At 31.7% G+C, this 106,188-nt stretch overlaps 9 protein-coding genes across 16 annotated transcripts; 2 read left to right on the top strand and 7 right to left on the bottom strand.

Annotated features, from left to right (window-relative positions):
- Positions 1–939: 939 nt before the first annotated feature.
- Positions 940–5,497, bottom strand: LOC110639619 (uncharacterized). The gene is made up of 6 exons (XM_021790645.2): positions 5,226–5,497; positions 4,947–5,133; positions 4,051–4,240; positions 3,606–3,809; positions 2,196–2,495; positions 940–2,095 (listed from the first exon to the last, which is right to left on the bottom strand). Exons 1-6 carry the CDS (start codon positions 5,448–5,450, stop codon positions 1,138–1,140), a joined length of 2,064 nt encoding a protein of 687 aa, XP_021646337.2. The 5' UTR covers positions 5,451–5,497; the 3' UTR covers positions 940–1,137.
- Positions 5,498–12,718: 7,221 nt separating this feature from the next.
- Positions 12,719–14,923, bottom strand: LOC110639622 (probable polyamine oxidase 5). Its single transcript, XM_021790648.2, has one exon. The coding sequence runs from the start codon at positions 14,623–14,625 to the stop codon at positions 12,964–12,966; it is 1,662 nt and encodes a 553-aa protein (XP_021646340.2). The 5' UTR covers positions 14,626–14,923; the 3' UTR covers positions 12,719–12,963.
- An 18,654-nt stretch (positions 14,924–33,577) lies between these two features.
- LOC110650126 (uncharacterized) lies at positions 33,578–34,915 on the bottom strand. Its single transcript, XM_021804945.2, has one exon. The coding sequence runs from the start codon at positions 34,441–34,443 to the stop codon at positions 33,871–33,873; it is 573 nt and encodes a 190-aa protein (XP_021660637.1). The 5' UTR covers positions 34,444–34,915; the 3' UTR covers positions 33,578–33,870.
- A 601-nt stretch (positions 34,916–35,516) lies between these two features.
- Positions 35,517–42,099, bottom strand: LOC110650125 (WD-40 repeat-containing protein MSI4). Its single transcript, XM_021804944.2, has 15 exons — positions 41,489–42,099; positions 41,001–41,064; positions 40,422–40,508; positions 40,243–40,305; positions 39,885–39,950; positions 39,661–39,735; positions 39,299–39,374; positions 38,743–38,959; positions 38,383–38,464; positions 38,119–38,192; positions 37,850–37,961; positions 37,688–37,762; positions 36,741–36,817; positions 36,020–36,119; positions 35,517–35,860 (listed from the first exon to the last, which is right to left on the bottom strand). The coding sequence occupies exons 1-15, from the start codon at positions 41,698–41,700 to the stop codon at positions 35,759–35,761; spliced, it is 1,482 nt and encodes a 493-aa protein (XP_021660636.2). The 5' UTR covers positions 41,701–42,099; the 3' UTR covers positions 35,517–35,758.
- Positions 42,100–43,569: 1,470 nt separating this feature from the next.
- On the bottom strand, positions 43,570–50,843 carry LOC110650124 (uncharacterized). Its single transcript, XM_021804943.2, has 4 exons — positions 50,645–50,843; positions 50,461–50,561; positions 43,901–43,979; positions 43,570–43,816 (listed from the first exon to the last, which is right to left on the bottom strand). The coding sequence occupies exons 1-4, from the start codon at positions 50,645–50,647 to the stop codon at positions 43,769–43,771; spliced, it is 231 nt and encodes a 76-aa protein (XP_021660635.1). The 5' UTR covers positions 50,648–50,843; the 3' UTR covers positions 43,570–43,768.
- Positions 50,844–51,062: 219 nt separating this feature from the next.
- On the bottom strand, positions 51,063–59,045 carry LOC110650122 (receptor-like serine/threonine-protein kinase ALE2). 8 transcript variants are annotated; one of them, XM_058145983.1, is made up of 17 exons: positions 58,482–59,044; positions 57,888–58,007; positions 57,502–57,810; positions 57,235–57,402; positions 57,037–57,120; positions 56,841–56,933; positions 56,171–56,299; positions 55,874–56,089; positions 55,690–55,761; positions 55,498–55,599; positions 55,252–55,359; positions 54,794–55,165; positions 54,420–54,707; positions 53,666–54,055; positions 53,307–53,550; positions 51,880–52,556; positions 51,063–51,724 (listed from the first exon to the last, which is right to left on the bottom strand). In XM_058145983.1, exons 1-17 carry the CDS (start codon positions 58,564–58,566, stop codon positions 51,717–51,719), a joined length of 3,465 nt encoding a protein of 1,154 aa, XP_058001966.1. In that variant the 5' UTR covers positions 58,567–59,044; the 3' UTR covers positions 51,063–51,716. The 8 variants fall into 8 exon arrangements, with proteins under 8 accessions (XP_058001966.1, XP_058001967.1, XP_058001968.1 ...); XM_058145984.1 differs by having other exon boundaries at positions 56,841–56,930; positions 58,482–59,043; XM_058145985.1 differs by having other exon boundaries at positions 51,063–52,556; positions 55,498–55,590.
- A 7,061-nt stretch (positions 59,046–66,106) lies between these two features.
- On the bottom strand, positions 66,107–75,242 carry LOC110650127 (zinc finger CCCH domain-containing protein 64). Its single transcript, XM_058145981.1, has 11 exons — positions 75,077–75,242; positions 74,667–74,940; positions 74,248–74,377; positions 74,018–74,134; positions 69,736–69,853; positions 68,952–69,397; positions 68,518–68,803; positions 68,099–68,192; positions 67,145–67,290; positions 66,527–66,747; positions 66,107–66,453 (listed from the first exon to the last, which is right to left on the bottom strand). The coding sequence occupies exons 1-10, from the start codon at positions 75,149–75,151 to the stop codon at positions 66,619–66,621; spliced, it is 1,815 nt and encodes a 604-aa protein (XP_058001964.1). The 5' UTR covers positions 75,152–75,242; the 3' UTR covers positions 66,107–66,453; positions 66,527–66,618.
- Positions 75,243–84,764: 9,522 nt separating this feature from the next.
- On the top strand, positions 84,765–86,371 carry LOC110642887 (pathogen-associated molecular patterns-induced protein A70). The gene has a single exon (XM_021795104.2). It carries the CDS (start codon positions 84,881–84,883, stop codon positions 85,925–85,927), a length of 1,047 nt encoding a protein of 348 aa, XP_021650796.2. The 5' UTR covers positions 84,765–84,880; the 3' UTR covers positions 85,928–86,371.
- A 3,988-nt stretch (positions 86,372–90,359) lies between these two features.
- Positions 90,360–94,478, top strand: LOC110642968 (translation machinery-associated protein 22). The gene is made up of 7 exons (XM_021795211.2): positions 90,360–90,668; positions 90,756–90,845; positions 91,383–91,447; positions 91,601–91,682; positions 91,780–91,847; positions 91,928–92,011; positions 94,124–94,478. Exons 1-7 carry the CDS (start codon positions 90,521–90,523, stop codon positions 94,178–94,180), a joined length of 594 nt encoding a protein of 197 aa, XP_021650903.1. The 5' UTR covers positions 90,360–90,520; the 3' UTR covers positions 94,181–94,478.
- The last annotated feature ends 11,710 nt before the right edge of the window (positions 94,479–106,188 follow it).

Here is a 106,188-nt window from a genome sequence, read left to right as displayed (position 1 = left end):
ACTCACAATCATTAATCTTCAAGAAAAATAAAAAATAAAAAATAAAAATTTTTAAAGCCCCAAAATAATTCAACTCCAAAAAAAATAAATCTAAAGATAAAAAAAAAAAAAAGGCATCCCAACTAAAATTGAACAGAGATGAAGAATCGAAATTAAACTGGAATTAAACGCAAGCTAACTGTCCCATAAACAAACGGTAGAGAGGAGGCCGCAAATGAGGGGGGCGACGCCCTTCCTTGAAGGGCCAAGTTGGCCTTGTTTGGCAACAATTGTAAGGTAGCATTTAGTGATTTGAGGTTGAAGGAGTATTAACAGCTAATATCTAATCTGAAAAAGAAAGGTGATTTTGAAAAGATTTTTATGCATGCAGTTAAATCAGTTAACCCCTTTTGGATTCATCTATACATTTGGTATTTAGATTTCTGATATTTGGTTTTTCTGATCATTTGCTATCAGGTTAACAAAATATGGCGCTGCAGACTGCAGTTCCTTGCTGGCCACCAGAAGATAAAGCGTTTTCAGTTGCAGGTTTATAGCGAATACAAGTTCGTTTATAAATTATTATACAGTAAATATAGTTTTCAAGGTAGGTTTTTTTTTTTTTTTTTTTTTTTTTTTTGGATAGGTAGAATTTGTTCATCTGGTCCACTAAATTATTGTATCAGGGAATGGAGCAACTAATTTCGGTCCAACTTCTGGCCTTTTCATGGCTACTAGATGTTTCGCATTATAGTTTATCCTCTTAACGCTCACATATAACAATGATTCCAATTCTTACAGCTGCAGGACTGTCATATGATCCAAAATGGGGTCATCCACCATACTAGCCATCAAGCTATTTAACAATGATTCCAATTTCTTCTTTTTTATTTTTGCTTCTCTCTTTCATTTCAGCGCATAAAAACTGGAGAAATATTGATTTCCATGTCACTGAGCAGATTGGTCTAAAGGGGGAAGGTTTAAATCAAGGAACCTTAGCTGGAAATTCACCAGTTGTTCTTTGTAAATAAACAACAGAAAAAGAAAAAAAAAAGTAGTTGTGTATGTGTATAGTACAACAACAACAGCATCTAGAAAGAAAGCTTCAAAGTAACCTGTGCAGGGCGCCAAGGAGGCAATGTCCTTCACAAAATCCCGTCATAACAGTGATAATTTACGACTCAAGCACTTAATGGCATCATCAAGATCTCTGTCAAGTTTTAACATTTCTTGCCCCTGATGCTGCCATCGCTCCAATCTACCATGTAGATCCACCTGCATGACATTTCCATCTTCAATAATATTGAGCTCGATCAGCCTCTCGATACACTTTATCAAATACCTGCTTGCCCCTAATTTTACCTGGCAAATAATATCCAGTGCACTTTTTTCATTCTCAAGTAATGAAGCAGACATCCTCTCAACAATATCAGTTAAAGTGAAGACAAGACAGGCACCTGCGACAGCTTCCTTTTCGTTAAATTCATCTACATGATTCATTCTAGCATTATTACTTACAAAATGAAGCATCCTACCAGTTGCAGCATAATGCAACAACAATTCAAATCCATCTTCCTTAACATAACTAGGACAACCAATCAAAATGCCTAATGGGATTCTCCGGAAAAGCATACTGTTCTGTAAAACAAAGTTATATGATTCTGCCTCACGGTTGGATGAATTGTCGGTTGACTCAACACCATACTTCATCATTCTTTGGAATTCTTTGAGCCAGAGGCCAATGGCTTGACAACCATACTTGTTTCCATGACTAAAACCCTCCTTACTGTCAAAACATTCAGGTTTCTTAAGTTTCTTCCAGTAGTCAACTACACCTCTCTCACGAGTACCCGAGTCAATTTGTTTCAGAGACCAACACTCTGATACTTGATTCAAACTCTCAAACAGCAGATCCTGATTAGTTTTGTTTTTGGGGCTCAGAATCCAAGCAATGAACCTTGCAGCAGAAGCAACAGGTTGTTCCATGTCACTTGTTTGTCCAAAATTGGGTACCTCTATTGTGCACTCTAATTGAAAATTATTTTGAAAACAATTATTGGAGAATAGTAATACTGATGCAAAATAGAACCAATCTGGAAAGCAGATTGCAAGAGCCCTGCCATGAAACATTTTAAATACATATTAGGAAGTAGGATGAAGATATAGTAATTTCCAAAGAGACTTTTTTCCCCCATTAAAATGGAGTGAGAATTTACCAGACAGATTTGGGATCAACAGATGCAACCTTCAATGCAGATGACTCAGAAATTGGACCAAATTGTTTCCGGACAAGAGAAACTGATTTGCTTGTAACATGAACTAATTGTTGAAAACTTGAAGAAGAGACGGGTCCAGATAAGGTCCTCAATAAGTGATCCTTATTCGGGAAATATGCATTAGAAAATGGCAGCTTTGTTCCCAACTCCAATGGTATGCCCCACCATATCGGTCTAGAAATGACATCTAGTATCATTGAAACTAATTCAATCAAAAGCTCTAGTAATGAACCCAGATCGCTGTTGCATAAATAACAAAATGAATGTTATAGAGTTGTTTATCTGATGGGATGAGCTTGATAGGAAAAGAAAATGTTGAAAAAATATTAAATATTCCTATGAATGTGGTGTATTGTCTATTAGACAACAGTACCTTAGATGACAAAAAGATTAAAATTAGATACCTATTAATAAAAAGGAGAAATCGCCAAAAAAACCCTAATCTTAGGCAATTTTTACAATTCTACCCTATCTTTTTTTTTTAACAATTTTACCTCAACCTTTAGCATCCGATTTAATTCTACCCTACCGTCAAAATGAGTTGTTAAACTCAACAGTAACACCACGTCATCATGTCTACTAAGTATTATAATATTTGATTAACTCCTAACCCTATCCCTAAGTTACCCTAATAATCCCTAAATTGGAAAACTCAGGATCCCTAACCCAAAATTGATTTTGCTCCTCTGGCTCATTCTTTTTCTGCTTGTTATTGATCATAGAAGAATGAGCCAGAGAAACAGAATCAATTTTGGGTTAAGGATCCTAAGTTTTCTTTTCAATTTAGGGATGATTAGGGTAATTTAAGGATAGGATTAGTAATTAATCAGATATTATAATACTTATTAGACATGATGATGTGGTGTTACTATTAAGTTTAACAACTGATTTTGACGGTAGGATAGAATTAAATCGGGTGCCAAAGGCTGGGATGAAATTGTTAAAAAAAAAAGAATTGGGTAGAATTGTAAAAATGAGCAAAGGTTGGGGTTTTGTTGGCGATTTTCCCTAATAAAAATAAACAAATAAATAAATAGGTTCAGGAAAGTGGTGAGGAGAAGAAGAGGAGTGCAACCTCCACTAGTATCATAGAACCAAAAAAAAAAAAGTAAAAAAGACATATTATCAAGCTGTTCAAATTAGGCAATATGAACCATAAGAAAGTATCCAGCTAGCATATCACTGAAAATAATGTGAAAGTCACAGCAAAAGTTACCAAAGGCCTTGTGCATATGAAAAACATTGAATTCCCCAGATGATTTTCAAACTCAAATCAGGTTATGCACTAAGTTAAAAAATGAACACCGCAAGTAGCTAGGACATCCACAAGATCAAGAAAAAGGGACTCACGTCAACATGAACCAATCATGTAGTAGAGCTCTGGTATGAATGAACATAATTGGAGAAAGCACCAAGCACAGAAGAATGGAGCGCCATTCCATCCTCTCATAAAATTCCTTGCTCAAAGTAAGGAAAGGTCTTCTCATGTTTTCTTGCAAGATACTCGAAATGTCATGTTTTAATGTTAGTGGGTCAAGATACCATGACAGCAACCTGCAGAAACTATGTCAAACACTGAGAACATGACATGTGATTTCATGCAATCCCAAAAAGACAAGTCATTTTTTAGCCTTGTATTTAGTGAACAAATTTTCAAAGGGGGAAGGCATGATAAATTCTCAAGATATTACATACACACGCACATGCATACACACACACACATTCTTTGCACTGATAATCAATTAACAGATGTTGGAACCAAGGGGGCCCAAAAAAATACACCCCCGCAGCAAACCTCAGTGGTATTTCATGGCCGTCAAGGGAGAAGTTGCTGGGCCAGCAGCAGAGAAGGTTTGAGATAGCAGTGCTTCTTCTATCAATTGATTTAACATCCAAAACATGCATTGATGGGACCAAATATCTACAGCAGGATGCTGAAACCGCAACTCTAGCAGCAGTATATGATAGCAAACCAGAGGACAACCCTACAAAAGGGAAATTCTAAGGTTACTTTGTTTTTAACAAAGTAAATCCTACTTTGTAGATATCCACCATTAGATGAATTAGAAACAACATATAATGGTAAAAGCAACAAATTATAAAAAGTTAATAAAAACTAACGTCACCTTAGAAGACACCTCTGCAAAATAGGGAATGAGAAACAAAAAATAAGCTAACATAAAACAAAATTCAAATGTTTAATGAAACTCAATGGAGTATTTCAACATCAAATCTAAATGAGGAGGGACCAACAAAATTATTGGCCAAAGCTCCTCTCTATGAGATATTAGGAAATTATATTTCAAATTTTGGTGTTTATTATTATTATTTTTTTTTTCAAAGAACGTGTAAGAAGGGCTTAAATCTCAAACTTTGCCTGAAAGGTGCACCTACTATTAGTATAAAACTATGGGTCCAAAATTTGTTCTTTCCTTTCCCTAGGGACGTATTAGTGTTTACCCAATTATAATTTTTTTCCCACATTGACTGATATACTGCCTTGCATCGCATCCTTTACACAAAGGGATTTAATTTACAATTAATTGGCAACAAATGGAATGGAACACGAAGTCATTAAGGCCTCCTTTGGTTAACTCTTTTTCCCCCATATAAAAGGGAGAAAATGCAAACCAACCAAACTATACATAACTCAATTAACAGGAAAACACATTAGAGAAGGGGGGAGCTAACCATGTTGGTCCAATTTTGATACAACATCATTAACAACTTCAATAAATTCCAAGCAATCCCGCTGGGAAATGGAACTGCCAATACGCAAAATTTCTTCTTTCTCGAACGGCAACACTTTACAACTTATTGAAGAAGACAAAACACTAACAATCGTCTTCACAGAGTACTCAACTACAGAATCAAATACCTAAAATCCAAAAACAAAAAACAAATCAAATTCATGCACTGACTAATTAAAAAAAAAATTTCTAGAGAGAGGAGAGTTTGAGGAGGACAGACCTGTGGCGCTGCGAAGCACATGAGAGAGAGAGCGGTATCCAAAACCCTAACCCCAGTATTGTCATTGAGATTGAGATATTGATTTAGGTTTGAAATGGAGAGATCAACAGAAGAAGAATGCTCCTGCTCTTTATCTTGATAATGTGTTGGTGAAGTGTGAGTTAGTGTTTGGAGGTGGAACGCGAGTTTGCAGAAGAGATCAGTTATTTCTGGAAATGTGGCCATGCTAATCGTTAGCAACTCAGAGGAGAGAACAGCTAATCAGTGATTTTTCGCCCGACTTTTCCCGCCATATTGGAAGCGCACTGTTCTAAATGGGCTTCTTGGTCCTAATTCCACAGTACAAAAGCCCAATGAACATTTGGGCTTTGTGCTTTCTTCTATAATAGGATTATTCTTTAAAAAAAAAAATTCTAACCCTTTTTCTTTAATTTGTCTAACAAAATTGTAAATAGCATTCACCTACATAATTTAATTATAGTAAAAATTAATAAAATTATAGATATGAAAAATTTTAAATTCTTTTTCACCTTTAAAATTCAATTAGTGAAAACAATTTGAGTTTAAATTTTCCCATTTAAATATAACTCAAATTCTAAACTTTACAATAATTAAATAATTAAAATTAAAAAAAAATTAATTAAGGTTTAATATCCCTATTGCTCTCCTCACCAATAAGTAGAGGTGAACATTCGGTTAATCGAATAGAACTAAATTAAAATTAATTAAAAATAAAAAATATTTAATTAGTTATTAGTCATAAAAGAATTAATCTATAACAACCCAAAAATTTTTAAATTATAAATAAAATAAAAAGGAAATATTATGTTATTAATATCATAGGATTTATTTAAATTGATTTTAAAATAAAGGAAGATAATAATAATAATAATAATAATAATAATAATAATAATAATAATAATAATAATAATAATAAATAAAGTAATAATAATTAAATTAATTAAAGTTAATTTAGTAAATGAGAATAAAATAATTAAATTTTCCTAGACTATATTTATTTTTATAATTTAGGACCTAGTTGTAAACCTCTAAGAAGTTGAGGGACTAAAAATATAATTAGAAGTTTAAAACGCAGCAGCAACACCCCCCCCCCCAACACTCTCTCTCCCCGACTCCACTCTCCCCCACACTTTCTTCCCCCCCATTTTCGTCCGGCCGGCCAGCATTAGTGCCGGCGAGGTACCACCGGCCTTTCCCCGTGTCGGAACAACCACCAAATTATGGCAGCACCGAGCAAGAGGCAGCAGAAAGAGAGAGAAGGAGAGAGGAAAGAGAGGAGAGAGGGAGAGAGCGCGCGACAGGGTCCTGACTTTGCAGTGTCGCCCCGGCTGACTCCGACGGCCATTCCAGGTGATTTCAAGTGCCACGGACTCCCAAGATGATAAACTTTCAGATGAAACCAGCGGCACCCCGTTTGGTGGCCGGAGGAAAGAGAACCGGCGAGGGAAAGTTGAAAGAAAATCATATGGGTTTCTCGGTTTCCAATCACTTTTCCGGTGATCCGACCGTCGGATCGGAAATCTGAGGCCACCGATGGACTCAGGACGACGAGATCTTCGAGGTAGGACTGGTCCAGCTCAGATCGGACACCGTTTGGAAAAGATGATAATCGGACGGTCCAGATCTCTTGGTGAGATTTTTAAACTTTTTTTATTCTCAAAATTTAAAAATAATTTTATGATAATTATTAATAAAATTTGGACTTAATACCAAGGATAGCTCACCGGTGTTGGGACTGCATTTTTAGCCAGATCTAGTTGCCCGGCAGTCTGTCTCAGAACGTAATCAATATTATAGTCAAAACTAGCATTTTCAGGCATTCTGGACGCTTTTCAGGTGTCAGAATTGGCATAGGTAAACCCGAACTCCAAGTTGCTCATTTTTTGCTAATACCGATTTAGAATAAAATTCATAAAATATTCATAGATGATCAGAAAATTATAATTCCTTTTGCAATAGCCTTATAATATTATTAAAGACCGCGGGGCAAAACTTTAGAATTTTTAGAGTTCGTTTGGGTAGTTTTTAAAAAAGGGCTAATTATAGGGGCTAAATTGTAATTTTTCAAATTATGGTCGTTGACTGTGTGGGCCTAGGAGGGGCCTTGTGATGTGATTGAGTTGCAATTGTGAGATTTGTAGATATAGAAGTGTATTCTAAACCCTTTTACAGGTTGGATAGGTCCCAGGTATAGGGAAAACTCTACTGGATTTCTAGCATGAATTAGGCTGTCTGTTGCCTCTTTTGAGTTTTATTTTGACTTAGTACTAATAAATTTATGATTTAATTATTAGGTGATTGATGTCAACTATTCTCCTTCATCCAGCAGTCACAATAGTCATCGGTGTACTGTGAGTAAAATATTAAGTTTAATTGTAATTTCGATATTATTATATGTTCAAGCATACCTATGCATCACTTATAAATATGTATCTATGCAGTTAAACTCTAGGCACGTTTTATGTTGCATTCACAACCGTTAAAGTGCTATGGATGTTGTGGTAATTTGGAGCAGTGTGCGTGCGCTAACGTGCATGTGGTATGGTGTTGGATATGGACAAGACGGGTAGACACAGCTTGAAATCTTCGCTGGGACTCGGTCCTTCGGGGTAGACACGGCTTGAGTTCTTCGCTGGGACCCTGTATTTGGTTTATTAAGCGAAAGTCCGGCTTGAGATCTTCGTTGGCAGAGGTTGGATTAAGAAGGCTGTGTAGGGGATCAGCTCCCGTATATGTATTATTTGACATTATTGGGTATTTGAGTGCTCCAAATTGTCTTTTTGATGTGATTTGTATGAAATTTATGACGGTGTTGCATTTCACTCCACAGGTTGCATTAGTTTTAGATAGCTAATAGAGATTATGGTAAAAATTAATATTTTACTCTATGAATCGAACGCTCAATCCTGTTCATTATTTTTTTCCAGGCTACAGGAGGATTATTATTGTGGTTAACCCATTTTTATTCTTCGCAGGTCGTTTATTAATGTTTGTATAATTTTGTTAACTCCTAAAATTTTCGTATGTGTTAGAAATATTTATTTGATTGGGTCTGTAATATAATTGTCATGTTAGACCTGTAAACTTATTAAAAGCATGTATGGTTGGATTTGATGAGGGAGCCGAGCTCTCATTTATTTTTATGACATTTGATTATGTTGAGGGTGAGCTGAGCTCCCCAGATGATTATATATTGTGTTTACAGGTCAGGTGAGTAAAAAATTTCCCATTAAATGGTCTATTTTATAGCTGAACTCTGTCCGGTTGAATTTTTGAAATTGGACCCAAAGGGGCCTTAGAGTTGGGTTGAGGAATAGTTAGGCTTACTACGAGCCTCGGGAGCTTTAGGCTGGCCAAGGTCATAGTGCCGGTCCGGCCCATCGGTTGGGTCGTGACATAATCTAAAAAATATAATATATATTTTATATTTTTAATTGATTAATAAAAATTCAGTTAATTATCAATAACAAAAAAAATTTAAAATAATTAGTCAAAAGCTAAATTAAGTCAAATTTATTTTTATTAAAATAATTAAATTTTATCAATTTAATTATTCGATTATAATCGAATAATGCACATATTTTTTTTTTTAATATTGTAATGGATCCCTTAGCTAAGAAGCCAAGGTAATAAATTAACTATGAAATTAAAAACCAAAATCAGACTACAGAAGAATAATCTAAAATTCCTGACTTTATCCTGATGGACATCTACATGTCATAGCAAAACAAGAAGAACAATTAACTGCCTTTGCTGTTATTTTACTTCTGAATCAATTCTTTGGAATCTGATTAGTAGTGTTTTTTGTTCCCCAGGCTATTGAAAATAGTGATTAGTGGAGAATAAAATGATTCTATTCTAGCAACAAGATAAGAACAAATACATTATTAAAAGCAAAAGAAAAGGAATTAGAAAAGAAACAACAGAAGGAAAAAAAAAAAAAAAAAAAAAAAAAAAAAAAAAGAAAACCTTTATCATCCCACTTCTATCTACTTTTGGATTGAAGAACAATGGAAAGAAAACCATGGGCAAAATATAGATTATGTTTCATCTCAACAAGTATTGGATGTAATGATAAGGCTCATTGCGCTCTGAAAGAGAAAACAGGCTCAATTTTTAGAAAAGACATTGTTGAAAGAGTAGCCACGAAGGAAGAAGTTCAGAACTTTGCCTGATATCAATTTTGATGCCTTTGGTTTGCTTCTCCTGTTCAGCAAGTTTGCTTTGTTTGTAATAGTGTTTGAGGGGTTTGCTTTGTGGCTTCATGTTAAATAAATTTAGCTACAATTGTAGAAAAGTTGTGCCCAGATTAAGTACCCAGAAAAGACTGACAAGTAGATAGATAAATAGATCACACTAACAACAAACCAATTGTACTAAAATCTTCTCCTTAAAAAGTGTTTCTTCTTGACCAATTTGATGAAGACAAAAGCCATTAGTCAACAACATTGGTCTCTGCAAACCTTTGAATCAATAGTGTTTCCAGTTATTACTCAGAAACTAAATTCACAATTCCCTTCATTATCATGCCCCCACCAATCCGCCCAATTATGTCTTCTAATAATGGGATCCTGTTTTAGGGTTAATGGAAATATATATACATATATATATATATATTGCATCAGCAATCTTCAAGAGGATGTGAACTTCAAAATTTGACTGACGTCCATCATGATTACAAATGAGAATAAATGTTTAATTTGTTTCGTTTTTATCATTAAGGCTTTGTTTTCAAGTGAGAGTTTCCTGGGTATGGTTGAAAAATGGTGGACCAGAGACATATTAAAATTTGATTGAAAGGAGAAATGCAAGAGAAAAGTATAATTGAATGGAATTGAATTGTTGTGAAGGACAGATCTAAAAGCAAGATGGGGTGCTTTAATCATCATGAATTTGGTCTTTTGTGAAAAGAAAACATTATTAAGTGTGTTAATCATACGAAATATTGATTAACATTATCATTCATGATTATGAAGGTATATATCGATCATTAAGCATTGAATAAAAACAAGGCATATCACCAACCTCACTGAGGGATTACAACGTAGTTTATATTGGTCACTAAGAAGAACAGTTTGTAGGATTCGAACTCTCAAGTCATTGAACAATTCTCATTTGGCAATATGATAATGAATTTAATAATGGGTAGATGAGATGTGAGTGTAAGCTGGGCCAGAAGAGAGAGCTTATAATTACTCTGTGAATAGACGCCTAGATTCCTTCCTTCCCATGAAATTATAAGATGTTTAATATCTTTTATTAAAGGAGTATCTGATCATCACAAAAGACTTTAATTTATAAAGCAGATATGTTAGATACCCAATATGATAGCTTACTTAAATCAGTTATCTTTTCTTTCACCATCATTGGCTCTCTTAAGGATAGAAAAGTTAATTATGATCATTTAGAAAGAATAAAGCAGGCAGCCCCTACTGCATATATGATATATCATCAAACTTTTAATCTTAGATTTGCAAAAAACAAAAGCAAAAGGAATGGTTTTAAAGATATTGGACACTAAGGAAAAAGAGATGGAAGATTGATGATCCATAGTTTCAAAAAAGAAGATGATTAAAACCATTCAACTGAATAACTGAAACTTTCTATTACTTAAAATACCATTGTTTTGTTCATTTGTTAAATGAAAAACACAAACAAGAAGATTACTTGTGGGGATTAATAATTAATAATTAACATGATAAGTATTGGCTCTAATTAATTGATTAATTAATATAATAATACCATCATCATCATCAAATTCAAATGCTTTTTCTTTCTTACAGTGGGACAAAATATTTCATATGAATGTCAACTTTTGGTTACTTTAAAGATGCGTGTGCTTGATTAATGATCAACTTTAGCAGCTTTTAATTTTTGTAGTTAAGCACAAGGGAAAACAAATGTGAAAAACAAACACATGTGCTGAGGAGATGCTACGTCCTGCACAGGTAGAGCATTTAGCAGGTTTCGTCAATTCAAGGGTCCCTGAGCTCCAACCCTACTCTCCTATAAGTTCATGTAGCAGAAGGGGTCAAGAATCAAGATTCAAGATTCAAGAAAAGGAAATGGTTAGTTTGGACCATAATATGTATGCGATTACTGTAAGCAAATGGTTGATAACACCTCTAATTAAATCATATTAGAGGGTTAGATGAATTGAAGAAGGTAAAACTATCCTAAAAACATAAAGAAAAACAGAAAGAAAGGTGGTGAATTAAAGGGCAAAAAGATATGTAGAGATTCTTATTTCATTTGTTTGTTTATGAATCAGACAAAGGACAGGGTGACAGATTGGTGGTGTGATACGCAAAATCATCAAAGAGTGATTGAAGCCCACAAGAGGCAAAAAAGAGACAGCAAGTGGGCCATTCCAGTGTTTTTGGGGGGGAGAGGAGAGGAGAGCAGAAGAGAGGGCTGGCAAATCTTACAATAATGGAGTCCCTATGAATACGTGTCTTGATTTGAATCATACTGCAAAATCACCAAACAGACACCACAGAAATACCAAATCCAAAGGCAATAAATAGAGGTGGATATTGGGGAAGATTTTTTATTTAGTACATGAATATATGAGAAACCCTTGAACAAAATCTAAATTATTAACAGCATGTGGACCAATTTAGGATGCCATGTTTATGCTTTCATAACCATTGATTAGGTCCTGTTTTGAGAAATCTGAAGGATGGGATTGAGATTTTAGATTGACATTAGTGGACAGAAATACATGTGCTTATTTCGGAGATAATGTTTGGTCATGGACAGTCATTTTCTGTCCGTAGCAAGCAGAGTAAGGATTTGGTGTCTGCAGAGAAATCTAATGGTACCAAGTGGGTAGGCCACTGGTGTTGTCTACCGAGGAGCCAGGTAAAAGTAAGTTAAAACTGTCTTGGCGTATGTCTTCTTGCAATTTCATATCACGTATGCATGGAATGGGACCTATCATTGTGATGGGTCCCCTTTAAAGAGAACTTACATCGAAGTAATCCGATGTTCCTGCCAATTCATTGGTACTGAGTCATCTTAAAATAAAATTTAAATTCGACCCTCGAGCCAAAAAAAAAAACAATATGTCTCATTTTTGAAAACGAGTGTCTGAATCACATAAACCATTATGGCCAGCTCATTGGATTCTTCCAAAGTTTCCAAATTCCAAGTTTTGTATTTTGGGTTGCAACAACAAGGGCTTGTTTGGACTTGCCAGTAAAAACAACGTCATGGGCAGAGAAACAAAGCCACAGCAGAAAGAAAGCTACTGCTGAAGGGATTCCTAGCTGGAAAGACCCGGGTATACCGGATCCTGTCCTAAAAACAAACACTTAACACAAGTGGGGATCCAAAGTTTTGCTCCTTCTGTTTCTTTTACTTTAACCTTTGCAATATTCAACGCCAAAACACAATCTCTCAATTGGTTTTTGCTTTAAAGATGCAACTCTAAAATAGAAGGGGAAAAAAATTCTCAAAAACAAAGAGAATAAGGCAATAGAAAATTGGACAGAAGCTTCTTTAATTCAGGCAATACATCTAAAAATGTCCCCATCTATGTCTTTCGTCCCTCCCTAATTCTCTCCTCTTCTCTGCTCTCATTCATAGCTCATCGCTTCATAGAAAGAGAAAGAAAGATGTTTTAGATGGAAAATGGAAAAAAAAATCACCAAAATAAGTGTCTAACAAATTTTTAAATATATATCTATATATATTACTATATAGTACTAAGTTTCTAAACCCCAATACAATGATAGTGTTGAAGAAGCCTGTTGGCTTCCCTAAGGCCACTAAAATAAGCACCATGAGTGGTAGAATAGTGGGTTCTGTGTGTTGCCTCCCCTGCAAATAGAATTTGAAGTGGAGGACACCCAGCAGACTCATAATTACCAATCTTTGCGGGCAATGGCTCTGCTAATGAATCCATATCATCTCCACTCGATCCGACTGCTATATAACTGTAAGATCCCAAGAACAGAGGATCATTCCCCCATTTGCTCTTCAAAACCTTGCTGAATTTAACTTCATTTGCATTTGAGCTCCCATTGCAAAATTCATGAGAATTACCATGCACTTGTTTCTGGGGTGCTTGTAAAAAGCTAGATATTGTTGTTGAAACCGCATTAATAACATCTTCATCACTCAGAGATTCTAGCTCAATAGCTTCCTTCCCTGCAAACCAAGATAGTAACACACTAGAGTTCTTGTAAATTGGACATATAGAAGCTGTCCTTCTCATCCACCAGGGTATCTTTTTATGCCTCAATTCCGAGTCTGTCCGATGAAAAGCCATTTGCAAGAAAGGAAACTTGTTGCCAACTTCTTCATGGCTTGAACTCAGTTGCAAAAATAGCTTATTAACAACACCATATCCTAATCTTGATATAGCCTCAGTCTTGAAAGATGGCAAAGGAGGACCGAACATACCTGAAGCTTGACTAATTCCGGCTTTAAGCACCCCCAGTGATACTGTGACCACAACATGGTCAGCACACATAACCGATCCATCGCAGAAATGTAGTGTCACTGGCCTATTAGCATACCCATTTTCCGTTGATTGTTGAGCTTCAGGTTGCCATTCGATTCTTGCTACCTTCCGGCCTAATTGGATTAGACCCTTAGGTAGAACAGAAGCTAGTGATTCAATTATGCTCAAGTAGCCTTTGGCAATAGTGATTTCCTCACCTGGAAACATCTGGTACTCACTTTCTGCATCAAAATCTAGATTCAAGAGATCACCTGCCGAAGTATAAGTCCTTTGAACATTTTCATGCATTGCAAAATTGGCTTCCTCGAGCAACTTTCTGCTCCAATTACCATACCCTTTGATCTCTTCTTCTTCATGTTTCACAGAATCCCAATAAGCATCCAAACCTTGTCTAAGAAAAGCACCAACACTCAGCTTACCAGAAGTACCACCATTGCTTTTGCAAATCTTATAAGCTTTAGAGGCAAGCTTGTAGAAGTCAAGTCCTCCAGTGTTTTCACTCCCTTCAATCAATTTCCCCTGAGCAAAATCCATAAGGTTCTTGAAAAGAGTAGATATGGACTCAACAAGAGATGGATTGAGCTCAAACCCACCTTCAGCGATAGTCTTTGGCTCGTCCAAGAATCCATCCATGCACTCCCACGGCTGCTCAGACTCTAGGGAATTGATTTCTTGAGCAATTTTATGAACTGGGCTGCCTCCAATGCCATGGATCCATGTTGCTCCCATCTCTATCCGGTCACCCCCAAATTCAGAAGTGTTAATTCTGCCACCAATTCTAGTTCCACCTTCCACTACACAGAGCTCAAACAAATCTTTTGAGCTAGAGGAAGTGTAGAGCTTGTTTGCAGCCGTAAGACCTGCCATTCCTGCTCCAATAATTACAATTCTTGGCTTCTTGGCCACCATTGTAGCTCGGCAGCAAGATGTAATAGCAAACAGAAAAGAAAATACGTCAAAAAACAAAGGAAAAAGAGAGAAAAAAGAGTGAAGATGAATCTGTGAGGTGATATTGAATTTACTGATAAGAAATTTATAAGGGAGAGGGGGTGTGTGTGAGGTCTTTTTAGGCTTTGGCTGCTTCTGTTTGCATAAATTTATTTATTTATTTTTCTCTAATAAAGACAGGGCACTACTTTTCTTGAATTCTACTAGTAATTTTAGCCGATACCCCAAAAAAAAAATCATTCTCTCTTAAATAATCTCCTCCCTAGTCTTTCTCAAGTCTCAGCCACACTTCCATTTATATGCAAGTCCCAATTAATGTAACTGTGAAAGCAATTTTTGCTGATAGGGGCTGGAAAATTGAAGCCATGGATTGGTTACTAAAGGCAAAGAAATTAATTATGGAGATGAGCAAGAACAATAAAAGGTTGATAGTGCCTTTCACCAACCTCACATGTAAATTGGGCTATGGACGGCCCACCAACTCAGCAATTCAATGGTCTTGATCAGTCGATGGGCAGTCGTTGGATGGGTCAAAACCATGTAATCATCCCAATCTAAAGTTGACCAACAAAATATCATCATTAATTTATGCATCATAATGCATTTTCATCTCAACAACATGGTCTTTTTTTTTAATCATTTTCTTTAGCTCTTTTATGCTTCTGCAACAAGAAATTAAAGTGCTACACGTGTTGTTGTTTTTCATTCGCATGTCAAGCTCTATTCTCCAAAATAGACCTTAATTATGGATAGGTTCTGACTTAGGATCTTAAATTCTTATTAATTTTGATCTAAAAATAGTTTTGATTTGAAGTAATTTTAAAACAATTTTAATTAAGTCTCATATATTATCAAATTATACTGATGCTACTTCAAATATCTCAATGATATAACTCTGTAAAGTATTTAAAAATACCTAGTAGGTTAGTTAACTATCACTCTGATACTTAAGATACATTATGTATACCTAACAGTTCACATATGTATAGACATTGGTTAGAGTCCCAATTGGAATAAGACTTGGTGTCCACATATCTCAAATGTTGATTGCCAGAGTCTTTATTGGACTTGGAGTTCTCATTGAACTAGAATTCTACTTTCTAACTCTGTCAAACAAGTATCTTGGGATCCTATCTAAACAAGAGAGATAGTTTTACCTGGGTGTCCAAGCAATCAACTTACTCCCAGTTGGGTGATAAAATGGGTGATTGGCGTTATTTGGGCAGGTCACAATAAGCAAGTAGCATCATATACCAAGCTAGAATAAATTTATTGACATCGTTTATTTGGTTTCTAATATAAAAAATAAAAAAAACACTTAAATATAAATTCAATAAATTAAAAAAAATAAATTTTTGAATTGAGCCAGTTCTAAGTCAAAATCGCTTGTTCGAAACGAACAATTTCATGCTCGATTCAAGGCCTTGAACTATTGATCCGAGCCAATTTTAGATTTAACTCAAATCAATCCCAATTTGATTTAAAGGTCAAACCGACCCTTGGCTCGATATAGTAAAAAATGTAATTTTACTAATTTTCGGAGAGCTAATTAAAAATATTGAAATATATTTACCAACAAACAGTAGCACTCAGTACTGAAGAATCATTAATGAATATTTAATTAGTGATTGATCATGGTTTTATCTCCTAGTCTCTACTATTAACCCTAAAATCATGTCTCATTATATATATATTATGGCCAACAAGGTGGGATGATATCCATATGATGTGAGATAAGGGCAAGAAAAATCTTGGTGGTGATAAACACCATCATAATGTTTATTACTATGACCCATTTGCTATTATTATTATAATCATAAAAAAATCTCATACTAATTAATATTTGTCAAATCTCTTGAAAACATATTAATATTATTATTATTATTACTATTATTATTTTACAATATTCAAAGTAATAATTTTATTCTAAATTTTTTCATTAAAGGCAGTGAACTCTGAGTAAATTATAAATTAATCTACACAATTTGTTAAAAATTCCAACGATTGGATAAGATTGAGAATGCCGTGGCCTCTGCTTTCTCTTTCTCTGCATAGGCATTTCAGCCCTTTAGTTCTCTGTCTAGAAGACCTAGTCCATTTGTGTTGGCCGTAGAGTGTGTGCTAGTTTTGATTTGTCTTGCTTGTCTTTGGAAGAAGAGCTCGATGAATCACTCTTGTCAAGGCTCTATTGTCGACGGCGCTGTAAAGAAATAAGCTTCTAAGTTCTGCTTAATTGCTTTAGCTAGAGCTTGATTGTTTAGGAGCTGAACCAATTTTGATTGGGCTTATTAGACTTAGATTAACCTATTAATTTTTAATTTTTAATCATAATAACTTTTATAAAATTAAATTAAATTTTAATAAATTTTATAAAAATATTAATAAAATAAAGTCACTGAGTATAATAATTACCTTATTTATTTTACCTTATTTGTGTGTTGATGCTCTGCACTCATATTTGCCAAATGAATCATGTATTGCAATTCTTAATAATTTTTTATATATTTTTTTAATGAGATATAATTTAATTTTTAAAATTTTATTTCATCAATATAATTAATCATCCCATTAAAATTTCAACGAATTTTATCTCAAAATAAAAAATATCAAAAGTTATTCTCCAATATCTCACAAATGTAAAAAGCACTCTTCGGCCCACCACCACTCGCCTCTCCTCCACCACCGCCCCAATCGATTCCTTCTCCGATTATTTCTATGATATAAGCTTAGCATATTCTCCTAGGCTTTCCTTTATTTATTTATTTTTCTTTGCCAAAACCCATCATTTTTATATCACACATCAATCCATACCCTTTTTGCCATTCATCAATCCATACCCTTTTTGCCATTTCCTTCAATCTTTCCCTTAATGGGTCTTTCTCGATACTCGCTAAAATGGGAAAGGTTTTGTAGCTGTGGCCCTCTCTGGAACTTCTCAACCACGCTTACGAGAGAAATTGCATTTCTCTTTTGCTCCGTCGAAAGCTTTCCACGCATCTCCTCCACTGCCACCACCATGTTAACTAACGCTGACCATCTTCCTCCTCATTCTTTGTCCTTTAATCTTTTTGTATGTATTTCTTCACTTCGTCATATCATCAAGCACTTTACGATCAATTCTTCACATTTGTTTGTCCGAATCACAAATGTCGACAAAGAGAGAGAATGGAAAGGGAATGATTAATTAGGGTTATTTTGGGTATTTCATTATTTTATATTAAATGACTATTTTATTATAAAATTTTAAACACCAATTTATTTTTTTTATAAAAAATACAGAAATTAATTTTTAATTTTTGACGCTCTTCATAGATTAATTTATAATTTATTTATTTTTTATTTGATTCTAACAAGAATTCAAACTCCTTTTTCATCTCTTCAATAATTTGTTGAGAGACTAACATTGACTATTTTTATGAAAAATATTTTTCATAAAAAATATTTTTTAAAACTATATAAAAATAATTACATAATTATTAATCCTATCAAATACGTATTATCTAATAATTAAAAATTATTTATAAATTTATAAATGTATTATTATATTTTTTTGATAAAATTAATTATTCAAAAGTTATATTAAAATTTTAAAAATAAATAAAATTTTGAATACATAATATAACTTTTTATTTCAATTAATTTTAAATTTTATCAAAAAAGTTGATAATTAAATTTATAAGATCCATATATACAAATATGTATATATATAAAAGAATATTTCAAAAAAGAGGATCAATTGACCCCATTTTTGAGACTACATTCATCATTAGTGTCATGTGATGCCTTCCTACTTCCACCACATCTCTTTACTTTCTAAAAAAAATAAAATAAAGTCTAGTATGAAATAGATTGGAACATCACTTTCCATTTTATTTAAAGTTGAAATGAGAATATCGAAATCCATTATCTTTATACAAGATTTTAGATCAGTTTAGCTCTAAAAATCATCGGTCGAATTTAATTTGATCATGATCTTTTAGCATTTCACATTAATTATAGATGACAAGTGTTTGTAAGATATAAGAAATAACACATTTCGATAAAATTATTATAATCTTATTATTAAGTACATGTTTTCGTGCATGTTGGAATGTGTCAATTATACTTTTTTTTTAAAAAAAAAATAAAAACTAATTTGATCCCATTTTCGACATCAACTAGCCTTGGCGGGTCTAGGTACATGGTTGTACATAGGTAGGGGAGCAATTTTCGGTTTAAACAGAAAAATTGAATCGAATTGAGTCAATTTGGTTTAATTGATTTGATTTTAAAATTAATCGGTTTGATTCGATTTATAATTTTTGATAATTTCAATTAATCGGTTCGGTTCAGTAATTTTCATAAAAAATAAAAAAACTGAACCGAACCGAAATTATTAATATATATATAAAGGAAATCAAAGAAAATCGAACCGAACCCTAAGATTTAGGTTTGATCGATTTAAAATCGAACCGAATCCAGTTAGAAATTAAATGCTTAATTTATAAATTTCGGTTTGATCAGTTTAAAACCGAACCGAACTGATATTTATTTAGTTTGATTTTCTCTTATTAATCAGTTTGATTCAATTTTTAAAATTTTTAATTTTTAATTTTTAATTTTTGATTTTATCGGCTCGGTTCGATTCAGGATCGAACCGACCATTTGCATACCCCTGTACATAGGTGGGTGGGTAGGCAATTTTTTTTTTTTTTATTGCAGTAGTAGGAGGAGGATTTGACTTAATTAAGATAAGGTAATGAGATTTTGAAAGAGGGTCAAACGCATTATTATTATCATTTTGCAATGATTCTGCAATCACTAAACCCTTCATTAATACACATTAATAATACTAGTAATTATAGCTTAAGCATCATTATCAATGCTTAATCAGTATCAAAGTCAAATTCTAGAGTTCCCAAATCTTACTCCACGTTTCGTATCCCGTGACCAATACTTTACTTTCCCCTGCCCTTGAAGCTTGGGATCACGTGCCCCTTGTAATTGATCTGCTTGCAGTTGCTGAGATGCCAATAATCACAAATTTCTCCAGATAATTACATATTCTTGATTCTTCCATTAGCAATATATTAATATGAATTAATAAAACAAACCCACCTCTATCATTTTACTTCACCTGCCCACCTGCTTCATTGCCTCTATGATGCGGCTAATGGTACCACGAGGTTCTAGGATTAAGGTTTAAGAGTTGTCTTCTCTTGGGCCCCAAATTATCCCCCATTGATGTTAAAAGTTCATAATATATATATATATATATATATATATGTGACCTTGCAAGTAAAGTTTGCTTAAAAATATAATCCACTTCCAATAGACTATTAGTTAAAATATTTTTTAATATAAGATTGAAAATAAAAATATTTTCTCTTTCAAATTATAACAATTAAGAACTAATAATTTTAATGGTGTCATGGAATGGATATTATTAGAATATTTATTAAGTTTTGTTTGGTATTATTATTGTAATCGTTATTGAGAAAAATATTTTTTAAAATATATTAATTAGAAAATATTATAAAATAATTTAAAATTAAATTTATTAAGTTTTAATTATTAAAATATTTAAATATTTTTTTTAATAACATTTAAAATGATTTTTTTTTTGTTAAAAGTAATTTTCATCTCCAACTTTAATATCAAACAAGCACATAATAGTTATAATAGTTTTAAAATTATGTAATTAGGCATAATTTGTTGAAATATACTGTCTCAGCCTCTCAGGTGGTGGGAGGTGGAGAGTCTACTTTTAAAAATGTTTAGCCATTTTCCAACTTTTATTTGTATGCATCATGCATGCAAGGTGTCCACAGGTCAATTTTAATCCGTTTATGAGCCAGAATAAGTTTCGATTCATGATTTAGTAGAACTTAATTGAATTAAGGGAGTTAATTTCTCATATTTCAGTTTGATATTGTTGTATACCGTAAAAGCATGTCAATTATAAAAAAATAATAATAATAAAATAAATATATAAAACACAATATTTAGATGATTTACCTTCTTTATATAGGATTACATTATCTATTGACATGCCATCATCTATTGTCTATAAAATAAGCTTAAATTATATTACTTATCAACCTAATTACAAGAACTCATACTACATACTGTTTATAGTAAATACATTGATTAGTCCTCTTAGTCTCCTCTACACATAATCTAATATATTTACTATTTTAACTATTATAATATTTTCAATTATATGGGTAAATACTTTCTTATTAATGGACAATAATTCATTCATCTTATATTTTATGTCATTTTTTCACCTTAGACCAAAATTTTTCTCCCTCAATGAGATTGCAATGGGCAAGAATCTCTCATAAATATGTAGAGTCAAATATTTAGCAATTGGTAAAGCTCTTCTCTATAATGGGCAATAACACCACACTATTAGCTGAAAGCCCTCTTTAATAAGTAAAACCAAATAACCTTCTCACAATAATCCTATTGTAATAACCTAAACTTTTAAAATATAAATTTCATATTTTTATATAGTATTTTAATATTATCTAACTAATTTATAATTTTTGTAAAACTTTCATTTATATGTTTTTTTAATAAACATATTTTATAAATTATTTAATAGTCCAAATTTTAATTGAAATGGTTAGTTTTATAAATTAATATTAAATCAATTATCAAAATATATTATTTCGTTATTGTCAATCTTGGTTGTAAGGTTTGATTAAATTATTATTATTATTATTATACACAAATTTGCATTTGGGACCTAATTGAAAAAGAATTTTTGGACTCATTTGAATAAACTCGAAAAGTTTAAGGACCAATAGTGTAATTAAAAGTAAAAAAATATATATTTCAAAATGTTGTGCAGCAAATCCCTTCCCCCCCCCCCTCCCCCCAGCTCTCTCTCTCCCAGACTCCTTCTCCCTCCCTTTCTTTTCCTTTATTTTTTGACCGCTACCCAAGCAACCCACTATCGGTAGAGTGTCCAGCTGTCTTCCCCAGTAGCCCCAGCATTGGCCGGCCATCCTCCAGCTGTCATGAACGTCGGCAAAGCCTCCCACAGCCTCGGGAATGAAGAGAGAGAGGGATGAACGTGCGCGTGAGATAGCAAATTCCAAGCCTCATTCCAACGTCATCTGGTGATTGTTTCCGATGAGGCAGGGCCCATTCAATTTCTGGCATAGCAAACTTCAAGACCCGACTAGCCTTGCCTCCAACGATGGCCGAAGGGAGAAGATCCAATGAGAGAAAGATGAGAGAAAAACATATGGGTTTCAACACTTTTCGGCCACTTTTCTGACGATCCAATCATCAGATCAAAAATCTGAGACCACCGATGGACTCAGAGCGACAAAACCTCAGAGGTGGAACTGACCCCGCTCCGATCAGACACCGTTTGAAAAATGCTATCATTGGATGGTCCAAATTGCTTGGTGAGATTTTTGGGCTTTTTCAATTTTTAAAAATTAAAAATAATTTTATGATAATTATTGATAAATTTGGGTTTCATTTAAGTGCGATCGGATCGATGATAGCTCACTGACGCCCAGAATCGAGTTTTCAACCAGATCCGGCTGCCCGATGGCCCGTCCCGGAACATAGTCAATATTACAGTCAATCCTAGTATTTTCAGATGTTTCGGACACGTTTCAGGTGTCAGATTTGACATGAGTAAACCTAAACTCCAAGTTGTTCATTTTTGCCTAATACCGGGTTTAGAATAAAATTCATAGGATAATCGTGGGTAATCATAAAATTGTGATTCTTTTTGCAATAGTCTTATAATATTGTTAAGGACAGCGAGGCAAGTTTATAGAATTTTGTGTAAGTTGGTTTGGATGGTTTTTGAAAAATATTAGTTTTAAACCTTATAACTGAATTGTCTGATTTCGTGAGTTTTGTCTGGTTGGAGGGCCCAGGAGGGGCCATGTGATATTATCGGGTTGTGGATTTGAGACTTGTGATTTTATAAGTGTGATTTGAACTACTTTGCAGGCTGGGTAGGTTCTAGGTACAAAAAACTTCTGCCGGATTTTTCAGCATAAATTAAGGTATCTTTTGACTGTCCAAGTTCTTATTTTGTATTAATGTTGACAAATTCATTAATATAATTGTTTAGGAGTCATCATTCTCCACCCAGCAGCCAAAATAGTCTTCGGTGTATTTTGAGTATATATTAATTTTATTTATAATTTTAATATTATTATACATACAAGGCATGCTCATGTATTCACTTATAATTATATGTATATAACTATTATAGACACGCTTTGTGTTGTATTATTATTTGATGAAATTATCGTGGGTGTCGCCTTAGGATAACTTGGAGCTGTGTGCGTGTGTCGGCATACGTGAGGTGTGGTACTGGATATGGGTAAGACGGACAAATCAATTTGAGCTAGTCTAGCTTGGAGCCCTATCATTTTTGTTATAAGTCGGGGTGAGTACGGTTTTGAGTTGATCTCGCTGACTCCCGCATTTAGATTATTAAGAGAAAGTCTGGCTGAAGTTGATCTCGCTGGTAGAGGTTGGAATTAAGAGAGCTGTGTAGGGGATCAGCTCCCATACATATGTATTTGATTGATGTGATACACAGGTGTGTGAGTGCTCCAAATTATTTTTTGTGTGAATATTATTTGAACTTGGTTAAATGTGTCGATATATGCTGTATTTCATCCTAAAAGATGCATTAGCCCTAGATAATTATAGAAATTGTATTTAAAATTAATATTATACTTTATGAGTCGAACACTCACTCCTATTCACCATATTTTTGAGGCTACAGGAGGATTTTTTTTTAGAATAACCTGCTTCCTTTCTCTCAGGTTTATTAGCGGCTACTCATTTGTATTATTATTTTCTTAATTTGTAATTTATAACTCCGCATATGCTAGCAGTAGTATTGATTTTGTCAGAGACTGAGTTAATTTAAGTTTTTTGTATTAATAAATGAAATTTTTTTTATGATATTTAAATAATTTATAAATAATTGTATTAGGGTTGAGCTAGACTTCCCTAACTTTAGTTTCTGATGGTTATCAGGTTGGATTGACCCGAATAAAAATATAATATTTTATTTTATTTTATTTGCATATTGGGCATCAGTTTTTGGCCCTGGTTACGGATTTGAGAACAACAAGGTTTACTACGGGCCTCGAGAGCTTTATGCCTACTCAGGTCCTAGTGCCGGTCCGGCCTGTTGAATCAGATTGTGACACCTATTTATAATGTTAGTCACCCCAATCATAATCTAATTAGGAATCCCACTCAATTTAAGAATAATACTAAAATATGAGCTCTACCCTATATAAAAAATATTTTTTCATCTTATATTTTTCTCACTCAAATTAGAAAAAAAGTCATTCAAATCAATTAAGATTTTGAGTCATAAATCTATTAGATCTTAATTTTAAAGGGTTTCAAATTTAATTTAACGATGTTAAGATAATTTAATAATTAAAATATTTTTTAAATTAAAACTACTGATTTTTTTTTTCTTTCAATAAAGAGAGGGCTTTGCCTTCTCTCTTTAAACTTTTCTTCTCCTTCATTTTTCCTATTTTTTCTCTTTTCCTCCTTTTAATCTTCTTTTCAAGTGGCTACCAATGAGTATTGTCATTAGTGATAATCCCTTGTCACGACCCAACCTCTGGGCCGGACCGGCACTAGGACCTGGGCCAGCCTAAAGCCCCCGAGGCCCGTAGTAAGCCTTAACTATTCATTAACCCATCTCTAAGGCCCATTTGGGCCCAATTTCAAGAAAACAAACGGACAGAGTCCGGCCATAAAATGGACTTACCAACGGGGAGTTTTTGACTCACCCGACCTGTAAACACAATAAACAATCCATTGGGGAGCTCAGCTCACCCTCCACATACTCATCAACATAATAATAAATGGGAGCTCAGCTCCCTCATCCAATCCATCAAACAGACTTAAAATATTAAGTTTACAGGTCCAACATGATAATAATATTACAGACCAAATTCAAATAATTACTGCTAACACATGCGAAAATTCTAGGAGTAATTAAAATTACACAATTATTGATAAACAACCTGCAAGGTAGAAAAGCAGGTTAACCCAGAACAAAATATCCTCCTGTGGCCTGTAAAAATTTTTGAACAGGAGTGAGCGTTCGACTCAGAGAGTAAAATATCAATTTTTAACCATAATATCTATAACTATCTAAAACTCATGCAACCTGTGGAATGAAATGCAACATCAGCAATAAATTCACATCATAGCATCAAAAAGGTAATTTGGAGCACTCACGCACCCTGTAGCATCAATCATAATATATTGGGAGCTGATCCTGCATGCCTCTCTTAAATCCAACCCGGTGCCGAAGAACTCAAGCCTGACTTTCGCTTAATAAACCAAATCGAGGGTCCCAAATGAAGAACTCAAGCCGTGACTACCTCGAAGGAACGTCCCGCCAAGAACTCAAGCCGTGACTACCCCGCCCTATCCATAGTCCACACCACATCACACGCACGCCAACACCCGCACACTGCTCCAAATTACCACAACAACACTCCTGGCACATTAACAGTTATGAATGCAACATAATTCGTGCCTAGAGTTTAACTACATAAATATATGCATATAAGTGATGCATGGGCATCTCGAACATATAATAATATCGAAATTACAATTAAAATTAATATTTTACTCTCGAGTCGAACGCCACTCGCTCAAAAATTTTTACAGCCACGGGAGGATATTTTGTTCAGGTTAACTCGCTTTTTACCTCGCAGGTTGTTTATCAATATTGTGTAATTTTAATTACTCCTAGAATTTCCGCATGTGTTAGCAGTAATTATTTGAAATTGGTCTGTAATATTATATTCATGTTGGACCTGTAAACTTAATATTTTAAGTCTGTTTGATGGATTGGATGAGGGAGCTGAGCTCCCATTTATTATTATGTTGATGAGTATGTGGAGGGTGAGCTGAGCTCCCCAATGGATTGTTTATTGTGTTTACAGGTCGGGTGAGTCGAAAACTCCCCGTTGGAAAGTCCATTTTATGGCCGGACTCTGTCCGTTTGTTTTCTTGATATTGGGCCCAAATGGGCCTTAGAGTTGGGTTAATGAATAGTTAAGGCTTACTACGGGCATCGGGGGCTTTAGGCTGGCCCAGGTCCTAGTGCTGTCCGGCCCATAGGTTGGGTCGTGACATCCCTTTTCTTTCTTTTCATTGGTTTTCTCATGTCTATCTTTATATATAGATCTTGAGTTTTTGTAAATTTTTTTTTTCTCTCATTTAATGGAGTTTTGGATAAGAGTATTTCACATGATGCAGATCTAAATTTGGAGTTCATTTATGCAATATAATATAATGATTTGTATGTCTCTTTTATATTCTATTTCTAATTAATGAAATAATTTTTATTTATATAAAAATATTAAAATATTTTTTTAATTTTATGAAAAAATATTATTTAAATTAAACTATATTATCGATTTTAATTATAAAACAATTCAAATTTAAAAGAAAAGAGACTGAAATCGACTCTACTCAATTTTTTTTAATTCAAATCAAATTTAAAATTGCTAACCGAACGAAATCTTGAAATTAAAAAAGTTAATTCCACTCCAATTTCAAGCTCAACATTGCTAAATGTACATGCAGATTTCATTAATGTCTCAAAGCTCCAACTTTTCTCCTTAAGCAGTCGTTATCTCACAGATTATGAAAGTTCATCTTCATCTTTCACAAGTCATCTTCAATTATAATTAATAGTTGCTATGTCCAAGTTATGAATTGGTTTTGAACTATCATCAGGATTGCTATTTATGATTTTTCCCACCAACAAATTGATACTGCAACTCTCCAAGTTGATTTTCTTATCCCTTGAAGAAAAGAGCCCAAAAATTATTGGGCATGCCTGAAATGTAGCAATATAACTAACAACTAAAAGAAAGAAAGAAAGAAAGAAAGAAAGAAAGTCTATTCCTCTATTTGGTGTAGAAATAAGAAAATTTCTGGATTTGTTCACAATAACATAAGCAACAGCAGAAGAAAAGGAAATGTGTGGTTATAAGGTAAATATCACACACGTTCACTTATTGAATTTAGTGACTTCATAAAAGTTATTAAACTTTGATTTCTTTCATAAAACTCACTGAATTTCAATTTGATTTCACAAAAGTAACTGTGATCGAAAATTAAGGTTTTCAGATTAACTTGCTAATCTGTTAACTTTTTTACAAATAAATTATCTTATTTTATTAGTTTCTAAACAAAATATATAAAACACATATAACTATCATTTTCACTATTAAAACCCTCTCTTTTTTTTTTTTCCAGACTTAAAAATTTTATATTAAAAAAATATATAAAATATAATGTCAAATTTTATTATTTATTAACTTATGGTTTAAATTCAATTGAGTATTCCTCGCATAATATTAAAGCAGATTTCATGTTATGCTACTTAGGTTAATTATTAAATATATCAGAAATATAAAAAAATAGTGTTCTCTTGAATATAATAAAACAAGTTCTACTTAATTATAGGGAGACAAAATCCACACTTTTAGAGGAAGGATATATGTATATTGAGTGTACTTAATAATCTCTTTGTTTTTCATTAATATGGCTTACCACGTGTGTGTGTGTGCTGATTTAGTTTGATCGTGTCCACGTGTTATAGTAAATCAATAATTAAATTATTAACCTTGGATTTTTGAGTTGATTAAGTGTTTCTCACATCAAAATTAGAACTTGATTTTCATGGTAACAAAAATTGAAAGGTTAGATTAATGATCTGATGTCCAAATCATTAAGTCCATCTATGCCAAATTGAGCATACTTCACATGGCATTCTAGGTAGTCTCTTTCATAAGCTTATTTTTTGGATATTGATTTCTGAATTTGGTCCTAAAAGATTTAAAAACAAGTAATGATGGCTCTCCCTCCTCTGCAATCTGCATATTCCCATACATAATAGGTAAGGTGTTTGTGGAAATTATTATACTTAAATTTGAATCTGGTTAATATTTTTGTAAAAATTATTATACTTAAAATTGAATTTTGTTAATATTTTTATTATTTAAATTATCTTAAATTTAATTAAAACTAATTCTTAACTCTACGAATTTATTTTAAGTCCAATTATTATTATTATTATTCAATTAATTTTATATATTTTAATTAATAATTTACATAAAAAAAATTTTAATAATTTTTTATTTAAAAAATTAAATAAAACATTTAAATTTTATTTATTTAAAATATAATATATAAAAATTTATAAATATTATTATAAAAAATATATATTTTAATATTTAATTATATATATATATACACACACGAGTTCAAACAATGAATATTTAATATATAAAATTTAAATTTAAATTTATTATAAAAATTATTTCTCAAACTCAATATAATTTTAAATTTAATTATATACTGCTTAAATTTATCCCTATAAAAATTTTGTCAAATAAATTTTGTCAAATCAAATGTCCCATGATTTGATTGGCATTCTATGTTGGTAACTAATGTCCCATGATTGGACCAATTATGCTTCTCTTTGAAAATATTTTCAGTTTTTAAATACTAAACAAATAGATATTTTCTTGCAACTTATTTTAGAATAAAAAAATAATTAAAAATACGTAATTATTAATATTATTATTTTAATATGAGAATCTAGATGCCCAAAATTGTACTGATTTAGGCCAGGCTTTATAACTCATTGACAGTGACCACCGACCCGACAAAGCATTGGGCTCATCTTCCCAAGGGTGGAAGGCTTGTACTATGATGATCCAACCCAATTTAAGTACAATTTCACTGCTAAAACTTTTTTTTTTTTTGCCTTCATCGATTTTTTTTCTTTATAATTTTTGAAAAAGAAAAATAAATAATTAACAAACACTTTCTCATTAAATTAGCTAATTTAATTGGTAAATGAGTTTGACTTCTATTGTATTTTACATTATTTGAATCAAATTACATAAACATATTCGAAATATTATTCACATTTGTAAATTCCATATTTTTTAATGCAAATGATTTGTCTTGCACTGAAATATATATATTTTTTATTTAAAAATTACTCATAATATCATCTCATCGCAATAAAATAAGATCTTAAAAAGTAAAATTAAATATTTAGTGCATGTAAAATTGGAGTTATTTTCTAAAAGAAATTTCTAGAATAAATTGAAAAATAGAGTTTTGTATTTAAATATGTTATCCATTTAAATAAAAAATTTTAATTTTTAATATTTAATTAAGATTTGAAAAATAATTTTAAATTATTTTTAGTTGTTATTCATTATGACAAAAATTATATATTCTAACAGTTTTCCGAATGAAAAAATTAATAATAAATTTTTTATAATAAAAAATTATATTATATTTTTTATAATTAAAATTAAATTATTATTTAAAAATATTTATTTACAATAATAATAAATTAATAATATTACAAAATAAATAATGCATATTAAAAAATATAATAGTAAAATAAGTTTTTAAATATATTTATAGATTTTTAATGATAAAAAATATGATTTCTTTTAAATTATCATATATTTATTTTTTATGAAAAATTAAAATTAAAATTTTTAAAAAATAATAAATAAAAAATTTATCAACAAGTAAACAAGTTATAAATACTTATATAATATGCACTTAAATATATATTATCCAACGTTAGTTTGAGATAAAATATTTAAATTATATATAAGATTTATGTAAATTTTTTTTTAAACTAACTTTTATAATAGAATTACATCCGATTTATTTTCTCTCCCAAGATGTAAATACTTACACTCTAATAAATAAAGTAAAATTGTTTAAAATATGAAAAAAAACAAAATTGTTTAAAATAAAATTAATTTTAAATATTTAAATTATTTTATATTTAAGAAAAGTGATTTCAAAAAAAATCAATGCATAATGAAAAATAATTTTTTTAAAAAATTTTACTTTAAAAAATTCTCCCAAATGCAAATTTATAATTTTAAAATTTTTACAAAATTATTATTATTTATAAAATTTCATTAACGACTTAATAAAAGTAGTAAAAGACTTTATATCTTTTAAGTAAGATCAAGTATTTGATCATTATGAATAAAAAAAATCTCTGCTGAAAACACTTTACCCTAAAATCGACTTTTCTAACACAAATAGGCCTAGCTCGGGGAGCTAAGCAATACCTATTATTCGATTTTAGCACATTATTGTTCGATTTTATTTGTCGATACATCACATTATTATATTATTATTATTATTATTATTATTATTATTATTATTCATGCATTCAACGCGTAAAGCCAAAACAATATTCGACTTAGCACGAGAATCGTGCACAAATTGATGGACCTTTGAACCATATTTTTCTAAGTGAAGAATAGGTTTAGACATACTTAATTAATACATACCAACCTTTTCTATAATTAAGAACATTTTTTATTAAATCTTTGACTTATTAAACTCTTGTTTTTCTCATTGAAACTCAACGTCTTTTCATGAAAACTAATATCTATTACTAAAACTTTTTATAATTTAATGCTTTTGATATTTTTATTATTTAATTACAATATTAAGATCATTCAAAATTTATTTTACATGTTTAAAATTTATAATATTATTATAAAACATAGTTATCAAAGGCTCAAAGCGCACCAAGGAGCCAAGGTGTCTTGGAGCCTAGGTGCAAGGCGCAAGATGCAGGCGCGCGCCCGAGAGAGCCAAGGCGCAAAAATAAAAATATATATTAAAAATAAAAAAAATTATAATTATACTATCACACCTCAAGTAACATAAAACTATATAATAATAACTAACAAATATGCAAGTAATAATTAGTTTATAATCTAAAAGAGATAAGAAAATTAATAATTTAACAAGTAACAACAAGCCAACAATAATATACATACCAATTTATAGTATCATAATCCAATTATAATAATAGAAATTAATAATTTATGATAACACAAACTCAATTACAATATTTCTAATAATTTCTAAGAAGACCTAATAACAATTAGCAATAAGAAAATAAAGTAATAAAACATTTTTAATCCAATAATAAAACTAAAAGCTAATAAGAGTAATTGAATTAGCATAGTAGCATCTCAAGTGGTCAAGTCTAAACATAATTTCACATATTCACAATAAACAATATGTCAAAATCACAAATTTATACTAAAAAGAAAAGAAAAAGAAAAACATTGCAGGGTGAGGACTAAGGAGAGAGCATGAAAAGAAAAAAATAAAAAATTGCAGCTGCTGTAACAGTGCAGAAACCAGAACAAAGAGAGCATGGCATTGGCAGTAAAAAAAAAAAAAAGATACAGAAGAAGAAAGTGCAGTGCAGAAACAGTGCAGGAAAGAGAGAGAGAGAGCATGGCATAAAAAAAATGCAGAAAAAGAAAGTATAGTGCAAAAACAATGCAGGAATATTGCAGGAGAGAGAGAGAGCATGGCAGTCCAAAAAAAAAAAAAAAAAGAGAAGCAGAAAAAGAATACCCAGCATAGGAAAGGAAGAGAGAGAGAGAAAGCATGGCATTGGCAGCAAAAAAAAAAAAGAAGGAAACACTGAAACAGAAAGAAAAAAATGCAGCACAGGGAAAGAGAGCAGAGGAGAGCGAGAAGAGAAGAAGAATAATAATAATAATAATAATAATAAAAATAAAATAATAAGAAAAAATACATGCCGGGTTTGTTTGATTCCTCCCTCACTCCTCTTCTTCTTCTTCTTTTCCTCTTATTTTTTTTTTCCTTTTTGCTGGCTGCTGGACAAACTTAAAAAAAAAAAAAAAAATTAGCAGCCTAGCTTTATATCCAGCGCCTTGCCTCATGGGGTGCACCTCGATGCGCCTCGGTGAGGTAGTGCGCCTTGCCTATCTCGAGGCACCTAGGCCTGCGCTTGGGGCGCGCCTTTGATAACAGTGTTATAAAGATGTAACATCTCATCCGAAAATGGAAGGTCTCGGTTGGAGTGGTATTCTGAGAGGGCAAGGCTCGCTAGTGTCATTGTCTAAATGGAGGGCAGGAATGAACCGAATTATACATTGAAATAGGGGAAACCAATCACTAGATGCGCCTTTTAGTGGAATAGCCTGAATAGTTGGAAAAACCCAAAGGCTAAGCGTGTTCGCTTGAGAGAAATCCTAGAATGGGTGACCTCTTGAAAAATTCTCTATTCTATCTATGGGACAAAACCTCATGTGGGTTATAATTCCTCTAATAGTTGGAGCAGGGAGCGTTACAAAAGATATTTGAGTTCCATGATTTCTTTATTAAAAAAAATCATTTATTCATTTTCTTAACAGGCTTTCCATTTGATTAAGCATATTCTAAAATTATAAATTATTTAAAATTTATGTTATTTTTTAGTTTTTTCAACAATAATCTCATTAAAAAATTATAATAAATTTCACAAATTACTTACTAAAAAAGTGAACACCGAATAATAAATCAATCTTCGTGTCTAATAATCTATTTTGAATAATCGAGAAACATATTTTATTTATTTATTCATTTTCTTTCCTGACACACACACTTTATGTAGAATCATAGTTATTAAATTCGGACTAAATTGATGAATCAAACCAATGAATCGAGTTTGTAATTAAATCAGACAAAAAAAAACTCAATATGACTCAATTGATTTGACCAGTTTAATTATTCGATAAAATATTTTTTTTTATTAATATTGATATAGAGAATTAAACTCAAAACTTCATAAAAAAGTTTTTAAAATCAAAATCAATCGAGTTAACTTGATAGTTGTGTGTTTTTTATTTCAATATATTTTTTTAACATATATTTAATATTTCATACATGTTAAAAAGTGAATTGTATATTTATAAAAAATTTTAATGTATCATATTACTTAATACTTTCATATAAAATTTATATAAATGTAACTTAATAAATATTTATTTTTTTAATAATTAAAATTTAATTAATTATATTTATTTACTTATATTAACTGATATTATATTTAATTAATTTAGATATGATTACATTCATCCAATTTCTTCATTGGTCAATTTTCATACGTGCAGAACTCTTTCCTTTTGATTGAGGATATTTAAAAATAAAAAATTATTTATTAAAAATTTTAAATATACTAAGGGCCTATTTGGTTTAATTATTGAATACAACTGATAGCTGTTACTGTTAGCAAATAACTGATAGCTGATGATAGCTATTTTATATTAAGTGTTTGATAAAATTATATTTACTTATATTAACTGATATTATATTTAATTAATTTAGATATGATTACATTCATCCAATTTCTTCATTGGTCAATTTCCATACATGTAGAGCTCTTTCCTTTTGATTGAGAATATTTAAAAATAAAAAATTATTTATTAAAAATTTTAAATAAGGGCCTATTTGGCTTAACTGTTGAATACTAATTTATAGCTGTTATTATTAGCTAATAACTGATAGCTGATGATAGCTATTTTATATTAAGTGTTTGATAAAATTATATTTAATTATTACTGTTAATATGTGAAATGATTAATAAAGGTATAAATAATATAATTTATTTTATTATTTAAATAAATATAAAATTATAAATTTATTATATTATATTTATTTATTTTATTATTAAATTAAATATATAATTATTAAATTAATATATTATATTATTTAAATAAATATATAATTATTACTCTTTTATATTATATCATTTATTTTATTATTGAAATAAAAAAATAATTATTTTTTAAAATAATTAAATAATTTTAAAAATATAAATAAAATAATAAAATAATTATTATTATTACTAGAAAAATTTATAATTAATTTTAAATTTTTAGATGTAAATAAATATTTTATATTTATTTTATTAATAAAAAATATTTTAATAGAATTAAAATATGATAATGAATTCATTTTTAAAATTAATTCAAAAATACTTGATCGTAAATTTGGGAATAAAAAAAGAGCAAATTCATATCCATAATTGAAGTGTTAAATTATGCAAGGATTCAAAGCACTAATTACTAATTAGTGATTACAAAAGCTAGCTGCAAGATGCAAGAGAGAGAGAGGAAACCATTTGGGTTTAGCATTCCACAAAAAGGGCAGCTGCTTGCTTCTGCTTTGCTCTATTACATCGTTTTTGTGTATATTACTGTATTCTTTTGTGTTACTAACAACTTCACATTTGACCTTAACCACCACCGCCACCACCAACCAAAAACCCTAATAAAAATAAATAATTGAGTATTCACGTTTACTCAATGGTCAGTCAATAAATCCTTCTCCTAGAAACCTCGCCAGACTCTCACCGTCCACCCCATCATATTCATACCCTTCAATCGATCCGTCAACAACGCCGCCCTCCTCTGCCACCATCAACCCACGCCCGTCCTCATTTGAACCCCACGCGCCTCCCTTTCCCGCTTGAAAAAACTCACAAAACCCATCAATGCCACAGGACTTTCCAACATTTAGAATCCCACCCATGTCTACGCTGGCCATGACCGACGACTCCCAGTCAGAGAAAGAAGAGCCACAGCTCTCCTCGTTGCCGTTGATGGTGATGTAAGAAGAAGAAGACTGAAAAATCAAAGGTGAAGAGTAGGGATTTTCAATGAACTTGACCCTTGTAGTACTAGTACAAGTTGCAGAAGCTCCTTCAGGGTGCGTGTCAAGAAACTTCATGAGTTCATCTATGGTTTCATCATCCATTGAAAGCCAAGCTAAAATATCCTCACCCAGATCGCCGGAAGTGTCAGGAAGCGTCCGAGTCGGAGACTTTTTGAAGGCCAAGTCGCCCCCATCATCAAACCCTTCTCTCTTTCTGGGATCCTCCATGAGTTTGAGATGAGAAAAGGAAAAGAAAAAAAGAAGAAGAAGAAGAAGAAGACGACGACGACTGCAGAGTGAAAGAGCCGTATGGTTTGTTAGGTTCTATAAATACTCTTTGTCTCTTCTTGTACAAGAGCACGCATCAGCGTGGGCAAGAACAGTCTGGAAATTTTTTTTTATTTTCTTAAATTTTGTATTTGGTAGGTGGGTCCTGCTCAGATTTTGTGGTTCGATTAGATGGATTGAGAGCCGTATGATGTGATCGGAATGGTCGGAAACAGATGACAGCGTGGCAACGAGTGCCACGTTGAAAGTGAAAGGATAAGGAAGTGACGTGGCTTTGGATGGAAAAGGCGGGAATTTTATGGAGAAAGAGAGAGATGTGTCAGTAAGACTGTTTCGGGATGCCGAAAGCAACCCCGATATACGGATTTGGTTTTTTTTTTTTTTTCGTAATTCTAACTACTTTAGCCGATTTACTTTTTTGCCCTCCATTTCTATTCTTAGCGCCGCTGAAAGCCCCTTACACTAGAAACCCTAGAGGGCCATTAAAAAAAACAAGTAATGGCCCCCTAATCTTCAACTGGTTCTAGTGTCAGTTACCATGGCCACATGGACTAGTCAATCTTCACAGAAGAGTAGATCTCACTCACAAACCACAAGCATGCATATAGAAATCAGTTGACACAGTGAAGGTCAAGTAGGCTCTCCGCCACCAGTTATAATCTTCGCTGCATAGCTGAAAGTTGCAGAGCACGATTACTATCTTGGCATGAGTGATTATTAGAATAACAAAGACTATGAAGAGGAAACCGAACACGTGATAACTTCTTTAGCCAATATAGATGTCAACATGAAGAGCTCCATGAACACTGCCCCAAATGGAAGTATGCCTCCAATAAGAATTTAAGTTAGAAACCACTTTTATATTACTTCAAATTAAGAATTTACCCTTACTACATTCAAGGGATTTTGTCATTTTCCTCAACAAAAGCCCTTTCGTGGCTGTGCCAATTATGCTGGAGACATTGTTCATCAGAGCTGCTTCTTTTCTTGTTTAAACTTTTTCAGTTCAAAGGTGGCAAAACCAATTGGGTATATTGGCCGTGTGATTTCTCATCACAAAATAACAAGCATAAGCATGTAGTGGTTGTGGTTCAACAATCTTGTAAGCCCTTATCTCTGAAAAGCTATATATAAATCTAGTAACATGCCTACATTATCACTACCAATTCCTATCAACCTCAGGGCAAAACGAAACACGTTAAGTCCATACAATGACTAGTTTATTCCTGCCAACTTTTATAGTTCTGTACCCCTCTCAAGGCTTTGAAGCACATGCAATCACATGTGACTTGAACTTCTCAAGCTCTGTCAAAACCTCATCTTCTGGCCTATAGATCAAATCACTCATGCGCCATATCTGCATGGACCATGAAAATAAAATATCAGTTGCTGTATATAGCACAATATCCAAATCTTTTTGTTTATTTCCCCTCAGTTTCAAAATTAGCTTTTGTTTCTGTTCTGAAACATTTGCACATCACAATAAGAACATTCATAGGGAAATAGTAACTGATACCTGCAATGTTCCCCCTCCACCGGTGGTATCACAGTCATCTGACACACTAACAATTGTCCAAGGATCAGATACATTCCAATGGAAGTCGACAACCTTATCCCTGAACAAAAAGAAAATAACTGCTTCAGAAGAGAATTTTATGTCCAGATGGAAATAACAGGAACTATTTCAAAAGAAATGTAGCATTCAACCATTTAAAACATGCTAGATTATCAAATCAAACAACATAAAACACGATCAGATAGGAGAAAGGCAAAAACCCAAGCACAGACCAGAACAAAAGGACAAAAACTTACTGACAGGGAATTTAGCACTTTTTACTAGGCATCCATAATCTGATGAAACCTTTCCAATTGATTTTACTAACACAGAAATGAGATATTAAAGGGCCTTTGACAAAAAGAAGTCAAGAAAGATCGAGTTTGTCTTGATATTGCAGGGTTCTGGAATGCTCACGTTATAGAAATCCATACCACTCATGGTTTGAGAAGGCTGCTTGAGGGCATTGTTAAATTTGATAGAATGAATGAGAAATTGAAATGAACAGTTCATGGTTTCCAAGCATAAAATTTTGGAATTGCATATGAGTTCCAAAAAAAAAAAAAAAGTTAAATTGCAGAACTTTATATATTCCAAGCACAGGCTTGATTGCAATTAAGGAATTTAATCTTTCTTCCAATGTCTAGGAGAGAAAAAGACAAAAAGGCATCAAGTTACAGACCTGTGCCCAGCATGCTGGAAAAACAATCCTGCAGGAGAACTTGGGGCTCTAGTCGGGCGCTCTACCTTCTTACCAACCTGCAAGTTTAGAAAAAGTTATGTGATGCATTCCAATAATCCAACACCATCTATACTTAACAGGAAAGAGCAAAGCAATCAGATATCTAAGCCAAACAAGTAAAGCAGCTGGATCAGACCTGAAAATTTAAGAGGCAGAATAGGAGGAAAAGTTTTTGCTATAAGATAGATTTGCAGGGCTGAAAGCACCCTAAAGAGATCTGAAGTAAGTTTTGGAAAGCCACCAAATGAACAAATGGAAAGACAAGTATATATCGGTAGCTGAACAGTAAATCAACAAGGCCACAATGTTCTGTACTTCCAGTGTTTATGGAAAGGGGAAAAACTGTTGATACGAAATACAGAGGGAAAGAAAATGAACCAATTATGTAAACGTTGCCAGGAACACCCCCTCATCACTTACGTGTTCTTTCTTTCAATCAATGTGAAGGTCTAGGAATCCAAATAATTTTCTAATACACAAACCCAATACATTTAGAGACTGAAAACTACCTACCACATAACATATAAAAAGAGCCATGTGCATTGTGTCATTATCATTTAGCTCCAGTATGATAACATGCAACAAGTAATGTATAAGCACAGTTCGAAGGCTTTCACCAGCTTCTTAGAAGGAAAAAATAATAATAATAATTCACACCCATACTAACATACACTGATGTAGACTGACAACACAGGTAGGTTGATAGATAAAGATCGAGATGGATAATTTCGTGCAAGTGTTTCCAAGTATGGGGAGAACACGTATATGCAGTCTTTTCTGCTTTTGCTTTTATTAATGATTTTTCAGTTTTTGGTATGTCTCAAAGGTCTGCAATGTCTAGGAGATATCTACATGTTAAATTTAGATGCACAGATGAAGCTCCACACCTTCTCATAATCCCAAATATTTAGGAGACCATCTTCTGCCGAACTTCCAAACACAGATGACTTGTCTGGAGACCACTGGAAAAAGAATGAAGAGACTTAGTAATAACTCATACAACTAGTACTTCTGGGTAACCAGGCCACCACAGCAAGGTTGATCAGTACCTGTACACAAAGAACAGCAGCTTTGTGACCCTCAAACTTATAGACAGGTATCCCAACTCCATTAGAAGTGAGATTCCGTCGATCAAACATGCGGACAGAATTATCAGCTGACCTGGAAAAAAATTACAAAAATATAAAAGCTTATAAAAGTTTTCACCATTCCACATAAAAACAAAATAAGTAGCAGCATATCCAAACCTAACAATCCATCACATACCCACTGCCTAAGCAGACATGACAGGTGGAATAAACATAAATTTGTAACATACCCAGTTAAAATAAGGTTATCATCATGGGGATTCCAATCAACACAGTGAAGATCAGCATTGTGTGCCTTCTCAACCTGTTGGCCAGAATGAAAGAGGCACATCATATATTGTCATCAGCTGAGTTCAATCTTAATTCAAAGCTGGAGTATCACTGAAGGTTTAACAACATGATATAGGTTTTTTTCACTCACAAGCAAAGAGAAATTTTAAAGCGATTTCAAGCATTAACAAGGAGAATATGAAAATAAATATGAGACATGTAACCTTGACTGCTGGGCTAGAGCCAACTCGAGCATCCCATAGTATTAGGCAAGAATCATCTCCTACACTACAGAACTCCTGTGCACTTCAGCAGCAATAAAAATTGTCAATTCCATAGAATCAGAAAGCACAGATAGCATCCATACTTCACAGTCACAAAAATGTCAACTCTACAACTTGATCCCCAAACAACAAGAAACAGCAAAATGATTACGAGTGTGTTTGTCAATTTAGAATAGCATTACTTTAACGCTCTTTCCAAAATGAGGTAAAAATGCAGTCTTTAAATAGTTTCCAAGAGCAACTGAAACCATGACACCAAATGGAGCTTATCTGTAATGCAAACAAGATCATGCAAGATACCTGGATGGGCAGAATGTCACATCTTCTACTGTATCCTCATGTCCCTGGTAGATACCTCGAGGTCCTACAGAAGGGCTGTCAGCAGCTTTATCATTGCCATCCCCAGCCTTTTTAATGATTGATCCACCAGATGCTGGAGACTTCCCTGTAGCTGGGTCAGTAGCAGATGCAGTTATATGGTCCTGGATACTCCACAAAACTACTGACTTGTCCTTCCCTGCAATAAAAATCTCTCTGCTTAGAAGAAAACCTTCATAAAGATAGAATCATTTAGTAAAATATGATACAAGACAATCTGGAAGTGCAAACAAAAATATACAAACAAAAATCTCTCTGCTTAGAAGAAAACCTTCATTAAGAAAAAATCATTTAGTAAAATCTAATACAAGACAATCTGGAAATACAAACAAAAATAAAAATGCAGCTATATAAATACTACACTAAACAAAGCTAGGGCGTCATTAATTACAACAGATAGAAGAAGGAATACTTTGTGAATAAGACGAACAAGCTATTTTACACAACTATATACAGTAATAAATGTTAACTTTCCAACCTCCAGAAAGAACAAAGGGTTCAGTTGGGCACATTGCAAGAGCAAATTCTGCATTATCTTGATGTCCAGTCAAAATCTGCAAAATGAGTTCCAGGTTATAATGGCTAGTGCCCTATCAGAAGCAAGCAAATTACTCACTCCAAAACACCTCAAATATCATGCTACTGAAAGATGTTTCTTGGAAAGCAGATTGTTGCAAACATGATTCACATCTACATTTACATTCACGAATGTTATTCTCCCATCATCATGGTAACATGCTACAATAACCTCCACAAATAGTTATTTTAAAATATAAAAACAGTGGAATCATGCCCTCAACTTTCCTTTCTCTAAAGAAAAAGCCCCAGAGAAAGCTATACCAAATCTGGACGAGAATTTGTAGCTCCAAGAACTGCATGGCGATTAGGCTGTGCTTCAACATCCCATATGAGAACCTGAGATTTTCCAATGGAGGCAACATTAAACTAGGCCAACTAAAAAAAACAAAACAAAACAAAACAAAACAAAAACAAATAAATTGAACAAAATGAAGACCCACATATCCTCAACCCAAGTAAATAAATCAAAATATTGGTAAACTTACATTAGGGTTGTCAGTATGAGTGGCCACTATTCTACTATTCTGTGGAAGTTCCCTGATCCTGTTCACCTGCAAAATGGATACTAGTAAGAACCTCAATGTTTTAGAGAACAGTAAAGAGTTAAGGGAGAAGGCACATCAGAGATAGATACGCAAATGCATAAATGCCCAAGAATCACTTTTTTCCAGCACCTCAATTAAAAAATAAACTTTTACAACATATTTGTAACATAGAATGACAATATCAAACGATTCAAAACAATCAATTATGTACAAAACAAAGAAATACCAAAAAATTGTCATATGATATTTTTCCACGCATTTGTCTTTATGAACACATTTTTTCACATATTATCCATACCTCTCCAGGATGTATGATGGTCTTGTACTTCTTAACAAATGGAGAGCGTGCTTCTTCATTAAACTACAGAGTCAATCAACAGACAACAAATCAAAGTTTATGTTACAAGAACAATTTCATGAATCTAAAAGCAGCATGCAAGATCAAGACAGTAAAACACATCACATGGTAGAAATCACCTGAGATATGTGCTCTGCAGCAGCAACTCTAGGCTTGACAACTTCACAATTTGCAATAACCAAAGTATTTGGAACACTACCATCAGTCTGACCACAAAAAAGAAGATAAATAAACAAGACAAAATAAAAACCCACAGGCTTGTTAATTACTGCACAAGAATAGGTTATTTTGATTAGCAAGTTCAGTGTGAGAACACATCTCAACTAGAGAAAACAAAAAAGTAACGTAAAGCACAAAAATCCAACATGCACAAGAAAGAATATATATATATATCAGCATTGAGTGCATTTCTATGTTGCCTAACATGAAATTTGTTAGAATGTGTAAAAAAAAAAAAAAAAAAATTACAAGTGCGCGTTCAATGTCTGAAATAGAATGTGTTATAACAAGTGATAATCTTTCACTCCAAGTCATGCACAAACTAAATTGAAATTAAGCATCAAAAAAGCTACAATCGCTGGAAATTTTTGCTAGTTTATTTAAGGAATTTAGTTTGCCATGTACATTACTAAAACTTCTCAATATGCACACAACTAAAGTCACACTGGTTGAAAAGAAACTGATACAAGCAAACTTGCCTGCTCGGAAAGGTAGAGACGTTGGCGATTCTTGTAAGTAGCTTGCTCAAGCTGTGGACCCCACCTGTTCAGAAGAAGATCGACCAACCAATCAAATGACAATAAAAAAAGAGAGTAGCAGTTAAAGCAAACAGAAGTAAACCCAATCATTACAGAGCTCAGATGCAAAGAAATGAAGCCAAGCAAAACACAATGCTGCATAAATTGGAAAGGGGGAAAAATGCAGGAACTATGACCACAAAATCATCCTTTAATCTCACACTCTTTCAGAACAAAAATGGGAATGAAGCGGAACATAGCTTCACTAGGGTTTATGTCCCAAGTTGCAAAGACGGTACAACAACACCCTCAAGCAATGAAAAAGAAGATAGATCGCAAAAAAGATCATATTACCGTAAAAACCCTAGAGAAGGCAGAGAGAGGTTGACTCTAGCACTAAAACGCAAAAACCCTAGAAAATGAGGTAGACGAGAGTTGAAAAAAGATACCGGCAAGAGAGAGAAGGCCAAATGAGATTATGGTTAGAGAACCAGTCATAGAGAACAGGAACCAAAGACTTCCACTGAGTGTACTTGTCGTCGACGGAAGGTTGCTGAATCTTCTTTCCCTCTTTCATTTTGGCAGAACTCTGCTGTTGCTGATCTTTCTCGTCTTTGGGCTTGGGTTTTCGACCTCTCTTTTTCACCACTTGAGGCTCCATTTGGGAGCTCTCACTCTCGGCCACTCTTGTATATAAGGTAGAAAAGAAAAAGGAAGAAAAGAAGGGGGTTGAAATGGATAGCAAAAACCCACCAGCGCCGGAGTGTACCTACCACAAAACTGTGCAGATAGGAGGGCGGGTATTGGGTTGCTGTAATCCAATGGCGGTGAATATAAAGTGGAGAGGGTTTTAGGTATTCGACGCTCGGTTTGAAGACGGTGGTGAACACGCGTCAGTAACAGGGACAAGGACAAGGAAGGAACGTTAGGAGGAAGAGAGGTACAGGATGATGTGCTTTTGCTGTGACCGAATTTTTCACAGCCTAGGAGGCAGGAGGTGCCTGCAAGTTGCAACTGCAGCCTTCCCCGAACAACAGAGTTTGATATGATGGCAATGGCATAGTTTGAGGACCTAATTGAATTTTATATTTCGAAATTACTACTTTTTATCTTATGTTATTTATTTTAAATTATTTATTAATTTATTAATAAAAAATAAAATTTATTAATTTAAAAATAATTCAATAATATAAATGATTAAAAAATTAAATAAAATATTTTATGTAAACCTATAGCTATAAAATGAATATTTATTTAATAAAATTTTAATTTAAAAAAATAGACTGAGCTAAGTAAATAGGCTTTATTTTCACAATTGGCGTTGCTAAATTATTTATTTAAACTAATAAATTTTATTTTTAATATATATATATATTAAATAAATATATTACACTTAATTAATAGATATTACAATTAAAAATAATTTGATTAATTTTTTAAAATATATAATAAAATTTGTTTAATATTTTGTAATTTATCTCATTAAATAATAATAATAATAATAATAATAATAATAATAATAATAATAATACCAAGGGCGAACTTCTTGAAAAAATTACTTTTATATGTATATATATTTTCCAAGGTGTTGACACACTACGAATATTTCTTTTATTTTTATTTTGTTATTATCATTGCACTTTTCATATTATTAGTATATTTTCTAAGAATAATAATAATATTAATAAGGCTAATGTTAATGATGAAAATATGATATAATTTAATCAATTTCAAATTATTTTATATTTTTTATTTAAATTTTTGTTAAAATATTTTTATTTTTATAATATTATGAAATCTTTATTAAATAAATTGTGTTTAAAAATTTAGTAAAAAATAATGAAAATAAAATATGAAATAATTAATATGAATTTAAAATATTATTTTATTTTTATATATTAAAATTAAAACTATTTATATATTATTTATATATTAAGATTATTAAAATTAAAAATTATTTAAAACTTAAGAGGGTTCCTAATCACTTAAAAATTAAAGTCATTGTGGGCTAGGCCCATTTCATACAGTTGCGTGGCATATGCATTCTAAATTACTTTATTTTATTGCTTTACAGATAGAAGATAAAGCAATTTAATAAAATTTTGCAGTTTATCTTATTCATACAATAGTTGATTAAAAAAAACTATTAATAAAAAAAATAATTATTACAAATATCATATACGACACAATTAATTATTTTAATTTATCATAATTTGATTTAATATAATGAATGGATAATATATTTCTATAATTTTTTAATAAATTGTGCTAAATATAATTCAGATATTGAATTTTTTAAAAAATATTATGTGCTTTTTTTTGCATTAAAAAACTTTATTTTTTCCATTAAGTTAATAATATCAATTTATAAAACCACATGAAATAAATTAAAAAATTTTATTAAATTGTCTTACTTTCCATAAGAAAATAATTTCACTTTGTAAGAAAACAAAGAAACCATAGAATAAAGCATAGGTTAGCAAAAGAACAAAAAGCATCCTTGCATGCATTCCCCATGCCCCCACAAAACTAGAAATAAAGGCAGTGTTTTTAAGCCAGAAACCACCAACAATGATTATTGTTCCGCAGCTCATTAACCAAGAAGCAACAATCTTTTTAACAAACAATGTCAATCTTATATCATCTTTCATGCATATCTTAACTTGTTCATCAAAAATTAATTGGTTCAACATCAAGAACAAAACTTTAATTGATTCGACATTACGACCCTAAACATAAACACCAGAAGCAAGTAGCAGGAACAAGGACCCGAAACCCTGCACCACAGACCAAGATCAACTGTCAGCGATTAACCAAATTTTGCAATAACAAATCAGCAGCTGGTGAACAACAAACTCTACCAGAAAGAAAGATGCCACAGCTCCTGTTGTAAGCTCCTTGGCAAGACTGCGATTTCGCCTAGATGAGGTTGCTTCATAGCTGCACAACATACAACTGTTATAAACCAAATGGGGCATGGTACAAGCTACGCATTTAATATAAAGCGAAGCAAGAAACCAAGTCATACATCATAGCATCAAGGCTCATGCTTAATCATTTGCAATGCTTAGTTGCTTACTAACACTATGATTTTCAGCCAGTGAAAGGGATTAAGAAATTCCAGGGAGAATCCAAGCCCATATAATCCAAGGTGACACATACCACTGAAATTCAACGAACATAAAGAATTCCTCAACAAATTATGCACGGTGGTATTTTAGCAATTTTGGCAGCATCACACATTATTTAAGAAACAAGTCAAAATTTCTTATTTAAACACCTTAGGAGCTGTTTGGTACAAGGTTTAAAAATTGAAAGTTAAGTGTTATTCCTGTAAATTTTAAAAGAGTAACTGTTTAGGGGCTAAAAAATAATAAATGGTGTAATAGTTAATGGTATTTGGTACGAGATTAATAAAAAACATTAAATGAAATATGGTGTACTCCATTTATTAAGCTTTGTTCACCTAGTCTCCCCAAAGTTAACATTTAACCCCTAAATGAGAGTTAAATGTTAAGAAGGTTAAAAGTTAGCCTATTCCCTTACAACATCCAAACAACATTAATGAGAAGTTAAAAATTACAGGGGTAATAATTACTCCTTGTTAACCTCCTACCAAACATCCCCAGTTAGTTAAAAAAATTATACTAGATTACCTTACCACAGGTTTGTACACATTTCGAAACAATATTTGAAAGCACAACCCATTAACCTTGAATACAGAGCAACTCCAATACAGCATTTCAAAGTGAAGCGTCAAACTCTCAAATGCAGCATCGTGGATGAAATAGTGCATTGAATAAACAGGCCCCACCCAGTCAAGAAAAAGGGGGGAAAAAGAAAAGAAACCACAATATGCTGAAAGCAGCATTTCAAACTTGAACTTGTATTTTGAAACATTAATAAATGAATTAATAGATCGTTATATGGTTCACCAACATCCAAAATCCTATTCCAACATCTATGAAAATAGTACAACACATTAATCTTTCTCCAAACTCAAGAAAATTATCCCATAATATATTAAAAGAAATATTTTAAACTGGAAAATACATTTCACGAACTATAGCAAATAGTTTGAAAGACTTTTTTTTTTCCTTTGACAAGTCACATGCATCTGACAAAAATAAATTCTACATATTATAGATGCTTTTCCAACTCCGCCTAAGTAGTTTGCGCTTAACCGGTCCCAAGCCCGGATAAAGGAGGAGGGTTGCGGTAGGTGACAACCAGCGTAAAACTTTCGTCACACCCTATCATATGGATTCAAATGATATAAACGTTGGGACGTCCTCTACTAACGACGTGCTACATCGGAGCCCGGGTGTAGTGATAAATATGCAAGGGTGTAGGGCGTTCACCGAAAGCGACGCGTCATGCCTGCGCCTGGGTGTGGTGTTAAGTGAGCAAGGGTTCCCACATCATGGACGGGTGTGGGTAAAGAAGTTAGTTCATAGGACAGATAGTAGAACAAATAGTGAAACAGAACACAAGATAGACATAGAAAACAATAGAAGATATCATAGAAGGAGACCAATTAGGAAGGAGCAGGATAGGAGGAGGATCAGGGTTGGTACTTGGAATGTTGGATCACTTACAGGAAAATTAATGGAGCTTGTGGATACCTTGGAAAGGAGAAGGGTGAATATTGCTTGCATTCAGGAGACTAAATGAGTAGGAGAGAAAAGTAAGGAAGTGCGTAATTCAGGGTATAAACTGTAGTTTACCGGAAAGGAGAGAAACAAGAACAGAGTGGGTATATCATAGACAGGACATTGAAAGACGCAGTAATAGCTGTGAAAAGAGTAGGAGATAGAATTATACTAGTAAAACTAGTACTAGAAGGAGAAACAATAAATATAGTTAGTGCTTATGCCCCACAAATAGGACTAGACAGTGAGAGTAAACAAAAGTTTTGGGAATATATGGATGATTTAATGCAAAGCATACCGAATGAAGAGAATGTTTTCATTGGTGGAGATTTGAATGAACATGTAGGAAGTGATAGACAAGGTTATGAGAATGTTCATGGAGGTTTTGGTTTTGGCAGTCGAAATGAAGAGGGCAAAACATCCTGGATTTTGCTATGGCATACGACCTAATACTAGCAAATACCTACTTTATAAAAAGAGAGTCACATTTAGTGACTTTAAAAAACGGGCAATATAAAAGTCAAATCGACTTCCACTTAACCAGGAAGACAAATAGAGCTCTATGCAAGAATTGCAAGGTCATTTCAGGAGAGGCTTTAACAAGTCAACATCGGTTGGTGATCTTGGATGTCAAGTTTAGGAACAATTCAAGTAAGGTTAGAAGAAATAGTGTAGCTCGAACAAAGTGGTAGAAGTTCAAAGGAGTAAAGCAAGTGAAGTTCAAAAATGAGCTTCTCGAGTCCGAAGTATGGAAGCTGGATATGAAGGCCAATGATATGTGGATACAGATGGCATAAAAGATTAGAGAAGTAGCTAGAAAAGTACTTAGAGAGTCTAAAGGACATGGACCACCCTCAAAAGAGAGATGGTGGTGAACTGAGGAAGTACAAAAGGCAGTTAAGAGAAAAAGGGAACGGTATAAGAAATTACCTAAATGTGATAATAATGAGGCATATGAACAGTACAAGATAGCAAAGAAAGAGGCAAAAAAGGCAGTTAGTCAAGTAAGAGCACAAGCCTTTGAAAAGTTATATAAGAAACTTAAAACTAAAGAAGGGGAGAAAGATATTTATAGATTAGCAAGGAGGAGAGAAAGGAAATGTCAAGATCTCAATCAAGTTAGGTGCACTAAGGATAAAGAAGGAAAAGTGTTTGTGAAAGATGAGGACATTAAAGAAAGATGGAGAAAGTATTTTAATGATCTCTTTAATAATAGTCAAAATGGTAATAGCGTGAATATAGATTATAGAACAATAGAAAAGAATGTGAATTATACTAGAAGGATTCGATCTTTAGAAGTAAAGGAAGCACTTAAGAGAATGAAAGTGGGTAAAGTCTGTGGACCCGATGAAATACCAATTGAAGTGTGGAAGTATTTAGCAGATATGGGAGTGGCATGGTTAACTAAATTATTTAATAAGATTCTAAACTCAAAGAAAATGCCTGATGAATGGAGGAAGAGTATTTTAGTACCTATTTTTAAAAATAAGGGAGACATACAAAGTTGCTCAAACTATAGGGAAATTAAACTCATGAGCCATATTATGAAGTTGTGGAAGAGAGTTGTGGAGCATCGACTACGTCATGATACTTCTATCTCTCTCAATCAATTTGGTTTCATGCCCGGTCGTTCAACTATGGAAGCGATATTTCTCATTAGAAGCTTGATGGAGAAATATAGAGATGTGAAGAAAGATCTACACATGGTTTTTATTGATTTGGAGAAGGCTTATTATAGCGTTCCAAGAGAGGTCTTATGGAATGTGTTAGAACAAAAGAGGGTATCTATTAGATACATACAAGTATTAGGAGATATGTATGAAGGAGCAACTACTATTGTGCGCACAGTGAGAAAGGATACAAGAGATTTTCTGATCTCAATTGGATTACACCAAGGATCAGCCATAAGCCCTTACCTTTTTACATTAGTTTTAGATGAACTGACAAAACATATACAAGAGAGTATTCCTTGGTGCATGATGTTTGCGGATGATATTGTTCTGATAGATGAGACACGAGAAGGAGTCAATAGAAAGCTAGAACTTTGGAAAAGTACTCTAGAATCAAAGGGTTTTAAGTTAAGTAGAACGAAGACAGAATACATGCATTGCAAGTTCAGTGAAGACCAAACTGTTGATAAGGAAGGAGTTAGTTTGAATGGAGTGATACTGTTCCAAAGTAATCACTTTAAATATCTAAGCTCAGTCCTTCAAGTAGATGGGGGATGTGAGGAGGATGTTAGTCATAGGATTAAAGCCTGATGGTTGAAGTAGAGACGTGCCACGGGAGTTTTATGTGATCGTAAGATTCCCAATAAATTGAAAGGAAAATTTTACCGTACAGCCATACGACCAGCTATATTATATGGTAGTGAGTGTTGGGCACTGAAAGAGTTGTATGCATCTAAGATAAAAGTTGCAGAGATGAGAATGTTAAGGTGGATACGTGGCCATACTAGACTAGATAAAATCCGTAATGAGAGTATTAGAGAAAGGTAGGAGTGGTGCTAATTGAAGATAAGTTGAGAGAAGGGAGATTAAGGTGGTTTGGTCATGTGAAGCGTAGATACACGGAGGCTCCAGTTAGACAAGTAGAGCACATTAGGTTAGAGGATAGAAAGAAAAAAAGGGGTAGACCTAAATTGACTTGGAGGAGAGTAGTACAACATGACCTAGAAGCATTACGCATTTCTGAGGATTTAACCCAAAGTCGTTCAAAGTGGAAAAAGCGAATCCATATAGCCGACCCCAAATTTTTGGGATAAAAGCTTAGTTGAATTGAGTTGAGTATAGATGCTTTTCCAATTGATGAAGAAATCCCAAGAACACCTAGAATCACTAGTATCCAATAGCACTTATAAGGCCCTTTAGAATTCTCCATTTTTATTTTATTGAGTGAATCTTGGACAAAATTATAGGCCACCTAATTAGGACAAGACTGGGAAAAGGTTCAAAAGTCTTGGCCTGAACTGAATGTTGATCAGTTCTAGTGAAAACCCATAGTGAAAACATAAACTTGAGATATTAAAATATTCCTTTTCCAACATACAAACAGTTTGTGACCATGCAAAAAAACTAGCACTTCTAAGGAAGAAGAAAACTCCATTAATGAAAAGCAAAACATATGCCAAAAATACAACAAAAGAAAATTTATTTCCAATTCACAGACACAACGTCCTGACGTCACCTAAATAGCATCATCACAAAAGTTCAAGAACAGTCCTTCAAAACATGCAAGAAACAATATTCATACAAAAAAAAGCATTTTGGAGCTAAAACTAATGAAAAAAGGAACTTGAAAATGCATTATGAGATATATAGATGAACAGAAAGACACACACACACACACAGACACTTATATATATATATATATATATATATATATATATATATATATATATATATATATATTCAGTTTATGAACATCTAACAACAACATCAAGTAGTTTTATCTATACATTAGCACTTCTAACATAAATTTAAAATAACTCCACACACATTAGGGAATGTTCAGAAACAGAAATCGTATATTAAGAGATGCCAAGGATAAACAGAAGGACCTTATTAAATTTCACTAAAAATCTTGAGACAATACCTGCTAAAGCCATTCGCTTTTAAAAGAATCCAACTAAACAGTGCCAAAAAAAATCAAAAGTGACAGTCCAGACTTTGAAGATGTATTTTGAAATTTATAGAACATAAATTACACTGTGCATTTTAAATTTTATAGTAAATAATCTTCTATCAGTTCAATGAACATCAAATTTACACAATGGCGGATCTAAAATATTACTAATAGAAGAATATATTTGTGTATTAAAAATTAGGCATACTTATTTATAATTTAGTTTTTTTTTTTTTTTTTTTGGGGAGAGGGGCGGCAATTTCATGGTAATAAGTATAAATTATAATACATGGAAATTTTATATGAACTGTGAGGGCATGGCAATGCACACACACACACACACATATTTATTCATGTGCTATAAAAATTCATAATTATATAAAAATTCATAATTATTTGATTAAAAGGGGGCAAATTATAATTTATTGGGGCAATTTCATAAAAACAAAGATGATACACAAAAATTTTACATGAACAGTAGGGACAATTAAACTAATTGAGGGGGCAATCTCATAAAAAAATATAAGGAAAGAGTGGGGAACAATGGGGCCAAATGCTCCCACTGCCACCACCCTAAATCAGCCGCTGCATTTACATATAATGCATAATCTTCTAGTATCTTACGAACATCTCATGTAAATAGTCAATACTAAATCTATATGTCAAACTCTAAAGTAGAGTTTCAACAACTGGAGATCATACTTAAAAATAGATGCTCAGGAGAGAAGGGAAAAAAAGGGGCTAACCACAGCGTGATAATTAATAAGAGTGATTTTGAAATTTTAGAATACATTTTGTCATATATATAGTAAAGATAAAATAATTTTCAGCAAGCATTCTTGTAATGTCAATGAGCTTGTTGAGGCGATAAGGAAGCCACACACTTAGCCAAAATTCATACTTTACCAAAAGCAAGGCTTCTCTCTTGTTTCCATCTATAAATAAGATGCATTATGAAAGATCACAAACCTAAAAATTCCAAACAAATTTCATGAAAATCAGCAAAACTTAAGATCAACATCGAAAATAAAAGTCCGAGAAAACAACAATACAATTAACCGCATAAATTGTCAATCACTCTACCACAACCCTAGATCTATCCACACTCAACAGAGAGATACTAGCAAAAATGGAATCGAGCTTACACGAAGAAGTAAGCAGTGAACAAGAGGCCGATCGCAAGCATAGAGACAGCTAGGGTTGGGTAACATGTGTCAGGGACGGGACTCGTGATCGGTTTTGGAGCCTTCAGAAGCAGAAAAACAAAAAAATAATTTTTTTTTTCAGTTAATATTCAAAATGGGAGGTAAGGAATTGAGAGAGACTTACCATTGGAGATGATGAAGAAGGAAGTAGGTCTCTCTCGCTTCGCTCTGGTCTCGATCGAGAGAGTGAAGCCACGCGCTGGTAAAAGTTAATAGGCTAAGAGCTTGGGGTTCAGTTTATATGACCCAGTGAGGAGACTGAGCGACTCCGTGTATCTTGCTTGGTATTATTCAGTGCTCCGTTGTCACGTTAAAGTTTCGTGGACTCTGATTCGAAGAAATCTGAGCCTTTATTAGCTTGCATCTTCAACCGTAATTCCGTTGACCGTTAGAATTTTTATTTTTAAAAAGTTGATGCCTTGTTTGGATTGTCTATGTTGGTCTAACCTTTTTATATTAAAATGGTCTTCAAAATTATAAAGTTTCAGATACAATCTCCATGAAGCCATGGCTATGGCACCCATCAAGCATGCAACCATATATGATCAACTTGTGTACGTGTAAATTTTTTTATACTGGAAAATTGAATTTTCTCTGCTCTCTGAAAGCAGGAAGCAGGTGCATCTCATGATAGATGAAGAAATTTTATACATCAGTAACATGGCAATTCCTTTTTCTATATAAATAAATGCAGGCATCCCAATTTTTGATGCTGCTGCATCAAGATATAACTCCTCAATTGTTTTTTACCAGAAAACTCTGAAAGTTCAATAGTACAGAAAATGAAAGCATTGTATGGGGCTATATCTCCTGTAAGCTAGCCAGCGCAACCGGTTCAATAACATGTCCATCATGCATCAAGAATCAAGAATCATGCACTTGCCTAGAGTCATGGCTTCAAATTTCTCTATTCCTAGCAAATAGATTTGCTTATTCTGCAATTCGGGGCTCCTGCTAGTCTCTTTGTATGGGATTATCTCCGGTAAGCCAGCCAGCTCATCCGATTCAATATCACGTCCATCATGCATCAGGAATCAAGAATCATGCACTTGTCTGGAGTCATGGCTTCAAATTTCTGCATTCCTAGTAAATAGATTTGCTTAGTCCCCAGTTTGGGGCTCCTGCTAGTCTTTTTTGTCTATTGGAGTGACATCCATGATCCATTCCAGTTGCAAACTTTCCAAGAAGTCATTGCTTCAAATTCCTGCATTCCTGGTTAATTACTTGAACTTGTTTTGCTGGAAGCCATTCTTTGTTTGCATGGAGGACTAAATCCATGCTTGAAACTAAGATTTTTTAAAACTCAAAAAATTGGATATCAGTATTCACAAAAAATTATGTTCTAATGTCAAAGTGAACCTGGCCATCGTCCGAAGATAGACCCTTGTTCACTCATGCTTTCTCCTGCCAATCTCCTCATTCTCTGCCATAAATGTCTGCCCCTCCCTGTTCTCAATGGACCCGAGCTAGAGGATCTCCTAAATGATTCTGATGCCTGCCTCCCATACCTGGCTGACGTACTGAACAAATCTGACATCGATAGTCCCCTCTCCATGTCTGGCTCAGAAGCATAATCTGGTACTATAATTTGGTTTTCAAAAGGATCTGGCAGATGTCCTGAGCCTGCACCGACTCCAGCATCCATATCAACAGATAAATCCACACTGGAACTTCCTGAACCTACTTCTTTTGCCTCATCACACTCATTACATACTAGTTTTAAGGCCTGTACAACCTCCCCCATAAAAGGGCGGTGTGAAACCTCCGGTTGCACACACATTGAAGCAATAGCTGCTACCTTGGCTACACTGTCAAAAGGGACATCATGTACCAGAGATGGATCAATAATTGTTTCCAGCCCTTGTTTACTTGTTAAATGCGGACGGGCCCATGCAACTAGATTCTCTTGACCAGGTGGCTGTGACATGTCAACTGGCTTTCTTCCGGTTAAGAGCTCCAGAAGGACTACACCATAGCTATATACATCACTCTTTACAAGAAGATGACCAGTCATTGCATACTCTGGAGCCACATATCTGAATGAAATATGCACCGCAAGAACAGAAACATCAATTGGATAAATTGTTAACACGATCAAAATTCAAAACTCAAGGATACCAAAAGATACATAATCTCAAACCAAAACAGTATCTTTGTTTCTCCAGAAAGAGAACCTAAAAATAGCTGTTTATCATCATTAGTGGGTCAGTGTTCAAAGATGTTATTTAAATCCCTTTTCACAAAGTTGGCACCACCTTTTGAATATCAAAATATTCCTTTGAAAATACTGCAAATACTACTGACCTACAAAAGTTTTCATTTCAGCATAAATATCTGATATACTAATTATGAATTCTCAATCCTTCTGTTATAAAAATGTCACAAAACTGTTTCAGAATCTAGTTCGCATGATGCTTGAAATTGAGTTAACTGATCACTGGTTTCCAAAAGGCTGCAAACTATAGTGACCTGGGAGCAGGTCCAATCATCATGCAGGTATGAATACTACCATAACTTCTAGGCAGCTCAGAATCGAGTAACTTTTACCCACAATACAGTAACTTCCACGGTGCTGAGATAATAGACTGATTATAAATGGATATACTCAGTGCTGAGCAAGTCACTTCTGCTCATAAAGTTAAACTCCCCATTTAAGTGTATGATTTAGGTATGACAGGTATCCAACCATAAGTCGTGCTCCATAAGGTCACAAATGTTATCCCCAGTTCACTTGTGCAACTAGGGGGATATGACAGATCTAAATAAAACCAGAATAGTATTCTTACCCAAAAGTTCCCATCACACGGGTTGATATGTGTCTGTCCTCCTCATCCAAGGCTGTTCGAGCCAAACCAAAGTCAGACACTTTTGGTGTGAAATCACGTTCCAACAAGATGTTGCTAGCCTTGAAGTCCCTGTGTATGACACGGGGACTTGAATCCTCATGTAGATAAGCTAGACCTCGAGCTGCACCAAGTGCTATCTTGATCCGTGCATCCCAATCAAGTGGAGCAGATTCCTTATCAGCCCCTAACAAAAAAAAAAAGACTCAAACATAACCATTTTGCATGAAATTTATCGATTAAAGAAAAATGATAAATTCCCTGAACCGAACATGAATCACAAGAAAAAGTAAAACCACTACCATGCAAATGAGATTCCACACTGCCATTTGGTACAAGTTCATACACCAAGCTGCGTGCACGCTCCTCTATACATATACCAATCAACTTGACCAGATTTCTGTGATGAAGACGGCTAAGCATTTCGATCTCTGCCAAGAATTCGCGACCACCTTCATGATTATCCCTTTTCAGAACTTTCACTGCCACTTTGGTCCCATCTTCAAGAGTACCACTGTAAACACGCCCAAAGCCACCTTCCCCGAGTATTCTTGAATCATCAAAGTTATTTGTAGCTCTTTCTATGTCAATTGTGCTGAAGCTCTTTGCTGATCCCGTATAAGGTGCAGCACTAGATGCAAATGACAAGGAAACAGAACTGAGACCACTTCCAATCATTGATGCAGTTGTACCTACAAAATTTATATTTTTGCTTTTCAATTCAAAAAAGAGGAAGATTTCTAAATGGTCTAATTTTCAGATAACAGTAAACTATATGTATTAGGACAGAATCAAAATGGGCATAGCTACAGCTTATGCGAGGCAAACATAAAAATCCAATATTAGGATGTGAACTCTTAACTTACAGAATTAGAATTGTATACCTCAAGTAGTATTGAAGTTTTCATTTTTTTTTTATTATTGTTATTTTGATTATTAATTCAACATGATAGCAAGCTAACTTCAAAACAAGGAGCAACTAATCAGCCCAATTTGTAAGTGCTGATCTACACCAGATATGGCAAAGTGCATTAATTTTATGAACATAGGCATTACCTGATGGTTTTGCTATTGAAGGCGGCAAAGGATGTGGAGTTGGTGTAGGTTGGCTTGTGCGGCCTCTATGCCTAACCAGCAAGAACCAAACAACAGCAGAGCATAAAACTAGTGCTACAGAGGCTGAGAGGGCAATGATAGCAATTATGCCACCACCAAGCCCATCATTTTGCTGCCTTTTATGTACATCAACCCCAAGTGGCTTTATTGCCCTTGCATTGTTGTCGTTGCCAGAATATGGCCCATTATCTATTATAGTAATGCCAGAAGGTGGAGATGGGGGCAAACCTATAAATGCAATAGTTGCAGATAAATATCCAGATAAAAGAATCTACCAGAAGACCTACAAACCCTGCATTTAAGAATTTAATTACCTGGATATCGCACATATAACACTTCATAATCACCAAAAAATGAAACTTTTATTACTACTTGTTTATGCCAGAATCTCTGATAAGTCAAAAAGGCAGTTGTGTTATCAAATCTTTTTCCCAAGGGAACCAAGTCAATGAGGACAATGGTCTTCTCTGGTTGCTGGCTAGCAGCATTGGCTCCCATAATTCGAACTTGACTTTGTCTCATAAAAACGCCAGCCGAAATTTCCTGAGCAAGCTCTGAAACCAAAGGGAAAAAGGTATATAATGCAACACCAAGTTGCAGTCCAACTTGCATAGGCAACACACATCCACATGGAGATCCAGGTGGAGTATTTGTGTATGGCTCCACGCAAATGGTTGCTGAGCAATCTACAGATAACATCAACCTACATTTCAGTAAGATGAGAAAAACTAAAACATAAAATCTTAATGTAAAAAGAACCCAATTTTTATACCTTCATTAGGAGGTGGAGGTGGCAATGCTTGAACTTTGGGGGGAAGAGGCATTTTTGGACTCCTTGATGAAGACCCAGATGGAGAAACTTTAGGGGGAAGAACAGGCACTTGAAAAATACAATTGTAATCAAAAGGGGAGCGATTAAGCATATAACAAGGGGGATAGTGATACATAAAATTCACAGCTCACAAGTGGTATTTGATAATTTTAATAGGAAATCAAAAGCAAGCTCAGTTTTTCTTACTTGTGGTCCAGCCAGATGCCGCTGTTGGAGATGGTGAAGAAGCAGGAGAGACACTGGTAACTGGTGTAGAAAAGGGATAATGTGATGGAGAAGCTGAAGATCCTGTCGTGCAGGAACTGCATTAGAAACTTAAATGACCATATATATCACTTCTCTTAAAGTGAGCCACTAAGGCATTCATTATCATGGTACCTGGACTAAGCGGTGGAGAAGCATAGTGTGTTCGCCTATTTGTTGGAAGAAACGATGGAGAGATAAATGGACCTGCAAAAAGAACCAAGAAGAAAATGAAAATTTGATCTGCATATTTCAGAGCTGGATGATAGACCATAAATAGTTATCAAGTTGAAAATTCTCTCAACAACAAAAGGCAGACCTTGCTGTTCTGAAGGGGGAGGAGATAATGAAGGAGCAGGGCTATTCATTTTGGTCCTTGCTTGGTTCTGCCTATGAAATGGAATGAAAGGTGAAGATGCAGGAGAATGGTGCTCTTTATTTAAGGGAGAGGTAGGAGATGAAAAAGATGGAACAGAATCATCATTGGAGTGTCTCAAGGCTTTGTGAGTAGAAGGAGCCACAGAAGAAAAGGAACCTGCAGTTATTATTGCCAAAATTTCATCACAGTTCTTCATATTGATGATTTGGTTGAAGTTTATAACTTAAAAATGTATACCTTTGGCTGGGGAATGGTTCGCAGGTGGTAAAGCTTTGGATGTTTCATCTGGTGGTGCAGCAACAGGAATTCCGTCTCCTTTCCAGTCAATGCTTGGGGAAGGAGTAGATGCATGAGACATATCAGGACCTGCAATTCAGATGGGGGACCATAGAAACATTATAACGTTGAGCTTCCAATGGGAAAAAAACCACTAGTCAAAACCAAATGGGAATAAAGCTACATATTCTAGTTTAGAGGCTTTCAGAAGTGGACTCCATATTTTTGATGATCATGCAACAAAGCTACATCCTAACAATTTTGGGCTAGCAACAGCAATATTCAGAAAGATGTTCAAAGCAAAATGTTTTTTCATGATCAATGTGTTGTATCTGTCTTCACTCTTCGGATGATACATCCTGTTGTAGCAGCCAAAAGCAAGTTGCAGTAAGGAAACTTTTTAGGATTCCTTGCAGCCATGATCTTTCAACTCAACACCCATGGCACTAAGGTGCCAACCACCAAATGTAAAGAAATATAAAAGCAAAGCTAAAATGATCAAAACAAAGGTGTAGTACATCACAACTATTCAATCTGAGATTCAAAATGAGAATGTTGAATGGTTTCAACAACAAATCAACAGCAACTTCAAAGACAAAAATCAAATCTAAGTTTTCCCTCTAAGTAGAACCTGGTAATGTAGAAGGCACTTCTCCAGGCATGATAGGTTGAATTTCTGGTGAACTTTGCGGCAATTGTCCTATTGGTGATACAACTGGAACTGCTTTAATCAAAACAAACAAAAAACAACCGGTCATTGTAAAATTTATATTAAAGAAGAAACAGAAGAGCAATTCATCAACCATATTATGAGTAACAATGCACACCAGGTGACACAAATGGCATTATTGCTGGTGTAATTGGATGGACTGATGGCTTGTCTCGTCCCAATTTCCTCGGTGGAGATTCAACTAATGTCATAATTTTGGAAAAATAAAAGGGAAATAAAAATGAAAATATAAGCCCATTTAGAATTGAATCTACACAAGCATCAGTTACAACAAAACAAAACACTAATTCTATACCTGTTGCAACTGACTTTGGTACAGGAGCGCCACTAAATGATGTATTACCATGATGAGTACTAGGTGGCGAAATTTCAGGTGCGCTAGGGTGGATGATCGGGGAAGTAGCAGGTGAACTTGGATGGATGATTGGTGAATCATCAGGCAAATTCTTTGAAGGTGCTGTGACTGGAACCAGATTCAGTGAAAAAATAATTCCTTTAGAACCAAACTGAACTTGAAAATGTTAAGCATAATAAAATCTAGTAAGTAAAGAATGTAGAGCACCTGGCACAGAAACAGGAGTATGTCTAATTGGTTTGTTTCCTTGAGAAGCATTTGGTGGCATGGGTGCTTCATGTCCTTCAGCAACTGGTGGAGGCACAGTATTATATGGTGGAGATACAATGGGAATACTTGGTGACAGTAATGGCCCATGTCCTTTAAAAATTAATGGTGGAGGAGCCATTTTATCCGGTGTCCTTGCTATTGGACTGCTACTGCTAGGTGAGTACGATGGTGCAAGCCCTCTAATTTCTTGTGGCAAAGGGGCAGGCATGGTTGGTGGTAATGCAAGTGAAGGAGGTAAATTTGTTCCTGTATTGTAGACAATGAAGCTTTATTAAACAACATCAATATTAGTTAAAATTAAAAATGCAGTTTATGCAAGCTACCATTTGGCAGAGATACTGAGGTCGGCACATTGCTGCTGAATGGACTTCTAATAGGAGCAGGTGTTCCTTCTGTAGGAGAAATCTCAGAAAAAATTGCTGGAGATGGGGAAAATTTGTATCCTAAAGACAATAAAAACAACAAGTATCCAGTAACAAATTCAAGCAAGATAGGTACAACTATATATCTGTTAATTCTCGCATGAATGAATACATATTACTAGAATTATAAGCTCCCACAATCGTTTCAATGACTTCAACTTGGCCTAGAAACTGTGATCTCTGGTTAAGTGGTTATATAATTGAGGAACTCGGATTGGCAAAAACGGCTATATAGAACTTCGATATTCAGATCAATAAAGATTCCACAGTCCAAACTGGTTGAGCTTAACTGTATCAGTTATTTAATGCTCTATAAATCAAATAGAACTAAAATATGATTTCCAAACAACCATATACGTAAAGTTTATTCACATTAACCACCCAGATCACCAAATAGTTTATTACAATCACAGAACTAATTAAACCAACATGAACTGGAAGTTTATTCAACTAAGAGGAATTCTAACAAAGTAGATTGAAAAATCTTAGAATTACCTGTAGATCCTTGAACAGTGAAAACAAACCCAATGACACAAAGTTTCAACAACAGCTGAAAAATGGCTGGCACCACCGGACCCATCCCATAAAGCACCAAATCTCACAGCTCCCTCGATGATGATAGAGAAATTAATTTAAAAAAAAAAAAAAAGAAAGCAAAGAAAAACAGCAAAAAAAACAAATAATTTACTCAAATAAGGGACTGAAAGATATGTTGAAACAGTAACAAAGAGCAAGTTGGATTAGCCAAGACCCATAAACAGTATACAAAAAGCAATGACCATATAATTTATGAGAAAACCCAGAAACGATTTGTTGGAAAGAACCCAGGTAATGGCTTTTCTGTGAACTAAAGCTCTCAACTTTCAGTTTCTCTGAGATTGCCATAGGCGATCACATAACCGTTTTACTGCCTAAACACAATTAAGACCAACCGAATAAACCCAAAAAAAAAAAAAAGACAAAACCCAAATCAACACACTCACTGTTCTATGTAACAGAGACAGGTACGGGTAGTTTTGTGGGGACAAAGTTCAGATAAAAGGAGAGGGATTTGGTTAAAAAGAAGAATAAAGGCTAGTGGGAAGTTGATGCATATATTTTCTTAGTGGGGAAGATTAGATAATAAGCAGAGGGTTGTTAATTAAACTGTTATTCCATTTGTTTTTTAAAAATAATTTATATATAAAAAATATTTTTTATTAAAATATTTAATTATAATATTCTACTAATAATAAATATTTATATTATATATAAATAAATATTTTTACATCTAAATAAAATTATTAAAATTTAAAAAATATCTTTTTTAACAAAATTCATTTCTCTTAAAAATAATTTAATTTTTTTTAAATTTCTTTAATTAATTAATATTTTGCAAAAAAAAATATTTAATCCATATTTCGATTTTTTTTATCATTTCAAACACTAAAAAAATAATAAATAAAAAATATTTTTTTAAAATTATTTTTTTTTAAATGACTTACCTTCTTAAAAGAATAAATTATTTTTTTTTAATTTTAATAATCTTATTAAAATATAAAAATATTTATATATAAATAATATAAATGTGTATTATTAATTTAAAATTATAATTAAATAATAAAAATATTTTTATAAAAAATATTTTTTAAATCATTTTTTTACTAAATAAATAAAATTTTAATGCTAATTATTTGTTTTTAAAGTTGGGAGTGAGCTAATGAGCCTTCTTAATACAAGGGAATAGGGATTTGTTTAATATGGGTTTCTTGAATCTATTTTCTTTTGTGTTGATTTCTTCTTGATCCTGTAGATGGTGACTATGTGAGGGTGATATATTTCATGTGTCAATATCTGATTTTAATCGATTATATATGATTCCTATAATGGAACTTGTATCCTCTCCAGGATACCCGAGCCAACTACTCTCTACCACACTCTACAGTCCCATCTGGGACACTATTCCATAAGTCATCATTATCAGTAATAACCTTCGATCCATTCTGAAAAGATAGGACTATATCCTAACTTGCTGCAACAAAGGTACTACATCTACCACCTTGCCAGAACCATGTCAAGTTAATGACTCTTTTATCATATCATAGCTCTATAAATCATCAATTTATAGTTTCGACCTTCTCTAGGTAGTAGAGTTGTACTTTATTCCATACTGATACACACAAGGTATACTATTCTCACTCTATAAGTGTCACCTTTACTTTGCAACTAGTCTGAAATCTCTGGTCTGATGGCAACTCTTGATGTAACTCTAGCTCATGTCAGTAACTGAGTCATCGACTCTAGTTATCACCCAACCGTGACCTTTTAATATTCTAACTCTAGACTCTTAGCCAGAGTTCCCAACTCCTCTGCAAATATAGAACTGCTCGCATAACTGTACCAAAGCGAAGCCATCTCAAACACCCTCATTATGGAGCACCACGGGGATGCACGCACTCTACACAATAATCTCATGTCGATGCATGTAATCTGCGACTTACAGAGCAGACATCGAGAACATTGTATAGTTACTATGATACGTCCGGACAGACTAGGTCTCCTAATTTCTTATCTCTCCTGAATCTTCTATTATCACAAACTTATTCTGACTGGGTCATCTACTGATGACCGCAAGAGTGGTATCCTCATCCTTATCTAGGGCAATCATTTTTAAGACTCACTTTTATGCACTCGTGTCTTACGAAATGGGCACACCATTTAAACCCATACTGACAAAAATATAACATTTCTTGGAGTACGTATCCTCATGATAGATCTCACATGTCTACTAACTCTATTTCACATTTCCGTGTACTCCACGAAAATCAAGACACTAACTGAGGTAATCTTATATTTCCCGAGGTATAACGTAGAATCTAGAAACAAAGAATTACAGGAAAAGACGAAACAGAATCCTATACTCCGCATGTGACTCCTAGTAGACTCTTCCCAACACTTAGATAATTTTTCCCTATGAATCTGGAGCCTAAGCTCTGATACCACATTTGTCACGACCCAACCTATGGGCCGGACCGGCACTAGGACCTGGGCCAGCTTAAAGCCCCCGAGGCCCGTAGTAAGCCTAACTGTTCATTAACCCAACTCTAAGACCCATTTGGGCCCAATATCAAGAAAACAAACGGACAGAGTCCGGCCATAAAATGGACTTACCAACGGGGAGTTTTCGACTCACCCGACCTGTAAACACAATATATAGTCAATTGGGGAGCTCAGCTCACCCTCCACATACTCATCAACATAATAATAAATGGGAGCTCAGCTCCCTCATCCAATCCATCAAACAGACATAGAATATTAAGTTTACAGGTCCAACATGATAATAATATTACAGACCAAATTCAAATAATTACTGCTAACACATGCGGAAATTCTAGGAGTACATAAAATTACACAAATATCAATAAACAACCTGCGAAGTATAAAAGCAGGTTAACCCAGAATAAAATATCCTCCTATGGCTGTAAAAATTTTTGAACAGAGTGAGCGTTCGACTCAGAGAGTAAAATATCAATTTTAACCATAATCTCTATAACTATCTCAGAACTAATGCACCCTGTAGAGTGAAATGCAACATCAACATCATATTCACATCATAGCATCAAAAAGGTAATTTGGAGCACTCACGCACCCTGTAGCATCAATCATAATATATTGGGAGTTGATCCCCTATACAGCTCTCTTAAATCCAACCTGGTGCCAGCGAAGAACTCAAGCCGGACTTTCGCTTAATAAACCAAATCGAGGGTCCCAGCGAAGAACTCAAGCCGTGACTACCCCTCGAAGGAACGGGTCCCAGCGAAGAACTCAAGCCGTGACTACCCCGTCCTATCCATAGTCCACACCACATCACACGCACGCCAACGCACGCACACTGCTCCAAATTACCATAACAACACTCATGGCACATTAACAGTTATGAATGCAACATAAATCGTGCCTAGAGTTTAACTACATAAATATATGCATATAAGTGATGCATGGGCATGCTGAACATATAATAATATCGAAATTACAATTAAAATTAATATTTTACTCACAGACTTGACGACAATCACCGTGGCGGGCGGAGGAAGAAGGTCATCCGACTCACCTGACAATTATATTACAATTATTTAATACAAATGACTCAATACAAATCAAGAAAAGACTCAATACGTCCTAAGTCGTGCCGAAAATCCGGCAGAGTCTCCCCTATACCTAGAACCTACCCAACCTGCAAAAGGGCTCAAAACACACTTCTATATCCACAATCCATATATCCACAACTCAATCACATCACACAGCCCCTCCTGGGCCCATCAAATCAATCATTCATCACAATATATAAAATTTCAATTTAGTCCTTATAATTGATCATTTTTGCAAAAACTGCTCAAATAAGCTCTAAAAATTATAAAACTCGCCATGGTCCTTAGAAATATTACTAAGCTATTGCAAAAAGAATCGTAATTTTCTAAGCTACCACGAATATTTTATGGATTTTTAATCCTATTTAAGCACTAGAAAATTACGAAAAAGCAAGGTTCGGGTTTACCTTTGCCGATTCCGACTTTGGGAACGCGCTCGGGATGCCTGACAATGGTGGGATAGCCAAAACGTCGATCCAATTCGGAGACCTTTCCGGTAGCTGGTCTGTCTGGCCGGAAATTCACAGATCCGGACAACTGTCGAATTTCCGCGAATTGAGGATACCTACACGAAGCCCAATAATAATATATAAAAAAATCAGGGGTGTTACAATAATAAACATACGGATGTTTCAGTTAGACAAGTAGAGCACATTAGAATAGATGATAGAAAGAAAAGAATTGGTAAACCTAAACTGGCTTGGAAGAGAGTAGTAAAATATAACATAAAAGTATTACACATTTCTAAGGATTTAACTCAAAATCGTTTAGAATTGAGAAAGAGAATCCATATAACCGACCCCAAAATTTTCACACATTGGCACTAATTTTTTTTAAACAATTATAAAAGCGTCATTTTTTATATTAATTTAATATATTCAAAATAAATAATTATGAAATATTATTATAAAAATATATAATAATACTTTAGGGCATAATTATAATTTTTTTTTAAAGTTTATAAATTGATTGAGTAGGTTATAAACCAAGAAAAATATTCTCTTAGGTGCGTTTGGTACAGGGTTAAAAAATTGAGGGTTAAGTGTTAACTTTGTAAAATTTAAGAGAGTAATTATTAAGAAGGGTAAAAGATAATTAATAGTGTAACAATTAATGATGTTTGATATAAGGTTAAAAAATTGAGCTCGCATAAAAATATATAAATACATATATATATATATATATATATAACTTTTTTGCAACTCATAATGGAATAAACAAGATAGAAATTCATATTTTCACATCCAAAAAATTTATGGTTTTGCTCATGTGATTGAAAAAAAAAAATCATACCTTCTTCTTGTTGTAGGAGATGAAGAGTTTTTGGAGATGAAGGGACCAAAAAATAAAACAAGTTGAGAATAAATAGGAAATTGTTATATAAATAGTGTATTTAACTTCTATTAACCTACATACCCCAAGGTTAACATTTAACCCTTAAAAAGGGGTTAAATATTAATGAGGTTAAAAATTAACCTATTCACTTTAAAGTATCAAAATAACATTAAAAATTATAAGGTTGATTATTAACCCTGTACCAAACGCACTCTTAGAATAGTGTGTACTGTGGAATCATCATTTTCATTAACCATAGAAAAAGTTAATGAAAGACTGAACACTAGATATGTAAAATGAGATTCAGATGATCGATTTTACGAATTAAACACTTAACCAATTCGTAGATGTGGTACACGTTCAGCACTGGAGAAATTATTAGGTGCACCCAGTACATATACAATATCTCACAATCATATGGGACCCATTCTCTATATTATAGAAATGTCTCACTTTTATGTGTGTGAGAGAGAGCACTATTTTTTAGTACTCCCGGTACATCTAATAATTAGCCTTGACACTGTACCAGCCTCGTTTGGACATAAGCACCACTTTCCTTTTATGTTAGAGGCTCGTATTTTTTTAAAATTAAATCATTTTAAATATAATAAAAAATAATTTAAATGTTTTTGTAATTTATATAATTAAAATATATTTAATTAAATTTTTAATTAATTTTAATTAAAATATTTTTTTTAAACAATAATGATGTGGGTATTGTGTGGCATGTGACCAAAAAGATGGACCAATACTTTCCTTAATTCCTAATAAAGTAGTAAGTTACTCATGATAATCTTTCTTTTTTTTTTTTTTTAATAAATTATAATGAAAAACAGAGAAACCATGAATAGGAGCAGCGTACGTAGGACATATTCTGTTTCCACGTGAAGACTATAAATATGTTTATAGTCAAAGTTAATTGATTCCATATATTGCTTGGTTGGACATGCACTTCAATGTTGATATGATTTTGCTAAAATACAAATTATATTTACCTTTTTGCAAGCTCGTGAATGTGTTTTGACACTAGTTGGTGTTCTTTCTTGCAGAAATGCCCAAAAAAAAAAGTGGCAATTTTCAATATCTAAGAATCATGTTTATGAGTTTTGAAGGAATTTAATCTTAGTGAGACTCAATTGTCAAGGAAAATTAAGGAATTACTTGGGACTCTTCACTTTTAAAGAACATTTCTTTCCCAGTAAATATAATTATATTTTAATTTCCGAGGTGACTACAGCAAGGAAGGTCATAGTTTATGCGGACAAGCCATAAAATAGAATGTGACTAGTCTGGTTGGTATTCCTTCAGTTTTATATTAAATGCATCTTACGGAACAAGCCGAGGCAGGTGCGTTTCTGATGGGTCACAAAGTTAAAGGAAAGAAATCTTTGTAATTATCTCTTAGCATGACGGATCCCAGACACCCAAACTTTATCTCAACGAAACTTCTTTATCAGTGCCAGTGCAAGGTAAGGCTTAAAGGGCCCCAAATCCTGTGGGCATCAGCCTAAGCCAATGGTATATTTGAAGTTGACCCTTCTCTTCAATTATTTCTGATAAGTTTTCCACCATAAAAAAGTTGGCGGAGTAATCCTTTGTGCCATCGTCTGCAAGCAAGTGAACATATACACGGCCATGTCCGCTTTCAGTTTGAGTTCGAACTGGTTTAAGATCTTTGAAAGAGTGAATCTAAATCGACTCTTAAATCTCAAGATTTTGGTTTTAATTTTGGTTTGATCCAATCCGAATCAAATTCAACGGTCCAATTTTTTTCCCAATATTTTTAAATGGAAAAAAAATTGTGTCCCAGAACTGAACCAAACATTCTGATTTAATTTCAATTTCGTTCATTCACAATTCAAGTCAAACATGGGGTTTAACCAGTTTTCGGTTCGGAACGTCTAGCTGAACATTATAAAGGCTGAGACTATCATAAAAGCGTTTCAACTACTTTCTCAAATCATGGGTGGAAATGCAATTAAAACTTCATTATCTGATTCACGCCAGGCCCTCATTTTAATTATTTCTTACTTATTTCTCTTCATAAAGGCTGAAAAAGAGACGTCCTTTTCATGGAACACTACAAACATTGGATGGGAGTGGGATCTATCCAGCCTAGTTCACAAGGAAACTACCCTTAATCAACCTTTCATTACATAGAAAAATCAGAGGCATTAATTTTCAGGTCCCAGCAATCAATCTCCAGGTCCCCCCAACTTCAATTAGCACGAAAATGCAGAAAAGGGTTACTGAAACTTGAATTGCATTGCTTTCTAGACCTAGGTAGATCTATAATTAACACGAGCTAAGTTGCAATGACCCACAATCCAACAAACTATATACGCTACATTGTATATAATATAACATAATCAATTATGTAAAGTAACAAGAAATGTAATAAAATTATCATTTCATTTCAAATTTGGTTGCAAAATAAAAATTCATGTATTATAATATAATGATAATCTGTCTTAATATTTAGTTCATTTGTGATGATAATAACAACAGAGTACAGTAATAGTAATTGTTAGTCAATGGCAATAGTGATGATAGTTGTGGTGGTAATAGTGGTTGCCATGAGTGGTGGTGGCAGCAACCGTTTGTGAATGGCAATTGTGTTGAGAATTTGGGGCAATAATAGAATTAAAACAAAAAGACTAATCATATAAACTTACGTTAATTAAAGCGCAATTGATTGTATAATGTAATATTACATTATGTCAAAAATTTATGCAACGAAATAAGCTAATAAAATATGTAATTGCAATTCCATTATAATGAAATACATCTGAAAGCCAAATTCAGAAAGATGAGAGGCAAAACAAGGGAAAGAACTAGCTTTCCTTATACCTGGATGGGTCAGGGTCTCATCTCTAGCTTGGATTGTAATAAATCAAATACTAGAGGAGGTTAATCTGCAGCAGGTTACTTCTAATTCTGCCAGTTCAAGAAATGAGATAAACTGGGTGTTCATCTGCTAGGGAATAATGAAGTGTCCCCCCGCACTGTTCCAACAACAAATACATATTAAATATGAAGCAAAAAGACCTTATGTGATCTAAAATTGAAGAGGTGTACCTTATGTGAGTAAAATCATTGATGAAGAGCATAGTGGTGGTAGCTACTAGGCATCAAACACAAGACTGATGGTGCTATGCATAAAATATAAATCATCGAGTTGGATCCAACTCTTCAAATTTTTTCTGGAATTCTTCTACCATTTTTGTTTCCTCCTCTTTGCTAAGCTTACAAGTCCTCCAATCAGCTCTCTCAGGTGCGTTCAACAACCCTGCTAGAACCTGTAAAATATTTCATTTCATACTTAGTTAGCTGCTTGCAAATAAAAGAAATGTTGATTCTTAATTTACATTATTAATTTGAAGGGAAGTTCAATAAACTTCAAATAATTTACACTCAAAATCTTGTCTTATTTGTGCAATCACATTAACTTACACAAAGTTTAGTATAAATTAGATCATTAACCTAACAAGAGTGAGAACTTAAACATAAAAATCAAATTAATTTAAAATATAAAACTATAAATAACACAGGCTATAGTTTGGTGAACAGAAATCACATTTATAAGTTAAATCAATTATCCCAACCAACAGATTAGATATATATATATATATATATAAAATAAAAATCAGCATAATCTCATGTTTAACAGTTAGATTTAGCATGTTAGTGTCTTACTTCACGTCCAAATTGCACCGGAAATCTCTCATTCTCCTCAATCAAATGTGATAGAATAGTACCATCAGGGAGTTCCACATAGAAGAAACTATAGTTCCTATCAAACTGTGCCCTCAACCATTTTCTGCCATCAGAATTATTATCGACTGCAAGAGAAACAACAGTATGACAATACATTGGAAACCATGGAAGTTCAACTGTTTTTACAAGTTTAGGCTTAAGCAAAACACCAGTTAAAAAATCCCTTAAATATATTCAAGTCCTTGCTATTGAGACATCCAATTAAAAGTGTGCTCTATTAAATCCTGTATTGAATACTAACTTAATTGTACAAATATAATATTTGGCTAATTCACCAAAACTTTTATGTTTTTGAGTCCTTCAATACTTATTTTTAAAGCTTGCATATATATAATTAAATGCATTTGGTTATAAAAAATGTAAATAGCATCCGTTTATGGCCTCAATATAAGAATATTTTACAATATGATATTAGATTTTAAGTTTTTTTTTTTTTTAAGGACAAACTCCACTATTGTGAACTTGCCTTTTGTTTATATTTAGGAAAATTATACTTTTTTTATGCCAAATTGGTATTTAGTAGCACCTAAATTGAAAAGTTAAGGGCTAAAACAGAACTTCAATTGGATGGTTTAAAAACAAAAACATTAAAAAGTTAAAGGGCTCTTAATTCACTTTCTCAAAAAGTTATGGTAAAAAAAGCTGTCTTCAAGATGGCTGAGATGAAATTAAAAAAATACTTTTGAGAAGGTAACATGCTGATGATTCGGAAGGTATTCCAAACACAGAAAAAATAAAATAAAGTAGAAACTTCACCAAGGAATTACGAGACATAGGGCTTGCATTGTACTTTGAACTTTAAACTTTAAGGCAAAAATTAGGCCAAGAACTGAGCAGAGTAATTATTAACAACCTTGAGTAATTTCAACTTACATTTCATGGCCACAAATTTAAAACCCAGTTTATCAGCAGCCATATTAAATATATCCTGAACAGCAGCCACTCTAGATGATGGAACAGGAGCAGCCTAATGAAAAGAAAAAGAAGACAAAATAAGTTAAATACCAAAATAATAGTGGCAGGTCCTCCTCTATTGTTATTGTTCTGTCATTTAAAACCTTTTGAAAAACAAGTGTTCATCATATCCCACAAACTACCATTAAAATGGCAAGAGTTTTGATCAACATATTTGTAAATTTCACGAAAGTACAGAGAGACAACCATGGAAAATAACAGTAGCAGCTTCTCATAAAAAAAAAAAATTAAAACCATTGGGCCTTTATAAGAAATTTACAATTTTTTTTAATACATCTAGCATCTAGATACATATTTCAGAATGTATTTCATTTTACCTGAAGATTAGCATGAGTACCACGCTTGGAAACCCACTCAAATATGATAGCTTCCTTTCCCCTGTTCTTAAAATATAATTTTAGACTATTCTTGAATCTAACAAGTTCAGATTCACATTCTTGCGGTAAAGAAAGGGTACTAGGTGAGTGCTCAATGGGTATTAATAGGACATGGTCTTGAACAAGGGGGCCTTTGGCCAGGGCACAGTAGTAACTTTCTCCTATGCTAATGATCAGATGTGACTCCACGCTGGGGCTTGACAAACAAAACCAGCACTCTTTTGACCTGTAACACAATTACAGGATTCATTACCATGCACACACACACACACACAGAGGAAGGCAGGAGGTGGAGAAGGAAGAACGCTCAAACACCTTAAACACAAACAGAAATCAACATGCAAGGACCATCAACCATTTGATCAAATGCTGACCTGTTAGCATTTTCAGAGCCATGTCTCCTGTGAGAATAGCTCTCAACTTTGCTCTGCAAATCGTGCTTAAAGTTGCAGTCTGGACCTCTTTCGCATTTTCCTTTGATAAGAAAATCAATACAAACACCTCTTAAATATTGTTCCCTTGCATCTATGTCATGCTGAAAGTGGCAGTTTTCCCCTCGTGGACAAGAACCAGAATAAATAAATTTAAAACACAGTTTATCACCATCTCTAGCTCCAGCTTTCTGACGTTTTTGGGAGACATCATATCTCCAATATTGAGAATCAGACACACCATCACTAGGCCTCTTGGTGGTTTCTTTAGGATGAACTGTTTGCTCTGAAAAGGTGTATGGGGATGAAGTAGTGTTAGAGGGCTTCATGCTAATCTCCACAGCAGTCATTGTAGATCCTGGAGTAGGAGAAATTGCATGGATAAATTTCTGAGAAACAAGCACAGGCACCAAGAGTTAAAGAATGCCCATAAGATAAAATGTAAATCAATTAGGTGGAATAAAACTTGCAAGATATTATAAAATCAAAGAAAAGCAAGCATCATATATCAGATCATGCATCAGTCATGACTGCTATCAGCCTCTTGTCATCCTGTTATGCCTTATGTCGACAGAGGCCAAGGTTAAACAATAAAGCTTCACATTGTTTTCAACATACAATTACTGGACCACAATATGCATTCAAAAGAAGTTTCCAAACATGTCAAAAATAAGGCAAACAAATCTAGAGAACTTATTGGAAATCGCATTGAGCACAACAACTACACCTGTTTATCCTTATTTCCAACTGATGCAAGACCAAAGAAGCGGGTAACATGCACAGCATCAATGTTAGAGTAAGGTTCACGAGCATAAAATACACCTTTAGCACCTGCAATGTGATAGCTGCACAAATGACAAACTGTTGTGAGAAAATATAATAAATAATTCTGTTAAATGCGTTTCTAGTTCTAACAGGACAAAAAACAGCAAAGAACCACTGAGGAATGCAATAGATGAAATTTTGTTATGTTCTTGTGCCCAGGATCTTGTCACGTGTCTGTTAACAGTAAATCTAATTCAAATGCTAAAGCTTTTGCTTTACCTTGATTCTTTACTCAACATATTGTTGCTGAATGTGAGCTAATTAAAAGGGATCTCTGACCTTAGACTCGTTAAGAGAAAGTCCAAATCTCAATTTAGTGGAAATAATTCTGCTTGTTTTTATTTCTTAATGCCTACAGGCTAATAATTGAAATCCTACTAGGAATAAAACTCTTACCATAACAAGAAAAGTAATGGCAATAAAATAGGAAGTAACATAGCTGTCAATTAATAGAAATTAAGTAGGAAATAATATTGCTACTGCAGAAAGTCATCTTGCAACTAAACCCACGGCCCACATCGCTTGCAGCGTTTGCCCATGAAAGCATCCATAATGTCACTCCACTCTTGGAGAAAGAGCTTCTCCTCAAGCTCAAAAGTAGGATAAGCTTCAAGAAAGACGAGGACATCCCAAGTAGCATCTGCAGCAGACGTGCCATCCCAATGAACCAAAATCTCCCATTGTCCACGATGCAAACGAGCACAAAGGATGCTATGAGGAGTAGGGACAATGTCCATCAACCACAGGAGGCAAAGTTGACGTAGTTGGGGGAGTCTCTCTGTGAAATGCCTTTAACAATGACGAATGGAAGACATTATGGAGTTCTAATTGATAAGCTACTTCACCAATGTGGCGCATGACTTGGAATGGACCATAAATTTATGAGCAAGTTTATGCCAAACAGCATGGGAGACTGAAAGGTGTCAATATGGTAACAAACGATGCCTTTAACAATGACGAATGGAAGACATTATGGATCTTAGCAGTAGAAGGAAGTTCTAATCGATAAGCTACTTCACCAATGCAGCGAATGAGTAGGTATGGACCATAAATTTAGGAGAAGTTTATGCCAAACAGCATGCGAGACTGAAAGGTGTCAATATGGTAACAAACGACGCCATAACAAATCACCAGGCTGGAAAATAACCTCCTTATGTCCCTTATCATATTGTTCCTTCATATGGTGCTGAGCTTACAACAATCGCATGCAAATATCCTCAAGAATAGCATCCCTTTCTTGTAATGCCTAGTCAACCACATGCATTTGAGAGGAACCAGGCACATAAGAGAGCAATTGAGGGGGATCATGGCCGTAAACCACACGAAAAGGCAAAGTCTTAAGTGCCAAATGAAAGGAAGGATTATAACAGAATTCTGCCCATGGCACCCAATCAACCCAACTCTATGGTTTATCTCCACCAAAACAATGCAAGTACATCTCAATAGTGCGGTTTACTATTTCATTTTGGCCATTTGTTTGATGGTGGTGGGTAGAGGAGAAGGCAAATTTGATGTTGTAGAGACAAAAAAACTCTTTCCAAAAATCAATAGTAAATACGACATCCTGATCACTTACAATAGTCTCAAGCAACCCATGTAAACGAAAGATAATAGAGAAAAATACATGAGCAACCATAATTGCCAAGGCAAAGGAATAAAGTGGGCATATTTTCAAAATCGATCAACTACTACAAACAGAACACTCTTATCACTAACCTTTGGTAACCCATATTTGAAATCCATAAAATATCTGACCATACTCATGATGGAAGAAAGAGTGGTTTTAGTAAACCCGCAAGATGCAAGTGGTCCATTTTATTTTGTTGACAAACAACACAAGCACTAACAAAGTTGCAATATCTCTTTTCATGCCCTTCCAATAAAAATCACAGCGATCATGCTGAAGTGTTTTCTGTAATCCTTCATGAGTGCCATCATGTAGTCTAGCTATTACAGTGGAAACCAGAGGAGATGTTGGCAACAAATAAAACTTTTCTTGGAAAAAAACCAACTCATCTTGAACAAACCAGTCGTCAACTTCTCGCCCTTGTATAATATGGTCTCGGAGCTGGGAAAAAGATTCCGTAGCAACAATTTCATCTCTGATTGCATCGAACAAAAGAATTGTTGGTTAGTAAATAGCAAGGTGCATTCCGCCTTCATCATCTATATGAAACAAGGCATATGCTGCCTTATTTCAATGCTCTAATATCAAGTTGTTATGTTCTGACACCGAGGATCTCATCACGAGTCTGTTAAAAGTAACAGAACACTCTTAACACTAACCTTTGGTAACCCATGTTGGCAACAAATAAAACTTTTCTTGGAAAAAAACCAACTCATCTTGAACAAACCAGTCGTCAACTTCTCGCCCTTGTAAAATATGGTCTCGGAGCTGGGAAAAAGATTCTGTAGCAACAATTTCATCTCTGATTGCATCGAACAAAAGAATTGTTGGTTAGTAAATAGCAAGGTGCATTCCGCCTTCATCATCTATATGAAACAAGGCATATGCTGCCATATTTCAATGCTCTAATATCAAGTTGTTATGTTTTGACACCGAGGATCTCATCACGAGTCTGTTAAAAGTAAAATCTAATTCAAAAGTTGAAACTTTTGCTTTATATCGATTCTTCACTTGACCTATTATTGTTGAATGTGAGCTCGTTAAAAGGGTGCTTTGACCTTAGACTTGTTAAGAGTGAGTCCAGATTTCAATCTAGAGGAAATAATTCTGCTTGTTTTTATTTCTTTATTTCTTAATACTACCTCCCTCAAATAGGAGAGTACAAGCTAACAGTATTGTGAAAGGCGCATCTGAGTTGCAAGGTGCAAGGCGCTCAAGGCACAAGAGGTTGCGCCATGCCCTAAGAAAGGCGCTTGGCCTCACCCACGCTGCCAGGCACGGTGAGGTGCAAGGCATGCCTAGGCGAGCTTGGGTAAGGTGGGGAAGAAGAAGACCAAAAAGAAGGGAGAGGGGGGGGAGGCTGAGGAGGAAAAGCAACCTGCCCATCAAAGACAGCCACTAAAAAGAAGAAGAGAAATAAAAGCAGACGTATTTGGCTAGCTCTAGCTGCCTTTGCTCTCAATGATAAAACTTGGTTGTGTCTGTATATTGGCTGTTTATCTCTAATGTGGCTAATGGTAATTAAAATGGACTAATGGTTAATGGGCTTAAATCTACTTTAGAGTTTTTTGGTGCTCTTTTGCATTTGCATGTTTTTAATTTTTTAAAATCCTATTTTACATAAGTTAAAAGATAAATGTAACATATTTAATGAATTTATAAAATTTAAATTATTTTAAGTTATGATTAACATGGTATTATTAAATCAAAATTATAATACAATAGAAAATTAAAATTATGATTTTAATATTAGATTTGATTAAAAATAAAAGTCATATAACGCATTTTAATAATGATTTTGACTCATGCATGTAATTTAATTAACAATAGTGGTGGTACAATAAAATTAAAATAAATAATATATTACATATACTTTTATATGTAATTAATATTATTGTCATGACTTCTTTTTTATTTTTGCGTCTCACCTCGCTCAGTCGCATGCCTGCACCTTGCACCTAGACTCCAGGACCGCTTAGCGCCTTGGAGTGCCTTGTGCTTTTAATAACTATGTAAGCTAATAATTGAAATCCTACTAGGAGTAGAACTCCTACCATAACAAGAAAAGTAATAGCAATAAAATAGGAAGTAACATAGCTGTCAATCAATAGAAATTAAGTAGAAACTAGTAAATAATATTGCTGCCGCAGAAAGCCATCTAGCCAACTAAACCCACGGCCCACGTTGCTTGTAGCATTTGCCCACGAAAGCATCCACAACAAATTCATTTTTCAGTTTCCATACACCTAAGCTAAAGAGAACCAGCTACACCATAAGGTCATAGATCATTGCTTCCTTACTTTTTTTTCACTTTTTGCTTTTAGATAAAACCTCTCTCCTACTTTTTAGTTAAGAAATCGTGTACATAAAGCATGGTTACCCATTAATGGGTTGCATTGTTAATAGGGAGAGAATTAAAGCTTAACAAAAATAACACTTCCACAGCAAGCTTTGCTATTATCCATAACTCTAATTTTTAGATGGGGAGGAATAGTTGACCTAATAGTGTGCTATTATTGCCAATGCACAGTGACAATAGTCTCCAATCATGACTTACCGTGGTTTGATCTCTGCTACTAACTCAGATATAGTAGAATCACTACCAGCTGAATCTGAAATTCCTGCAGGAATATCGGATGTAGCTCTGTTTGTGACGCCAGTAGGCCACTCATTAGTGATAACTTATTAAGGAAGTCAAAATACACGCACAGCCATAACTAGAAAACGAAGCAAGCAAATACAAATAGCAACTGGTAAAGGAGTTCACTAATAACAGAGCAAGGATATGTTAGAAACAAATCAACTATTCCAGGTTCGTCAGCCAATGCTCGCAGTGCATCAACATCATCCTGACTGTAAGTTCCAAATTGTTGACTGTCCGATGACCGCCTACCCGATAGGTATGCAACAGATAAACCTAAATTCCAATGCCATCAATTAGCTACAGTATAAAAGAGAATACATGATTCATGGAAGATTGGCCAAATGTTATTATCAGTAGCAGAAAAGCATATAATCATATGATATGACAATAACATAAGCTTCAATTAAGTAAGCGATTAAGATAAGGCAAAAATGATTGATTAAAATGAACAAGTAGCTAAAATTGACTAATAAAATGAGCAATGTAAGTAAAAATAAGCCCAATTCAACGATTTGCTTCTATTTAATTAAAAAGAAACAGAGAATAGCATTTGGAATGTTACCGTAGAGAGTGAATTTGCCGCTGCCTCTGAGCCAAAAGAGATTCTCACAAATTTTCAAACCGTCCATTTTGAACCCCAAGTTGGAGGAGTTTTTGGACGCAACAGATAGTACTTTAGGGGCACCGACACCATAGTCGCCGATGAAGTAGGTAGGAAGGGGAATCTGAGTGCGGCCTTCCACGTAGTCCATGAACTCCTCCAGCAGCTCAGGCGAGCCCGGGAAGAATTGGCCCACGCAGAAAAGCGCATCAAATGGTCCCGCCGACTTGTTCACCTTCAATTTCATTAGCGCAACTTCAGCTTAGTTCAAAACTAAAATTATATATATATATATATATATATATATATATATATATATATATATATATAAACTGCAGAGACAAACAACATATGGAGAGAGAGAGAGAGACCGATTGGACACGCTTGTAGAGGTGATTGAGGCGGCCTAAAACGTCACCGCAGAGAAGGATTCTCGGTGGAGCCATGGACGCCGAGGGTAAGAAAAGGAGAGTGTGGCAGCGAAAGAGGAAAAAGCGAGGTGCGTATTATTATTTCTGCTGATTGTGCAAGGAGGAGGATTCTACTCTGTGCAAGCGTGCATATTTGCATAGCAAATTGCTGGAGGAGGAGAATTGGGCCTGACTTCGTTGGACCTAAAACTAATGGAAACTTTAATTTCAAGAAGCCTTGTGATGAAGGCCCATGATACTATGATAATTTTATCCTACAAATATAATGGATTATAAAATGTGGCCAAATCTAGGTTTAATCTATTTTGAAAATTAAAATTTTGTAAGAATTTAATTTAATTAATTTTTTATTAATTTTTATATTTAAAATAAAATAATTTATTGTAAAATTGAGTTGATAAATTAATTTGTATAAATTGTTTTACAAAATTTTTTGGATTTAATTTTTTAAATTGAATTGATTTTAATTATTTTATTTAATTTAATTTTAAAAATCTTATAAATTTAAAAATTGAATTAAAAATATTTACAAGCTAAACTTATATTGAATTTGATTAATATATTTTATGAATAGAATAATATATATTTTTAAAAAATAATTTTAACTAACTATAAATATAATTTTTAAAATTTTCGAATTGAACCAAACAGCACAGCCAATTGATTTATTATAAAGATTCACAGCGTTTTATACTTTGAAGAAAAAAGAGATTGGATTTTGAATTAACTTAATGCGTTGAATTTTTTAAAATTTATTAATAAAATTATTATTATTATTATTATTATTATTATTATTATTATTATTTAAAAAAAAAAAAGTAGGTGGTTTTATGGTGTAAAGCTATCAATCACGTGGTGTGCTTTAAAAAAAAAAGTAATCAATCATGTGTTGCTATTAGTTGGAAAGGCAAGCAATTAAATATCTGTGGATATCTTATCCTATTAAATTTTAATAAAATAAATTTAAATAATAAAAAATTAAATTTTAAATAAATTTAAATTTAAAAAATAATATTTATAATAAATTTAAATTAAAATTTAATTTTTACATATTAAATATCTATTACTTAAATTTATTTATATAAATAATTAATAAAATATAAAATATATATATATATATTATAATATATATTATTTTAAATAAAAAAATTTAAATATTTTACAGAATTATTAAATTTTAAAATATAAATTATTGATTAAAAATATTTTTTATGTAGAAGATTAATTAATATATGTAAGATTAAATGAGTTAGAATATTATTTTAATAATAATAATAATAATAATTAAATTTAAAATAAATTTAATTAAATTTAAATAATATGAATATTAATTAATATTAAAATTTGGATTGAGCATTTTGGCAGATATGATTTCTGTTCCCATCATCATCTCCCATAAATAAAGAGAATGGAAAATGTGAACGGCTTGAAAGATGCGGACTCTTCGGTTTACACACATTGGCCGCATGGTCCACCCCTCCATGTTTATATTTGCCAAGCTGTGTCTCTACTATAAACAATAAAACCTTAGGGCTGTCCATTTACAGAAAATGAGAGCAATTTTTTGAAATTTTGCCAAAAAAAAAAAAATTTAAATTCACATGTATATTTTTCAAATTAATAATTGAAAATAAATTTTTTATTATTTAAAATTTTTAATTAAGATTTAAAAAATAACTTTAAATTATATAAAGTTTTGTTTTTTTTTAAATAATGAATTTTTATAATTAAAATTATATTATAACATTTTTATATTTAAAATTTAGTAATTCTTTTAACAATATTTATTTACAATGATAAAAAATTAATCATATTATAAAATTAATAAATTAAAAAAGTTTAAAATAAAATAAAATTTTAACTATATTTTATTATATTTTTTTATTTATGAAATATGAATTTTTTTATTGTTTAAATTAAAAACTTATTTTACATTATTTTCAAGAAAACATGAATGTTTTTTTAATGCTTTTTATTTTTTATAAAAATAAAAATAAAATAAAATTTTATTTGAAAATAAAAAATGTATGATTATTTATAACAATTAGTAAAAATCATTATTTATTCTCTCCCTGAAATCTTATAAATTTTTTTTTAAATTAAGACTCCATCTATTATGAAGAAAATATTTTTTTTAAAAATATTTTTCATATTTTTTAATATTTAGGGTATTTAAAAAAAATTAATTAACGAAAAATATTTTTTTATCAAAAAGAAAATTAAGTTATTTTTTTAAAAAATAATTTTTATTTTTTTAAAAAGAAAGTCATTTATTATTTTTTAAATTTTTATTATCTTATTAAAATATCACCACTCTTATACATGCATAAAATAAATATATATTATTAATTTAAAATTATAACTAAATAATAAAAAATATTTTCATAAAAAATATTTTTTATTTTTCATATACAAGTTATTTTTCATAAATCGAAAGTAGTCTAAATAAAATAAACTAAATATTTTACGAGAATTATGATATATGATTTTAAATTAATAACAATAATAATAATAATAATTTATATGCTTAATAATAAAATAAAAGGTTTTTTTTTAAATATATGTATATATATATAAACATGGACATAAGGGAATGTGGAGATGAAGTTGTGCATGAGTTTCTATGTCTAAACGTGTAAGACAGTTAATTTCAGGTCAGGCATTGAAACCAAAACTTCTATTTGTAATTTTTCATGCAGCCTAAAAATTATCATTTAATATAAATCCAACTTTATATAAAAATAAATTTAATAACTTTTTCAATTAAATAGTTATGCCTAAATTTATATATAACAAACGTAAATATAAATATTTAATTTAAAATTTATTATATTTATTTTTATATAAAATAAAGTTTATGATAACGAATATAAATATTTATGGTTAAATCAGCCTATTTAATTATTTAATAAAATTTTTTTAAAAATTTTATTTATTTTATAAAAAATAATTTATACATCGAGAATATTTTTTATGAAAATTATTTTTTAAAAAATTTTTTTATAAAAATATTTATTATTATTTAGTTATAATATTAAATTAATGATATGTGATTATTTCATATATATATATATATATATATATATATATATAAATAAAAGTATTTTCAAGATTTAATAAGTTTATAAAAGTTTAAAAAATATGATTTTCTTTTTTCAAAAATAAGTTATTTTTTTGAAAAATAATTTAATTTTTTCTTTAATCAATAAAATGTTTTATGTTTATAAATTTTTTTTAGTGTTTTAAATGCTATAAAATATGAAAAGTATTTTTTAATAAAATATTTTTTATAAAATAAACAGTACCTTAATGTTAATATAGGGAATTAAACTTAAAATCTCATAAAAAAATATTTAAAATTAAAATAAATTGAGCTAGCATTGATATTTATGTGTTTTTTTTTATATATTTATTTTTTTAACATATATCTAATATTTCATAAATATTAAAAAATAAATTATATATTTATAAAAAGAAATTATTATATTACTTAATACTTTTATATAAAATTTAAAAATTTATATAAATATAACTTAATAAATGTTAAAATATTATTTTAAATAATTAAAATTTAATTAATTATAATTATTTATATTAATAAATATTATATTTAATTAATTTTAAATTAATTTATATATATATATATATATAATAATTTTAAATGACTTATTAATTAAGTTAATGGCTCACTGATTGAGTTATTAACTGTTTCACTCGTTGACTTCTAGGGATCAACCTCCAGACCAGATACTGATTTAAATTCTGGTGTTGATGATGGCCCATTAAACTGAGTGGTGGCAACCATATAAATTGATGTAACCTTTAATTGACAAGGCAATTGATCATTCAGAAACTGCTTTTTCTTTTTTCTTTTTTCTTTTTTTTTTTTTAATCACATTCCAAAAAGAGAAATGGAAGTGATTAACTAAGTTTATCCTAATTAATCATGATTAACTAACAATGATTTCCTTTTGTCTCTTCTCTTTTCTTTGAAAGAAAGAAGCCATCTCATCATTTCATTTCCTCTAAAAATAAAAGTAACATGCAAATAAACCATTCCATTTATTAAATTTGTGATTTATTTACTAATATAAATAGAATTATACATGAATTAGTTTGAGCAGATTCACAATATTTAGAAATAATTTTAAAAATTATCATTTGTTAAGTGCTCATGTTTTTTACAGGCTAATATTAAATATTTATTTGATAAATAATAATTTTAATTTTTTATTATTTAATGAAATTTATTTATATTATTTAAAATTTTTATATATAATAAATTTTTAAAAAATATTTTCAATAATAATAAAAAAGAGTGGCTACAGTCTAGTTTTTGAAAGCCATTGAAATCAAATCGAAAATTTCCATTTTTTCTGTGGGATCAGATCTGAAATTGAATATTCGATGAGGTGCTTTAGTTTTAGTTTGATACTCATCAACTTTGACGAGGATGGGTCTCCATCCTTAGCCATGTCAAAAGTGAACCGAGTGTAAGTCCTCGTCTGTAACTAGGGCTGGTTAAATTAAAAAATTGAATTGAATCGAATCAATTCAGTTCAATTTATTCAATTTTAAAATTTAATACATTCGGTTCGATTTTACATTATAAAAATTTTGATTATTTTGGTTTGATTTAATTTTAAAGAGAAAAAAAATCAGTTAAATCGAACCGAATCAAATAGTAATTTATATATTCAAATCGAACTAAATTGAACCGAATCGATTTTTTAATTGATTTATTTTTATGAAAAATTTATGAATTATATTTAATTATATATATATTAATTATTTAATTTCATTGATTAACGGTTATTAGATTCAAACCAAAGTTAAAATTAGACCAAATAACTAGAAAATCAAGTCTAAATTAAAAATCAATCAAAAATCAAAACCAATTGGTTTAAACGGAATCAAACCGAAATATAATGATTCGATTTGATTGATTTTTTACTAATTTTAGTTCGATTCGATTTCTAAAATTTAAAATTTAATTTTTATAATTTAATTCAATTTGATTTGATTCGATTCGAACCAAATGCTAACCCCTATCTGTAACTAACAGCCGGAACTCTCTCTTGTACATTTATCTACATCAGTCAATACAATTCTCATTATGTTACTGACCATGTCTACTCTCACAAACTTCAATTTAGTTTGTTTTAGAGAATTTTTTTTTTTCAAACCTAATATATCATAAACTTAATATGTAAAATTTATAATAATTTTTTTAACGATCACTCAATTTTGTTAATTATTTAATTAAAGTCGTTATATTTTAATTTAGTTCAGTAAAATTATTTTTTAAATTTTTTTTATTATACTTAAACTTTTGAGCCTAACTCAAAAATTGACTTGTTAATTACAAGTGCTTAATTAATATATAAACCAGATTAGCGTCAGGTGTTCAAGCTATGTGAAATATTTGCTATACACACCCTTCACCCTTCCCCCGAAAAGAATCTGGGTTTTGATACTACTTAAGCCTTTGGGCCTAACTCAAAAGTCGACTTATAAGTTATAAATGCTTAATTAGTATATAAGTCAGGTTGGCATCAAGTATTCAAGAGATATGAGATCTTTGCTCTATATACCCTATCTTGCGTGATTTTAAATCATAACAAATTTATCTCAAACCAAGTTAAATTAAAAAACTAAAGAAACAAACAAAATTTATCTCCATATTATTTGTTAAATTTACTAATCCCTATCTTTAAAAAAAAAATTGAAGAAAAAAAAATTATTCTTAGTAAAGATGTAATTTTTTTTTTTTATGAATTAAAGTCACATATTATATAGAAGTTTTACCGGATATTTTATTAGACTTTATTATTTTTTTTTTATATTACATAGGTATCTCCAATCTAATGAATCAAGACTAATTCTATTTATACTGGGTTAACCCACTAAAGAGTAAAGTGCTATTAATGGGCATCATTTCCATCCACGAGGATCGAATACTTAACTTTGCTTAAAGGATAAGAGTGTTAAACCATTTATACCAAACATCCATTGGTTATTGATTATAGTTTAAGTGATTGCTAGACGAATGATTTTATTAAAATAAATCGAAGTATAATAACTAAAATTAGGCAAGTAGCAAATTTCAGTTATTACGGGTAAAATTTATTTTAAAATATATAAACATCATATGTTTATATTTTTTATCATGGTAAATCAAGTGTAAGCAAAAATTTTTCTTATTTTAGATCTCTCGTTTTAAAAATTATTGCACAATTTTTTTTTTATATAATTAACTATGAATAGGAATTGTTTCTGTGATTATATGTATATATATGCGTTAGCTGGATTGGGTCACTTTCATATGTAATGAAATTATTTTATCCTAAATACGATTAATGCATTATATAATTATTATTTTATTATATTAATTTTTTTTATATAACTAAAATAAAATAATAAAATTTATAATCATAATTTCATTATATTTTTTATCACATCATAAAAATATTGTAAAAAATTTGATACTATTAAATTAAAATTTATTAATATATATAATTTAATATATAAACAAAAAAGGACTAAATAATTGCGATTTATTATTTTGAATTTAATCCTCATAATCAATATTTATCTAAAAAGTAGTACTAAAAAAATTACTTTTAGATATAAATTAATGGATTTATTATTAAATTAATCACAAACAACATGAACGGATCTACTTTTAATTCATTGTGAATGCCTTTTAACAATGAGAGTTTATGTATCGAACTAAAATTATTGCAAATACATCCTCTTAACAATTAACTAAAAATTAGCGGTAAATTTAAGTCATCCCTTTAACTCTTGTCGCTAAAAGATATTAGTATGAATTAATGATCATCTCGTTACAATTTTATCATTAATATTATTAGCGACGATCCATAAAGTCATCACTAAAGGTAATTTTTAATAGTAATTATTTCTTAATGTATATATTAAGAAATAGGATTTGCATCTTAAAATTTGTTTAAAATTTATATTTATTTACAATAAAATATTGTTTAGACTAATTTTATGAGCATCTCAATTAATTAAAATGATTTTGAGGTTTTAGCGAACATTCTATTGCAAACATGAGCTTCTCATCGATGAGAATAACTATTTATACTCATGTACAAGATAAATAAAGAGTAAAATAGCTTAGTGAAAATTACAACAGACAGTGTGACGAACTAACAAAATTAGTTATATATTTTATAGATTTAGCTATTAAAAAAAATAGAAAATTTTGCATAAATTTAATCCATCATGAATCTAAGATATAAATATATAGGACTTACGTATTTAATCACTATACATTTTATATTTTAGATTTATAATAAATCAAGTGCAAACGAGAAAAATCCTATGAAATAAATAACAATTGATAATGATTAATTAAATATAAAAATTATATTAAATTATAAATTATATTTTTTTAATATAATTAATTTCTTCCTGAGATTTAAAATAAAATTTTTTATTGGCTTGAAATTAATCTTAATATTCTAAAATTAAAACGCATTGATAAAATAATAAAATATGTTAAACTCATTAATAGTTTTATGAATTCTGGTTTTCAATATAGATGAACAATTGAAATAAAAATTATTTATTTGTATTTTTTAAATTATGAAAATTTAAAATTTATTTCAATGTAATTTATAGTTTAATTTTTTATTTCTTAATTTTTTTTCATAAATTATCAAAAATTTATAGTTTATAATATTTTTAAATTATGAAATAAAAATTCACACTTATTAATCTATTAAATCATAAATTTTTTACTTTCTAATTTTATTGTTTAGTAACTATAATAAAGTTAAATATGTAACACTAAAATTATAGCAAAATTTATGGTATAGATCAATAATCATAAACTATCATAATAAATATTTACATTATAAATAAATAAATTTATACGGATTCTTTTGTAATTTCCTCTTCTCCTTATATTAAAGATCAATTTCCTCTTTTTATAATAAAATATTATTTTCATAAATTGTTTCAATTTATATTATTTTTAAAAAATTAATCTGACATGCACACCCTATTCCAGTTACCTTCTCTACTATTTGAAAAATACACACACATATATATATATATATTATGTAAAAATAATTAAATAATTCAAATTAACATATAAATATATTATATTTTTTGCACTATTAGGGAAATGTAAAAAAATTTTCAGTTTCTTATATGATTATCACAAGTTTGACTCATAGTGCAGATAGATGTTCAAATTAATAGTTAATTCATTATTTTATATTTTTTTATATATAAATAGTAAATAAATTTATTATTATAAAAATTTATTCTAACCTTTTCTTTTATAAATATAGCATTCAAAATTTAAATTTCAATTTAAAATTATTGTTGACTTCAATATAAAAAAAAAATTCCAATTGAGAAAATGCGTATTCTAATTAAGGTCTATCTTAATTTTTGAATAATAAAAATTATTAATTATTTTTAATTAAAATAAAATTAAAAAATTTAAAGAATATGATGAAAAATTATTTAATATTAAAATTATTATTTTAATTTTTTAAGTAAAAATACTATTTAATTTTAATTATAAAGTTCTGTCTTTTTTGTTTTCATTTAGTCCAAAACATAATTTTGATATTATTTAATTCTCGATTGTAGTATAAAACTTTATTTAATTCTTTTATTAAAAAATTGATATTATGAATTAAATATTAAAATTTTATTAAAACAATAAAATATATTTTTATATAACTGATTCTTATTAAAATTTAAATTTAAAATTCTTATTAAAATTTAAGTTTAAAATTTTATAAGTATTGTTAACTCAAAATACATTGATAAAATAATAAAATATGCTAGATTTCACTGGAGTTAAATTTCTATATGAATAAGATTTAATTTATCCTGTATTTATTGAGAAGATTTAATTTAATATATTTTTAATTTTTAATTTAATTTAATTAATAAATTTTATTTTATACATAAATTAATTTAATTAATATTTTTTTTAATATTAAAATATAATATAAAAATAATTTATTTAATATTTTAATTATACAAATTATATAATATAAAAATAATATTTTAATATCATTTTTAAAATATTTAATTATTTTATTTAAATAATATTAAAAAAATGACTTTTATTAATATTAAAATATTAGTTTTATATTATATAATTAATTAATTAATTAATATATCAAATAATTTATTTAAATAAATTATTTAATATTTATTTTTTAATGTAAAATATTATTTTTATATTATATAATTAATTAAAATAGTAATAATTTTTATTTATTTTTTATATTTTTATATAATTAATTAAAATTAAAACTATTATTGTTTTCATTAATAATATTAAATAATAAAAATAATATTTTTATTTTTATTAATTAATTATGTAATATAAAAATAATAATTTAATATTTAAAAAATAATTATATAATTATATATTTTTATTAATAAAATTAACTTAAATATAAATTTAAATTTATAAATTAAATTATATTAAAAATTAAAATTAAATTAAATTAAATTTCTCTAACAAATATAAAGGTAAATTGATCTTATTTCAATTTCTATATTATCTAAATTTTATTTTAATTTTTATGAATTCGGGCTTTCAACATAGACTGACATGCACACCCTAATAAATGCCACTCTGCCTCTCTCGAGACCAGAGTCCAGACACAGCCATTTCTTTTTCCTTTGTCTGCTCTCTGCAGTGCTTGTAAATTGTAACAGAGTCACAACTCCACAAAAACCATGGCAGACGCAGCAGCATCGCCAGCTTCGATGTGGGGTTTCATCACCGGCTGGTTTACACCCGCTTATCTTTTCTTGTTGCTTAATCTGGTAATCGGCACCATTGCCCTCACCTCCCGTTTCGGTTCCAACAGAAGAAAGCAAGAGCAAGAGCAAATCCGACCTCTTGCCAGATCCCCTTCCCTCTTAGAACGAGTCAAGTCCATCAACTTATCATTCTACAGCTACCCACGGCCTCACTCAGAAGCGACTAACGACTCGGTACACGACACCGAACCAGAATATACACCTGGGGCCGGGGTTCATCCGGTTCAAATCGAACGAACCCCTTCATTCTTAGAACGTGTGATGTCCATCAAGTTGTCCTCTTTCTCCAACTTCCCACCACCTCACTCAGAAGGGACAAACGACTCAGTACACGACACCGAACCAGAGTACACACCCGGGGCCGGGGTTCACCCGGTTCAACTGGAACAAACCCCTTCATTCTTAGAACGTGTAAAGTCCATCAAGTTGTCATCTTTCTACAACTACGCACCGCCTCACTCAGAAGCGACAAACGACTCAGTACACGACACCGAACCAGAGTACACACCCGGGGTTCATCCGGTTCAACTCGAACGAGCCTCTTCACTCTTAGAACGTTTAAAGTCCATCAAGTTGTCCTCTTTCTACAGATCCGAACCAGAATCTGAATTTGTGGCTGAACCTGAATCGGATTCGTATGAGGATACGGGCCATGCATCCGTTACGGAATTGGAGCATCAGGTAAAGAGAAGTAAATCAGAGCCCAGGGTAGCGGCAGAGAGGAAAACACCAGAGAAGATGAAGAAATCAGCGAGCGAAAGAGAGGTGGCTGTAGAGGAAGACAGAGAGAGCGTGGAGCGGAGGAGGCCAGCAACGATGAGGATAGAAAAGACGGTGTCGTTTGGAGACGAAGGGGTTGACGCGAAAGCCGATGACTTCATCAACAGGTTTAAGCAGCAATTGAAGTTGCAGAGACTGGACTCTCTCTTGCGTTACAGAGACGTGTTCAAAGGAAAGTAGAAAATAATTAAAAAAATAAATATTTTGAAAAGTAATCTCTTTTTCTTTAACTTTTTCTTGGCCAGTCTGCGTTTACTTTGGTTTTGCCTGTAATGTAACTAAAAGGGATTCAGCCGTGTCTGCTGCTTGGTCTGTACAAAAATGCAAGGGTATTTTGGTCACTTGGATACTGATGGAAATGGAAGTGGAAGTGTGGAAGATTAATATAAAGCCTAGATGATGCGCAGGCGCAGCTGGACTCCTTGTCTAAGTGCGGATGCACAGCGGAAGCAAGGGGAAGAAGAACGGTGTAACCAAAGCGGAATGACAGAAATGACCCTACTATGTATTTGTTGTTTTGTGTTTTTTAAGAATTTGGTTGATTATCCACTTATTAAATGTAAGTTTTAAATTTATGATTCGTCGAATTTAAATTAGTTATATTAAATATTTTTATTTCTTAAAGTAATTATATTTTGAAGTCTTATATTTATTTTTATTAATGTATATATTTTTATGAAATCATTATTTTATAAAATATTAATATTATTCTATGTGTATATATATATATATATATATATATATATATATATAAGAAAATATAAAAATTTTATAAAATTTGTCAACTTTGAACTTTTAGTTTTTGAAATAGCATATTCTTCCGCTGATTACGGGTGATTAATTATGTTGATTTCTTAGCAGATTATGCATCTCATCGGTTAGATTTCTCACAGCAGAGCTTTGCAATTGATTATATTAATTTTAAGTAATTATATTTTTTAAAATATTTTAAAAATAAATAATTAATATATTTAATAAAAATAAATTATAAATGTATTTATTATTAGAATGATTAAAAAATATTTAGATAAATTAATTTATAAATATTAAAATAAATATTTTTTTAATTTATAAGTTAATTTGATTGGTTTTTAAGTTAAAATAAATATTTTTTAAAATTTTTTAAATAATAAAGAAATGAAAAGAAAGTTTTAGTGCAAAGTGGGGACCATTTGCATTACGTGGCTCCTGTACATGCATAGGCTGCGATGTGATAATTTTTCCAAAACAAGGGCTGGAATCTTCATTGCTACTTGAATTTATTCATAAATGAAAATGATTACAAAAGCTGCTAAATTTCTTAGAAGAAATCAATTTTTACTTGAAAATTAATCATATTATGGGTCTGTTTTGGATGGTTATTTTAAGTTTTATTATTTTTTAAAAATATATTGATTAAAAAAATATTAAAATTAATTTAAAATTATATTACTGTAATAAAAATGCAAAAATAATCTGACAATTTTTTTTTAACAGTATGTCAAATAATAATTAAAAAAATAGCTTCTTAATTTTATATTTTAATAGAAATTTATATAGGAAATTAGAGATGTGAAAAAATAATATAAAAATAATTATAAATCATTATTTAATTTCTCATTAAATAATTAAAACCCTTCTTTTATAATTTATGAAATAATTAAATTATTATAAATATATAATGTACTAAAAAATAGTATATTGAAAGCATTTTATAATTTTTCATAGTATGAATATTTTAATTTAAAAATATAGTAATTTTAATTTTATAAAATTTATTTAAAATTTCACTCATTTGAATTACGTTTTATCAATAAAATTGAATTTATATAATTAATTAAAAATTAATATTTTTCAAATCAAATTATTTTATAAAATTTATTATTTAAGCTAAATAGAGTGATATCTATCTATTTTAATTCATGAATACTAAATTTTAATTTTTAACTTTATTTTCATTAATATTAAAATCGAATTTTAATTTAATAATACAATAATAATTTTCAAAATTTAAGATTTTCAAGTCTTCATGAGATTTAATTATTAAAAAGAACAAAAATCATCAATGCGAGACGACCCTATGACTATTTATACTGTGTGCCAAAGGACGGTTCGTCTTAGGTGAGGATCCAATGAAGGGTAGGTTTTTGGCGGTCAATTAGTCAAAGAAAGATACTCTGCTGCCTCGTAGATTGCCAGTGACAGGTGTAATGTAATAATGTGTGGGTTCGTTTTTCAACTAATTTTATCTTAAGAGGGAGAGTTACACGTATTTTAAAATAATTTTTTTTATAAAAATTGTGTTATAATTAATAATTATAATAATATTTAATAAAAAATTAAGAAATTATTACTTTCTTTTAAAAAAATTAATATGGTAAAATAATACTATAAAATACATACATGTCTAAAATTAGTGAACAAGTTACTTATTAAAGATAATAATAAATCAAATATTTATAGATATTTATTTGATTGAATTTGAATCAAATAAAATTAAATAATTTATAATTAAATTTAATATAAATTTAATTAAAAAAATAATATTTATGATGAGTTTAAGTTTTATATTTTAGATATTTATTATTAAATTTATTTATATAAATAATTAATTAAATATAAAATATATATTTTCATAATAATATTTAGAAATTTACATATATTATATTTTAAATAAATAAAATTTAATTATTTTATAAAATTGTTAAATTTTTAAAATATAAATTATTTATAAAATATTTTTATGTTGATTATTAATTAAAAAATATATAATTAAATAAATTTAAATTTTTTTAGCAATAATAATTGAGTTTATGATAAATTTAAATAATTGAAAATAAAGCAAGAGTCTTAAAAAATGGTGTAGAAGATTAACCACAGCCTTTCGAAATGTTGTCTGGGTGGTGTAGTTGGTTATCAAGGCTAATCTCACACACTAGAGGTCCCAGGTTCGAACCCGGCTCAGACATTTTTATTCATTTTCTAGGGATTGCCCGGCCCATTTATTGATGTTTTGGGTTCAATTCCAACTTCAAACAGGGTGGTGCTTTCAATCCGAAATTGATTTTTGCCCCTCAAGTTATTTATTTATTTATTTTTCTCTTTTTATGTTGAAAAATTAGGGATAGTTTACAAAAATTCACTTCATATTTAGAAAAAATATAAATTATTTTAAAATTAAATAATTAAAATATAATTAATTCAGAAAATGAAAATTAAGATAACATGTTTTATGTTTTTAATTGTAAAATTTCAACTATTATTAATTTAATCTTAAAATAATATGATAAATATACACATTTAAAACATAAATGTTATTTCATTTTATTTTTTTAAATTATGTTTTTAATTCTTATATATGATTACAATAAATTAATAATTATATCCATATTTCAATAATAAAACAAATAAATAATATTTATATTTATTAGCTGTTTTACATATTAAACAGTAATAATTATATATAATTTTATTAAATACTTATGATATATTAACTCAATAAACTAGCTACCTGCAATACTATTAATTGTATTAAGCAGCTAATCGAAACATGTCTTTAATTGTTTATTGCTGAAATTGAGTTGAATGAGCAGTAAATGAATTGACTAAGATGGGTATACTTAGACTTTGATCAATCATTACTGAAAAGTTAAAAATTAATCAATTAGTTATTTAGTCTTTTACTCTTATATATTATTTTAGGTCGTTATTCTTTCTAATATGAAACTCTTGACACTCTCCTTTTTTGTGACAACCTGATGTCTGGTTAACACTTGAACATTAAAATCATTTTTTTAAAGCTTAAATGCAGTGACAATATCGAAAACTTGAACTTGAAACTGAAATGAAATTAAATTTTGGCCTAACCTATTCTAATACCATATTACGACATGAATTTAATTGATTGAGGTGAATTAGTCATTAGTGGATCGAGTCAATAATCTGTAAAATTGTGAGATGAGTATACTTGAAAGATCATAATTAACCAATTAGTTAATTAGTCTTCAACTCTTATATACCTTTTTAAATTTGAGATTATTGGGAATTATAAATTTATAATATATATAAAAGTAAAGGGAAAATAATGAAAAAAAGTACATAGTTTTACGTTGATTATCTAAAAAATAATATAAAAATTTATTATTGTTGAAATTTTTATAATTTAATTGGTTACATTAATTTTTAAATTCAAATTATAATCAATTAAAAGTAATGTAATTCAATAAAAAAACTGGGCAAATCAATAGCATATATAATTTTAAATTAATTAAAAACAATATAACAAAATTATATATTGGCAAAAAAAATAATTATCAATATTTTAATATAAATGAATTCTCATTAACTTGGAACAGAGTATAGGATTTGCTGGCTCTATACATTGTGAGTTGAGAAATTTGTTCCTTATGCATTTTATCGTTTATACGCATTCTTTTTGGCATTAATTATTAATATTACATTATTTTGTTTTATTTTTATTATTAAATAATTGTTTATATAAATTATATATTTAATTAATTGTTATATATAAATTTATTTATTTAATTAATTGTTATATATATATATATATATATATATGAAAATTTTAATTAAAAATTTATATATATAAATAAAAAAAGAAAAAAAATCTAAGCGCTAAATCGGCCGAGTTTTAGCCTTTAGTTATTGGGTCTCGAATTATACTGTAACAGCATCGCCTAGGAGCTAGACAATTGCGTCGTCAAAACGCACCGTTTCTTAGCACTTCTCCGGACTCACTCCACCCTCGCAGAGAGAGATTGAGGCTGCGCTCTGATGGCGGAGAAACCCCAACCATTGCGCGTACTCTACTGTCCCGTTTGTAGTTTACCTGCAGAGTACTGTGAATTCGGTCCCGATTTCGAAAAATGCAAGCCTTGGTTGATCCAAAACGCCCCTGACCTCTATCCCGATCTCATCAAAGGTCGCTCTGTCCCTATATGACCCTTTTTTAATAGATTTTGCTTATTATATTATTTTTTTAATTAAAATTTGCTTGATTTCCCTGCAGAGGCAAATGCCAAGGAAGCTAACAAGGTCGCCGAGCAGTTACAATCCGCCGGCATCTCATCGAGCGGCGGCGACGGTGCTTCTCCTTCAGGTTATATATTTTTAGCTAGTTAAAGTGATCCTTGGACAGTTTTTATCTTACTTCGTTTTAGTTTTTCATATCAGGTTTCATTTAACTGTCTTATTATTGGAATACTAAAGAAAGCTGAATGGTAATTAATATAGCGGCACATTTGAATTGGTCTTGTTGAATTAATGAATTGTAAGCGTCCAATTTTTTGCATTTGTGCATCTTCTATCAGCTGAAAATGTATGAGTTTTTTTTTTTTTTTGGTTTGTTGATAAAAGAAAGTTACTTCTCATGAAGTGCAGAATCCAAATGAGAAATGATTTGAGTCTGATTTAGAATATTTATTGTATTATTTGCTGTATGGACTGTTTAGATTTTATTACATGATGAGCATGGCTGTAATATGCTGCAGTTAGGGAATTTTGTTGGTACATTTTGATAAATTAACTAGTTAAAAATATTTTCTCTATTATCAAGTTGTAGTAGCAGTAGTGATTAGTATATGGGTGATGTCTGAATGTTGTGATCTTTTGTTACTCTGTTGTCTGTGGGTTGCAGGGGGTACTTCTGCATCTAAGGAAGAAGAAGTAAAACGTCTTCCTGGTGGGAAGATAAAGAAGAAAGTGAGAGTTTGGCACTTCGCCCATCTTGGCTTCATTATTTGAATTTAATTTGCATAATTGCCTTAAATGCTGAATCAAATATGACTTTTTAGTATGTTCAACAGTATACTTGATGTTAATTAATCATTTATGCATTGAACATTTTCTTTTTAGGAGAGGCAAGAAGTTGTTATTGAGAAGGTTACACGTAACAAGCGGAAATGTATCACCACTGTTAAAGGGCTGGACCTGTTTGGTGAGCTTTTTGCTGCTTTGATCCTCTTCTTTTATATTTTAAAAGAAGTTTTTATCTCTTCACTATCATTACCTCTCCTTTGAAAATTGTGTTTTAGGTGTTAAACTTAGCGATGCATCAAAGAAACTTGGTAAAAAGTTTGCTACTGGAGCCTCTGTTGTTAAGGTATGTACTATTTTTGGGCAGTATGTTTCTTTTGCAATTGATGCTGATTATGTTGTATCTTTTCTGAATGATTGGTTTAGGGTCCAACTGAGAAGGAGCAGATTGATGTTCAAGGAGACATTTCCTATGACATTGTGGACTTCATTACAGAGACCTGGCCTGATGTAAAATATTCTTCTTTTTCTCTCCTCTTTAAATTTATGTGTTGGGCCACTATCTTTGATTACATTCTTACCTTCACAAAATTAATTGTTATTTTGCTTAGATAAGTCCTTCTTGGGCTGACCATTTTATCAAAAAGCAAAGAAAAATTTTGCTTGAAGTAGAGTGAAGTATATTTAGAAACCAGCATTGCCAATATTTTACACGTATACCATATTTAAGTTCTCTCTACATTGATTCTTGATAAGAAATTTGCCCTTTGACAAACCTAAAACTTTTAAGAGAGAAACACTGGGAAAAGTTGGCATTTAAGCACCTGCAGTTACAGAATTTAGAATTTTGCTGTTATGTGTGTGTGTGTGTGTGTGTGTGTGTGTGAACAGTGTTGAATTGGGAGGTCTGGGATGAAAAGGATGGTAATTTTTCCTTTCCGGCTGAAATAGCCAGAATGCTTCTTGTCAGAAAGGGCAAGAGTGCATAATTATCTCATTCTCTCTTTCTGGGTATTTTTGTTGAAACATAACTTAATGGGCAATTTGTTTCCTTTAATATATCAAAAATGTTAAAAGCTAAAGAAGTCACTAAAGGAAATACAACATTCCTTGGTTAAACAATGAAGTCTTTGATTTCTCAAAACCAAAACGTTAACTAAGTGTGCGATAATGGGCATTGTGGATGTTTCTCTATTTTTGTTTTCTTTTAGGAAAAGGCTTTTCTAAGCTCTTAAACTTTTGCTCAGTTCAATTGAGCCCTTGTAAAATTTTGTTTAACTCTCAAAATTCAGCAATCAGACCAATAAGTGATCACATGACTTCATGTGTGTGACTGTTTGTTAAATTTCAGAGTCTCAAGTGTTAATGGGTCCCATAAAATAAAATGAATATTATTAAAAAAATTTATAAATATTTAAACAAATGTAATAAAAAATTAAAACAAATTAAAAAAAAATTCCAAAACTCATCACACAAAATTTAAAACCTGGAACTCAAATTCAAAATTTTCTCTTCTTCTCATTTTCCTTCTTCTACTCTCTTCCTTACTCTCGCTTTCCCTTTATTCCACTTCTTCCCACTTCTTGCCTTTCCATTAAAGAATGATGATGAATGCAATTGACTCTTGTCTACTGTGTGTGTGTGTGTGTGAGAGAGAGAGAGAGAGAGAGAGAGAGAGAGAGAGAGAGAGAGTGGAGCCCGGGGGGGGGGGGGGAGGTTGGGGCAGCGGCGCGGCTGCCGCGGGGGCGCTAACAACAGCAGGTGAGAGCTAGCGGTTGGAAGATGCGGACCATGGGAGACAGACAGCAACACATGCAATGGTAGAAGTCTGGGAGGGAAAGAGTGACAGATGCAATGTTGTAATAGATTTAGGAAGAAAATAAATTAAAATAATGAGAAATGAGAGAACGGAAACCATTTTTTAAGGTTTCTTTTTTTCTTGTTTTTATTTTTGAAATGCTTTTGAGAAAAGTGTAAAAATGAAAACATATCAGGTTCACCGTGAGCATGTTATTTATTTATTTATTTTTTAACTTTCTTTTCCACAAAAGTAAACGAAAAGCAAAAACTGAAACATTATCAAATTTGCCCTTACGACATTCCAATTTGTGTCCTTAATTTATGGTCAATATGTTATGATTATTTGTGTATGCAATGATATATATCCTAATGGAACACCGAACCATGCCAGAACCTTTTTCTACCTCTCTGATAAGAGAATTGAAATGGGTGTCAAAACAGTATTGCTAGTCTGCATGTTCTCTGGTGCTTGAGTGTGATGACATATACGAGGCTTGATTATTGGAAAGATCTTGACTTGAGGGTATAACCTTCCTGCAGTTATACCCCTGTGGACCAGTTGTAGGGAAACTGAGAAGGATTGAATACAATTTTCTGATTTCCCATGTCAAAACCTGCCTACATGGAGTCATAAAGTTTCAGTCCTATAAACACATTTTGATATATAGTTTTGCCCTCATTAGTCATTATAACTTGTACAATTTATGAGACACACTCAATAAGTTAAAAATAGATGTCATATATCAGAATTATTGAGCAAGGAACTGTGTTAAATTGGCTAATTAGTTATTTTCCTGTCTTTTTTTCTTCCCTTTTCTTCAGGTTCCAGAAACTGCAATTTATTTTATTGAAGATGGTAAGAAGGTCCCAGCTGCTTGATTCTGAGTTATAAGTACAAGTGGTATGGAGTGTGGAGTCTTCCTCTTTGCTTGGCACTGTCCAAACTCAATGCAGTCTCGAGGTAAATGGACTGCTGAATAGAATCTAATCTCCAGTGAAACATTTGTCACTCATTAAATCCCCTATTTTCTTTGTTTCTGGAACTGGAAATGTGTCTCGGAATTTAATATCTACAACTTGTATAGGCGCAGTATGTGTGCTGTTTGCTTTTGTTTCTCTATGTTAAAAGCTGGTGAGTTGAATTTTTCACAAGTAACAAGCTTTTCACGGTATGGTACATCATGGTTTATCCTAGTGGTATAGCTGCTGCTACCAGGATTTTAAGGCTTTTATGCGTGTCCTCTGGGCAGTGGGTTATATGATGCACATATTTTTCAATTTGCCATTAAGGTTAGATCTAAATTGCAATTGATATGGAGGCTCAATTTAGCACCTAGGTCTTGTTCTGTGTTACATTTCATACTCCGGTTTCTCTTCATAAATTTAGTTGAAATCAAAGGTTAGCGATTCCATTTTGCTGGTGTACTGTAAATTAGGATTGAGCATGGCCACTTCGCAAACCGAATCAAACCTGAATAATAGTGATATTAAGGGACCCAAGTGAAAAGTCTAATCTTTAAGTCTCAATTTAAGTGTCAAATCAATGTTATTAATATTTGACTTATGCTTCATTTATTTGGGAAAAAATATTTTTTGTATTTATCAAAGAGAAAATTAAATTATTTTAAAAAAAATAACACTTCTTTTCAAAAGAGAAAATTAATTTTTATTCTTTAGATATTGATAATTTTATTAAAATATTAAAATGCTTATATATATATATATATATATATATATATATATATATATATATATATATATATATATATATATATATATATATATGAGAAATAAAAACATATAATTAATTAAACATTATAATTGAACAGTAAAAAATATTTTTTATATGTAAGTTATTTTTTTTGAAATAAATGAAGTCTTAATGTCATTCATATTTTCTAAAATGCCATTTATTTAAGAACAAATTCAATAATAACAATTACTAAGTGTTTAGAATAAGAATAATAATTGTAGAGATTTAGAGAGTTTAAAGAGTCTAAATAAAATTTTTCTTAATGGTTGATATTACATCTAACTTAAAATTTTAAGATAATGGATCTTTAGGTTTTTATTTATTTATTTATTTTTTACTCATCTCATTAATATTTTTAATAAATAAAAATAATTATAAATAATAAATATAATGAGGTGGTGTTACTAAATAAAATATAAATGAAAATAAATTATAAATATAATAATTTAAAAATAAATTATTATAAAATGAATGTCAAACTATGAGTAGCCAATTTTAGGACGGAATCCTACAAAATATATGAGCTAGATCGGCCCATTCCAAAACTCACTCTGGATGCTGATGTAAAATTAACGAGTGGGTAGCTAATATTTTGGCGGATAGTGAATCGAGGAGAGAAAATTTGTTAGATTTCATTGATGGATCTTGTTCTGTTTATACTTGGCTCGTATCAATGTGTCACTGTGGGGACGGTGGTAAATCACAGCACTCAGCAGAGTGACGGTAACTTATCCCCTTTCTCAAATGATTTTAGATTTTGGAGAATATGGGCAATTTCAATGGTTATCGGGTAGCAAATGGCAGAGAAACGAATAAGGAAATATATATATAAAGTTTGCAGAGTATCACATGGAGGGTTTGAAGCAGAAGTGAAAAAAGGACCAGGAAATATGAGGCTTCTCCACGTTACACTGTAAAAGTATCATGCATTTTATTGAATTGGGGCTATTTTGTATAGGTTTACTTTTGGTACGACACAAGGTGATAATGGTTCATTGATGATCTCTAATGTGCTTACCAATATTAAGATTTCGCATAGCTTAGCTTTGTCTAATAATTGTAGACCATTATTATTTAGTAGATTTAGATTTAAGTCTTTATTTTTTAATTTTTTTATTAAAAAAATAATATTTAAGATTTCTCTAATAAGACTTATACACAAGGAAATAACATGTAAAATGTCTTATATGCTTTTTTTTATTTTTTTAATATGAAAAAAGTTTTATATAATAATTTAATAATATTAGAGTTATTTTTAAAAGTGTTACATCCCAATTCAAGTTAAATGAATAGAAAAGGAAATTATTATTTAATCTTTCTATTATAACGAAATTAATAATTATATTTTAAAAAATACAATAATTTTTTATTTTATTATATATTTTCATCTATCCATTTATTTTTTTCCATTCTTAAATTTTACCATTATAAACATTTTAGTTCTTAAATTATTATTATTATTATTATTAACACTTTTGTGTCTCATTACTAACTTTTAATTTCTCACTAATGACTAAATTGATAAAAATAATAATTAATAAAATTAAATATATGAAGAATTAAATCATAAATTTTTAAACATTTGAATAATTAATTTTAAAATAATAAAATTTACCCTTAAATAGTTCCACTCTAAAAAGAATGCTACGATGGCCAAAGTGGAGACGCGGCAAACTCGTGGTTATTATTATTATTTATTATTTCGGATATATAGAACTCGTGGTTTTGGAGTCTCTTAAAAGTCAATTAAGCCAGCTTCTAGCAAGCAAGCAAGCAAGCTTTTCTAGCCAGCTTCTAGCAAGCAAGCAAGCTTTTCTATTACTGTCATCCACCTAGTCTTTGATGATGGAACAGCTAGCCTGGTTCAGACCACCCATATACTCATCATTTCATTGATGTCTAATCGATGATACATTTCCTTGTGTTTGTGTCTGAATGTGTTTGTTTTTACTTTTTTACTTTCATCTTTTGAAATGGTTTGAATGTTCTAAAGACAGCTTTCCCTAACTACTCAGATTGCGTTCACATCCAAATTATTCCTCACCTGTCCCTAGCTATTACGCATGCATGCATGCCATTTTATTTGTATTATATGCTATACCAAGGCTGCTTAAGATCATATCTAGACTTGACTTCATAAATTGTTCCCATTCTAATTTTCTAATAATCATTTTATGCATGGTTTAATATGTTCCTAAATAAGGTTCCATATCTAGATCAACGGTGGTGTTTGATATCGATGGTGTTTGGTAATAAGATTGAGTGTTCGATTATCATGAATGAAGATGATGCTCATTGAGAATATTTTACCTCTTAATGGGTTGACGCGGAGCAAGCAAATAAGCTGAAGATATCTGTACAATGTGAAAAAAAAAAGTTCCTAAATAAGGACTCAAATCATCATATGTTAGTGCCACTATAGCAGGCTATATTTCTTAGCATTTGAGAGGTAGAAACTATTGGGAAATGAATTGAGCTAATGTACTGCATTGAAGATATATAAAATGAAATGGTAAACTATAAGTGATTGAATTGAAACATTAATTTGATAATTATTTTGATGTGTAAAGTTATTTAGTTATTTATATATACTCGTAGTAAAATGAATTAGTATATAATTTGTCTGACCCTTTTACATAAGTTATAAGAAAATATTTTGGAGTAGTTTAGGAAAGTAAAAAAGCAAATGAAATTTGCTTATAAATACCAATAAAATTCATATTTTCATAAACTTAACAAATTTCTTTCAATTCTTTCAATTTCCTTGCTCTTTAAATAGCTCAATTCTTTATTTTTTTAAACCAATATTTCATTTGATTTGCAATTTCTCACTATAAATTTCTTCATATTTCACTTTATTTTTTTCCTTAAAAAAATTTGTCAAGTGAAGGTTCTTCAAGGATCCAAGAAATGGCAAGGATTAAAAATAAAAGAAGAGAAAACTCAATTTTACTTTACTCTTAATTTTCAACCAATGGACACTGACATAATCAATCAATTGATGAATAGCTAATTATCATTTACTCATTCAAATCAATGTTTTAGTAAAAAAAAAAAAAAAAAAAAAATTAGGTTAAAATAAAATGTAATTACTGCAGACAAATATTCAAATTCAAGAAAGGCAGTAAATATGGGACACTTTTAGGTGGCCCCATCAAAATAAACATCTTGTTGAGGTGGGATCAATACAATTGAGACTACTGATGATTTCTCAAGTTAAGGTAGAACAAGGACAAATGAAAATTAAGATAAGTTGGAGATTCTTGTAGAAGAAAATTACAGCATCTTTGATTCATCTACCCTTAAAATGATGCATATGCATTTTAATTATAAAATAATTAAGTCATGCCCAATTAATTTTTAATTTTTTTTTCTTTTCATTCATTTGCAAATACACATATTTTTTAGTCTCTTTGTAATTAAAATATAAGTATATAATAATTTCTATAATTAATCATTTACATCCTTTAATTTTTTTTCTTTTATTTATAAATTCATGTAATATTTTTTTTCCTATCTTTATAATTAAATTACACATGTAAAAAAATTTCTATAATTGATAATATATATCATTCAATTTTTCTATTATTTATAAATACATGTAATTTTTTATTTTTGTAATAAAATTAAACAATAAATATTATGTAAAACTAGAGACATTATTTTTTAAGGGAAAATTGCCCAAAAAAAACCCTGTACTTAATTTTTTTTTTTTACAATTATGCCCATACTAAAAAAAATTACTAATTAAACCCTGAATTTTTTAGTTTTTACCCATTGTATTTTACTGTAGCCTGGCATGGCATCTCCATTAATGAGATAATAATTTTATTAGTGATAGAATAAATTTGGTAAGAATTAAAAGTTCAGAGTTAAATTGATAATTTTTATAGTATGGAGTAAAATTGTAAAAATTAAAAAAGTACAAACTTTTTTGGGAGATGATTTTTTTTTTAAAAAAAAAGAAATAAATTTTGGTAAGTTGGGTATCAGAATTAGGTTGAAGTAAAATCAAAATAGGATTTCATCTCGAACATGAATTGAACTAAATCAAAATTAAAATTGCCTCTAATCAGATAAAAACCAAAACTGTCGAGACCGAAATTATTGAAAACCGAACCTGTAAAATCTGATTTATATACTTTGGTTCCACTGGGTGGATTATTATGAATAAGATATTGAAATTTGAAGAAGTATATAGGAAGCTCCCAAGAAAGAGTTGAGGATTACAAAATATAAATAAAAACATATAATATATGCTTATGGTTTATTGTGTAGTAAAATAGCAAACATGAGTCTGTACCAAATAAGATTTGTTTTGTCTGAATGGGTGCTACAATGACAATGTGATCAGAGGGTGGTGTCTGTCTGTGTCTCGCAGAATCATAGAAAAACACAAAACCACCGAGGCATCAAGTGTACGTTTGTGTTGTTAATAATAAAATTGAAGGGCAAAAAGGAGTAATGCCATAACTCATACAAGCTGTACATGGGCAATAATTTCTTGACTAGGGTTTCTGTTTTTTACCTAGAAAAATTTTCAGCCAAATTCTAACTATGCCTAACCAAACAAGGAATGTGATCTCATTGATGAAGACACCTGGCTTCAATTAATACATGCAGATCAAAGATTTCAGAATTCTGTCTTTAAATTGAAAAATAAAAAATAAAAGTGGGGTTTGTTTCAGCTTTTTGGGAGCTAGTTTCCCTGGGAAACAGGTCATCAGGGCTTAGGTTGACGGGGCTATATATATGCACCTTCAACCAAATGACAAACAAGATCTTGAGGGAAATTTTTTCAAGAAATCACTGCTTTTGGAGCTATATGCAATTCTCAATCTTCAAAATATAATTAATTAGCTGGATCCCATATATTCTCTCATTTTCACTGTGCCAATAGACCATGCATGAGCATTAATTTTGAGGCAATTAAGTTTATTTTTGTGATTTTCTTTGTTGATTCTATTGGTCTGATTGATATGGCATAAGGGCAAGTAGCTTTTAAAATTTTTTTAAATAGTTCTAAGATTTGAGAAATCAGTGACCTAGAGATAAACTCATTGAGCTGAAGTTTCATCAATTTAAATTCATTATTGATTCGATTGAATCAAATTATGATTGAATTCAAATCAAAATCGAAAAAAACTCTATATACGATATGATCGAATCCTACATTTGCAATTCTAGATATTAAAATTAGCAGTTTCGATTCATAATCAAATCAGACCGACTTTATGGCCGAGTCTACCTAGAGATATGAGGCACTGATAAGAGTTCACTAAATACCAAATCAGAGTACGATTACCCATGGGCAAATCTAAGGCACTGTTTCGCTAAACAACACAAGCATGTACTGGGTACGCATAGAAAGTTAAAGATTTTGAGGCAGAAAATTGGAAGACTGATGAAAGAGCAAAGGGACTCAAGGTACTTGAAGGAATCAAAATTTATCAATCTCTCGTATGGGCATGCAGTGGGGGAGGGAGGGGCCCCTGGCCCTCAACCTCTTCCTTCACTAATTCTTTGATTGATTGACCCTATGATGATCATCTCACGTGACATTAATATCCTTTTCCGACTGCTTTCATTTCAATTTTTTCCATCCTTGCACATCATCACTGCCTCTTGCATGCCTATCTAATTTCCATCAAGAATCCACTATTAACTTTTTAAGAATAATTTTATATCTCTAACATACCTTTGCACGTAAATATCCACTAAATTTGAAACATAAATGTGTATAAATCTATTTTATTTTGTATTGAAATGTTTAATTACTATGTAAAACGAATAGAATTAAAATTCTGAACTTTTTAATTTGAACAATTCATATACAATATTAAAAAAATGTTTAATTTAAAAGCTTAATTTCATAGATAAAAGCTCGTAAAAATAGTTTTATATCTCAAACTTGTCCACCAATGAAAATATAAGATGGGTGTTATCCTATGCAAAATAATAATGAATTGTATGATTAAATTTCTAATGAATTTACCTTCACACAAGGTCATGAAATCATTTAGAATAATTTTTTAAAAATATTTTTATAATATGAAATCACTGTCCATACATTCACACATATTTAGAAAAACTTTCATCCCACATACATTTAACTTGATCAAAATTTAAATTTATCTATAATATTAATTAATTAAATAAAATCAAAGTTTAATAATAAGGGTTAATTAGTTTAAATAATAAACAAATTTGCTTTCTATTTTAACATTTTAATTAAACTGGATTTTCATAAGTGATAATTCATAATTAATAAGGATGGAAATGTGATTTTAGATTTGTTGGAAAAAAAAATATTCTACCCATTAAAGTTAGCCTACAGTTGGTAAGGATGATTTTATATATATATATATCATTGAAAGTTTAACTATGTTGGGGAATATATCAAAATTATTTATTTTAAATGCATCAAATCGATATATAAGAGTGCGTATTTAAGATCACTATGAGAAGAGACCTAACATGAATGGAAGAAAGTTGATCCTTGAGATGAAAGCTTCATTTTTTTTTTATCAACGAGAGTTTAATTTTAACGTACAGTCTTACAGTAAAATAACTAAACCAGAAACATAAACAATTGGATTTCAAAGTGATGATCTTATTGAAATTAGACATGGCAATATATAGCCTTACAAAAGATAGATAAACACAAATAACGTAAAGTTGTTGAAAAGAAAAAATAACAGCAGATAAATCCTAACAGTCCCAAAAGAATACGACTTCCTGAAGAATAGGATTTTATTTTAACAGAAATTGACTGGACCAAGAACTCCTAACATTCCCTCCCTTAAACTTATTCCCTTTTTTTTTGGATTTTATAACAAGAATTAGTTTAAGTCTGAAACATCACATACACTAAGCTCTTTACGCGGTTTTTGAAATGCCTCCAACTTGAGAGGCTTTGTCAACAAATTAGCAAGTTGATCTCGAGTACCACAAAACAATAAGTTGACAGTTCCTTCCTTAGTAAGATCTCTATGAAAATGAAATCTTACCCTTATGTGCTTGGAACGACCATGCAGAACTGGGTTTTTTGACAACTTAATAGTTGAAGCATTATCACACATAAGCTTGGTTCCTTCTACCTGTAAATGACCGATCTCTTTGAGTATTCTTCTCATCCAAACAGCTTGACATGCACATGCAGCAGCGGCAACAAACTCCGCTTCTGTAGTTGATAAGGTGACTATAGGTTGCTTTCTAGATGACCATGCCACTGCTCCTTCACTCATCATAAACACATAGCCTGAAGTACTTTTGCTGCCTTCCATATGGCCGGCACAGTCACTATCAGTAAAACCAATCAACTCACTAATTCCTCCCCTTTTGTAGAATACACCATAGTTAACAGTACCTTTCAAGTACCTCAAGACCCTTTTTGCTGCTGCAAAATGTTGTTGTGTCGGACAAGCCATAAAACGACTTATTAGACTTACAACAAACATAAGATCAGGACGAGTGGCAGTGAGATACATCAAGCTTCCCACTATCTGTTTGAAAAAAGTTGCATCCACTTTAATGCCATTTTCGTCTTTGCCAATTTTTTGTCCTGGAACAATGGGATTACAAACAGAGTTGTAATTTTCTATCTCAAATCGCTTCAAAACCTCAGCTGCATACTTTCTTTGACATATAAAAATGCCATCTGATCGCTGTATTACTTCAATTCCGAGAAAGAACCTCATCTGACCCAGATCAGTCATATCAAACTCCTTTTTCATAGAACATTTAAATTCTCCCAACAATATTTCATCATTGCTAGTAAACAAAAGATCATCAACATAAATGCTTACAATAAGAATGTTACCTTTCTTCCTTTTAACAAAGAGCGTATGCTCACTAGAACTGTTTTCAAATCCTTCTTTGATGAAGTAGGATTCAATTCGGCTAAACCAGGCTCTAGGTGCCTGTTTTAACCCATAGAGTGCTTTGTTGAGCTTGTACACCATTTGTTCACTCCCCTTTTTTTCATAGCCTTTCGGTTGTTCTACAAAGACATCTTCTTTTAATTCTCTATGTAGAAAAGCTGATTTTACATCTAACTGATAAAGTTTCCAGCCTTTCTGAGCCGCAAAAGCTATGATCATCCTTACAGTATCCATTCTGGCCACAGGTGCAAAAACTTCAGTGTAATCAATTCCATGCTCTTGTGTGTAGCCTTTCACCACCAACCTCGCCTTGTATTTATCAACCTCTCCAAGCTCATTTAGCTTAGTTTTATAAATCCATTTTACTCCTATTTTCTTTGCACCAACGGGTAGAACTATTAAGTGCCAAGTTTGATTTTTTTCAATGGATTTAATCTCCTCATCCATAGCCAATCTCCACTTTGAGCTTTTGACTGCTTCCTCAAAGTTTACAGGATCTGAAACCATCAAATACGCCATGTTAATATCATCTTCTTCAGAGAAACCTTCATAGGTGGACGTCGACTTCTGCCCTCTCTTATAGCCAAATTTGGTTCGATTTCAGCAACAGGTGTTGCATCGATAGCAGCAGGTTCAGCAGCAGCTTCAATTTCACCATCTGGATTAATCGATGAAGCTGAAACTGTGTGTTGTTCAGTGTCTTCTTCTTTTGCGGCTGAAATTTCAATACTTTCTCCCCAATCTAAATCAGCTTCATCTTCAAAATTTTCCCAATCCCATTCACGATCCTCATCAAAAATTACATCACGGCTCACTCTGATTTTTTTTGTAATAGGATCAAACATTCTGTACCCTTTGGATTCACCACTGATTCCAAATAAAACACAACTTACACTTTTATCTTCTAGTTTTTTTTCTTTTAGCATCTGGAATATGAACATATCCCACACATCCGAAAACTTAAAAATGGTCAACTGATGGTTTTTCTCCACTCCAAGCCTCTTCTGGTGTCATATCCTTTACTGCAAGTGTCGGTGATCGATTCAAGACATGATTCGCCCACATGACAGCTTCAGGCCAGAATTTCTTAGGTACTTTCTTTTCTGTCAACATAGCTCTTACCAAGTTCATCACTGTACGATTTTTGCGTTCAGTTACTCCGTTTTGTTGTGGAGTATAAGCTGTGGTCAGTTGTCTCTTCACTCCATGTTGCTTGCAAAAGTCATTAAATTCTGGAGAATTGAATTCTCCTCCTCTATCTGTTCTTAGGCATTTTATGGGCATTCTAATTTCTTTTTCCACCAAAATTTTGAAACATTTAAAATGGTAAAATGTTTCTGATTTTTCTGGGAGAAAGTACATCCATGCCTTTCTAGAAAAATCATCTATAAAACATAGCAAGTGCCTTTTTCCGCTGCTTGAAGGCGGTGTAATAGGACCACATAGATCCGCATGAATAAGACCCAATTTTTCAGTTGCTCTCCACTGACTTCTTTTTGGAATGGGAGTCCGATGTTGTTTGCCCTTCATACATGCTTCGCAAGTGATGCTTGGATCAACAATTTGCGGCAAACCTTCCACCATGTTTTTATGTTGCAAGATACGAAGGCCTTTGTAGCTGAGATGGCCATAATGATAGTGCCAGAGTATTGACTGATCCGAATTTGAAACTTGGAGGCATCTCCCTTTATGTGTTGTGATTGATGACTCTGCAAGCAAAATGAACATCCGGTTTGCACTCATAATTGATTCTGCCATTTTCCCTTTTTGTGGATGATAAATACTGCATACTCCATTTTTGAACAGCACCGCTACTCCCTTTTCTTGAAGTTGTCCAACACTCAAAAGATTATTTTTGAGTTCAGGTGCCCAATATACTTCTCCAATGGTGTAACAATTTCCCTGTAAAATCAATTTCACAGTACCTTTTCCAGACACTTTCATTCTTGTATTATTTCCAAGCTTGACACTATGAGTGAAAGTTGTGTCTAAGCTTGAAAACATACTTTTATTACCACACATGTGATTTGAGCAACCCGAGTCTAAGAACCATGCGTGACTTCTTTTTGCTTCATGGAGTTCTACATAGGCCATTAGCAACAACTCATCTTCTTCGTCGAGCTCGACATAATTTGCTTCATTTTTCCACTTTGGACATTCATACTGAAAATGTCCTAAGTCGTGACACTTATAACATTCAATAGTTGCTTTGTTGAAATTTGTTCTCCCTCTTCCACGCCCTCTTCCTCTGTAAGTTCCTCTTCCTCTGTTATTTGTACTTGTTCGACCTACAACATTCAGCTCTTGATCCTCATCATTGTTGCTAGGACGTCGAAATATCTGTTCATGCACCACTAACGAACTCTGTAACTCATCAATGGACATAGTATCAGTATCCTTTGATTCTTCGATGGACACTACAACATATGTAAATTTGTCAGTTAGAGTGCGTAGGATTTTCTCTACAATTTTCTTGTCTGGCATTTCTTCTCCATTGCTCCTCATCTTATTGGAGACCATCATTACTCTTGCAAAGTAATCAGTGATGGTTTCATCCTTCTTCATCTCTAGAACCTCAAACTCTCTCCTTAGTGCATTAAGAAGAGATTTCTTCACCTTTAGATTCCCACCAAACTTCCATTTCAGTGAGTCCCAAACACTCTTGGCTGTGCGACAGTCCAAGATTTGCTCAAAGACAGTTCGATCAATCGCTTGAAAGAGGTAATCTTTGAGTCTAGCATCATCGAACTGCTCCCGTTGTGCCTCAGTTAGTATCGTTCCTTCTATTGGTTCTGTAAAACCAATTTCCACTAAACTCCACAGACCCTTTGCTCTAAGTAAATTTTCCATCAGTTCACTCCAATGATCATAGTGACTGTCGAAGTGAGGAATTTTTGTTAGAGTTTTATCTTCACTCATACTCTCTGTGTTTGATCACTCGAAGATTGCTACTTCCCTTTTTTCAAAACCCAGTGGGGGCTCTGATACCAATTGTAGAGTCTTACAGTAAAATAACTAAACCAGAAACATAAACAATTGGATTTCAAAGTGATGATCTTATTAAAATTAGACATGGCAATATATAGCCTTACAAAAGATAGATAAACACAAATAACGTAAAGTTGTTGAAAAGAAAAAATAACAGCAGATAAATTCTAACAGTCCCAAAAGAATAGGACTTCCTGAAGAATAAGACTTTATTTTAACAGAAATTGACTGGACCAAGAACTCCTAACAATTTTAACAAAAAG

Source organism: Hevea brasiliensis, chromosome 4, assembly GCF_030052815.1.
Source record: "Hevea brasiliensis isolate MT/VB/25A 57/8 chromosome 4, ASM3005281v1, whole genome shotgun sequence".
In the NCBI taxonomy this organism is placed as follows: domain Eukaryota; kingdom Viridiplantae; phylum Streptophyta; class Magnoliopsida; order Malpighiales; family Euphorbiaceae; genus Hevea; species Hevea brasiliensis.
Note: the sequence above shows the minus strand (reverse complement) of the source record. Positions and strands in the feature narration are given on the sequence as shown.

Excerpts from the sequence above, each read along its gene's own strand:
- LOC110642968 (XM_021795211.2), top strand. The coding sequence starts at position 90,521 with ATGGCGGAGAAACCCCAACCATTGCGCGTACTCTACTGTCCCGTTTGT. Across the intron at positions 90,846-91,382 it reads CGACGGTGCTTCTCCTTCAG|GGGGTACTTCTGCATCTAAG; the intron begins GTTATATATTTT and ends TGTGGGTTGCAG. Across the intron at positions 91,683-91,779 it reads TAAAGGGCTGGACCTGTTTG|GTGTTAAACTTAGCGATGCA; the intron begins GTGAGCTTTTTG and ends ATTGTGTTTTAG.
- LOC110639619 (XM_021790645.2), bottom strand. The coding sequence starts at position 5,450 with ATGGCCACATTTCCAGAAATAACTGATCTCTTCTGCAAACTCGCGTTC. Across the intron at positions 3,810-4,050 it reads GGCCATGAAATACCACTGAG|GTTGCTGTCATGGTATCTTG; the intron begins GTTTGCTGCGGG and ends TAGTTTCTGCAG. Across the intron at positions 2,096-2,195 it reads GTTGATCCCAAATCTGTCTG|GGCTCTTGCAATCTGCTTTC; the intron begins GTAAATTCTCAC and ends GTTTCATGGCAG.
- LOC110650124 (XM_021804943.2), bottom strand. Across the intron at positions 43,980-50,460 it reads TTCACTGCTTACTTCTTCGT|CTATGAAGCAACCTCATCTA; the intron begins GTAAGCTCGATT and ends TATGTTGTGCAG. Across the intron at positions 43,817-43,900 it reads CTGTGGCATCTTTCTTTCTG|GGTTTCGGGTCCTTGTTCCT; the intron begins GTAGAGTTTGTT and ends TCTGTGGTGCAG.
- LOC110642887 (XM_021795104.2), top strand. The coding sequence starts at position 84,881 with ATGGCAGACGCAGCAGCATCGCCAGCTTCGATGTGGGGTTTCATCACC.
- LOC110650127 (XM_058145981.1), bottom strand. The coding sequence starts at position 75,151 with ATGGCTCCACCGAGAATCCTTCTCTGCGGTGACGTTTTAGGCCGCCTC. Across the intron at positions 69,854-74,017 it reads GTAGCAGAGATCAAACCACG|CTATCACATTGCAGGTGCTA; the intron begins GTAAGTCATGAT and ends TCATTTGTGCAG. Across the intron at positions 67,291-68,098 it reads TAAATTTGTGGCCATGAAAT|TCGATAATAATTCTGATGGC; the intron begins GTAAGTTGAAAT and ends TTTCTCTTGCAG.
- LOC110650126 (XM_021804945.2), bottom strand. The coding sequence starts at position 34,443 with ATGGAGGATCCCAGAAAGAGAGAAGGGTTTGATGATGGGGGCGACTTG.
- LOC110650125 (XM_021804944.2), bottom strand. The coding sequence starts at position 41,700 with ATGGAGCCTCAAGTGGTGAAAAAGAGAGGTCGAAAACCCAAGCCCAAA. Across the intron at positions 38,960-39,298 it reads ACCCTTTGTTCTTTCTGGAG|GGAAGGACAAGTCAGTAGTT; the intron begins GTTGGAAAGTTA and ends TTTTTATTGCAG. Across the intron at positions 38,193-38,382 it reads GCTCTAGCCCAGCAGTCAAG|GTTGAGAAGGCACACAATGC; the intron begins GTTACATGTCTC and ends TCTGGCCAACAG.
- LOC110650122 (XM_058145982.1), bottom strand. The coding sequence starts at position 58,566 with ATGGGTCCGGTGGTGCCAGCCATTTTTCAGCTGTTGTTGAAACTTTGT. Across the intron at positions 55,360-55,497 it reads GGCATCTGGCTGGACCACAA|TGCCTGTTCTTCCCCCTAAA; the intron begins GTAAGAAAAACT and ends GTATTTTTCAAG. Across the intron at positions 55,166-55,251 it reads ACCTCCACCTCCTAATGAAG|ATTGCTCAGCAACCATTTGC; the intron begins GTATAAAAATTG and ends TGTTATCTGTAG.
- LOC110639622 (XM_021790648.2), bottom strand. The coding sequence starts at position 14,625 with ATGGTGGCCAAGAAGCCAAGAATTGTAATTATTGGAGCAGGAATGGCA.